Source organism: Macaca fascicularis, chromosome 1 (assembly GCF_037993035.2).
Source record: "Macaca fascicularis isolate 582-1 chromosome 1, T2T-MFA8v1.1".
Taxonomy (NCBI): Eukaryota; Metazoa; Chordata; class Mammalia; order Primates; family Cercopithecidae; genus Macaca; species Macaca fascicularis.
Genome location: NC_088375.1, coordinates 208466988 through 208587549, shown reverse-complemented (window position 1 = coordinate 208587549; position 120562 = coordinate 208466988). Strand labels below are relative to the sequence as shown.

At 48.4% G+C, this 120562-nt stretch overlaps 1 protein-coding gene and 1 pseudogene across 8 annotated transcripts; both read left to right on the top strand.

Moving 5' to 3' along the window:
- Positions 1–556: 556 nt before the first annotated feature.
- On the top strand, positions 557–47559 carry RPS6KA1 (ribosomal protein S6 kinase A1). 8 transcript variants are annotated; one of them, XM_005544325.4, is made up of 23 exons: positions 557–789; positions 7705–7749; positions 13618–14015; positions 17800–17916; positions 18123–18204; positions 22392–22472; positions 22639–22718; positions 24887–24993; positions 25710–25747; positions 26091–26233; positions 26649–26719; positions 27027–27115; positions 28143–28207; positions 28482–28584; positions 30557–30687; positions 32489–32614; positions 32809–32898; positions 33254–33412; positions 43571–43732; positions 43970–44046; positions 44286–44403; positions 45326–45463; positions 46612–47559. In XM_005544325.4, exons 3-23 carry the CDS (start codon positions 13956–13958, stop codon positions 46732–46734), a joined length of 2160 nt encoding a protein of 719 aa, XP_005544382.1. In that variant the 5' UTR covers positions 557–789; positions 7705–7749; positions 13618–13955; the 3' UTR covers positions 46735–47559. The 8 variants fall into 8 exon arrangements, with proteins under 8 accessions (XP_005544382.1, XP_005544381.1, XP_073871836.1 ...); XM_005544324.3 differs by lacking the exon at positions 13618–14015; XM_074015735.1 differs by lacking the exon at positions 32489–32614.
- A 26926-nt stretch (positions 47560–74485) lies between these two features.
- LOC123571068 (U7 small nuclear RNA) lies at positions 74486–74524 on the top strand (annotated as a pseudogene).
- The last annotated feature ends 46038 nt before the right edge of the window (positions 74525–120562 follow it).

Below are 120562 nucleotides of genomic sequence, written 5' to 3'. Positions count from 1 at the left end.
CTCTATGGTGGCGCTGTGGGTCCTGATTGTGGTAACAACTGCTGATGCCTATCTGGGCCTGGGGCACTGAGATCGCCCGGAGATCACAGTGTTAGCTTCAGTGCGGGGTAGAAATTAGTAGAGGACAGGGGATCTCTAGGGCCTGGTGAGTTGAGGGCCTAAGGGGAGCAGGTCCCAGGCTCCTTCCAAGCCTCAGCCCAGATCAGGCCCAGGAACCCAGTGTGAATGTGTGTGCGGCGGGTGGGGACAGGGTGCTTCCCTCCCTTTGGAAGGAGAAGGAACATCTGGGCTGGGATTCCAAATGAGCTGAGCGGGGGAGAACGGTGGCCCTGGTGTGGTGTGTCCAGGCGAACACCGCTGGGAGGGAAGAAGCCAGCAGGGCCTCTCGGGCTGAGCCAAGCGCGGGCCGGGGGCTTGCGGCGGGGACCGGGCCGGCCTCGGGGCGCGGCGGGGGCGGGGGTCCGCGCTGGGAATGCCGCGCCGCGGGGGCTGGGGCGGGGCTTCTCCGGCTCCGCCCCCGCGCAGGTAGCCAATGGGCGCGGCGGCGCCGGGTGACGGAGGGAGCCGAAGTGCTAGTGCCGCGGCGGCGGCTGCGGACGGCCCAGCCGGAGCGCTAGGGGCTCGGGGGGGCGCGGCGGTTCGGGTCGCAGAGCCAGGGACCCCTGGACCCGGGAGGCGGCGCAGCCGGGGCCGCCGGAGGAGCGCGGGTGGCCCGGCGGCGGCGCGATGCCGCTCGCCCAGCTCAAGGAGCCCTGGCCGCTCATGGAGCTAGTGCCGCTGGACCCGGAGGTGAGTGAGCTGGGCGGGGGACGGGCGCCCGCGGCCGGCGAGCCCGGATCCTCACAGGGGCGGGGCGGCCCGAAGAGCCGCTGTAGCCCGGCAGGCGCCCGCGAGGGCGCGAGTGCCCTCCGATCTCTTGCCCACTGTCCGGCTCCACCCCCCTATGCCCCGGGTGTTCGTGTGCGAGGGACAGTTCCGCCAAGCGCCGACTACCTCCCCGCCATAGCCAGGAGAGGGGATCCTATGGGGCGCTGAGATCTGGCCGCCTTCACCCCACATCTAGGACCCGTCCCGGCATCTGTCCAGAGCTGTCGGAGCTTCCTCCATTAGTGCAAACGGGGAGATCTTCAGTGCCAGATGTCTGGGATTCTATCAGAGACAGGGGTTATGGGACCCCCCACTTCTCCCAGGGCCTTCCGCCAAGAGCCCTGCATCTGGCTTCATCGCCGCTGAGCCTAGAAGGATTTCCCCTCTTGACCCCTGGCGGTTGTGGAGTGTGGGATGGCACCACCCTTCTGGGACTGGAACTCCTGATTTTCTTTGCCCTGAGGCTAGGGCCAGAGGACACCTGTGTTCCCTACCCTGGGCTGTGGAGAAGAGAGTGGGGAAGAGCCCTTAGACCTTGTGAAGATGATTCCTGGCAGGGCGTGGGGGGACCTTGCTGCCTGCCTCCCTTCTTATGCCCCTTCCGGTAGGAAGGGCTGGGCCCTTGGGGAGTTTGGCTTCTGCCAGCCCAGATTCCCCAGACAACTCAGCTCCTTCTCTCCCAGAAGCAGCTCCTGTCCTCCCTTGAGGACTCTGTAGCTCCAGTCCCTAAGCGTGCAGAAGGCCACCTCTTCCTGTGCCTTTTGACCCCAGGGTCAAGGTCAAGCTCCCGAACGAGCTGGTGGAAAACTTCCTCCTTAACCTCTTGCTGGGAAGGAAGCAGGTGATACTGTCCTTCCCAGGTGATTGTTGCGGGTATGCAGGGAGGGAATGGAGGCCTCATTTGAGCCCAGGATCTGAGATGACTTTCTTCCAGTTTGGGCCTGGAGACCCTGCCTCAGTCCCCTCCTCTGCCCTCTCTTACCTAGGGCAGCCACCAAGTGTCCTGCCTCTCAGGACCACAGCCTAAGATCAGGGTGAGCACCCAGGGTCCCCAGCCCCCAGGGTGTGCTGCCCCTTTAAAGGGATGGCCGACACTGGCTATTGGAGGGTGGGCGCGGCAGGATTAGGTAACCAACCTGAAGGCGCAATTTGGAGTAAATTGCTCTGGGATTCCTGCCATGGGGATTTTACAGGCACTGCTAGGCTGCTCAGAGGTTCTCTCGCTGACTCACCCTCTGAGGTGAGGAACACTGCCCTCTGCAGCCCCTGTACTGCCACCCCCTACTAGGACTGGGGCACAAGGTCCTGGGGGTGGTGCTCAGAGGTGCATTCCTTTGCCCAGGCACGCCCCGGGACCAGGCCTCCAAAGGGGAAGGTAGGGCTGGGAAAGGCTGGGGAGAGACTATGCTGATAGGGAGGGTGGACACCCAGGAGCTCGATCCTCGGTCTGGGGCACCACTTCCTGCTCCTCTTTAGGGAATCCTGAGGCAGGGGCCAGCTTCCCAAGGGGCCAGATTTAACTGGGAAACTATCTCAGTTTTGAGTTCTGTAACACCTGAGGTCTGTGAGAGGCGAAGACCAGCGGACTTCCTGGGATTCGTGGGACAGGGAGACGCGATTTCCTCAGGAGTTTCGCTCCAGAAACGCTGTGTGATCCTCAGTCAGTCCTCAGCCTGTCTGGGCCCCTGCTTCTCCAGTGGCAAGTGCTAGGTTCTAGCCTCCACTTCCTGGGCCTGAGAGGGTGCAGAGTGTTGGGTACTGTTGTCTGGTCCCCCCTCCCCCACTCCTGGAGGTGCCAGGCGACTGGGTGTTATTGTTTGGGTAACAGGAGCCACAGGGCAGCCACGGTGCAGGTTGGGCTGTTCTCACTGGAGAACAGGGCCTCGCTGTTCTTAGCCCAGGTGACTTGTAAGCGATACAGCCGCCTGACCTGCAGGTACAGGCACCACCGCTGCTGGCAGCTCCTAGCCAGGAAGGAGGCAGGTGAGGGGCTGGTGGGGGGCTTTTCATAGGGACCTAGGATCTGGACTGCTCTGCCCTCCCATAGTGCCGCTGAAAATGGGCCGCTGGGAGGCAGGGCCTGGCCCAGGGTGCAGCCCAGGTGGAGTAATCTATGGGAAGTGTGGGTGAGGATTCTGCCTGAGCTTCGCTTAGCCTTGTTGAAAGCAGTAGTAGCCTTGTCCCCGGGCCCAGTTCTGCCACGTACAGAGCTTTACTATGTGCCACTCATTCTGCCTTACGAATGTCACCCCACTTTAATTCTCACAACAGCTTCTCAAGGTAGGGATTATTACCCCCATTTTCAGATGGGACAACTGAACTCAGGCTTATGCGTTAATATCAGAGCCAGGATTGCAACCAAGATCTCTCTCTCTTTCACCAAGTGGGAGAGAGGCTCAGGGATGGGGAAGGGCTGGAGCCACACTAGCCCAGGGGGAAGGTGCTCCAAGAGAGGCTCCGGATGTTGGCAGACTCTCCTTATCCTGCAGGGCCCTTGTCCAGTCTTTGCCGAGGGCTGGCAGTGCCAGCCAGCCCTGGCACCTGGCCCCCAGCCTCCAGCAGTGAGCAGGGCTGCCAATGCTGGGCTCAGAACCCAGCTCCTGGGGCTGCTTCCTGCCTGTGGGGCACGTGCTGTCCTTCTCCATCTGCTGCCCAGCTTCTCCAGACGCTGCCCTGGGCCCCTCTTTCCAAGACAGAGCTGCTTGGGTGGGAAGGAAGGATGCCGGTTGGAACCCACTTCTGACATCTTGGAACTGGGGGCAGTGGTCTGGGGCCCTGGGCATCTGCCCTCATGAGCAGTGCTCTCTGAGGAAGAGGACGGAGGGTGGGTCTCCAACCTCTAAGAGGCCAAAGGACTCCTAAGACAAGGTCCTTCATTCAGTACTCTGCAAGGTCAGCACCATTGTCCCCATTCAGTCATTTATTTAGCACTTAGGTGATAAGTACTATTTCAAACAACAAAGTGCAGATGTCAGCAAGGCACACCTGCCCTCATGATACAGATAAGGAAACTGAGACTTTATTTATTTTATTTTTTTTTGAGGTAGAGTCTTGCTCCGTTGCCAGGCTGGAGTGCAGTGGCGCGATCTCGGTTCACTGCAACCTCCACCTCCCGGGTTCAAGCGATTCTCCTGCCTCAGCCTCCTGAGTACCTGGGACTACAGGCCCGCATCACCACACCCAGCTAATTTTTGTATTTTTAGTAGAGTCAGGGTTTCACCATGTTGACCAGGATGGTCTCCATCTCCTGACCTCGTGATCCGCCTGCCTCAGCCTCCCAAAGTGCTGGAATTGCAGGCATAAGCCAGTGCGCACAGCCGAAACTGAGACTTTAAAAAGTGATATGAGGCCACGCGTGGTAGCTCACACCTGTAATTCTAGCACTTTGGGAGTCTGAGGCAGGTGGATCACCTGAGGTCAGGAGTTTGAGACCAGCTGGGCCAACATGGCAAAACCCTGCCTCTACTAAAAATACAAAAATTAGCCATGCGTGGTGGTGCGGCCTATAATCCCAGCTACTTGGGAGGCTGAGGCAGGAGAATTGCTTGAATCCGAGGGGGTGGAGGTTGCAGTGAGCTGAGATTGCACCACTGCACTCCAGCCTGGGCAAAAGAGCAAAACTGTCTCTAAAAATGAAATAAAAATAAAAAGTGATATGACAGACCCAAGGACGGAATAAGTGGCTGGCAGAGCTAGGATTAGTGGCTGTATCTTTGTGGCTGCATAGCTGTGTTCTTTCAAGGATCCTATGCAGCAGTCAGGCCAGAGGGGCAGATGACCCAGGACCCGGGCTCTGAGTGGGAAGCTGGCACCCCGCAACTCCCCTGACCCCCCTACCAGTCTGTTCCCCAGGGCTGCCTGTTTCCCTACTCTTACAGGTTTGGCGTTTCGTAAGAATGACACCCAAGCCAGAGATATAGGGAGTGGAGGCAGCCAGACTGCCTTGGGGGGGTCCCTAAATCATCCAGGCCACTGCTCAAGAAGCCCATACCTCTGGGTACACCTACCCCTTCGTCCCCTCCCTCAGTAGACTTGCAGACACATGACTTTGGGTTATGGTCACGTGTCTCCCACCTGCCTGCTGAGGGACCTCGGGTGAGTCCCTTAACTCTCTGAGCCTTATCTGAAAAATAGGAGTAATAGGACCTGCTCTGGCCTCCTTGCTCTCTTTGCTGGGTTGAACTTTCATTGGATAAACCACATGCTGGACTCTGGCTGGGTGCCAAGGAGTTGATGATGGACAAGCCAGGGCCCCTTCCTGAGTTAACCTGCAGCGTGCTTGGTGCTATGGGGGTAGAGAGGAGGGAGGAAAGAACATGAGGCTGTGTGGACAGGGGTGACATTTGAATTCAGTCCTGATAAAAGACCAGGAGTTTGCCAAAGTGACAAGGCAGGAAAGACTTTCTTGGTAGAGGCAGCCACCACACAAATGCTGGGGATATAAAATAGATTGTTTTCAGGGTCTCCAGTTGTTGAGTTTAGCTCAAAAATATGGCCCAATGATAAGAATGGCTGTTGTTTGTAGGCCAGTTACATGCCAGGTATATATATTTATAGGCATTATTTCATTTACTTCTTGTAGCCACCAATGAAGTATGTTACTTTGATCCTCATTTCACAGATGGGGAAACTGAAGCCCCCATAAATGAACTAACTTTCTAGGGGTCACGCAGGTGGTAGAAGCCAGAATTTGAACCCATAAGGTCAGGTTGAAAAACCTACATTCCTAGTGATTGTGCTGGGCAGTTGAAGATGATGGCCTCGAATTCTATGCTAAGGAGCTGGGACTTGAATCTATAGTCCGTGGAGGCCATGGAGGGGTTTGGGGCCTGGTACATAGCAGATTCTCAGCAAATCTTGACTGAGTGAGTTGAGTGCAGTAGTTGCACTTAATTTTAGGAATAATGAAGGTTTGGAGTGGGGAAGGCCATGGGGCAGGGAGCTGGTGGGTAGGCTGTTCTGATCATCTGCAGGAATTATGTCAAGAGTTTAGAATGCCGGGTGAAGTGGGGCTCAGTCTACAAAAGCATCCCTACCCCAGCCCAGCCCCTGGGCCCTGGCCAACCCATCCCTTCTCCCCAGGCTGCTGAGAGATGACAGTGTGTGTATGGATGTGTGTGTGGAGGGGCCTCTAGAACATTTGGCCCCTGGGGAGAGATTAGGGGCATTAAAGGGGCTCAGGGGGCAGGATGTCCTGGGAGTGGCAATGGGGAGCTCTTCCAGGGGCAGGGAGATTATGTAATGGGTAGAGCACAGCTGTGCCTGCTACTGCCAAGCAGGGCTACAGCTGCCCCATGGAACCAGCTCCTGGCTCCAAAGTCCAGATCCAGAGCTGTTCTAGAGCGGGCCTTCCTAGCCGTTGGGAACCTCCTGTCTGCCTCACCACACTCTCCCTGTTCCAGGAGGGGTGGGGCGATTTCTTCAAGCTTCCAAATACCTAGATAGGGTAGGTTACTCACCTCACATCACACAGGAAACAGATGGGCTGGGTTTGACACACCCCAGCGTATTTAATAACCACCTGAGAGTGAAGTCTGGGGGCTGGAAAAGGCAAGACTGACCAGAGAGGGGCTCTGGGCTCTGGGCTGTCATTCAGCTGACCTTTTTTGAGCACCTCCTGGATTTGGGACCAGATTTTTAATCCCCACTCACGAGTTGTGTGACCATAGGCATCATCACTAGGTACCTTCAGAGCCTCAGTTTCCTTCTCTGCCAAATGGGGCCAGGGCCTCCTTCCCAGGGCTGTCGTGAGGATTAAATGGTGCCACAGGACCCAGGCGCAGTGGCTCATGCCTGTAATCCCAGCACTTTGGGAGGCTGAGACGGGCGGATCACCTGAGGTCAGGAGTTTGAGACCAGCCTGGACAACATGGTGAAACCCCGTCTTTACTAAAAAAAAAAACAAAAATTGTATTTTTAAAGCCAGGCATGGTGGCACATGCCTGTAATCCCAGCTACTTGGGAGGCTGAGGCAGGAGGATCACTTGAACCTGGAGGCAGAGGTTGCAGTGAGCTGAGATTGCACCACTGCACTCCAACCTGAGCAACAGAGCAAAACTGTGTCTAAAAAAAAAAAAAAAAAAGAAAATGATGCCACAGGTGCGAGGCACTGAGCCCACTGCCTGCCATGTGGCAGAGGCTTGGAAGAGAGCAGCTGTTAGCACCAAGCCCTCATGTCTGCCCTCCCGGGACTCCCCGTCTATTAGGAAGGGCAGGCCTGTGTGTAAATAGTCTCTGCAGTGTGACAAGTGCTACAATGAAGGCTGAAGTGGAGGCAGCAGTCATTCTGCCTGGCACGGTCAGGGGAGGGGTCCTAGAGTGGGGCAGGGCAAGGATAGTAGCCATCATCTCTGGGTTGCACACTTTCCCAGACTTTGTCTCCTTCTACCCTTGCAGCAACTCTGGGAAGTCAGTGTAACTACCCCACCCCATGTTACAGATGGGGAAACTGAGTCCTCTAACAGTTGACTAGTTTGTACAAAGTTTGTATCTGGTAGAGCTGGAAGCCACACATGACCCTTCCTTTCTCCCTGGGAGGAGGTGACATTTGAACTAAGTCTTCAGAGATGAAGTGTTTGCCAGGCAGACAGCATGAGGGTGAGAATGCTGGCCCCTGGGAATGTTCTGCCTGAGTCATGAGGGGCCATTGCCACAATCCTTGGTTTCTGTGCCCTCACCGTGAAAGTGGAGGTGGAGGGACCCACCCAGGACTCCTGCCCCACCACCATGGCCTCCATGGCTATTGGGAGCAGCTAAGGATGGGGGTGCCCCATGAAGTCTTTCTCCCAAGCGTGTAAGTTCTGACAGTGCTCCCCCGATCTCCTTTCTCTTTTCCAGAATGGACAGACTTCAGGGGAAGAAGCTGGACTTCAGCCATCCAAGGTGAGGACCAGGGCCAGCACCCTGGGCGAGGGGCTGTGGAGGGTCCTGTTTGCATGGCCTTGGAGGAGGTTGAGGGCCCCAGCCTCTAGCCCCTTTGCCCAGCTCAGCTGTCCTTCTCAGGGCCCACCGAATCCTTGTGGCAACCTTGGGCATAGAAATCACTTGTTCCAACCTTCCTATTTTGTAGGTGAGGCAACTGTGGCCCAGAAAGGGTCAGGAGCAGAATCCAGGTCAGGGCTCTGGTTACCTGTTACCCAGGCCAGGATGTGCCTGTGGTTTATTTACTCATGGAATTCATGCTGGCTCTAAGGAGTGATGGGAGGGGCTTAGGCCAGCTGTGCTGCTCCTTTTGGTAGAGCTGTGCTTGTCAAAAGCCTAGAAGTGAGCATCTGGGCACATGAGCTGAAAAGGGGGTGCTGGTGGCTTCTCAAGGCTAACCAGGCCCATTGCCTGGCATGTGGCACTCATGGCATTTCTTAGGGCTTCCACTTCCAGTCTGGGGCTCATTCCCTCACCCCTGCTATCTCTGCTTCCCCTGGGCCCCTTCCTGTAGCTCCCTACCCCCTGTTGCAGGTTTTGTGTGTTGCCAAAAGCACCAGGGACTAGGTGACAGTGTGTGACCTTGGGGAGGTTCCTTGTACACTCTGGGCCTTGGCTTTCTCATCTCTATATTGGAAAAGACCACATCCCCTTCACAGGGTGGCCGTGAGGTCATAGGAGATGCTGGCCATGGAGGGTCTTTGGAAGCTGCCTAGGCAGGGACAGAGCATGGACTCTGGTGTTAGAGCAAATCTGGGTTCCAGTCCTGGCTCCATCCCCACCATTTAACCAGAAGCTCTTCTCCCTTCTGAGTCTCAGTTTCCTGAGCTGTAAGTTGGGGAAATAGTGCCTATCTCACAGGAGCAATGTGAAGGACGATGAGGTAGTAACTGCCTGGCACATGGCAGCTTTGGTGCCAGCACCGAAAATGTCCTTGTATATTGCTCAGCTCAGCTTCCTGCCAGTGGCCCCACCTTCCAGACCTAGGTTGTCTTGAGCACCAGACCTGCCATAAGCTTGACCTTTGAGATGGATTCAGAATTAGTCCTGATGTTTACCTTGACTTAGCTTCCTAAGATGAGGTGACTGAGCTGGGTAGGGTAGGGCAGGTGAGGGAAGCAGGCTCCCACCCTCTTCTCTGTGGGTTGCTGTGGCAACCTTGGACCAGCAGAGGCCAGTAAATAGTGTGGACTGGGCCCCTTGGTTTATCTCAGCCCATGTCTGCAGAATCTCCTCCCACAAAGTAGCTACCTCTCGTTGCCTAGTAACAAAATGAAGAAGCTGTAGGTTCCCAGTGAAGAAACAGGGTGTTCAGATCTCAGGGCTGAGGTTCTGGGGGTTGCAGAGGAGCTTGCAGCATTTAGGGACCTGTGCTGAGTACAGCTTCTCACCTCAAGAACTGGAGGGGCTGACTGGGAGACGGTAGGAGCTTGCCCAGGCAGGTAATCTTTTGCTCCCAAGCCTATGACTCTTGCTCTAGAGCAGAAGATCGTGGAGTGGGAAGAGAGACAGGGCTGGAGATGGTTGGGACAGGGAGTCTCGAATGCCACTTAAGGAAGAGAAAGAGTTTAACCTATGCCTAGCATCATACCAGGCGCTTTGCATTTAGTTCTCACTACATCCTTGGAGGTAGACTGTTACTATCCCCATTTTACAGATGAGAAAATTGAGGTTCAACATCACAGCTGGTGGGCAATGAAGACAAGTCTTGTTTGGCTTCAAGGTCATTCCTCATAGTCCAGAGAACCCTGAGTGCTGAAGAGGAGGAGCATTGACTTTCTGTGATCCCAAGTGGGACCAGTCCTGGGCACCTGCTCATCCATCTGTTGCCCCAGCCACCAGTGTCCCTAATGCCCACTTCTGGGCTTAATACACCAGGGGGCGCTCAAACTGTGGTCCGGACCTCATCTCTTTGTGCGGTGAAATGAGCTGGCAATGGGACACTTTATCCTAATGAAACATTCGGTGCACCCTGTTGTACACAGGAGGGCCTAAAATGAAGTCAACATCCCCCACCCTCCGGGAGCTCCCAATCTTTGGGCAGAGGGTGGAGACAGGAAAGCCGTGTGGTTTAGGCGCTATGATGGGGGGAGAGCGCAGCTGTGGGCACATAGAACCTCCGCTCTGTGCCAGGCCCCATGTTGGACAGAGATGTATACCACCACCTTCCAGGCGCCCACATTTCTCTCCATAGCATAATGAGATGAGCATGTCCCCGGGAACCCAGCTGATGGCATCTGAGTTCGGGGCTGAGTGTGAACCAGAGACATGGTCATTGCTGTGCATGGCCGAGGAAGAAGAGTTGGGGTGGGCTGTAGGGCACAGGCCATGTTCCCTGCGGAAATGGCATTTGGTTGGGGCTCGAAAGGCAGGATTTGGGCAGCTAGAGAAAGAATTGGGTCTTCCAGGTGGCAAAGAGGCAGGGAAGGGAGTCAGGGATTCTGAGTTCAGAATCCTGCACCTATTTTTTATTTGCCTTGTAACCTTGGGCAAGTCACTTGCCCTGCTGAGGCTCGGGTTCTCTCCTGAAAAATAAAAGGAGAATAAAGCCTATTTCTCAGGGCCACCTGCAAAAGAGAATGTGGTGCATATAAATTAAAGTATCTAACAGGGCTTGTGGCACAATGTTGCTGTTTAATGCTTGTTTATTTTATTCATTTCAGGCAGAAAGTGGGATTTGGGATTTGGGTTTTCGCAGCAATACTGTGGATAGCCATCAGGGTGAGAACTCTGTGGGTCCCCTCAGCACCTAGATGCATCTGGTACCCTCAGGCACACCAGAGCTCCATTTGTCCTCCCTCCCTTCCTGGGAGTGGACTGGGCATCCCAGGCCCCCTCCCCCAGCTATCTCCGGAGCTGGACCCCTTTGAAGCGCCTGCAGGTCTATTTTGAGAGCTGAGCATCTCCCCTCCCCTCCTCTCTTCCTGTTTATGAAACCCTGATCCCTCCCGGATCCCTCCTGCTCCCCTGGCCAGAGCTTAGGCAGGATGTGACTGTGGACTTCAGGGAGGCTTGGGCAGCCTCAGGTGTTGGGAGGAACTTCCCTGGGCCTGGCCAGAGAAGGCCAGCCACTGTCCTAGTACCTGGGGCCCTGTGTCTGGGCTCTGTCCTTTCAGCCTGCCCAGGGGAGACCCCACAGCAGTAAGACTAAGTAAACCTGGGAGAAGTTTTGTTTCCAGCATCCCCTTGTCTCTGTGGCCCCTTTTGCTTCTAGAAACAATCTGATAGTGGAGCATATTGTTCCAACCTTCATTTTACAGAGGAGGAAACCAAGGTTCATACAGGGAAACAGATTTGCCGGGAGCACTCAGCTAGTGAGTGGCCAGCTCTTCCTGACATCCCACCCTGCCTGCCCCCCTGGCCTTAAGCCCCTTGCTCACACAGGTCTTTCTCTACCTGAAGTGTCTTTTTTTTCCTCCTTTCTGCCTGGCCAACACTTGTTCATCCTCAGGACCCAGCTGGGCTGCCCCTCTGGAAGGTCTTTCTTGACTTCACCCATTGGCAGATAGTCACCACCTTTGGGCACCCACAGCACCTTGGTTATGGCTGTCTCAGGATAGTTGTGGTTTTTTGGTTTTGTTTTTGTTTTGAGGCAGGGCCTCCCTGTGTTGCCCAGGCTGGAGTGCAGTAGTACAACTACAGCTCACTGTAGCCTTGACCTCCTAGGCTCAAGTGATCCTCCTACCTTAGCTACCAGAGTATCTGGGACTACACGCGCACGCCACTATGCCCAGCCAGGAGTTCAACACAAGCCTGGGCAATACAGGGAGACCCATCCTCTACAAAAAAAATTTATTTTTTTTTTTGAGACGGAGTTTTGCTTTTGTTGCCCAGGCTGGAGTGCAATGGCACGATCTGGGCTCACTACAACCTCTGCCTTCCAGGTTCAAGCGATTCTCCTGCCTCAGCCTCCCCAGTAGCTGGGATTACAGGCATGTGCCACCATACCTGGCTAATTTTGTATTTTTAGTAGAGATGGGGTTTCTCCATGTTGGTCAGGCTGGTCTCGAACTCCTGACCTCAGTTGATACGCCTGCCTCAGTCCCCCAAAGTGCTGGGATTACAGGCATAAGCCACTGCGCCTGGCCCTCTACAAAATATTTTTAAAAAATTAACCAGATGTGGTGGTGCGCACTTGTCCTCCCAGCTTACTCCAGAGGCTAAGGTGGGAGCCTGAGAGGCTGCAGTGAACCATGATTACGCCACTGCACTCCAGCCTGGGCAACAGAGTGAGACTCTGTCTCAAAAAAAAAAAAAAAAAAATGCTGGACACAGTGGCTCATGCCTGTAATCCCAACACTTTGGGAGGCCAAGGCAGGCAGATTGCCTGAGCTTAGGAGTTCGAGACCACCCTGGGCAACATGAAACCCTGTCTCTACTAAAATACAAAAAATTAGCCAGGCATTGTGGAGTGTGCCCGTAGTCCCAGCTACTCGGGAGGCTGAGGCATGAGAATCACTTTGAGCCCAGGAGACGGAGGTTGCAGTGAGCTGAGATCTCACCACGGCACTCCAGCCTGGGCAGCAGAGTGAGACTCCCTCTCAAAAAAAAAAAAAAAAAAAAAGAAAGGCTGCATGTGTAACTGCTCCATCAGTAGGAGGCACACTTATCATCATCTCTCCATGCCAGGCCTGACCTAGTGTTGGAGGCCAGCTCCCCTTCAAGGCTGCCAGGGAGCTGTGGACCCCTCCTCACCTGCCTGGTGGCATGCTGGGAGATGTGTCTGAGGACATCTGTCCCACCTGAGGGAGGGGGTAGTGCCTGGGAGGGCCCTGCAAATGCTGCCAGCTGGGGAAGGGGCTGTTGGTGTCCGTTAGGGACAGGATTGGCAGGTGGGCTTGGCTACAGCTGGGTGGGGACCCTGGAGACCAGGAATCAGGCCCGGGGGCTCTGGGCTTCTCTTCCAGCTGCCCTGTAGGAGGAAGTAAATAAAGAGGAAGTCCCTATGCGGGGGGATGGGGCAGGGACCAAGGGATGTGGGCTGGTGGCTGTCCTCCCCCCGCCCGCCACCAGAGGCCTCAGGGCCCACACAACCTTCAGCAAAGGCAGTTCTGAGACTGTTTCCTTCCTGTTGCCCCTTCTGGTACCCTGCTGGCCACAGAGGCTAGTGTGGACTGGGCCCCTTGGTTTATCTCAGTCTGTGTCTGGAGACTGTCCTCCCACAAAGTAGCTACGTCTCTACCTTCTTTCTTTGCATCTGAGGGACCAGGGGTTGGTAGGGAGGGTGAGCTTTGGGGCTCTGAGAGCTGCCCCAGCCTCCAAACTGGTCTGAGGAAGGTGGAGAGCAATGAGAGGCTTGGCTGAGGGAGGCATCTTTCGCAATCTCCCAGCAGCCATCCACCCGCAGACTCTGCAAGGACAGGGAAGGGAAGTCTGTGTGTGCGTGGGGGCGTGTGTTTCTGCATAGGGGTTGTCTGTGGACAGCGTTTCCGATCACTGGCCTGAGTGTGTGTGTGTGTGTGTGTGTGTGTGTGTGTGTGTGTGTTCCTGTGCTGTACTGGTGTGAGTGATGAAGTGAGACCACGTAGAAAGGGGCTGGGCCTGGCCAACCCCTGCCCCATAGCTGCCTGCTCCTCCTCTCAGACCTCTGTGAGGTCCTTGGTTGGGCTTTCTGCCCACCTTACCCATCCTGGGGCTTGGGACTGGCAACCATCTTCGGGGCAGCTGAGCAGGGCAGGACCGGGGCCACTGGTGCCTGCTTTCTGGGCTGCCATTGTGGGTGGGCCTAGCCATGGGAAGGGTGCTATGGGGGGTGGGACACAGTATCTAAGCTCTGGGCTGGACAGTCAGACAGTGGCCTTTGCTGACTTTTGCCCCACATTCTTTCAGGTCCCCCCCTCACGTGGATGTTTGCGGGTGCTGATATGCCCACTGTGTCACCGCCTTATCGCCTTGTGACTTCTGTCTCTGCTCTTGTCTGTCCTCCTTAGAGTCAGAGGACATAGGGAGAAGTGTGCCCCTGGGCCTTCCCTGGGGTCATGGGCTTGGGGTCTGCAGTGTCCCCTCTTCTGCAGAGAAGCCTGACCCATCTTCTGCCCCTCCTCCCTGCAGAGGGGGAAGTGAAAAGGAGGGGGGCCAGAGACCCTGCCTTCTGGGCCAGGAAGGCTAAAAAAAAGCAGAAGTAAGAAGAGTAACGGGGCCTTCTGGCCACCGGCCTGAGCCCCACCATGCAGACCCCGGCAGATTTCCCCAGAGTTGAGAGAGACTTGGTTCCCTGTCCCAGAAAGGTGAGCAGAAGAGTCGCCTGCCTCCAGCAGTGTCTGTCACCGTGACTGGGCAAGGAATGGGTTTGGGGGTGGCTCTGTCCCCTGGGGTTTCTGGGTGATTTCCTGCTTCTGTCCCCAGGGAGTGCTCTCAGTCAGAGGCAGACAGATGAGGTAGAGGCTCAGATCTCAGGGTGGGGTGTACAGGTATTGCTGTGTGTCCTTGGCCCCCCCTCAGTCCCTCTTTGAGCCAGGCTTTCTGCCTGTCCTGCCAGGAGGTTACACTCGGGTCTGATTTGACTGCGGCTCTCTGGTGTTTTTGTGGGGCTGTTCCACCCACTCCTCCATCTGTCAGGGAGGGTTAGGTATCTTCCCCTGAAGACAAGATTGTGTCTCCGAGGGACAGGACCTATAGTGGGAGGTCCCAGGTGGACTCTAGTACTGAAGGAGAAGGGGGTTTGGGTAGACGGGTGGGCAGGACGTGGCTCTGGCTGATTTACCTGTCTACCCTTTCCTGGCATTTGATGCCTGCTGACCCCAGGCCAGGCAGTAAGCAGGGAGGCACCTGGGTCCAAGCTAGCTCTGCCACTGTTTGCTTTGAGCCTCGGTGAGTCACTGTCTTCTGAGCCTCAGTTCCCTGTTCCTGGAATGAGGATACCAGTTTTTAGGATATGATCAGAGTCAAAGACATCAGATTGCACTCAGGAGATAGTCCTCTCAGCCACTATCTGGGCCCTCCTCAGGTCCTGGCATAGGAGGAAAATCCTAGGGAAATGGAAAACCTCAGAGGTGGGTCTGTAAGAAATACCAGAGTCCTCTCCTGAATGGTGACAGTTTGCAGATTGTATCCCCTCATCTCTTTTCCCACCCCAGGTACAGCAGCAAGAACCCACAGTTCCGCCCTTAACCCCTTCCTGGGGATCCCTGCCCTGCTGCCTGCCTGTGTATCTGCCAGGTGTCAGACCCATTGTCTGCCCTAGGTATTGTCAGTCTGCTTGGGGCTCGTTGCCTCTCCTGCTGTCTCTGTTTGCTGCCTTCCTGTGTCTGTGGTTGGGTTCCAATCTCTCTCGCCACTTGATAAGTGCCTGACTTCACCTGTTGGGCACGTGTCACATGTTAGGTGCCTGTTGTTCATGTCCCCTTCTGTCTCTGCCTGTTGGGTTTATGTCTTCATCTGTCTCTGCCTATTGGATACATGTCCCCTTCTGTCTCTGCCTATTGGATACCTGTCCCCTTCTGTCTCTGCCTGTTGGGTTTATGTCCCCTTCTGTCATTGCCTGTTGGGTTCGTGTCACCATCTGTCTCTGCCTGTTGGATACATGTCCCCCTCTGTCATTGCCTGTTGAGGTTTTTTTTTTTTTTTTCCCAAGGCAGTCTCGCTCTGTTGTCCAGGCTGGAGTGCACTGACGCGATCTTGGCTCACTGCAACCTCTGCCTCCCGGGTTCACGCCATTCTCCAGCCTCATCCTCCCAAGTAGCTGAGACTACAGGCGCCTGCCACCACGCCTAGCTAATTTTTGTATTTTTAGTAGAGACAGGGTTTCACCATGTAGGCCAGGATGATCTCGATCTCCTGACCTCGTGATCCACCTGCCTTGGCCTCCCAAAGTGCTGGGATTACAGGCGTGAGCCACCGTGCCCAGCCTGCCTGTTGGGTTTATGTCCCCTTCTGTCATTGCCTGTTGGGTTGGAATTCTCTTCTGTCCCTGCCTATTGGAGATGTGTTCCTTCTGCCTTTGCCTGTTGGGTTCATGTCCTCATCTGTCTTTACCTATTGGGTACATGTCCCCTTCTGTCTCTGCCTGTTGGGCTTGTGCCCCATCTGTCTCTGCCTGTTGGGTTTGTATCCTTATCTGCCTACACACATTGGGGATGAGTCTCTGTCCACCTCTGTCTGTTAGATATGAGTCCCCTCCTGCTTCCCCTTATTGGGTACACATCTCCATCTGTTTTCTATTGGATATGAATTCCTCCTGCCTCTGCCTGTTGGGTGCGTGTCCTTATCCATCCCTGCCTGTTGGGTATGTGTTCTCTCCTGCCTCTGCCTGTTGGGTGTGTGTCCTTATCCATCCCTGCCTGTTGGGTATGTGTTCTCTCCTGCTCCTGCCTGTTGGATGCCATTCTTCTTTTTTTTTTTTGAGACAGAGTCTCGCTCTGTTGCCCAGGCTGGAGTGCAGTGGCATGATCTCGGCTCACTGCAAGCTCCACCTCCCGAGTTCACACCATTCTCCTGCCTCAGCCTCCCGAGTAGCTGGGACTACAGGCGCCCGCCACCACACCCAGCTAATTTTTTGTATTTTTAGTAGAGACGGGGTTTCATTGTGTTAGCCAGGATGGTCTCGATCTCCTGACCTCATGATCTGCCTGCCTCGGCCTCCCAGAGTGCTAGGATTACAGACATGATGGATGCCATTCTCATCTGTTTCCACCTGTTGGGTGCCTGCTTCTGCCTGTTGAGTGTCTCTCTTCATCTGCCTCCACATATGAGGCACCTGTCTTTGCCTGTTGGTTACCTGTTTGCTGTTGGGTACCTCTCTGCTGTTGGGTACCTGTCTGCTCAGCAGCTGCACTGGCAGAGGGCTTTCCCTTTGCAGACCCACAGGGAGGATGGGGGAATGGCCAGAGGGCAGCCCTCAGGCACTGAGGAGTGGGGGAGAGAGAGGAAGGGAACGTGGTGAGGGTGTAGGCCTGGTGCTGGGAAACCACAGGCCCTGAGTGATTGGCTCCCTTGGGCCGGGCCCAGCCCCCGCCCTCACCCTGCACATCCGCCTTGGTCCCGGCCACCACCGCGGCAGCCCCGGACTCTGCCTGCTCCTGCCATGGTGCCGTGGCCCTGCTGGGCGGATGGAGCAGGATCCCAAGCCGCCCCGTCTGCGGCTCTGGGCCCTGCTCCCCTGGCTGCCCAGGAAGCAGCGGCCCAGGATCAGCCAGACCTCTCTGCCTGTCCCTGGCCCTGGCTCTGGCCCCCAGCGGGACTCGGTGAGTGTACCCAGATGTCTGGTCCTGGCCTGGCTGTGTCCCTCGCAGCAGGTGCCTGGGAAGCCAGCTTAGCGTAATCTGGCTTTGGGCTGTCCTGGCCCAGGCCTGGCCCTGCGGGGTGACTGGACCCTGCCCAGACTTGCTTCCTGGGTAAGTGAGGAGGTACTTCAGGGCTTCAAGGCAATGGCAGCAGATTAGAGGGAGGGTAGAGTCCTGGAATGGCTAGGACGTGGCAAGGGGCTTCTAGTAGGTTTGTATGAAGGAAGTTTGGGAAGATGAGCCATGCAGTCTCTGGCCTTAATTCTGACCTGCCCCAGGCTAGCACTTACCAAGTTGATGGGGGAGTTTGGGTGACTCTTGGGTCTTTGTGCACGTCAGCCCTGTCCTACTGACCAGAGGGATCCCCTCATCCCATCCTGACCAGGAACGAAGGCCCAGCTCTACCTCCCCATATGAGAACAAACCTACTTCCTATTGTGGCAACCCTAAAGCAGCAGGGGGAGGGAAGCCCCACAGGCAGACCTGGGGCAGGTCTCTGGGTCTCAACCGGAGCCTGAGGTTGACTCAGCCTGGCCATGCCTGGGCATCCCTTTGGGCCTAATCAGGCCAGAGCATCGGGAGCAATAGGAGTGGTGCCTCTTCTGTTTGACCTCCCCAGCCTTTGAGGCCCTTTTGAAATCAATGACCTTGGAGGCTGGCCCTTCAGGGAAGTCGTCTATTGGGCCTTTAGGTCTCATCTGCTGAGGTCTGGTGGGAATGGCCTTGGGCAGGGGAACTCCTGCTGCCCGGATGGGGCCCACCATGCCCACCAGCTCTGTCCCTCCATCAGGATGAGGGCGTCCTCAAGGAGATCTCCATCACGCACCACGTCAAGGCTGGCTCTGAGAAGGCTGATCCATCCCATTTCGAGCTCCTCAAGGTTCTGGGCCAGGGATCGTTTGGCAAAGTGAGTCATGAGCCCGTGGCTGTGAAGGCAACCCTCGTCATGTTAGAGGTGGGGGTCAATGGTCACCTAGGGGCCCAAAGGATCAGAGGTCACCTTGGTACCCAGGGAGAACAAAAAGACCAGCTTGGGGCTCAGAGAAGATGGAGGTCAGCCTGGGCGCAGACCTCTCCCATCTTCTGCCCTTGCTTCCCTCTCTGCCTTCTCAGGTCTTCCTGGTACGGAAAGTCACCCGGCCTGACAGTGGGCACCTGTATGCTATGAAGGTGCTGAAGAAGGCGACGCTGAAAGGTGAGTAGGGACACCTCCCTGTGCAGAACCCAGGCTGGGCTGAGGGAGGCAGCCCAGACTTCAGGGGCCTTGGGTCTGGCAAGGGAGACGGCTCTGTCTTCAGGAGCACCTAGTTCAAAGGTGGAGAAACAGGCCTATTTCTCAGCCATCTCTCCCCACCCAGTCCCCCTCCCCCTAAGCCAAGTGCCAATGACTGGCTGTGAAGGTCTGGAAGGTGGTAACAGCGTAAATGTAATATGTTTGTCAGAGGGCAGGGCCCTCAGCTACTTAGCTGGTTAAGCAGAGGCGTTCTGACTGTTGATGCTAGCAGAGTCTGAGGGAGACCTCTGTGGCCCCTAACTCAGGGGCCTGAGAGAAGGGTGTGAGTGAAGAGGCAGGGAGCCCAGGGAGGCAGCTGGGCCAGGCGAGAGAGGGTGAGTCCAGGCAGGGCCACAGAGCTGGATGGCAGAGAGGTTCAGAAGGGAACCCTGGGCCAAGATTAGAGTTCTGGGGACTTACAAAGGATATGAGATGGTTGGTAGTGGGTTTTGGGTTGAACACTGACCCCGTGGCCTGGGAGCCCGTGTGACCACTGACCTGGCGGAGTTGCAGCCAGGTGCCCTTCCTTGACCAAGTCTCCCTTTAAATAAAAGTCACGGCCGGGCGCGGGGGCTCACACCTGTAATCCCAGCACTGTGGGAGGCCAAGGCGGGTGGATCATTTGAGGTCAGGAGTTCAAGACCTGGCCAACATGTTGATACCCTGTCTCTACTAAAAGTACAAAGAAATGAGCTGGGTGTGGTGGTGCGCCCCTGTAATCCCAGTCAGAGCCAAGTCCTAGCTGGGGAGGTCGTGGGGGCAGTAGGAGGCGTCAGCCTTAAGGATGTTATGGGTGGCTTTGGTCTCCTAAGGCCAGCCTGGTGGGGGTGGGAGTCATCCCCCAGGAGGTATGGTGGCAGCTTCAGAGGGAGGAGAAAGTTGAAAAGCCTGGGTTCCTGCTGTGAAGGGCTTGCAGGCTGGGCCGGAGAGGCTAAGCATACCCGACAGTGCGGTGCAGCCGGTGCTGAGACTGGTGTGCGTGGATATCCGACGGGCTGGGGAGCTGGGAGTGGTGGTGCAGCCTTGCAGAGGGTGGGACCAGAGGCCAAGGGGACACCTAAGGAGCGGTAAGCCTTGAAGGACGAGTGGATTTCTCCAGACCAAAAATGGTCGAGGAAGAGACCCTGGGAAGGAGAAACTGTTTGCCTGACCTAAAGTACAGAGGTGGTTTGAAAATGTAAGGTAGGCTGGGCGCCATGGCTCATACCTGTAATCCTAGCACTTTGGAAGGCTGAGGCGAGTGGATCACTTGAGGTCAGGAGTTCGAGACCAGTCTGGCCAACATGGGAAAACCCCATCTCTACTAAAATACAAAAATTAGCTGGGTTTGCTGGTTTGCACCTGTAGTCCCAGCTACTCAGGAGGTTGAGGCACAAGAATCGCTTGAACCCAGGAGGTGGAGGTTGCAGCGAGTAAAGATCGCGGCACCATACTCCAGCCTAGGCGATGAGAGCAAAACTCCATCTCAAAAAAAAAAAACAAAGGAAAAAGAAAATGTAAGGTGACCAAAATAGTTAACTCTGGTGTGGTCCCTGTCGTGTCTAGTGAGGAAAATACAAAAATTAAAATAGAGGAAGGGGCCCACTGATGTGAAAAGTGCTCTGAAGGGAACCAGCTCTGTAGCCCTGTGTGCTGACACAGAAGGCGTGTTGGAAGGCAGCTGCAGCTTCTACTTGTAGCAAGGGCCGAGGATTGTGTCCCGAACAAGACTCTGGAAAGACGTGCAGGAGGAGCACATTGGCCAGATCTCCTAAGATAAGCAACTGTGAGCATCAATTCTAGAATGGCAGTGACGATTGAATAGAATTCATACTAGATGGATGGACTAGTGAAGGCTTTGGGACTATGAGGCTGGAGAGGAAACTGCCGATCCAGTACATGGACCAAAAAAGCCTTTAGTTTTGCACTGTGTGTATTGCTCAGACATTTTGTCTGGTCTTAGTAAGCATTCCTTAGCCTTCCACCTCTCCTTTTAATAGAAGTCAAGGCCGGGTGTGGTGGCTCATGTCTGCAATCCCAGCACTTTGGGAGGTCAAGGTGGGTGGATCATTTGAGGTCAGGAGTTCAAGACCAGCCTGGCCAACATGGTGAAACCCTGTCTCTACTAAAAATACAAAAAAAAATGAGCCGGGTGTGGTGCGCCTGTAATCCCAGCTACTCGGGAGGCTGAGATACAAGAATTACTTGAATCTGGGAGGCAGAGGTTGCAGTGAGCCAAGATCACACCACTGCACTCCAGCTTGAGTGACAGAGTGAGACCCTGTCTCATAAAAAACAAACAAAAAAACAAAGGCCACATGAGAGGTCTCAGTCAAGGGATAATCAATATTGTAATAAACTTAAGTTGAAACACAGTGTCCAAAATGAACCTAAGCAGCCAAGTCCAAAAGCCTATTTTTTTTTTTTTCTTTCCCACGACAGAGTCTCGGCACATGCCACCAGGCTGGCTACTTTTTTGTATTTTTTACTAGAGACAGGGTTTCACCACGTTGGCCAGGATGGTCTCGACCTCCTGACCTCATGATCTGCCTGCCTTGGCCTCCCAAAGTGCTGGGATTACAGGCGTGAGCCACCACACCTGGCCCTAAAATTTGTATTTTTTTTTTTTTTTTGAGATGGAATCTCACTCTGTCGCCCAGGCTAGAGTGCAGTGGCGCAATCTCGGCTCACTGCAACCTCCGCCTCCTGGGTTCAAGCCATTCTCCTGCCTCAGCCTCCCTAGTAGCTGGGACTACAGGTGCCGCCACCACGCCCGGCTAATTTTTTTTGTATTTTTAGTAGAGACGGGGTTTCACCGTGTTAGCCAGGATGGTCTCGATCTCCTGACCTTGTGATCCGCCCGCCTCGGCCTCCCAAAGTGCTGGGATTACAGGCGTGAAAAATTTGTATTTTTAATGCAGACAGGGTTTCACCGTGTTGGCCAGACTAGTCTTGAACTCCTGACCTCAAGTGATCCACCTGCCTTGGCCTCCCAAAGTGCTGGGATTACAGGCATGAGCCACCCCCGGCCCAAAAGCCTGTTCTAATCACACTAGAAAAATCAATAGGCCGGGCGTGGTGGCTCAAGCCTGTAATCCTAGCACTTTGGGAGGCCGAGACGGGCGGATCACGAGGTCAAGAGATCGAGACCATCCTGGCTAACGTGGTGAAACCCCGTCTCTACTAAAAAAAAAAAAATACAAAAAACTAGCCGGGCGAGGTGGCGGGCGCCTGTAGTCCCAGCTACTCGGGAGGCTGAGGCAGGAGAATGGCGTAAACCCGGGAGGTGGAGCTTGCAGTGAGCTGAGATCCGGCCACTGCACTCCAGCCTGGGTGACAGAGCGAGAGCAAGACTCTGTCTCAAAAAAAAAAAAAAAAGAAAAATCAATAAAACATGATACTTGGTGGGCTTCAATAAATTTAGAAGGCAACCTGAAAAAGAGAAGAGTGCTCTGAAGGAGAAGCACTGTAGGAATCCAGAAGGCCCTAACTCAGCTTGGCAAATTAGGGAGTGCTTCCTAGAGGAGGTGAGGCCTAAGCTGAGCCAAAGAACCTGCTGAGAGTCAGAACTGCCCGACAACTTTTATTCTTTGAAAAAAAAAAAACATATATGAAGGGTGCCCGCCTAGACCCATGGATCGGGATTTTAGGCCCAGGGAATCTGCCTCTCTAGCTCCCCAGGTAGCCGTTCTTACCAGCCCTGACTGGAATTTGGGAATTTTTATGCCAGATGGAAAGCAGGGCTGGTGAAGGCGTGCCAGGGGGAGGTGCAGAGGCAAAGTCTGAGGATGTGACAAAACAGAGCACCTGGGGAGCAGGTTGCTCAGACTGGCTGGTTAACAGGCCTTGATGGGGCGTGGTGGGAGAAGGGACCAGAGAGAAGGGCAGGGTGCCAAGGCCCCAGCTGTGGGCACTGCTGTGAGGGGTGGGAGCAAGGAGCCAGCCAAGGAGCCAGAAACAGACTGGGAAGGAAGAAACCTGAGGATTGAGTGTCCCCAAAGCCCTGGGTGAGGGGGCCTTGGGAGCTCAGGCCTGGAGGAACAAGTGGAAAAGAGATCCCTTAGCGGGGGCTTGGGAGTGACTGTGTTGAGTGTCTAGACTACTGGTGACTTCCTTTCTCGTCTGGCCAGTACGTGACCGTGTCCGGACCAAGATGGAGAGAGACATCCTGGCTGATGTAAACCACCCATTCGTGGTGAAGCTGCACTATGGTAAAGCTGCAGGCCCTATCTGAGCTCCTCCCCTACCCATCTTTCACCCTTGCCTGTGGTCTGTACACTCTCCCACCGCCTGCCTGGTAGGCCAAGGGAGCCAGGGCTGAAGGGGCAGGTCGTAAGGCCCGGGTGACTCTACCATTGCCTTTCTCCCTCTCCCCAGCCTTCCAGACCGAGGGCAAGCTGTATCTCATTCTGGACTTCCTGCGTGGTGGGGATCTCTTCACACGGCTCTCAAAAGAGGTGAGCTGACATCTACTGCCAGAGGGCCCCGGCATGGAGCTGGGGGACAACAAGGTCTCCCATCCCAGGGCCCTGTACAGAATGTGTTCAGATGGCTTGAATCTGGAACCACCCAGGCCTGCCTAGCAGCCCCTGGCCCGGGAAATACCATTCACCCTCGGATGGAGGCCATACGCTGGCAAGGTCTCTGAGAGTTTCTCCCAAGGAAACTCTGGGGAGCTAAGGGTTCCTCTCACCTCCGCACCTGCATTCTTCCAGGGCTGCTCTGAGCAGAGGTGTGAAGATACGGGAGAAGCCCAAAGTCACCCAGAGAGCCAGACACTTCAGCAGTCATCTCCCATATGTCATCCAACAGGATTTTGAACCAATATAAAAGGATTTGAGGCTGGGCGCAGTGGCTCACACCTGTAATCCCAGCACTTTGGGAGGCCGAGGCGGGCGGATCAGGAGGTTAGGAGATCGAGACCATCCTGGCCAACATGGTGAAACCCCGTCTCTACTAAAAATACAAAAATTAGCTGGGTATGGTGGAGTGTGCCTGTAATCCCAGCTACTCAGGAAGCAGAGGCACAAGAATCGCTTGAACCTGGGAGGCAGAGGTTACAGTGAACCAAGATCGTGCCACTGCACTCCAGCCTAGTGACAGAGCGAGACTCCGTCTCAAAAAATAAAAAAAAAAAAAGATTTGAGCTAGAAAATGGGGTCATTCATACAATTCAGACTTTAAAGAGAATCTAGCCTTTTTTGTTTTTTTTTAATTGTAATTTTTTTTTTTTTTTTTTTTTGAGATGGAGTTTTGCTCTTGTCACCCAAGCTGGAGTGCAATGGCAGGGTCTCAGCTCACTGCAACCTCCGCCTCCCGGATTCAAGCGATTCTCCCGCCTCAGCCTCCCGAGTAGCTGGGATGACAGGTGCATGCCACCATGCCTGGTTAATTTTTGTATTTTTTTTTTTTTTTTTGAGACGGAGTCTGGCTCTGTCACCCAGGCTGGAGTGCAGTGGCTGCGAACTCGGCTCACTGCAAGCTCCGCCTCTCGGGTTTACGCCATTCTCCTGTCTCAGCCTCCCGAGTAGCTGGGACTACAGGCGCCCGCCACCTCGCCCGGCTAGTTTTTTGTATTTTTTAGTAGAGACGGGGTTTCACCGTGTTAGCCAGGATGGTCTCGATCTCCTGACCTCGTGATCCGCCCGTCTCGGCCTCCCAAAGTGCTGGGATTACAGGCTTGAGCCACCGCGCCCGGCCAATTTTTGTATTTTTAGTGGAGATGGGGTTTCGCCATGTTGGCCAGGCTGGCCTTGAACTCCTGACCTCAGGTGATCTGCCTGCCTCAGCCTCCCAAAGTGCTGGCTGGGATTATAGGTGTGAGCCACGGCACCCGGCTTAAATTGTTATTTTCCCGAGTAGCTGGGATGACAGGTTCATGCCACCATGCCTGGTTAATTTTTGTATTTTTAGTAGAGATGGGGTTTCTCCATGTTGGCCAGGCTGGTCTCGAACTCCTGACCTCAGGTGATCCGCCTGCCTCAGCCTCCCAAAGTGCTGGCTGGGATTATAGGCATGAGCCACCGTGCTTGGCTTAAATTGTTATTTTAATGTTTGAATAGGAAATACATTTACATGATTCAAAAGAAAAATATTCACGAAGAAGTCTTACTCCCGCCCCAGCCCCCTCTATCCCCACCCATAAACGTTATTATTGCTTTCTTGTTTAACTTTCCCATGTTTCTTTTGCAAACAAATCTGATATATATTCATTCCTACCCCCACTTCCTTATGTAAAAAGTACTATTCTGTATCCACTGTTCTGTACCTTGCTTTTTTCAAGATAGTACATCTTGGAGCTCACTCCATCTCAGAACATGGAGAAACTCCATGTTCTAGTTTATAGCTGCAAAGCACTCCATTATGCAGGGGATACAACTGATTCCAGCCTTCTACTCTTGGACCCTAGGCCTGTTTCCAACCCCTTCTATTTCCGAACGATGCCACAATGAGTGGTTTGCGTATTAGTCATTTCATACTTTGTATGACAAGAAGGCTATATGGCCTGGCGTCTCCAAGGGTCCTCCCAGGGTGGCCCTTCAGGACCAGGAAGCTGCTGACTGCCCAGTGCCCCAGCTCTTAAGGAAGAGGAGGGCCTGCTGAAGACCCCTCCTGTGTTTTGCAGGTGATGTTCACGGAGGAGGATGTGAAGTTTTACCTGGCCGAGCTAGCTCTGGGCCTGGATCACCTGCACAGCCTGGGTATCATTTACAGAGACCTCAAGCCTGAGAAGTGAGTGAAGCCTCCAGCCCCACCCCTGCCTCCCCAGGGGAGGCCTCTTCTAGGACAGGGCCATCCTGAGGTGGGTGGGCATGGCTTTCTCCAGGAACGTCCTCCTGTCTTGGGCAATCTGAGGAATGGGTGAGTGGGGTGGGTGGTAGTGCCAGCTGCCCAGTCACTAATGCTACCGTTCCTAAGGGCCAGGTACCTTCCATGCAGGTAATGTTGCCCATCTTTTTTTTCTAATCTAGTGTGACATTGGAGAGGCTACCTTTAGAGGTCTTTCCTTGATACAGCCCTGTAGAATTTTCCCTAATATCTAACTACCCTCAAATGATAACTAAGGAGCCAGGGGCAGGTGGTGAGTTGGAATAAGATCTGGGTTTAGCGTTAGGTAGCCTTGTATTCAAATCCTGTCTCCACCTACTAGCTAGACCTACTAGCTTGATGACTGTAGAGCTACTTAACTGCCCTAAGCCTTAGTTTCCCCATTAGCAAAATGGGGCCCTAATAGTACCTGCCTCACACAGTTGCTTCAAGGATTAGCAAAAAAGATAGGCAACATCCCTGCATGGCACTGCTACCACCCTGCAACGCCCACCCTGTCATCAGAGATAACTGGGTGGAGCACCTCCTCTGGGCTGAGCCCAACTCCCACAGCCCTGTGGTGACACCACCACCCCCATGGCCACAGCTGAGGAGCCCTGACCCCTATTCCTCTATTACAGCATCCTTCTGGATGAGGAGGGCCACATCAAACTCACTGGTGAGTGGAGGCCGCCTGTCCCCTTGAGCCCCAGGGGAGGGCAGGGCAAGGTCCTAATAGGTCTCGCTGAGTGCTGGGGCCTCATTCTTCCTGAGAAGCTGTGCCTGTTACTTGGAAGTGTTCAAAAACTCAGGCCTCAGACTTGGAACACCCTCAGTTGGAATCCCAGCCCCTCATTGTGTAACATAGGGCAGGTCACCTGACCTCTCTGGGCCTTAACTTCCTCCTGAGTGTCATGGGGGTGATGGCTTCTGGCCTCTGGGCACGGGGGTTGGGTGTGCAAAGGGTGGCAGCAAGGAAGGCAGGGTTCCTGAGGTGTGTCCTCCTGCCCTCCTTGCTGTAGACTTTGGCCTGAGCAAGGAGGCCATTGACCACGAGAAGAAGGCCTACTCCTTCTGCGGGACAGTGGAGTACATGGCCCCCGAGGTCGTCAACCGCCAGGGCCACTCCCACAGTGCGGATTGGTGGTCCTATGGGGTGTTGATGGTGAGTGCCCAGACAGGGGTAAAGGATCCAGCCCAAGCCTCTGGCCTCAGTCTCCCCATCTGTACAGTGAGGGGGTTGATCATCTCTAGGGCTCTCCCCGTCTCCTCTCACAGCCAAGCTGGCCTCACTCTATCTTCAGCTGTGGTTTTCTTCCTTGGAAGGATCCCAGGCTTGACCCCACCTGGGACACACCTAACCCAGTGCTGGCCTTCTCCCCAGCCTCGCGCCCCCACTGCTGCGCCTGGTGGTCTGGGTTGGCAGAGGCAAGAGGGACGGATGTAATTCTTGCACCAGGAAGACTTGGATGTATCAGCAAGAATCCTGGGACTAGGGCAGAGGGGCCTGGATGGGAGGAGGCGGGAGGTGTGTGGGGGAGACAGGGATCAGAGCCTGAATAGACCCTTGTCCTCTGCAGTTTGAGATGCTGACGGGCTCCCTGCCCTTCCAGGGGAAGGACCGGAAGGAAACCATGACATTGATTCTGAAGTAAGCCCCAGGCCTGCCCTGATAACAATGGACTCCTCCAAGCCCCAGCCCCAGTTTGGGGGTCAGAATATTATTACCCTGTCCCTGCCTCAGATTCCCCTTCTAATGAGACTCTCCTCTGGGTTAAACATTATACCTTCCTTTTTCATCCATAGGGGCCTGTGGGTGGGAACCCTGAAGTCTTTGGGAAGTGAATTAGTGGATGGCTTGTATAGACCGAGCTGGGAACTAAACCTGGACAGGGGCCGGGGGAGATGGGGCCTCTGGGGCAGGGCTTGGCCTTGATGAGTCCCGGGGGCTGTTTCAGGGCGAAGCTAGGCATGCCCCAGTTTCTGAGCACCGAAGCCCAGAGCCTCTTGCGGGCCCTGTTCAAGCGGAATCCTGCCAACCGGCTCGGTAAGCAGCCCCAGCTCAGGGGAGGGGATGTGGCGATGGGGAGCCGGGTACAGCTGCAGCCTAGGCCACAGGGCCACATCTGGGCTGAAAGGGGCCGTTGTGCTTTGTGTGGGCAGACAATGCTGCGGGCCACCCTGCCTTCTGGCTCCATGTGTGGTGTTGTGGAGGGGGGAGCTGACCTGTGTGTAGGGGGAAGGCAGGAACTGAGTCATCCCTACTCCCTCTGGGGACAAGGACAGAGGCCCCTACACAGCTTCTCCGCCAAGGCTGCTGGCACAAGAGAAAGAGCATGAGCTCAGGAGTCAGAAGGCACAGGTCCCAATCCCGGCTCTGTGTCAGGTCCCCACTGCCTGGCACGAAACAGTCCCTGTATAAATATTTGTTAAATGAATGAGGCCACTTATGAACTAAGTAACCCCGGGCAGGTGACTTCACCTCTCTACACCCAGGTTCCTCGTCTCAATGGGAGATGATGATCCCAAGCTTGCTTCAGGGCTCTGTTGATGAAATGAGGTTGCGTGAACATGCCGGCATGTAGTAGGTGTCCAGTGTGTGCTGGCTTCCCTGGCTCCTGGGTTCATCTGGTCCATGACCAGCTGTGTAAGGTCCAGTCCAGGCCCCTGGGGTTGAATGGAGTGACAACCTGTTCTATGGTTGAAAATGTCAATAGGATAAGAGGAACAGAGATGAGGCTTGCGTTGGAATGAGGTGGGGCTCTCTGTAGGTCTCAGAGCAAGCTCAGCTTCTGTTCTGACTGTGTGGCCTTGGAGAAGTTGCCTAAAGTCTCTGGGCCTTCCTCCTCCCACTAGTACATTGGAACTTCTTCATCAGAAGCTCCAGAAAGTGGAAAATGCTGAGTAGGTGACAGGCCTTAGGGTGATGGCTGGGTAGATTTGAGGCAGAGTGAGCCCATTTTCCCCTCTGCTCCAGCAGCTGGTCCCAGAGCCCTGTGAGGCTGCTTGGTGGGCAGGGTGGCGTCTGGGGGTTGCGCCACCCAGGCTCAGACCCTTCATTTGGGCTCTTTCAGGCTCTGGCCCTGATGGGGCAGAGGAAATCAAGCGGCATGTCTTCTACTCCACCATTGACTGGAATGTGAGTGTGTCCACCCACGCCAGGGCTCCGGCCATCTTGGCCACAGGAAGGGTGGTGGGAGGGGAGCCTCTGCTAGCAAGGGCCCCAGACGCAGGAGCAGAGGGTCATAGCCTGCCCTTGAAGACAAGGGCTGGCCTCCTGAGGGCAAGCAATTATGCTGTTGTCTGCTGGGCAACATGGCCTATGTTCCAAGCCCAGCACCTCCTCCAGCATGGGGCTCCTGGTGGGCTGTTGAGGGTGCTGTGGTGACCAGGGTGCCCATCCCACTGTGCAGAAGCTATACCGTCGTGAGATCAAGCCACCCTTCAAGCCAGCAGTGGCTCAGCCTGATGACACCTTCTACTTTGACACTGAGTTCACGTCCCGCACACCCAATGGTGCGTCTCTTATCTGTTTTGTCTGTCTTGGGCTGGTACAGGAGAGAAGCCAGGAGTCGGTGGCAGCTTGCGGGGCAGAGATAGTCAGGGACACTGACAGGCCGAGGTGTGTGGATGGGCAGGCGGGTGAGTTTCTGGCTCCGTGGGACTCTGACTTTCGCCCTGTCTCACTCTGCCTGACTCTCTCACTCTGGGGTTCTGTGGGTCTCTTTGTGTCTGGTGAGAGAGTAGGAGTCGGGGTGTGTGGGTGGTGAAGGCCACAGTAGAAAAGTCAGGACCCCTGCCAGGGGCACCTTCCAGCCCACTGGGAAGACCAAACACATCAGGCTTACCATCACGTCAGGGAGAAGGAATCTGACCCAGCCACACTGTGTGGTGGCTGAGCAGAGGTGACAGTGCCCATAGATCAGGGACAGGCATGGGAATCAGCTTTGGCTGCCCTGACTACCGGGCCTCCGTGTACTTACCTGGAACAAGGGCACAGCCACAAACCCACTCATTTCCTGGGGTTGCTGCAAAGAGCCAGTGAAGGAGCTTCTGGGAAGGAGCTGGGTGAATCCTAACTTTTTGGCCAGATATTGACAGTGGGTGTGGGGTGGAATGTTCTGGGAGGCCTCCTATAAGGGCATGTTTTAGGAGAGGGAGTACTTTTCTTTTTTTTTCTTTTCTTTTCTTTTCTTTTTCCTTTTCTTTTGTTTCTTTTCGAGATGGAGTCTCGCTCCGTTGCCCAGGCTGGAGTGCAGTAGCGCCATATCGGCTCACTGCAACCTCCACCTCCTGGGTTCAAGCGATTCCCCTGCCTCAGCCTCCTCAGTAGCTGGGATTACAGGCATGTGCCAGCACGCCTGGCTAATTTTTGTTTGTTTGTTTGTTTGTTTGTTTGTTTTTGAGACGAAGTCTCACTCTGCCGCCCAGGCTGAAGTGCAGTGGCCGGATCTCGGCTCACTGCAAGCTCCACCTCCTGGGTTTACGCCATTCTCCTGCCCCAGCCTCCCTGGTAGCTGGGACTACAGGCGCCCGCCACCTCGCCCGGCTAGTTTTTTGTATTTTTTTTTTTAGTAGAGACGGGGTTTCACCATGTTAGCCAGGATGGTCTCGATCTCCTGACCTTGTGATCTGCCCGTCTCGGCCTCCCAAAGTGCTGGGATTACAGGCTTGAGCCACCGCGCCCGGCCAATTTTTGTATTTTTAGTAGAGACGGAGTTTCACCATGTTGGCCAAGCTGGTCTGGAACTCCTAACCTCAAATGATCCACGATGGGGTGCTTTTCTCACTGTACTTGCACACCTCTGATGACAGGGACAGCAGTTCTCTAAGCAGTCTGCTGGGCAGTGTGACAGGTGCAGCTTTGTAGGAGTCAGGGGCCAGAGAAGCAGCATGAGGCAAGGCTTCTCAGAGGAGGGAGCGAGTGAGCTGAGTCCTGAAGGATAGGCAAGCAATGGATTATCTAGTTAAAGGGAACAGTGTGTGCAAGGGCTCAGAGACCCCTTTAAGGATCTGGGAAGTCCAACGTGGCTCAGCTGTGGTGTGGAGAGAGAAGAGGAGGATCACAAGGCCCTCCATTGCCAGACTGAGAAGCTGGGCTTACTCCTGAAGGCAGAGGGGCACCTTTGAAAGGTGCGGGCAGGGTGGCAGATTTGTGGTTGGAACCTTCCCTTTGGCTACTGTGCAGGGATGGACCTGAAGGGGCTGATGTAAGACGGAGAAGCTGGGGAGGGAGCATCCAGGAAGGGACGAACTGTCTTGGCCTGGGATGTGAGAGTCTTTAATGTTCCTCATGCATCAGGACTGGACTGGTCTAAACACATATGAGCAGTCGGGCTAAGGCCTGGGATGGACAGGCCCTCTGCAGGCTCCTGCCATGGCCAGCCCCTGAGGCAGGTCTGAGGCCCTGTGCTCCCCCTTTGCTGGGCTGCCTCAGGGTCGAGGGGACCTCCTCAGGTACCCTCACATTCCCCTCCTGCCCCTACAGATTCCCCAGGCATCCCCCCTAGCGCTGGGGCCCATCAGCTGTTCCGGGGCTTCAGCTTCGTGGCCACTGGCCTGATGGAGGACGACGGCAAGCCTCGCGCCCCGCAGGCACCCCTGCACTCGGTGGTACAGGTGAGGGGGGCAGGGGGCTGCTGCTCCGTTGTCCTTTTCTAAAGAATGGCTGTGAATACAGGCTCTGAGTTGGACAGAACCGGGTTCATACCCTCGTGCCACTGTGGGACCCGTAGGGTCTCCAACATAAAACAGGGACAGTAAGGCCCGCCTCACACTGTGGCCCTGATAATTGGATGATGATATGGCTATACATTTCCCAGCACAGAGCAGGGTCTGGGTACATGCCAGGGGGTGCCCAGGGTGGTGGTGCAGAGTGACTGTCGTGTCTCTGGCATAAGGGTAGCAAATAACTTGTATCTCTTCACACTTGTTCCCCATTTGTACACTTCCACTGCCTCATGAAAGTTTCAGGTTGAGAGGCAAGAATGTAGACTGTGCAGCTCATTGCATGGGTTCCAGATTCACAAGATAATGGACGTTGGGGTTTTTTTTGTTTGTTTTTGAGACGTAGTCTTGCTCTGTTGCCCAGGCTGGAGTGCAGTGGCAATCTCAGCTCACTGCAGCCTCCACCTCCCAGGTTCAAGCAGTTCTCCTGCCTCAGCCTCCCGAATAGCTGGGACTACAGATGTACACCACCACACCCAGCTAATTTTGTTGTTGTTGTATTTTTAGTAGAGACGGGATTTTACCATGTTGGCTAGGTGTCAAACTCCTGACCTCAAGTGATCCACCCACCTCAGCCTCCCAAAGTGCTGAGATTACAGACATGAGCACCCGACCAGATAATGGACTTTAGATGAGATACTTCCCTTCCTGGTGCCTCAGTTTCCTTATCTGTAAATGGGGAAATGATAGAATCTTCCTCCATAGAGCTATTATGAGGATTATTAGAGTTAATACATGTAAAGTTAAAGTGGGCTGGGCACGGTGGCTCATGCCTGTAATCCCAGCACTTTGGGAGGTCGAGGAGGGTGGATTGCTTGAGGCAGGAATTTAAACAGACCCGTCTGGCCGACATGGTGAAACCCCATCTCTAAAACTACAAAAATCTGATGGGCGTGTTGGCATGTGCCTATAGTCCCAGCTACTTGGGAGGCTGAGACACGAGAATTGCTTGAACCCGGGAGGCAGAGGTTGCAGTGAGCCGAGAATGCACCACTGCACTCCAGCCTAGCAACAGCGCAAGACTCTATCTCAAAAAATAAATACATAAAAAATAAAGTTAAGGTGACTATGTAATTTATTTTCCAAACTGGGACATCTTTATCCAGGACAAATATTAAATCAGACTGGATGCAAGGACCGCAGGCGCAAGCCAGGGCTGGCCGCGGGGCATGTAGTCACCTGATGAAAGTGCTTAGAATACTGCCTGGCACGCAGCACACACTAAGCACCATTCAGCATTGCTATGGCTAATGTCCCAGAACCTTGAGACACCCCCTGAGTTGAGCTGTGACACCCCAGAAAGGGGAGGCAAGTCACTCAAAGCCATACTTAGTGGCACAGCTGGAACTCAGCTCAGGGCTCCTGCGTCCCTCCCAGGCCTGCCCAGGCTTTTCAGAACTAAAGTCCTCTCCATGTGTGTTGTGACCCTCTTGCCCACTCCCTGCGCTGCCCTCTGACCACAGGCTGCAGTCCAGGCAGGCTGGGAGCCAGCGAGTATGCCCAACATATAGAGTAGAAAACTGAGGCCCAGAGAGGGGCAGGCTCTCACCTGCAGTCACATGGCCAACACTCTACGCCAAGTCTCCTGGCCCTTCCCCGGTGCTGTCTCTACTGAGCCAAGACCTTGAATGCTGGGAGATGACCCTTAGCACTCTGGAGCCAGGGGTCAGCCACAATTTTTGGTCTCCTACAGCAACTCCATGGGAAGAACCTGGTTTTTAGCGACGGCTACGTGGTAAAGGAGACGATTGGTGTGGGCTCCTACTCTGTGTGCAAGCGCTGTGTCCACAAGGCCACCAACATGGAGTATGCTGTCAAGGTGGGCCTCCTGACCACGTCTCAGCCAAGGCTGCCGGGCCGGGGGCAGGTCCCCGTCTGGTGGGGAGGGGTGGTGCCTGAGCTCTGCAGATGTATGAAAGATTGTGTGGCCGAGACCTCCAGGCCTGCTCCATGGCAAGGAAGGACCCTGGAGCCTGTCACCCTGACACTGCCACATGCACCCACTTTCTTCAGGTCATTGATAAGAGCAAGCGGGATCCTTCAGAAGAGATTGAGATTCTTCTGCGGTATGGCCAGCACCCCAACATCATTACTCTGAAAGATGTGAGTGGGGTGGGGACCAGGAACTCGACTCTCTAGGATTTGTCTCAGGGTTGCCATTCCTTTGACTTCTCATCCTCTTTCCGGTGGTCATGTGGAGGGGAAAGAGGTCCCTTGGTCCCTCCAGTCTGCCCATCCCCCAAGGGCCCTCCTTCAGACTCAGGCATTTTCTGAGGACGTTCTTGCCTATCAGGGGACCAGTGTCAGCATCCTCCTTTTGGGGAAGGCGGGGCCACTGAAGAGCAAGCAGAATACCTGCCTAAGGCTCATGTCATTCTTCTCTGCTCTGGGGCGCTGCTGACCAGGGGGCCCAGGCCTGACACTGGGGAGAAGAGCCTGATGGTGAGGTCTTCGGCAGGTGTACGATGATGGCAAACACGTGTACCTGGTGACAGAGCTGATGCGGGGTGGCGAGCTGCTGGACAAGATCCTGCGGCAGAAGTTCTTCTCGGAGCGGGAGGCCAGCTTCGTCCTGCACACCATCGGCAAAACTGTGGAGTATCTGCACTCACAGGGGGTGAGTCTGGATTCAGGGAGGCGGTAGGGGGATGCCAAGGGTCATACCATCAGCAGAGCACATGAACCACATGCTGGCCCAGGAATGGCAACCTCCAGCTAGCCAAATTGAGGGAAGACTAGGCTGGGTCGGGGGATGCGTGTAAAGGAGGGAGGGAGAGATGTGGTCAATCGTGAAAGGGAAGGTATGGAAAGTTATTCAGTATCTACTGTGTGCCAGTCACCATGGTAAGGTTTAGCATAAGATGAAGTTTCCAGGCCAGGCGCAGTGGCTCATGCTTGTAATCCCAGCACCTTGGGAGGCCAACGCAGGTGGATCACTTGAGGTCAGGAGTTTGACACCAGCCTGGCCAACATGGTGAAACCCGGTCTCTACTAAAATACAAAAAAATTAGCCGGGTTTGGTGGCGGGCGCCTGTAATCTCAGCTACTTGGGAGGCTGAGGCAGGAGAATGACTTGAACCTGGGAGGTGGAGGTTGCAGTGAGCCAAGATCACACCATCGCACTCCAGCCTGGGCAATAGAGCGAAACTCCATCTAATAAATAAATAAATACATAAATAAGATAAAGTTTCCTTACATTATCTCAATTGGTTTTCACAACACTCTGAGATAGATGCTGTTACTGGTCCCACTTCACAGGTAAGAAGACCAGAGCTCAGAGATGAAAGTTCATTTGCTCAAGATTACATAGCCAGGGAAGAATGGAAGAATTTCAGACTGAAGAATTTAGGTGGGGAGTGGGTTTTGAGTTAGGAAGCAGCAGGGTCACCATGGGGGAGGTGCAAGGCTTCAGGGAGGTAAATTCGACTATGGGTTCAGTTGCTAAGGCAGAGGAAATGGATGCAGGAGGAAATTCTGCTGGAAACGTAGCAGGGAACTACAGAAGAGGTGTAGGTCCAAATGGCAGAGTTCGGCCTTTATTACCGCACAAGGCAGGTGAGCACTAGATAATGGTGAGGTAGGAAAGTTCATTACAGTGGATTAAAGCCCAAAACAGTAGCATTACTTTCTCTCTGCATGAGGTGATGTTTTAGGGTACATCTGATCAGACAACATGGGGGTTAAGAATGTAGGCTCTGGGCCAGGCGCGGTGGCTCACGCCTGTAATCTCAGCACTTTGGGAGGCCGAGGCGGGCGGATCACGAGGTCAGGAGATCAAGACCATCCTGGCTAACACGGTGAAACCCCGTCTCTACTAAAAATACAAAAAATTAGCCGGGCGTGGTGGCGGGCGCCTGTGGTCCCAGCTACTCGGGAGACTGAGGCAGGAGAATGGCGTGAACCCGGGAGGCGGAGCTTGCAGTGAGCCAAGATCGCGCCACTGCACTCCAGCCTGGGCGATAGAGCGATCTCTCGAGAAAAAAAAAAAAAAAAGAATGCAGGCTCTGAATCCACCTGACTGAGTCCAGGTCTTGGTGTATGAGGTTATTAACTTGTTTTCACATAGTACCCAGTCCATAGACACATTTCCCCTATTGTCCTGTTTTTTTTGTTTTTGTTTTTGTTTTTGTTTTTGTTTTTGTTTTTGAGACGGAGTCTCGCTGTGTCTCCCAGGCTGGAGTGCAGTGGCGTGATCTCGGCTCACTGCAAGCTCCGCCTCCCGGGTTCACGCCATTCTCCCACCTCAGCCTCCCAAGTAGCTGAGACTACAGGCGCCCGCCACCACGCCCGGCTAGTTTTTTGTATTTTTAGTAGAGACGGGGTTTCACCGTGTTAGCCAGGATAGTCTCGATCTCCTGACCTCGTGATCCACCCGCCTCGGCCTCCCAAAGTGCTGGGATTACAGGCTTGAGCCACCGCGCCCGGCCTTTGTTTTTGTTTTTAATTGTTGGAGATGAAGTCTCGCTCTTGTCACCCAGGCTGAAATGCAATGGCATGATCTTGGTTCACTGCAATATCTGCCTCCCAGGTTCAAGTGACTCTCCTGCCTCAGCCTCCCGAGTAGTTAGGATTACAGATGCCTGTCAGAATGCCTGGCTAATTTTTTGTATTTTTAGTAGAAACGGGGTTTCACCATGTTGGCCAGGCTGGTCTCAAACTCCTGACCTCAGGTGGTCCGCCCACCTCGGCCTCCCAAAGTGCTGGGATTACAGGTGTGAGCCACCGCGCCTGGCTCCCTATTGTCCTTTCAAAAATGTCTTTTTTGACTGGTTTATTGAAATTAGAATACCTGTAAGTTCCACACATTTCATTCAGTTGGTAAATCTCTCCCCTTTTTTTTTTGAGACAGGGTCTCACTCTGTTGCCTAGGCTGGAATGCAGTGACACAATCACAGTTCACTGCAGCCTTGACCTCCTTGGGCTCAAGCGATCCTCCCACTTCAGCCTCCCAAATAGCGGGGACCACAGGCACGCACCACCACACCTGGCTAACTTTGTATTTTTTGTAGAGATGGGGTTTTGCTTTGTTGCCCAGGCTGGTCTTGAACTCCTGAGCTCAAGTGATTTGCCCACCTTGGCCTCTCAAAGTGCTGAGATTACAGGCGTAAGCCACCTTACCCAGCCTCTTTTCTTTTTTTCAAACTGGAGGAAAATTTGCATACAGTAGATTTCAAGGGTACATTTTGATGAATTTTGTTAAATGTGTACACCCATGTCACCTCCACAGTGAGACCTCCCTTTTTTATGCCACCGACATGTTGAATATGAGTTCTGTGGAATGGCTCATGTTCTGAATTTGTCTGTCGGCTGCCTTCTGGATCATTTACATTATTTCTCCATTGTTTATATTTCCTGTAAACTGCAAGTTGCTCTAACATCATTATTAGCTTCGGCTTTTTTGGGGGGATGGGAATGAGGTCCAGATGGTAAGGTTGGGCCGAGCATGGTGGCTCCTGCCTGTGATCCCAGTGCTTTGGGAGGCCAAGGTGGGCAGATCACTTGAGGCCAGGAGTTTAAGACCACTCTGGCCAATATGGTGAAACCCCATCCCTATCAAAAATATGGAAATTAGCTGGGCATGGTGGCACATGCCTGTAATCCCAGTTACTCTGGTGACTGAGGCACGAGAATCGCTTGAACCTGGGAGGCAGAGGTTGCAGTGAGCTGAAATCACACCACTGCACTCCAGTCTGGATGACAGAGCAAAACCTTGTCTCAAATAAAAAATAAAAATAAAAATAAAAGAAGGCCGAGGTCATCCAATCTATGGAGGTACACTTCAGTGCATCACATCCACGAGCACAGTGTCACGCTGCCCGCCTTTAACCATGGCAGGTGGTAACCGTCCCATCTCCTTATTGTAAAGATCCTCATTGAATGGTTTCATCCTTTCAGAATCTTGCCTGAGTCTAGTATTTCATTAGGGTTGCGAAAGTGGCGATGCCTGATTATGTCTAATGTTTTAGGGGAAATTCCGTAAAAAAGAATTTCACCTCTTAACCAAAGCTCCAATTTGGTTACCCCCTGTGCTTTTAATGGTCATGTTTGAAGTGGCTTTGGTTTTTGAAATGCCAGTGCAATAGACTAATATTTAAACATGTCAAGTCAGAGAGCGTGTTTCCTTTTTCTGTTTTGTTCTTAAGTGAGTACTCATTAAACTTAAGAAGGTTTAGAAGACAGGCAAGCCAGTGTACCCATGGGTCACCTGAAGCTCAAAGTAAGGAAGAACTTTCTGAAGAGGGGAGCTGCCTCCAGAGACAGTGAGCCCCTTCTGCCAGGGATGTGCAAAGCTCCAAGTATAGATAACCACTTGGTGAGGATGTTGTTGGAGGAAGTTGTCTCCTTCCCGAAGCTGGGAGTGTGTGTGTCTCCAAAGTTTCTGGCTCTTTGCTAATACCGGGGCAGGTGATGAGGAATGGGAAGCTCTTCTTGTTGACATATTTGGAGGGGATGCTCTGGGTTGCTTTGTTGACAGCAGTAGCTGCGGTCTGTAAGCTGGGAATCCCACAGGAGCTGAGGGATGGGAAGGGGATGACCAGGGAGCAGGGTCCACCGGGACCCCTGTTTGTTTGAATATTGTCTTTGTATTGAAGCATTGCGTAAACACTGAGAAGTGCACAAATCATGACGGACAAGTCAATAAATTTTCAAAAAGTGAATACACCTGTGTAACCAGTACCCAGATCAATAAACAAAGCATTTCCGTTCCCTTAGAGGCCCCCACCTGAGGATAACCATCCTAAGCTAAATGCTAATAGGTTCATTTTGCCCGTTTTTTAATTTATTTTATTTTTTATTTTTATTTATTTATTTATTTTTGCTCTTCTTGCCCAGGCTGGAGTGCAATGGCATGGTCTTGGCTCACTGCAACCTCTGCCTCCCAGGTTCAAGCAATTCTCCTGTCTCAGCCTCCCAAGTAGCTGGGATTATAGGTGCCTGCCACCACAACCAGCTAATTTTGTTTGTTTGTTTGTTTGTTTGTTTTGAGACAGAGTCTCGCTCGCCCAGGCTGGAGTACAGTGGCGTGATCTCAGCTCACTAAAAGCTCCGCCTCCCAGCTTCACGGCACGCCATTCTCCTGCCTCAGCCTCCGAATAGGTGGAGCTACAGGCGCCCGCCACCATGCCCGGCTAATTTTTTGTATTTTTAGTAGAGATGGGGTTTCACCGTGTTAGCCAGGATGGTCTCGATCTCCTGACCTCGTGATCCACCCGCCTGGGACTCCCAAGGTGCTGGGATTGTAGACGGTGAACCACCGTACCCAGCTCATTGTAGTTTTAATTTGCATTTTTCTGATGATTAATGAAGTTGAGGACCTCTTCAAATGTTTATTGCCATTCGGACAACCTCTTTTATGAAATGCCTCTTCAAGTCTTTTGTCCATTTTTAAAAATTGGTTGTTTTTCCTTTGCATCTTACGTGGCAGGAGTTCATAATTTAATACATGGAGTCTTTGTAAGTCGCCAGTCTCCCTCTATGTTGTTTCTATAAGGTTGTGGACTCTATAATAGAGAGGGTTTCTCCCTTTAACCAGATGATTCACTTAGAACAACTTCGCCTCCTGTTTGGCCGGTCACAGGTGCCTAAATGCATATCTTCTCACGCTGCTCCTGAAGATGTTGCTGCCACTGCTGCTGGTGGTAGCTAATGCCACGTGCCACTTTCCACGGGTCAGGCAGGGTTCTGTGCACTTTACATATTGACTCTTGTTTTTTTTTGTTTTGTTTTGTTTTGTTTTGTTTTTTGAGACAGGGTCTCACTCTGTCACCCCAGCTGGAGTACAGTGGCGTGATCATGGCTTACTACAGCCTTGACCTCCCAGGCTCAAGTGATCCTCCCTCCTCAGCAACCTGCAGCCCGCATATTTGGGACTACAGGTGTGCCACCACACCTGGCTAATTTTTAAATTTTTTTTTGTAGAGATGGGGTCTCACCATGTTGCCCAGGCTGGCCTCAAACTCCTGGGCTCAAGCGATTCTCCCACCTCAGCCTCCCGAACTGCTGAGATTACAGGTGTGAGCCACTGCACCCAGCCCAGAGCCTATGCTGCTTTGGACAGCATCTGGTCTCTAGGTTTTGTTTGTTTGTTTTTGAGATGAGTCTCGCTCTGTTGCCCAGGTTGGAATGCAATGGCACGGTCTCGGCTCACTGCAACCTCCACCTCCCAGGTTCAGGTGATTGTCCTGCCTCGGCCTCCTGACTAGCTGGGGACTATGGGGCGTGCCACCACACCCGGCTAGCTTTTGTATTTTTTGGTAGAGATGGGGTTTCTCCATGTTGTCAGGCTGGTCTTAAACTCCCAACCTCGTGATCTGCTGCCTCGGCCTCCCAAAGTGCTGGGATTACAGGCGTGAGCCACGGTACCCGGCCCGGTCTCTAGTGCTTCTTCACAAGCAGTCACTCTGTCTTAACATCCAGCATGGTAGAGGGGTTCAGTCCAAGGCAGTTCTGGAGTTACTGTGATGTCTGTCATTTCCCAAGCCCCTTGCTAAATATTCCTGTCCTTCCCTATAAGCCTGGGGTTGAATACTATTATCAGCCCCATTTTACAAGTGAGGAAACTGAGGGCTAAAGATGTTAAATGTCGTGCCCAAAACCACACAGCCATGAGTGGATGGTAAAGCCAGGATTCACACCCTGGCCTGCCCGACTCCTTCCTGTGACTGGAATACCAACTCTCCTGGAGGTCATGGCCTATTGCTCCAGTGCCTGCATTCAGCCTACACATATATTTTGTTTGGCCTGCAAGATAAGGAGTGTTTTTTGATTTGAGGTGTGGTTTAGTAAGGCTTTGGTAATTTGGCTGCTTCTAAAAACACTGGGTCCGAGTTGCTGTGTAGCGACTGTCAGCTGGAGCCAGGTAGCCACTGCCCTCTGTGAACTGCTTGGAGGTTCCCGCTCTGCCTGGCTTCACTCATTACTTGCCCAACCCGTTGATTTTCTGTGCAGTGAGATGTGAGACTATACTTTTCCTCCTGCCACATACACTCCCGAGGGTCAGGTATCAGAATCACCTGTGGGGCTTTTTTAAGCTGTACTTCCCCTCCCCTACTCACCATCCCTACTATTCTACCACAGGCAGTGGGGAGACAGTTTCCTATAGGAATTTGTAGTTTCTCTATGTTGTATTAGGGTAGGAAAAAAGATCAACAACTTGAGCCGGGCGTGGTGGCTCAAACCTGTAATCCCAGCACTTTGGGAGGCTGAGGTAGGTGGATTGCCTGAGGTCAGGAGTTCGAGACCAGCCTGGCCAACAAGATGAAACCCCGTCTCTACTAAAAATACAAAGAATTAGCTGGGCATGGTAGCAGATGCCTGTAATCCCAGCTCCTCGGGAGGCTGAGGCAGGAGAATTGCTTGAGCCTGGGAGGCAGAGGTTACATTGAGCTGAGATCACGCCATTGCACTCCAGCCTGGGCAACAAAAGCGAAACTCCATCTCAAAAAAATTAATTAAAAGAAAGGTCAACTTCCATATCCCTGTGTCCCAGTAGTGTCATGTGTGCCACACTAAACTGGAAAGACTATGGAATTAAGGTCAGAACTGGGTTCTGGTCTTGCCTCTGCCTCTAACTTACATGCAAGTCAGTTGTCCTCTCAGGCCGGATGTAGTAGCTCACACCTGTAATCCCAGCACTTTAGGAGGCCACGGTGGGAAGATCACTTGAGGCCAGAGTTTAAAACCAGCCTAACCAACGGGGTGAAACCCTGTCTCTATAATACAAAAATTAGCCAGGCATGGTGGTGCACACCTGTAATTCCAGCTACCTGGGAAGCTGAGACATGAGAATTGCTTGAACCCAGGAGATGGAGGTTGCAGTGAGTCAAGATTATGCCGCTGGCGAGACTCCATCTCAAAAAGAAAAAGAAAATTGTCCTCTCAGAGCCTTGGTTTTCTCTATAAAATGGAGCTAGTAATTCCTGTCCACCCACCGAGGTGCAGTGGGTGGCTCCAGTGAGATCATGACTGGTAACGTTCTTTGTAAACTGGGAGTTTACTTGCGTAGTTGGTGTCCTCAGCCAAGCTGAGCATCCCTGACCTCTAGGAAGAGTCCACATTCCTGGGGGCCTGGCCTTGTGCTGTGGGCCATATGATCGTGTTTGAAGGAGAGAGCCCATAAGACTTTCTCCGAGGCTTGGATACAGTGCGTTGCTGGGGCCACCCTATCAGTGTGGCCCTTTCCCCCTCATCTACCTGGCACTCTTCTCCCTATGGAGGTGGACTGTACTGGGCCATATCTACCTTCTCCATGGGCTCCACAGGCACTGCTGGAGGGCTTGGGGATCAACTGAGACTATGAAAGGACTATCTGAATAAAACCAACTAGCCTGCAAAACTCTACTAATCTAACCTTCAAGGTGTCTGTCTCTGTGTTTCAGAGGTGTGATTTGTTCATTCATTGCACAAAATTCACTTAGCATTTGCTCTGTGCTAGGCCGTGCACTGGGTGCTGAAGGTGAACGGGCATTCCACAGACGTAGGGGTTATGATCGTTACCGAAGGAGCCCCTGGTGGCCTGAACTCAGGGGACCTGAGGGATGCAGTGGACAGTGAGGCTGGTACAGATGATGGCTGTGCCTCCCATGTTAGGGTAGGGACTTTGGACTTTATGTTGCAGGTAGGGAGCCTTCAACGGTTTTTTGACAATGCCCAGGGAGGTTTCTGGGCATTAGCTTAGGGGAGGAGGAGCAGGAAGATGAGAACATGAGGAGTTTAGTGTGGGATGTGTTTGAGTTTGAGGCTCTGTGGAACATCCAGTGGTTGCCATGTGATAGGCAGCTGGATTTATGAGCCAAGACTCAGGAAAGTTCTGGACTAGGGTTAGAGATCTGAGAAGTATTGGTAATTGATAGAGGATTGACTATGAATGGAACTGTACAGGCCAGGCACAGTTACTCATACCCGTAATCCCAGCACTTTGAGAGGCCCAGGCAGGAGGATCACTTGAGCCCAGGTGTTCAAGAACAGCCTGGGCAACATAGCGAGACCCTGTCTCTGCAAAAAGTGTTTTAAAAATTAGCTGAGTGTGGTGGCACACGCCTCTAGTCCCAGCTACTCGGGAGGTTGAGGTGGGAGGATCACTTGAGCTCAGAGGTTGAGGCTGCAGTGAGCCATGAATCATGCTGCTGTACTCCAGCCTGGGCAACACAGACCCTGTCTCACAACAAAACATAACAAAACAAAACAAAACAAAGCCTTACCGAGTGGGAGGAGGAGAAGAATGAACTGTGGGGTGGTTCAGCCCCGTCAAGTTACAGATGAGCAAATGGCCCCAGAAGATAGCCGTTTGCTTATGGCCTCAGCAGTGTCATTCATCCATTCATTCAACAGATATTTATTGAATACTTAACATGTACTAGGAGCTAGTTTGAGTGCTGGGATACAGCAGTGAGCAAAACACTCATGGAGCTTACATTCCAGTGGGCAGACTCAGAAAGCAAATTAAATATTATGTTAAGTAGGGAAATGCTACAGATAAAAGTAAAGCAGTGTATTCTTAGATTCTAAAGATAAGGAAAATAGGGCCGGGCATGGTGGCTCACACCTGTAATCCTAGCACTTTGGGAGGCTGAGGCGGGCAGATCACTTGAGGTCAGGAGTTTGAGACCAGCCTGGCCAACATGGTGAAACCCCATCTCTACTAAAAATACAAAAATCAGCCAGGTATGGCAGTGGGTGCCTGTAATCCCAGCTACTTGAGAGGCTGAGGCAGGAGAATTGCTTGAGCTTGGGAGGCAGAGGCTGCGGTGAGCTGGGATCGTGCCACTGCACTCCAGCCTGCGCGATAGAGGGAGACTATCTCAAAAAAAAAAAAAAAAAAAAAAGACTTTTAAGATTTTGACCTAAGTAGTAGGAAGGATGGAGTTGCCACAAGGTAAGATAATGTGATGAGTAGGTTTTAGGGGAGAACTGGGAGTTCAGTTTTGGACAGGTTAACTTAGAGCTACCTGTGGACACCTACACAGAGTCAGTAGCAGCAGTAATAAGACCCTCATTTCAGGCCGGGCACGGTGGCTCAAGCCTGTAATCCCAGCACTTTGGGAGGCCGAGACGGGCGGATCACGAGGTCAGGAGTTCGAGACCATCCTGGCTAACACGGTGAAACCCCGTCTCTACTAAAAAATACAAAAAACGGCCGGGCGCGGTGGCTCACGCCTGTAATCCCAGCACTTTGGGAGGCCGAGACGGGCGGATCACGAGGTCAGGAGATCGAGACCATCCTGGCTAGCACGGTGAAACCCCGTCTCTACTAAAAAATATAAAAAACTAGCCGGGCGAGGTGGCGGGCGCCTGTACTCCCAGCTACTCGGGAGGCTGAGGCAGGAGAATGGCATAAACCTGGGAGGCGGAGCTTGCAGTGAGCTGAGATCCGGCCACTGCACTCCAGCCTGGGCGACAGAGCGAGACTCCGTCTCAAAAAAAAAAAAAAAAAAAAAAAAAAAATACAAAAAACTAGCCGGGCGAGGTGGTGGGCGCCTGTAGTCCCGGCTACTCGGGAGGCTGAGGCAGGAGAATGGCGTAAAAACCCGGGAGGCGGAGCTTGCAGTGAGCTGAGATCCGGCCACTGCACTCCACCCTGGGCGACATAGCGAGACTCCGTCTCAAAAAAAAAAAAAAAAAAAAAAAAAAGACCCTCATTTCAGCCCCTTCCCCTTCTCTTGGATGCCAGGTCTGTGCACTCGTCCTGTCTGGGTAACTTTCTCATCCCTGGCAGCTGACCTGGGCCATTGGCCACCTCCCCACACTGAGAACTGACCCCAGCCCCTGCCCCTAGGTTGTGCATAGGGACCTGAAGCCCAGCAACATCCTGTATGTGGACGAGTCCGGGAATCCCGAGTGCCTGCGCATCTGTGACTTTGGTTTTGCCAAACAGCTGCGGGCTGAGAATGGGCTCCTCATGACACCTTGCTACACAGCCAACTTCGTGGCGCCGGAGGTGAGTGGCGCGGCCTCCTCAGCTGTAAGAGTGAGGGGGAACTGGAGGCCTTGTGCCCCCTCCTAGAGGCCCCACATTGGCCAGTACTCGAGTCTCTGTGACCTTGGCCCAGCTGGCAAGGGGAGATCTAGCCTGTGCCTGGGACCCTTGTCCTGCCCTTGAGGGGAGTAGCAGGAAACATCTGTGGTGACTTTCTACTGCCCCCCAGACTGACCACCTCCCCTGCCCTGTTGCCAGGTGCTGAAGCGCCAGGGTTATGATGAAGGCTGTGACATCTGGAGCCTGGGCATTCTGCTGTACACCATGCTGGCGGGGTGAGTGCCCCTGGCCTGGACCCTTCCCCACTCCTGTAGCCCTAGCGTTTGGGCTGGGCGGTGCTTGTCTGATAGGAATGGCTCAGCCAGCTCTGACTCAGGATGGTCTGGAAATAGAGACGTGCTCCTGCCTCTGGGAGCTCTACCTTGGGAGTACCCCATCTGAGGGGGAGACAGTCTCCCCCAGCTCCAGGATGGAGGCCAGAGTCTGTACCCAGTCCGTGGGGGCTTTTCTGCAGGTACACTCCATTTGCCAACGGTCCCAGTGACACACCAGAGGAAATCCTAACCCGGATCGGCAGTGGGAAGTTTACCCTCAGTGGGGGAAACTGGAACACAGTTTCAGAGACAGCCAAAGTGAGTCTGTACCACCTGTGTGGGCTTATTTGGAGGAGGGAGGCAGGGTCCCATCCCAGGGCTTTTCAGCAGTTCATGAACAGCCTCATTTCTCCAAGTGGATGTTCCACAAATCCCTGTTGCTGTATTTCTCCAAGTGGAAGATTCCCAGGCAGACCACCACCATCCCCGCACCTTGTTGGGGTAACTTGGTGATCATTCATTGGCCCTTCTCATTCTGGGCCCAGGGCTGCATCATCGGTCCGGGCCTTGTGGAAGCCTAGTGTAGTGAGGGATACTACCTAGTTTGCACACAAGGAGCAGAGATGCCTGGAGGCACAGAGCACAGATAGGCGGACCCTCTTGGCCAAGGGTGTGGACCGTGGAGACACAGAGCAGAGCAATTGGCCATGCCACACAGAGCCTCCTTGGAGGAAGTAGCGTGTGAGCTTTCAGTATTAGCAACAGTGTTTGGTTATTGAGAACCTGTATGCCAGACAGCGTTGAACCCTCTCTGTACGGCCACCTCACATCAACCTGCGAGGCAGGGAGCGGTTATTCCTATTTCTCAGCAGGGAAACTGAGGCTCAGAGAGTTTAAGAAACTTGCCCAAGGCACTCACTTGATGAGTGCAAAAGGCAGGTTTTGAACCTGATCTATCTGAGCCCAAACCTGAGGCTTTTCCCACCTTCCCACATGGCTTTTTGAAGGCAAAGGAGAAATGGAAGGGTGTTCCAGGACAAAGGGCCTAGAGCAGCGAAGGCCCGGAGACAGGAACCTTGGCTATGTGCGGGGAGCCCTGGAGCAGAGCGGAGAATGGATCCCAGGGGCTGCTGCAAGGGTTCAGGCGGGAGCTAGCAGAAGATGGTTGCCCTCCTGTGTCCCATTAGGGGCCTGCTTCCCTGCAGCCCTCCCACCACCCCCTTGCCCACTGTGTCCCCAGGACCTGGTGTCCAAGATGCTACACGTGGATCCCCACCAGCGCCTCACAGCTAAGCAGGTTCTGCAGCATCCATGGGTCACCCAGAAAGACAAGCTTCCCCAAAGCCAGCTGTCCCACCAGGACCTACAGCTTGTGAAGGTATGGCCACCCTTGGGCTGCTGGGCATCTAGGGGGTCAGCCCAAGGTGGCACGGTCAGGGACTTGTGGCAGAGCCAGGCAATTCCATGTCTGTACGGAGCACCATGAGGTGGAACATAGGAGAAGAAGACACAGCCCTGCTGTCAGGGAGCTTAACACACTACAGTGTCACGGTGCATTCACGGCCCCCAGTCCTCTGGAAGACACAGCTGCTGACCTCTGAACCCTCCAGTCTTAAGGGGGTTGGACCCATGACCATAAAGGACCACTGAGGCTGGATTAACAGTGGGCTAGGCTGGGCGCGGTGGCTCACGCCTGTAATCCCAGCACTTTGGGAGGCCGAGGAGGGTGGATCACGAGGTCAGGAGTTCAAGACCAGCCTGACCAAGATGGTGAAATGCCATCTCTACTAAAAATACAAAAATTAGCCAGGCGTGGTGGCAGGCTCCTGTAATCCCAGCCATTCAGGAGGCTGAGGCAGGAGAATCACTTGAACCCAGGGGGCGGAGGTTGTAGTGAGCCAAGATTGTGCCACTGTGCTCCAGTCTGGGTGACAAAGTGACTCCATCTCAAAAAACAAACAAACAAAAAACAAAACAGTGGGCTATGGGGCTGGGTGCGGTGGCTCACGCCTATAATCCCAGCATTTTGGGAGGCCAAGGAGGGTGGATCACTTGAAGTCAGGAGTTGAAGACCAGCCTGGCCAAGATGGTGAAACCCCATCTCTACTAAAAATACAAAAATTAGCCTGGTGCAGTGGCAGGTGCCTGTAACATCCCAGCACTTTGGGAGGCTGAGGCAGGTGGATCACCTGAAGTCAGGAGTTCAAGACCAGCCTGGCCAACATGGTGAAACGCTGTCTCTACTAAAAATACAAAAATTAGCTGGGCGTGGTAGCGGGTACCTGTAATCCCAGCTACTTGGGAGGCTGAGGCAGGAGAATCGCTTGAACCCAGGAGGCGGAAGTTGCGATGAGCCAAGATCGTGCCACTGCACTCCAACCTTGCCTGTCTAAAAACAAAAATAAAACAAAACAAAAAACAGTGGGCTGTGGAACACTGAGCGGGGCTGGCCTACCCTTGGGGCATGCATCCGCTCCCCACTACATCTCCCACCATTATGAACTGACCTCCCTGCTTCTCTTTCAGGGAGCCATGGCTGCCACATACTCGGCACTCAACAGCTCCAAGCCCACCCCCAAGCTGAAGCCCATCGAGTCATCCATCCTGGCCCAGCGGCGAGTGAGGAAGTTGCCATCCACCACCCTGTGAGGCACCAGGGCATTCAGGCCGCAGGGCAGTGCTAGCTTGATGGAGGCAGCATGCTTCCCAGAGGGAGCAGGCCGGAGCCACAGGGCCAGAGGGAGCTGGAACCTGAGGGGCCGGGGAAGCCGCCAGCCCAGAACACCCCTAGTGAGGGTGTGAGAAGTGCCTTCTCCTTCCCCAGGATGGACTCTTCTCGGCTCAGGCTCTGCTGGTGGAAAGCGATTCACTGTACAAACTCTTTTTTTATGGAAAAAATGGCATCAACCACCATGGATTTTTACAAGATCCATTTGCCTTTCTGGGAGCAGAAACAGCCATTGCGGCCCAAGGAGGGGAACTGAGTCACACTGAGGCTCTCTGAGACTCTTTAGAGCAGCTTTGGGATCCCACCCTGGGGACCCCCACGATTGGCCATCTGTAGCCATCTGCACACACCTCCGAGACAGTCCAGTGTCACCTCTCTCAGAGCCTCTGGCTGGTTATTAGAATTCATTCTATCCCCAGTCAGCTCCTTTTCCGTTCTGTTCTGCTGGGAGTTCTAGAACCACTTCCTGCTACAGGAGTGGACTCATGCCCTGCTGGCTTCCAGCTTCAGGCACCAGCATCCACCTCGGCCCCACCAGTGGATCCCCTGTGGTCAGGCTGGGCAGCCCCAGAGAGAGGATGTGGAAAGCACTTTTTGGCTGACTTCTTTTGGGGTTGGCAACAGGACAGAGTTCACGGGAGGCCAGTGGGTGGGCCATGAGGGACAGGGGCTTTTTTCACTTCTTCCTCTGCTGGTTACTCAGGGTTCATCTGTCCATGGCCTTTCTAATAAACTGTTGAGTTGAAGCATGCTCTCCTCCACTGTTCATCCCTGAATTTACCCTCTCTCTGCTATTGGATGTTGAAGACATTGGCAGTGACAGAAAATGGGCCAGGGCCAATTAGCCCAGCTGCTTGGAACCAGGTCATCTGGGGAGTGTGTGGGAATCCTGCTGGTCTGGCCCACGCGTCCCTGCCAGGGGATTCCATTATGGTATTGATAACAGTATTACTAGCCACTGGTGACCAAGTGCCAGGCACTATGCCTGGGCCTCACATGAATATCTCATTTAATCTTGACCCTGTGAGGTAGATGCTCTGTATTATCCCGGTTTTTTTTTTTTTTTTGAGATGGAGTCTCGCTATCGCCCAGGCTGGAGTGCAGTGGCCGGATCTCAGCTCACTGCAAGCTCCGCCTCCTGAGTTTACACCATTCTCCTGCCTCAGCCTCCCGAGTAGCTGGGACTACAGGCGCCCGCCACCTCGCCCGGCTAGTTTTTTGTTTCTTTTAGTAGAGACGGGGTTTCACCATGTTAGCCAGGATGGTCTCGATCTCCTGACCTCGTGATCCGCCCATCTCAGCCTCCCAAAGCGTATCCCTGTTTTATAGATGGGGAAACAGGCTCAAGTTGGGGAATGACATTTTCTCATGCAGTATTTTCTGAGCACCCGTTCTGGCCCTGTACTGGATGCTGATGAACCAGGTATAGAACAAGGCCATTGTGTCCAGGGGTCTTACCTCCCAGTAGGGGAGATGGACACTTAACAAGCCAAGGTCAGCTACTGAGAAGACATGTGTGGAATTAAACTTGGGTGAGAAATTGGGTGGTCAGGGAAGGCCATTCTGGGGAGGTAACCCAGGAGCTGAGATCTGAATGGTGAGAAGGGGTCAGCCAAGACTGGGAGGCAGAGGGCAGGCAGGACAAAGTCCATGAGGGGGAAACAGGCTTGGTGTGCTCAGGGATGAGAGGAGGCTGATGTAGCTGTGACCCCCAGAGCCAGGCGTTCGCCCAAGACGAGGCGGGAGAGGAGGCAGAAACTAGTTGTGCTAGGCATTGTAGGCCAGGATTAAGTGTGTGTTTAATTCTGAGTGAGGTGCAAGCTCCTAAAATAATTTAGGCAGGAAAGTGACATGATTTGATCATGATTTGATTCACATTTTTAAAAGATCCCTCTGGGCCAGATGCGGTGGTTCACACCTGTTATCCCACCACTTTGGGAGGCCGAGGCAGGCAGATCACTTGAGGTCAGGAGCTCAAGACCAGCCTGGCTAGCATGGCGAAACTCTCCCTACTAAAAATACAAAAATTAGCTGGGGGTGGTGGTGCACGCCTGTAGTCCCAGCAACTCGCAAGGCTGTGGCATGAGAATTGCTTGAACCTGGGAGGCAGAGGTTGCAGTGAACCGCGATCACACCACAGGCAACAGAGCGAGACTGTCTCAAAAAAATAAAAGATCATTCCAGCTGCTCTGTAGATAATTTGCAGTGAGGTGGGGAGGCAGGAGGGAAGCAGGGTGACCAGGTTGGTGGCTACTGCAGTAGCCCAGGCAAGAGATGAGGTGGCTTGGACTAGGGTGGTGGAGTGGAGATAGGGATGGAGTGGATGGGGTCAAGATATGCTCTGGAGGTAAAGTAGATAGCACTTGCTGGCAGTTTGCATGCAAAGGATAAGAGAAACAGGAGATTCAAGGATATTTTCTAGATTTTAGGGGAAAGAGTTTTGGGGGAAGCATTGGAGAGGAGTAGATTTGAGGAAAATTTTTAGAGCTCTGTGGAAAGTAACTTTTAAATATCCAAATGGCAGGGCATGGTGGCTCATGCCTGTAATCCCAGCACTTTGGGAGGCTGAGGCAGGTGGATAACCTGAGGTCGAGAGTTCGAGACCAGCCTGACCAACGTGGAGAAACCCCGTCTCTACTAAATAAAAAAAAATACAAAATTAGCCAAGCGTGGTGGCACATGCCTACTTGGGAGGCTGAGGCAGGAGAATCACTTGAACCCAGGAGGCCGAGGTTGCGGTGAGCTGAGATTGCACCATTGCACTCCAGCCTGGGCAACAAGAGTAAAACTCTGTCTCAAAAAAAAAAATCCAAATGGAAAATTAGAAGTTGAAGTTCTAGGGAGAGATCTGGACTGGAAAGATAAATTTGGGAGTCATTAGCTTGGAGAAAGTTTGCAAAGCCAAGAGACGGGGCTTCTCAGAGTGTGGTCCATGGACCAGCAGCATCAGCATCATCTGGGAGCTGAGTAGAAGCTCTGAATCTCAGGCCCGTCCCCAGACCTGGTTAATAGAAATCTATGTTATAACAAAGTCTACATGTGATTTCTATGCATATTAAAGCTTGAGAAGTGCTGTTCTAGGGACTGAGCAAAGACGAGGGGGTCAGGGGATGCCTGTGCTGAGCCCTGGAGCACCAGCAAGGGAGACTCAGGGATGACAACCAGAGGACCCCCCCACCCCCAGACTGGCAAGATTCCAAGCCTTATGAACCAGGCCTTGGTTTCCATTACTTCTAGCCTCCCCAGTTTACAGATTTTAGAAAGCCAGGGCCTTAGAGGTGAATAAGTCCTGTTATGATGGAAGGAGATTCTGATAACAGCAGCTAAGTTTTGGAGCTGGCTTAAGTGTACAGATTCGAAGCCTGGCAGCCTCCCCACAGGAGCAAAGAGGGTGCTGTTGGGGCCCCATGGGCTCAGAAGTCCTCCTGTGCAACCAGTGACACTTACGTGGTACTTAGCCCCAACCCACGTCCTGTGTGTTTCACTTATTGGAGACTTGGTTTCCTTATCTTGGAACCAACATTTCCTGTCCCACCCATCACCCAGGGTTGTCTCCCCTGGACCCCATCACCCAGCTGGAATCCTGAGCATCACCCTGCCTCCTTCCCCCCAACTTCTGCATCCTGGCACCATCAATTCTGTTTCCTAAATATTTGGAGGATCCATCCCCTCCTCTCCATCCTCCCTGCCCTTCTCATATTTTTGTTCTTTCAGTAGCCTACTAAATCCAGACTTTTGTGTCCCCAACATCCTCCATTTACAATCACAAATCTGACCCAGCATCTGCCCTGAAGTGACTCCTCACTGTTTACAAGATAGAGCTGAGGCATCCTCGCTTGAATTCAGTGTCCTGTGTGATCTGGCCCCACCAAGACCCCAGTGTCAGCTCTGTAACTTGTCCCCAAACTGCTCATAAGACCCAAACCTGCCATGCTTCTGCCTCCGCTGGATTCTGCTGCCACATGTGCCCCACTAATTTCTCATCCTTTAGGAAAATTCAAATGACACCTCCAGGGAGCCAACTAGGACACCCCAAACTGTGGTGACCTTCCTTTGGGGTCCCCAGACCCCACTCCGTGCCCCATTTCTGTGTATACTACACTTTTGGAAACAGCTGATGATGTGTTTTCTCCCCACTAGTCTGTGAACCTGAGGGTGTGGGCTGTGCTTTATTCATTCCATATCCTGTGCACCTGGCGCACAGTTTTTTGGTCCTCAGCTAGTGTTTGTTGAATGAGTGAGTGAACGAGAGTGGACTTGATGGTGCTGGGGGAAGCACAGAGCTGGAACCTGGAAAGGCATCTGGGGTGGAAGGGAAGCTGGTGCTCTGAGGCATTGAGCAGTTAGTGTCTTGCCCCAGGCACCTGAGGGAAGATTCAAGAACCAGGAAATGGTGGTGGATGGGTGGGTGGCGTGGGAGTCCCTAGGTTTCTCAGCAGCCAAACCCCAAAACCCTAATACTTCACCTCTGTGGGCTTCAGTTTCTGCACTTGCTAAATGGGGATAATTCCTGCCCACCTCACAGCCTTACCCGAAGATCAAATGAGTGTGTGAATATGAATGTGTTTAGGAAGGTAAAAAGCTTTGCAATTAGGCTTATGATAGTTTTCACAGGTCGGGACAGTCCCCCAAGAACTCACTGGACTCCAGAAACGCAGTTCCCAGCCACCAGCACCTCCAGTAGGAACTTTCCTCTCTGAGTGCTGACTGCCTGGACAAAACCCACTAATAGGCTGGGCATGGTGGATCACGCTTATAGTTGCAGCACTTTGGGAGGCCAAAGCAGGAGTATCATTTGAGGCCAGGAGTTCGTGACCATTCTGGGCAATGTAGTGAGACCCAAGACCCTGTTTTCTATTTAAAGAAAAAAAAAGTAAAAATGTTTTTAAACCAACTAATGGGAGTGTATATTTAGGGCAACTTGAATCTATGCTCCCTAGGAATAAATATTTTAAATAAGAAAAAAAAAAAAACACTAATAGCAATAACCCAGCTTGGGAAAACAAATGATCAATCCTCATGTCCCCAAGTTCCACGGTCACTCTTCCTTTTTTTTGAGAGTCTTGTTCTGTCACCCAAGCTTGCTGCAACCTCTGCTTCACGGGTTCCAGTGATCCTCCCACCTCAGCCTAACAAGCTGGGACTACAGGTGTGTGCCACCATAGCCAGCTAATTTATTTTCTTTTTTAGAAACAGGGTCTCGCTATGTTGCCCAGGCTGGCCACCCTTCCCTTTAATGCCCAGATAACAACCCCTGAGCACTCACCCTTCAGAATGTCCCCTCCCATAAAATAGTGGCTCCCATCTATCAATCAAATGCTCATGATGGAGTGCTGGGCACCAAGTGCTTTCCTTGCTTTATTTCATTTGATCCTCATTATGAGATGTGATAATTTCACACACAAGAAAACTGAGGATCGGAAATTAAATGACTTGCTCGAGTACCCAGCTAAGAGGCAGAGCAGGACTCAAATAGAAATCTGTGTTTCTGAAACTCACACTTCACTGGTGTGCTGTCCAGCCTCTCTGCTTCTGAAAATGCCCAAGACCTAGTTCCACGTTCCACAGATCTGTCTGGTGATGACCCTTCCCCTCAGCCAGCCAGGTGATCATAAAGTTCCCATAACATTGGGTTCTGGTGTCAATTAGAGGACACAGTTGGAAAGTTCTATTTCCCAGCTGGCAAGGTGTAGAAAACAAGATGGGGAATTTGGGGAGTTTCCTACAGACATTCTCAGAAGGTAGAGAGTTCCCACCACCTGTGCTGCACACGCAGAGCACTAATGACGTGTTGAGGTCTTACAGGAGATTCCTCTTCCCTTAGGGGACTGTTTAGATGATCTCACATGTCCCCTTTGGGTAGGGGACTCAGATTCTCAGTTGTTGGTGCAGACATCAAAATCCCTGAGCATTTTTTGCATTTTACCCACTTATGTATCATGTTTTCCATGATTACTTCAGGCCCCCATAAAGAAAAGGCTGGTTTCCTACATATGTTAAATAATTAAACCAGTTAGCACCTTGGTTAACACATGGATTTAATTCACTCACTCACCCTGTAATGAAAGGCCACAAAGAACACGCCCATCAGTGATTGGTCATTTGTTCATTGGCCATGGTAGGCACAAGGTCTTGAGTTCCTTCTTTAACCAGGCAGAGTATACACATCATCCCTAATACGCAAAGCAATCTAATGAGGGAGGCATTACAATTTCCATTATTTATTTATTTAGTTATTTATTTTTTGAGATGGAGTCTCACTTGGTCACTCAGGCTGGAGTACAATGGGACAGTCTCGAGTCACTGCAACCTCTGCCTCCCAGGTTCAAATGATTCTCCTGCCTCAGTCTCCCAAGTAGCTGGGACTATAGGTGCGTACCACCATACCCAGCTAACTTTTGTATTTTTAGTAGAGACGGGGTTTCACTATGTTGGCCAGGCTGGTCTTGGACTCCTGATCTCGTGATCCACCTGCCTCGGCCTCCCAAAGTGCTGGGATTACAGGCGTGAGCCACTGCACCCAGCCTACAATTTCCATTTTATGACAAGGAAACTGAGGCTAAGGGAGGACACTTGCCCACAATCCCCAAGCAAGGAAGTGGCTCAGCCAGGTTTTGAACTGAGGCGTATCTGGCTCCAAGCTCATATGTGTCCTACTATTCAACCCTGGTGCACAGGCTAAATCTCTTCCCACAGTGACTCATAAAATCTCACAGTCAGAAGGGCTCTAAAGGCCTAGACTCAACCCCCACCCACTATAGGAATCTCCCACAGAGGGTTTCCACTTTCTGTTCGAATACCACCAGCGATGGAGAATCCACCACATCACAAGGCAGTCCCCCACACAGTTGGAAAGTTCCTCCACTTTGAACTGACGACTTCTGAGTAGCTTCCACTTCTTGTGGGGGGTTCCCACTAACTCCTGGGGACCCAAGGGAGAAATGATTCAACAGAAGCAGGAGAGAGATCTACATGAGCACCCCACCCCCAGTGGAGGTAGCTACAGGTGTCAGGCAAAGGAGTGGTACTAAGGCTAAGCCAAGGAGAGGGAAAGACCCAGAGAAGTGAGCAGGAGGCCCTCGTGGGCCATCATCCTCCAGGGCCTTTGCAGCGGCCCCCACCTTTTCCCTCCCACCTCAGCTCCTGCCCCACTCACCTGTGAAGGCAGCAGTGGGTAATGGGAACAGGCAGAGCTAGACAGACCTGAGGTCATACCCCAGCCCTAATGCTGACCTGCTCTGTGACCTTGGGCAAGTTGCTTCACTATTCTTACTTTTCAATTGTCCAACAGGGCGATAGTGAGCATTAAAGAAGGGGGTGTTGGCTGGGCACGGTGGCTCATGCCTGTAATCCCAGCACTTTGGGAGGCTGAAGCCGGAGGATCATTGGAGGCCAGGAGTTCGAGACCAGCCTGGCTAACATGGTGAAACCCCATCTATACTAAACACACACACACAGACAAATTAGCCAGGTGAGGTGGCAAGTGCCTGTAATCCGAGCTATTCGTGAGGCTGAGACAAGAATCGCTTGAACCTGAGAGGCGGAGACAGCAGTGAGCCAAGATCGCGCCACTGCACTCCAGCCTGGGTGACAGAGTGAGACTCTGAAGTCTCAAAATTTAAAAATAAAATAATAAAATAAAGGGGAGAGCGTGTGAAGTGTGTACAGAGCTGCTCAGTTATAAGCAAACAACACGAGGACGTGGGAAGCAGGCTAGAGTAGTGTGGTTAAGTACAGACCTGGGGTTAGGCTGTCCTGGTTTTGTTATTTAACTTTTTTCTTGAGGGACAAACAGTCCTGGCTTACAATTCAACTTTGACCACTTGCTTGTGGACCTTGGGCAAGCCATTTAATCTCTCTACCTTGATTTACTCATATTATTCCTTTATTTATTTTTTAGAGGCAGAGTCTTATTCTGCCTTGTCACCCAGGCTGGAGTGCAGTGGTATGATCATGGCTCACTGTAACCTCAACCTCCCAGGTTCAAGCAATCCTCCCACTTCAGCCTCCTCAGTAGCTTAGACCACAGGCACGGACCAACATGACTGGCTAATTTTTGTTTTATTTTATTATTTTATTTTTTTGTAGAGATGGGTTCTCGCCATGTTGCCTGGACTGGTCTTGAACTCCTGGGCTCAAGTAATCCTCCTGCCTCGGCCTCCCAAAGTGCTGCGATTACAGGTCTGAGCCAATGCGCCCTGCCTTCCCACCGTTTTAAGTAGAAGGAATCATATCCAGAACCCGGACAGGTCAGCTCATTTAAGCATCCTTGCCCCATGAAAAGAGGGAGCCCTTTCATGATGACCTTTTCTCTCTTTCCAGAATCTCTCTCTGAGTTATAACTCATGTTTATGACTCAGTCTGAGACTTCTTTTTATAATTTCCTCTGTTTCTCTTCCCTTCGTCTGCTCCCCACCACCCCCGCCCGCTGTGGGCTGAGTTGAGAAACCGAGGGGTGATGACACATGTCAGAGCTGGTCATGAGGCCTACACTTAGGATGGGCCTGGGGTCACCCATCTGTTGCAGAATCTTCTTACCAGACCTGGACTTGGGCAAAGTCATTCCTGTAGTCATTAGGAAGCATTTCAGCTACTGGGTCCTTTGTGGACTTCTGTGAGTGGGGGTTGGGATCAGAAGACACAAATGAGGTCAAATCTCAACAGCAGACATCACTAACTATGTGATCTTGGGCAAGTCACTTGGCCTAAGTCTTATTTCCCTCATCTGCAGACCATCATCAGAGAGTTATGGAGGAGATACAAAGAAATAATGAGAATAAAGGCTCTGGCAGGGATCAGATCCAGAAAAAATGATGGCTGAGTTGCCAGAATGCTTGATAGAACCTTCAGGCCTAATGAGATGCTCCAGAACCAAGGGATCTTAATTCAGGGTCCATGGCATCCCAGGCATGGGGATATATGTAAAACGACCTGTATATCTTCCTGGGAGGAGAGGGTACAGGGTTTGTCATCAGATTCTCAAAGGAATTCAAGATCTCCTAAATGTTAAGAAACATTTTACCCAGGGGAGCAGATAACTAACACTTTTACTTTTCAAGCATGTAGAACAGCAGTCCTGCCGCAGCACTGTGCAATAGTTCTTTCAGTAGGCTTAACATTCCAGGCTGGGCAGTAGCTCAGACCTATAACCCCAACACTTTGGGAGGCCGAGGCAGGTGTATGGCTTGAGCCCAGGAGTTTGAGACCAGCCTCGGCAACATGGTGAAACCCCCTTTATACCAAAAATACAAAAAAATTAGTCAGGCATGGTGGGGTGTGACTGTGGTCCCAGCTATTTGGAAAGCTGAGAAAAGCTGAGGTGGGAGGATCCCTGGAGCCAGGGAAGTTGAGGCTGCAGTGAGCCATGATTGCATCACTGCATTCCAGCCTGGGTGATAGAGAGAAACTAGGCATACACACACACACACACACACACACACACACACACACACATATATATATATTAAAAATTTAAAAAACACAAAAATTAAAAACTTATGTTCCAGACATAGAAGATACTAAAATGAGAGCAATTGGCTTCTTGACTTTCTGGAGCATTGAACTTCAGAGAGGTTAAATGATTTAGCCAAGGTCACACAGTGCTAAAGGAAGCCTAATGCTGGAATTGGACCCCCAAGTCTCTGACTGCAAAGTTGGCCACTTTGTGTCTTGATAGAGGGGCCTTCCCAGGGGTCAAGATCCTTCTGGTTGGCTGAGACCAACAAGATCAGCATTCTATAAGGCCTGGGAATGGTCACTGGTTGGGGTCACAATGAGGGCCTCTGCCAGGGAGATGAGTCTGAACTACTAGCTCACCTCCTGGGGGTACTGATGAGCTGCCTGTAGATTAACTGGGGTTGTTAATCACCCATGATTCAGGGAGAAGGGGTTATCTTGCTAACTGCAGACTGACAGACCATGAGGGAACTCCACATGTGTATTTATAGCAACAACACTGAGGTTTAATTTATATACAATAAAATGCATAGATTGGCTGGGCGCGGTGGCTCACGCCTGTAATCCCAGCACTTTGGGAGGCCGAGGTGGGCAGATCACCGGAGGGTCAGCCTGACCAACATGGAGAAACCCCGTCTCTACTGAAAATACAAAATTAACCGGGCGTGGTGGTGCATGCCTGTAATCTCAGTTACTTAGGAGGCTGAGGCAGGAGAATCGCTTGAACCCGGAGGTGGAGGTTGTGGTGAGCCAAGATTGTGCCATTGCACTCCAGCCTGGGCAACAAGAGCAAAACTCTGTCTCAAAAAATAATAATAGGCTGGGCGCGGTGGCTCAAGCCTGTAATCCCAGCACTTTGGGAGGCCGAGACGGGCGGATCACGAGGTCAGGAGATCGAGACCATCCTGGTGAACACGGTGAAACCCCGTCTCTACTAAAAAAATACAAAAAAAAAAAAAAAACTAGCCGGGCGAGGTGGCGGGCGCCTGTAGTCCCAGCTACACAGGAGGCTGAGGCAGGAGAATGGTGTAAACCCGGGAGGCGGAGCTTGCAGTGAGCTGAGATCCGGCCACTGCGCTCCAGCCCCGGCGACAGAGCGAGACTCCGTCTCAAAAAAAAAAAAAAAAAAAAAAAAAAAAAAAAAATAATAATAATAATAATAAATAAGTAAATTTAAAAATAAAAAATAATAAAAATAATAAAATGCATAGATTTTAAAAGTACAATTGAATGAGTTTGGACAAACTCATACACGTATGAAACCCACACCACTCTCAAGGTATAGAAAGTTTTCATTATGCAGAGAATTCCTTGTGTCCCCTCTCAATTCCTTCGGTGCCAGAGGCAATCACTGTTCTGATTTTTGTCACCATAAGTTAGTTTTGCCTGTTCTAGAACTCAATAAAAATTGAATCGCCCACTGTATACTTTTTGTGTCTGACTTTTTCCATTCAACATAACATCTGTGAAGATTCATCAATCTTGTTGTATGTCAATAGCTCATTCTCTGTTGTTGCTGAAGTGGTATTCTATTGAATGAAAATGCCACAGTTTAATTCATTCATCTGTTGATGGACATTCTTTTTATCCCCCAGTTTTGGGCTAATATAAACATTTATGTACGAGTCTTTGTGTGGACACATGTTTATATTTCTCTCGGGTAAATAGAAGCAGTATTGCCGTGTCACAGGATAGGTGAATGTTTAATTATATAAAAAGTTACTAGGCTGGGTATGGTGGCTCACGCCTATAATCCCAGCACTTTGGGAGGCCAAGGTGGATGGATTGCTTGAGTTCAGGAGTTGAGACCAGCCTTGGCAACATGGTAAAACCCCATCTCTACACAAAAAAAAAAAAAAAAAATTAGCTGGGCATGGTGACGAACCTGTAGTCCCTACTACTCAGGGGGCTGAGGTGGGAGGATTGCTTGACCCCAGGAGGTGGAGACTGCAGTGAGCCATGACACGCCACTGCACTCCAGCCTGGCTGACAGAGTGAGACCCTGTCTCGAAAAGAAAAAAAAAAATTACTAAATTGTTTTCCAAAGCAGTTGTGCCATTTTACACTCCCACCAGGAATGTATGACAGTTCCTGTTGCTTCAAACCCCTTGCCAGCCTTTGGTATTGTTAATCTTTTTTTTTTTTTTGAGACAGAGCTTTTGATCTTATTGCTCAGGCTGGAGTGCACTGGTGCGATCTTGGCTCACTGCAACCTCCGCCTCTCAGGGTCAAGCAATTATCCTGCCCCAGCCTCCTGAGTAGCTGGGATTACAGGTGTGCACCACCACACCCTGCTAATTGTTTTGTATTTTCAGTAAAGATGGGGTTTCACCATGTTGGCCAGGCTGGTCTTGAACTGCTGACCTCAGGTGATCCACCTGCCTCAGCCTCCCAGAGTGCTGGGATTACAAGTGTGAGCCAACATGCTGGTGAGTTTTTTTTGTTTTGTTTTGTTTTTTGAGACAGAGTCTTGCTCTGTCACCCAGGCTGGAGTGCAGTGGCACAATCTTGGCTCACTGCAACCGCCACCTCCCAGGTTCAAGCGATTCTTCTGCCTCAGTCTCCCAAATAGCTGGGATTACAGGCATGCACCACCATGCCCAGCTAATTTTTGTGTTTTGAGTAGAGACGGGGTTTCACCATATTAGCCAGGCTGGTCTCAAACTCCTGACCTCGTGATCCGCCCGCCCGGCCACACCCTGTGATATTATTAATTTTTTTAACTTTAGTCATTCAAGTGGGTATGAAGTGATTTATCTTTGAGGATTTAATTTGCATATCTCTAATGACTAATGACATTAAGCATCTTTTGGTGTGCTTATTGAATATTCCTGTATACTTCTTCATCTATTCAAAATTTTTGAGCCATTTAAAAAATTGTGCTGGGGCCAGGCCCAGTGGCTCATGCCTGTAATCCCAGCACTTTGGGAGGCCAAGGCGGGCAGATCACCTGCAGTCAGGAGTTCGAGACCAGCCTGGCCAACATGGTGAAACCCAGTCTCTATTAAAAAAAAAAAATACAAAATTAGCTGGGTGTGGTGTTGCACACCTGTAATCCCAGCTACTTGAGAGGCTGAGGCAGGAGAATCACTTGAACCTGGGAGGTGGCAGTTGTAGTGAGCCAAGCTCGCACCATTGCACTCCAGCCAGGGCAAAAAGAGCAAAATTCCATCTCAAAAAACAAAACAAAACAAAAAAATTGTGTTGGCTGTGCATGGTGGTGGCTCATGCCTGTAATCCCAGCACTTTGGGAGGCCGAGGTGGGTGGACTACCTGAGGTCAGGAGTTTGAGACCAGCCTGGCCAACATGGTGAAATCCCATCTCTACTGAAAATACAAAAATTAGCCAGGCGCAGTGGCAGTTGCCTGCAATCCCAGCTACTTGAAAGGCTGAGGCAGAAGAATCGCTTGAACCTGGGAGGTGAAGGTTGCAGTGAGCCTAGATCACACCACTGCACTCCAGCCTGGGTGACAGAGCAAGACTCCGTCTCAAATAATAATAATAATAATACAATAAATAAATAAAAATAAAAAGTTGTGTTGTTGGCCACACATGGTGGCTCATGCCTGTAATCCCAGCAATTTGGGAGGCCAAGGCAGGAGGATCACTTGAGCCCAGTAGTTTGAGAACAGCCTGGGCAACATAGTGAGACTTTGTCACTACAAAAAAATTTTTTTTACTTAGCTGGGCATAGTATCACATGCCTGTGGTCCTAGTTACTTGGGAAGCTGAGCCGAGAGGACTGCTTAGGCCTGGGAGGTCGAAGCTGCAGTGAACTGAGATCATGCCACTGCACTCCAGCCTAGACGACTGAGTCTCAAAAAAAAAAAAAAAAAGGTTAGAAACCTACAAGAGGAGAGGTTAAATAACTTACTCAAGGACACAGGTAGTAAGAGACAGAGATGGGATTAAATCTAGGTCAGCCTCACCTGGAACTTCCTGCTCCTAATTCTTACTACTTTACTGTCTCTGTAATTTAAGACCCAGGTGATGGTTAGCCTGGAATTTTTTTTTTTTTTTTAATTTTTTTGAGATGGAGTCTCACTCTGTCGCCCAGGCTGGAGTGCAGTGGTGTGATCTAGGCTCACTGCAAGCTCCACCTCCCGGATTCATTTATACCATTCTCCTGCCTCAGTCTCCGGAGTAGCTGGGACTACAGGCGCCCACCACCATGCCCAGCTAAGTTTTTGTATTTTTAGTAGAGATGGGGTTTCACCATGTTAGCCAGGATAGTCTCGATCTCCTGACCTTGTGATCTGCCTGCCTCGGCCTCCCAAAGTGCTGTGATTACAGGTGTGAGCCACCACGCCCGGCCTAGCCTGGAAATTTTAAAGATCTGCAAAGTTTTCTAATAGGATTGCATGAGATCTATTGCTTAACTTGAGGAGAATCTACATCTTAACAATACTGACTCTTCCAATTCATGAAATATCTATTTAGATTTAATTTTTCTCAGCAATGTTTTATAGACTTTAGTGTACAGGATTTATATATCTTTTATTAAATTTGTCCTGAAGTATTTGATATTTTAAATATAATATTGTCAATGGCATTTTAAAAAAAATTTTAGTTTCCAATTTTGTGTTGCTAGTGTATAGTATTATAATTGATTTTTTTTTTTTTTTTGAGATGGAGTCTCCCAGGTTAGAGTGCAGTGGCACCATCTAAGCTCACCGCAACCTCTGCCTCCTGGGTTCAAGTGATTCTCCTGCCTCAGCCCCCTGAGTAGCTGGGATTACAGGCGTGTGCCACCACACCTGGCTAATTTTTTTAATTTTCAGTAGAGACAGGATTTTCACCATGTTGGCCAGGCTGGTCTTGAACTCCTGACCTCCAGTGATCCACCTGCCTTGGCCTCCCAAAGTGCTGGGATTACAGGCATGAGCCACCATGTCTGGCCAACTTCTTCTTTTTTTTTTTTTTTTTTGAGACAGAGTCTTGCTCTGTCACCCAGTCTGGAGTGCAGTGCTTGAGAATCTCGGCTCACTGCAACCTCTGCCTCCCAGGTTCAAGCGATTCTCCTGTCTCAGCCTCCTGAGTAGCTGAGATTACAGGCATGCACCACCACACCTGGCTAATTTTTGTATTTTTAGTAGAGACGGGGTTTCACCATGTTGGCCAGGCTGATCTCGATCTCCTGACCTCATGATCTGCCCCCCTCGGCCTCCCAAAGTGCTGGGATTACAGGTGTGAGCCACTGCACCCAGCTTACTTAGTTTTAATAGCTATTTTTAGGTTCCTTAGCATTTTCTACAGAGATAATCTTTTTTTTTTTTTTCTCTTTTGAGATGGGGTCTCACTGTCGCCCAGGCTGGAGTGCAGTGGCGCAATCTCAGCTCACTGCAACCACTGCCTCCTGGGTTCAAGTGATTCTCCTGCCTCAGCTTCCAGAGTAGCTGGGACTACAGGCACATGCCACCATGCCCACTAATTTTGTAATTTTAGTACAGATGGGGTTTCACTATATTGGTTGGGCTGGTCTTGAACTCCTGACCTCAGATGATCCACCCGCCTCAGCCTCCCAAAGTGCAGGGATTACAGGCATGAGCCACTGTGCCCGGCCAAGATAATCTTGTTCTTTGCAAATAAATATAGTTTTACCCATTTCTTTCACATCTTTTTTTTTTAATTGCATTTTTTAAAATTCATTACTTATTTATTTATTTTATTTTATTTATTTATTTATTTTTTGAGATGGAGTCTCGCTCTGTCGCCCAGGCTGGAGTGCAGTGGCCGGATCTCAGCTCACTGCAAGCTCCGCCTCCCAGGTTCACGCCATTCTCCTGCCTCAGCCTCCCAAGTAGCTGGGACTACAGGCACTCACCACCTTGCCCGGCTAGTTTTTTGTATTTTTTAGTAGAGACGGGGTTTCACTGTGTTAGCCAGGATGGTCTCGATCTCCTGACCTCGTGATCCGCCCGCCTCGGCCTCCCAAAGTGCTGGGATTACAGGCGTGAGCCACCATGCCTGGCTCCTTTCAAATCTATATGCCTTTTATTTCTTTTTTCTTGCCTTATTGCACTGGCTAGAATTGTTATTACAATAGTAAACAAAACATCCTTACCTTCTTGATATTAGGAGGAACGCATTCAATCTTTCATCATTAAGTATGATGTTATCTGTATTATTCTAAATACTCTTTATCAGGCTAAAGAAGTTTCCTTCTCTTTCTACTTTGCTGAGAATTTTTACATGAATTTTCTCAAATGCTTTTTTCTTTACGTATTGAGGTGATCGTAAGTTTTGCTTTGTTTTTTAGTTGGTTAATGAGGTGAATTACATAAATTTAAAATGTTAAACCATCATTTCATTCCTGAGATAGATAGCTACTCAGGTTATTTCTTCTTTTCTTCTTTTTTAAAAATTTTTATTATTATTATTTTTTTGAAACAGGGTCTCACTCTGTCACCAAGGTTGGAGTGCAGTGGCACAATAATGGTTTACCTCTGCCTCAATCTCCTGGAGCCAATCAGTCCTCCTACCTCAGCCTCACAAAGCACCGGGATTACAGGCGTGAGCCACCACACCTGATGTGCAACATGTTTTATTTATTTATTTAATTTTTTTGGAGACAGAGTCTTGCCTTATCCCCTAGGCTGCAGTGCAGTGGCATGATCTCAACTCACTGCAACCTCCGCCTCCTGAGTTCAAGCGATTCTCCTGCCTCAGCCTCCTGAGTAGCTGGGATTACAGGCATGCGCCACCACACCTGGCTAATTTTGTATTTTTGGTAGAGATAGGGTTTCTTCACGTTGGTCAGGCTGGTCTCAAACTCCTGACCTCATGTGATCTGCCCGCCTCAGCCTCCCAAAGTGCTGGGATTACAGGCATGAGCCACTGCGCGTAGCCCGCAACATGTTTTAGAAAGCTAAAATTAGCTGGGCATGGTGGCTTACACCTGTAATCCCAGCACTTTGCTAAGGTGGGTGGAGTGCTTTAGCCCAGGAGTTTGAGACCAGCCTGGGCAACATGGCAAAACCCCATCTCTATAAACACTTAAAAAGTTAACTGGGCATGGTGGCATCTGCCTGTAGTCCCAGTTAATTGGAAAGCTGAGGTGGGAGGATTGCTTGAGCCTGGGAGGTTGAGGCTGCAGTGAGCCAAAATCCTACCACCACACTCCAGCATGGGCAGCAGAGAGAGATCCTGTTTCAAAAAAAAAAAGAAGGAAAGAACAATGAAATTTACTTAGTAGGGCCAGACACAGCGGCTCACGCCTGTAATCCCAATACTTTGGAAGGCTAAGGTGGGCAGATCACACCTAGCCAAGGGCTTAAGACCAGCCTGGCCAACATGGCGAAACTCCGTCTCTACTAAAAATACAAAAAATAGCTGGGCATGGTGGTGTGTGCCTGTAATCCCAGCTACTCTAGTGGCTGAGGCAGGAGAATTGCTTGAACCTGGGAGGCACAGGTTGCAGTGAGCCAAGATCACGCCACTGCACTCCAGCTTGGACTACAGAGTGAGACTCTGTCTCAAAAAAAGAAAAATAAAATCAGTTTATTTATTATACCACATATTGCAATGATGGCATCTGCTCATTTGTCATTCAACAAATGTTTCTTGAGCACTCACCTGGCATGTAATTTTTTGGAGGAAAATTTATGACTTTGGTTTGCTATTTGTCAAAAGGCACTCTCTGTTCCTTCCTCCCGTTTACCTTATGCTAAGCAGTTTACTAGAAGCTTTAAATGCTTTGGCTCATTTAATCATCAAAACAACCTAGCTAAGTAGATATTATTATTTCCTTTTATACATGAATAAAATGGAATATCAGATAAATCAAATGGAATCAACTTAAATTAAAAAAGCTTTAATCCCTTAATCAATAGTTTACATTTATTGAGTGCTTATCAGGTGCCAAGCACTGTAATAAACGCTTTATAAGTATTATTGCCTCTATTTACTTACGGAGTGAAGGCTTTGAATATACTCATTTTACTAATGAGTATGAGGTTAAATTACCTACTATCCAAGGTCATCCAACCAGCACTGTACTTCACATTAGAAAACCTGTGTTCATACATTGTTTTTACAGTGTGATCTTGTCATCTTACAGTCACTGAACAGCTCTGAGCTTTAGTTTCGTTTGTTTTTTAGCTTTAAGTTTTTAATGATTATATCATCTCAAAAGATTGTTTTAAAGGCCTGAAAGGAATTCCTATACCTGTAAGCACTGCACATGTATTATTCAAGCAAACATTGGTCACCAATTATGTGAAAAGCATATACTAGGTATTAGAGGATGCATTAAAAATAATTTATTGTTCTTATGTGGTTTATAGAGATGAGATTAGATATAAATATAAATAAAGACTACAGATAAAAAGGAATCCCCTTCTCACAATTAAATTGGGCTATCCTAAATTGGGCTGTGAAATCAGACAGATCCAGATCCAGACAAACCCAGGTTTGAAACCTCAGCTTCACCACCCACTGGCTGTGTGACTTTGAGCAAATTACCCAAACTTTCTTCTTTCTCTTCTTCTTCTCCTTCTTTTCTTCTTCTTATTCCTCTTCCTCCCTCTTCCTCTTCCTCTCTTCTTCTTCTTCTCCTCCTCTGCCTCCTCCTCGTCCTCCTCTTCCTTCTTCTTTTTTGAAACAGGGTCTTGCTTTGTTGCCCAGGCTGGAGTACAGTGGCTCCATCTTGGCTCACTGCAATCTCCACCCGGGTTCAAGCGATTTTTCTGCCTCAGCCTCCCGAGTAGCTGGGATTACAGGCACGCACCACCACGCGTGGCTCATTTTTGTGTTTTTAGTAGAGACGGGGTTTCATCATGTTGGCCAGGCTGGTCTCGAACTCCTGACCTTGTGATCCACCCGCCTTGGCCTCCCAAAGTGCTGGGATTACAGGCTTGAGCCACCACGCCTGGCCCAAGTTTTTGTTTTAAGGTTAATTCAATTTTCTTTTTTGTTCTAAGAAAGCTTTTTCTACCAAAAGGTCTCAAAGATTTTTCTCTTATTTTCTTGCAAAAGTTTTAGCTTTTATGATTAGGTCTATGATTCATTTCAATTTAATTTTTATGGTATATACTGTATGAGTATGATAAAAGCATTGAAATTGTTTTTTCTTTATGGGTATCTAATTGTTTCTGCATCATTTTTAGAAAAGACTATCCTTTCTTAACACATTTGTTGAAAACCAACTTACATGTGTGAGTCTGTTCCTGAACTCTCTATTCTGTTATATTGATCTATAGATCTTTCTAATAGCACAGTTTTGATTACCATGCTTTACAGTGCTTATAACTAAGTCTTGAAACTGGGTAGCTTAAGCCTTCCTCTCTTGCATCTTTTTTTTGGGGGGATAGAGATGGGTCTCCCCCTATAGTGCTCAGGCTGGTCTTGAACTCCTAGGCTCAAGCGATTCTCTCACCTTGGCCTCCCAAAGTGCTGGGATTACAGGCATGAGCCATCATGCCCGTGCCCCCTGCTTTTCTTTTTTTTAAAGAGACAGGGTCTCACTGTGTTATCCAGGCTGGCGTGCAGTGGCTATTCACAGGCACAATTCCACTACTGATCAGCACAGGAGTTTCGACCTGCTCAGTTTCCAACTTGGGCTAGTTCACCACTCCTTGGGCAACCTGGTGGTCCCCCAGCTCCCAGGAGGTCACCATATTGCAGAACTTAGTGCAAACAGACACCTGATGGACATAGCACACTATGGCCCAGAATTCTTGGACTCAAGCCCTCCTCCTGCCTCAGCCTCCCATGTAGCTGGGACAACAGGGTGCGCCACTGCACCTGGCTCTTTTATTTTTTTAAAAAATTTTCTCTCTCCCCCTTGATTTTGTGCAGTTTCATTATGATGAGATTCTTCTTCTTTTTATTTTATTTTATTTTATTTTTTTTTTTTGAGATGAAATTTCACTCATTGCCCAGGCTGGAGTGCAATGGCACGATCTCAGTTCACTGCAATCTCTGACCCCCGAGGTTCAAGCGATTCTCCTGCCTCAACCACCACAGTAGCTGGGATTCCAAGCATGCGCCACTATGCCTGGCTAATTTTTTGTATTTTTAGTAGAGAGGGGGTTTCCCCGTGTTGGCCAGGCTTGTCTCAAACTTCCGACCTCAAGTTATCCACCCGCCTTGGCTTCCCCAAGTGCTGGGATTACAGGCATGAACCACCACGCCCAGCTCTTCTTTTTTTTTTTTTTTTTTAATAAGGCTAGCTAAGTGGAGCAGTGGGAGTAAAGAAGGAACAAATAAATCTGCAACTGATTGTGATCAATTAGTTGCAAACACCACTGCAGTTGGACCAGCTATGTTTTTAAAATATCAACCTAGGAGCAGAATAATTGGCACAGAAACTACTGTCATAATTAATTTGACTATATGCTGGCTGATTGCTCTCCAGAATGGCTGCACTAATCTATACTTCCATCAGGGTCCCTATATACCTCATTTTGGCTGACACTTAGCATTACTCAGATTTCCAGTTTTTGCCAATCTAACGGCAAATTATGTGATATATCCATGTTGTTTCTTTAAGCAGCTTTACTGAATTGACATACAATAAACTGCAAAGGGTACAATTTGATGAGTTTTGACATTTGCATACACCTGTGAAAACTATCTTTTTTTTTTTTTTTTTTTTTGAGACGGAGTCTCGCTCTGCCGCCCAGGCTGGAGTGCAGTGGCCGGATCTCAGCTCACTGCAAGCTCCACCTCCCGGGTTCCCGCCATTCTCCTGCCTCAGCCTCCCCAGTAGCTGGGACTACAGGCGCCCGCCACCTCGCCCGGCTAGTTTTTTGTATTTTTTTAGTAGAGACGGGGTTTCACCATGTTAGCCAGGATGGTCTCGATCTCCCGACCTCCCGGGTTCCCGCCATTCTCCTGCCTCAGCCTCCCCAGTAGCTGGGACTACAGGCGCCCGCCACCTCGCCCGGCTAGTTTTTTGTATTTTTTTAGTAGAGACGGGGTTTCACCATGTTAGCCAGGATGGTCTCGATCTCCCGACCTCGTGATCCGCCCGTCTCGGCCTCCCAAAGTGCTGGGATTACAGGCTTGAGCCACGCGCCCGGCCGAAAACTATCTTTACAATAAAGTTGTATGAGTATGAGTGTATTCGTCATCCCCAAAGGCTTCCTCATGCTCCCTTTTTTTTTTTTTTTTTTTTTTTTTGCGGGGGGGGGAGTTTGTGTTTTTTTGTTTTTGGTTTTGTTTTGAGATGGAGTTTTGCTCTTGTTGCCCAGGCTGGAGTACAATGGCACGATCTCGGCTCACTGCAACCTCCACCTCCCTGGTTCAAATGATTCTCCTGTCTTAGCCTCCTGAGTAGCTGGCATTACAGGCATGCGCCACCACACCCGGCTAATTTTTGTATTTTTAGTAGAGACAGGATTTCTCCATGTTGGTCAGGCTGGTCTTGAACTCCCAACCTCAGGTGATCCGCCCGCTTCAGTCTCCCAAAGTGTTGGGAATTACAGGCGTGAGCCACTGCGCCTGGCCTGTCTTGGGTTATGTTTTGTTTTTTTGTTGAGACTGAGTCTTGCTCTGTCGTCATATTGGACTACAGTAGCGCTATCTCGGCTTACTACAACCTCTGCCTCCCAGGCTCAAGTGATTCTACTGCCTCTACCTTCTGAGTAGCTGGGATTACAGGCAGCTGCCACTACGTCCAGCTAATTTTTATATTTTTAGTAGACATGGGATTTCACCACGTTGGGCAGGCTGGTCTTGAACTCCTGACCTCAAAGTGATCTGCTTGTCTTGGCCTCCCAAAGTGCTGGGATTACAGGCATGAGCCATCACCCCCGGACCCTCATGCCCCTTTGAGTCTGAGCTTTTTCATCTCCAAAGTGCAGCTTAGTTGTGAGGATGTATGGTGTTAGCTTAGCGTGGAGCCTGGCACACAGAAAGCACTGGGGAAATGGAGCTTATATTACCGCAAACATACAGCTGGGTAGTTAAGTATACACGCCCTAAAGCCAGACTGCCTGTGTTCAAACCTTATTCATTTCCTTGGGCAAATTTTTCAAAGTCTCTGGGAATCAACTTCTCCATCTGTAAAATGGGAATGATTATATGGTACCTACCTCACAGGGCTGTTAGGATTAAAAGAGTTAATATGTGTGAAAATACTTTTCTTCTTTTTCATAAGTAATTGAATGATTTTTGCTCTATTTTTTGAAATTTTGAAAATATTCATTAGCACCTTCTCTGACATGTAGGGATTTGGAACTCCAATTTGGGAGCCTCTGAATTGAGTGTAGTTTCTCAGTGGTCTCCTTGCAAATTTGGTACTATTAGGTCTCTGATGAAAGCGGTGATGGTAATTCTCAGAGTCACCACAAGAGGGAATAGAAATTTACTCTTGTGGCTTGTGAAGACAATTCAATTATATTTCTGATCTACCCACTTGGAAATAACAATTTGATATCTGAGCATCCAGCCCCTTCTTGGTATGTTACATACGGGACTTATGCAAGTAACTTAGTGTTTTGATTATCCTGAGTCTCTGGTTGAGCACTACAACGCACATATGAACAAAAGGACTCACAGCCTTTGGAGCATAACCTGTTTACAAGTAGCAGTAGAAGTACTAAAATAATAACAATGGCTAACATTTATTAAGTTAACACATGTTTGGCGCTATTCTGTTTTCCATTAACCTATCCTATTATGATAGGCATTCTCATTATCTTATTTCCTCACTTTAAAGGTAAGAATATTGGGGTCTAGAGGTGAGGAAACTTGCCAAAGATCACATGGTCATTAGAATGATGTATAGTTAATGAAAGATAATTTCATAGTAGGAGAAAAAAAGACACTATTTTAATGAAATGTTTTTTTTTTTTTTTACACAGTCTTATCCTCAAAAGACAATTAAATATATGTACTTTACTCTTAGAGAGTTTGTGTAAATAAACTAGCTTTTGTAAAAAGCACCTGACAAGTTCTGACATATAGTAGGAACTAAGGACACGCTTAGTTGGAGGCCTGGGGAACCTTGGAAGCAGACCCTGAGACAGAATTTCTCAGTAAGAGATGTTTGTTTGTTTGATTGTTTAGAGACAAAGTCTCACTCTGTCACCCAGGCTGGAGTGCAGTAGCACAATCATGACTCTGTAGCCAGCCTTGACTCCCAGGTCAATTGATCCTCCTGCCTCAGCTTCCCGAGTAGCTGGGACTGTAGGCATGTGCCACCACGCCCAGCTAATTTTCTTAATTTCTGTAGAGATGAAATCTCACTGTGTTGCCCAGGCTGGTCTTGAACTTCTGGGCTCAAGCGATCCTCACCTTGGCCTCTCGAAGTGCTGGGATTACAGGCATGAGCCATCATGCCCAACCTTTTCTTTCTTTCTTTCTTTCTTTCTTTCTTTCTGGCGGGGGTGGGGTAGAGACAGAGTCTTAAGGAAATACTCCAAGGAGAAGTCAGTAGGGCACAGGAGAAGTTGAGCTGGGAAGGGAAAAAGCAAAAAGCCAAGCAAAGGTGAGATTTCAAGCAAAGTCCTCGAGAGAGTAGTTTAATCCCTATTAATCCCCGAGACAGCTCAAGAGTATAAATTCTACCCAGCGGCAAGAATGCCAGTCTTTCAGACTCCCGCATCTAATCAGTCATTTGCTAGAGACCAGGGAATAGGGAAGGAACAAAAACCATTCTAGTAACTTGAGGATCTTCCTCTTTTGAAGTGTCTCAGGAGCTGGTTACTGGAAGCAAAAACAAACAGAAGCCAAAGGAGGGTCAGGAGGAACTGGTGGGAGATCTGAGAGGATCTGGGCAGATGACAGTATACAGGGTCGTGGTTTTCGCTTCTGAGAAAAACTGGGCTCAAATTCTTGCTTTGCCACTTACCAGCTGTCTGCTGTTTCCCTTTCTTCATCCATAAAGCGGTCACAGTAATTAATACCTGCCCTTACTTCCTCATATGATCAAAAAAGATCAAATGGAACAGTACAGAGAAAGCCCTTTGAAAGTTAAAATGCTAGGCTGGACATGGTGGCTCATGCCTGTAATCCCAGTACTTTGGGAGGCCGAGGAGGGCGAATTGCTTGATCTCAAGCATTCCAGAACAGCCTGGGCAATATGGCAAAACCCCATCTCTACCAAAAATATAAAAATTAGCCGCGTGTGGTGGTGGGTGCCTGTAGTTCTAGCTACTCAGGAGGCTGAGGTGGGAGAATTATCTGAGTCCGTGAGGTCAAGGCTGTAGTGAGCTATGATTGTGCCCCTGCACTCCAGCTTGGGTGACAGAGTGAGACTTTGTCTCAAAAATAAGTATATTAATTAAATTTAAATAAACAAACAAAGAAACAACAAAAAAGTTAAAATGCTAAATAAATTCTACATGATTTATTCCACAGACGTTTACTAAGCATTTACTATAAACCAGGCACAGTTCTAGGTGCTGAGATTCACAATCTAGTAGGAAATTCATAAGCTATTAAGGAGCTTTTTATTCTAGTGAGGGAGACAGATAAGGAAATAGAAAATTATATGACCTTGGGATAAGTGATGTCTTTAAAGTATGTTGGGGAAGGGGAGCCAGTGGCACAAAAGAGGATATGACCAGTTCTACCAAGGGGCAGAGAATCAGCAGAGATTCCCAGAGGAGCTGACATCCAGCTACCCAAAAGATGGGCATGGTTTGTCAGGTATATGTGGCCAGAAAGGGCGTTTCTGGTAAGGAAAACAGCACAAGCAAAATCAAAGAGGTATAAAGTAGACTGATAAATCAGGAAATTTTTTTTTTTTTTGAGACGGAGTCTCGCTCTGTCGCCCAGGCTGGAGTGCAGTGGCCGGATCTCAGCTCACTGCAAGCTCCGCCTCCTGGGTTCACGCCATTCTTCTGCCTCAGCCTCCCGAGTAGCTGGGACTACAGGCGCCCGCCACCTCGCCCGGCTAGTTTTTTGTATTTTTTTTAGTAGAGACGGGGTTTCACCGTGTTAGCCAGGATGGTCTCGATCTCCTGACCTCGTGATCCGCCCGTCTCGGCCTCCCAAAGTGCTGGGATTACAAACTTGAGCCACCGCGCCCGGCCTAAATCAGGAAATTTAAATTCAACCCAGAGGCCTTGAATGTCAGGACTAGGATCTTGAACTTAATCCTATAAGAAAGTGAGACCTGGCCAGGTGCAGTGGCTCATGGCTGTAATCCCAGCACTTTAATTCGAGACCAGCCTGGCCAACATGGTGAAACCCCATCTCTACTAAAAATACAAGAATTAGCTGGGCATGGTGGCAGGTGCCTGTAATCTCAGCTACTCAGGAGGCTGAGGCAGGAGAATTGCTTGAACTGGGGAGGCGGAGGATTGCGCCATTGCACTCCAGCCTGGGCGACAAGAGCGAGACTAAAAAAAAAAAGAAAAGAAAGTGAGAGCCATTGAAGGATTCTGAGCTGGGGAATGGCTTGACCAATTTTGTATTGGAAAATGATTACTCTGACTGGCAGTGATGTGAACAATGCCCTGGAGAAAGGAAGACCAGATCAGAGACAATTAGAGCGGTAGACAATGAAGAGCCCAGGGGAAGCACTCATATGACATAGATTACTGAGTGGAGAATGTGCCTTTTAATAGGATTATAAATATTATTATTATTATTTTGCCAAGAGTGAGGGAAAATTAAAGTTTCATATTTTCTCTATTAATCTCAAGGAAGAAACCAGGGATATGGGTGAGACTGGGGAGAACCAGCCGGGCCCAGTGGCTAACGCTTGTAATCCCAGCACTTTGGGAGACCGAAGTGGGTGGATTACCTGAGGTGAGGAGTTCGAGGCCAGCCTGGCCAACATGTCAAAACCCCATCTCTACTAAAAATACAAAAAATCAGTCAGACGTGGTGGCGCGTGCTTGTTGAGGCAGGATAATCACTTGAACCTGGGGGGCGGAGGTTGCAGTGAGCCAAGATTGCACCACTGCACTGCTCCCTGGATGACAGAGTGAGACTCTATCACAAACAAAACAAAACAAACAAACAAAAAAAAAGATTGGGGAAAACCTGTAGACAAAATAAAATATTAATAATAAATCAGGGCTGGGAGCGGTGCCTCATGCCTATAGTCCTCGCACTTTGGGAGGCTGAGGCAGGCAGATCACCTGAGGTCAGGAATTCAAGACCAGCCTGGTTAACATGGTGAAAACTCGTCTCTACTAAAAATACCAAAAATTAACCAGGCATGGTGGCACGTGTCTGTAATCCCAGCTACTTGGGAGGCTGAGGTAGGAGAATTGCTTAAATCCGGGAGGCAGAGGTTGCAGTGAGCCAAGATTGTGCCATTGCACTCCAGGCTGGGCAACAGAGCGAGTCTCAAAAAATAATAATAATAATTTTAAAATAAAAAAATAAATCAGCCCAGGCACAGTGGTTCATACCTGTAATCCCAGCAGTTTGGAAGGCCGAGGCAGAAGTATCACTTGAGCTCAGGAGATCGAGACCAGCCTCTCCTGTAGAGACAGGGAGATACTATCTCTACAAAAAATACAAAATTAGCTGAGCATAGTGGTGTAGCCCTAGCTACTTGGGAGGCTGAAGTGGGAGGATCACTTGAGTCTGGGAGGTCGAGGCTGCAGTGAACCATGAACGCACCACTGCGCTCCAGCTTGGACAACAGGGTGAACTCTGTCTCAACAAAATTTTTTTTAATAAAAATAAAAATTAGCTGGGTGGGGTGGTGCACATCTGTGGTACCAGCTACTTGGGAGGCTGAGGTGGGAGGAACACTTGAGCCCAGGAGTTAGAGGCTGCAGTGAGCCATAATCATGCCACTGTACTCCAACTTGGGCGACAGAGCAAACCCTGTCTCAAAAAAAATAAATAAATAGAAAGTGAGGCTGGGCTCGGTGGTTTATGCCTGTAATCCCAGCACTATTACATGCCTGTAATCTCCAGCACTCAGAGGCCGAGGCAGGTGGATCACCTGAGGTCACGAGTTTGAGACCAGCCTGGCCAACATCGTGAAATCCCTTCTCTACTAAAATAATAGCTATTATTAATAAATAGTAATAATACAAAAATTAGCCTGGCGTGGTGGCACGCACCTGTAATCCCAGATACTCGGGAGGCTGAGGCGGGAGAATCACTTGAACCCAGTAGGTGGGGGTTGTAGTGAGCCAAGATCACGCCACCTCACTCCAGCCTGGGCAACAGAGTGACACTCCATCTCAAAAAAAAGAAAGAAAAGAAAAGATAAAAAGAAAAGAACAAAATAAAAGAAAAAAGAGGCCGGGCACGGTGGCTCAAGCCTGTAATCCCAGCACTTTGGGAGGCCGAGACGGGCGGATCACGAGGTCAGGAGATCTAGACCATCCTGGCTAACACGGTGAAACCCCGTCTCTACTAAAAAATAAAAAAAAAAAAAACTAGCCAGGCGAGGTGGCGGGCGCCTGTAGTCCCAGCTACTCGGGAGGCTGAGGCAGGAGAATGGCTTGAACCCGGGAGGCGGAGCTTGCAGTGAGCAGAGATTCGGCCACTGCACTCCAGCCCGGTCAACAGAGCAAGACTCCGTCTCAAAAAAAAAAAAAAAGAAAAAAGAAAAGAGAGATACTTAAAAAAAATTTTTTTTAGGCCGGGTGCGGTGGCTCAAGCCTGTAATCCCAGCACTTTGGGAGGCCGAGATGGGCGGATCACGAGGTCAGGAGATCGAGACCATCCTGGCTAACACGGTGAAACCCCGTCTCTACTAAAAAATAAAAAAAAAAAGGCCGGGCGCGGTGGCTCAAGCCTGTAATCCCAGCACTTTGGGAGGCCGAGACGGGCGGATCACGAGGTCAGGAGATCGAGACCATCTTGGCTAACACGGTGAAACCCTGTCTCTGCTAAAAAATACAAAAAACTAGCCGGGCGCGGTGGCGGGCGCCTGTAGTCCCAACTACTCGGGAGGCTGAGGCAGGAGAATGGTGTGAACCCGGGAGGCGGAGCTTGCAGTGAGCTGAGATCCGGCCACTGCACTCCAGCCTGGGCGGCAGAGCCAGACTCTGTCTCAAAAAAAAAAAACAAAATAAAATAAACAAACAAACAAACAAACAAATAAATAAATAAATAAAACTAGCCGGGCGAGGTGGCGGGCGCCTGTAGTCCCAGCTACTCGGGAGGCTGAGGCAGGAGAATGGCGTAACCCGGGAGGCGGAGCTTACAGTGAGCCGAGATCCGCCCACTGCACTCCAGCCTGGGCGACAGAGTGAGACTCCGTCTCAAAAAAAAAAAAAAATTTAAAAAAAAGGAAGATTTTTGTTCTTCCCATCGGAAGGTTTTCCAGAGAAGAGAACCATCTTCAGTGTTACAGCTCTTTTAGAATTTGTCTAAGAGACAAATTTCAGTGAACACTGGAAAACGTGATAGGCAAATTTATTTATTTATTTATTTTTGAGACGGAGTCGCCCTCTGCCGCCCAGGCTAGAGGTGCAGTGGCCGGATGTCCGCTCACTGCAAGCTCCGCCTCCCGGGTTAACGCCATTCTCCTGCCTCAGCCTCCCGAGTAGCTGGGACTACAGGAGCCCGCCACCACGCCCGGCTAATTTTTGGTATTTTTTTAAGTAGAGACAGGGTTTCACCTTGTTAGCCAGGATGGTCTGGATCTCCTGACCTCGTGATCCGCCCGTCTCGGCCTCCCAAAGTGCTGGGATTACAGGCGTGAGCCACCGCGCCCGACCCTGAGAGGCAAATTCTAAAAGAGGTGTAACGCTGAAAATTTTAACTATACCAATACCCATAATCAACTGATGGACGTCTGGGAGCTGAGCTTTCCAACATTTTGCTTCCTCTGTCCAGTTCTCTGCTGTTGTTTCTCTTTTGAACAGCAGATGGCAGGATAATCCCACAACAGGTGGTTATGATTTAATTTAATTGCAATGAGAAGAAAATTGCTTCTTTTCCCACATGTATTTCTTTCCTGAGATAAACAGCACATAGGGTATCTGCCTCTTTATTGGAAGTAAGATATGTAAGAAGGTAGCTTTTCAGCCAGGAACATCAAGGTAACTAACATAAATTCTGAGCCTTAGATTATTACACTGTGCAAAACCAAGTTTCTGAGAAAGGAGCAAACGGAGGTTGAAAGCCAACTGTTAGAATTCCACATATTCTAGGTTTCCTCAGTTAATAATCATAAAAAGTTTACAGCAGAAAGTCACAGAGGCCCTTCTGTTGCAATTGTTAGGGTTTAGAGTCAGTGGGAACACCCTTCTCACCCAGGGGATTTTAAAAGCCAATCCCACCCCCTCCCCACAATCCTCTCCTCTAACACTCATTTCCCATCCCCTCACAAAATTGCCAGGGTAATTGACTCTTAGATGAGATGAGTTTGACTTTCTACCCTGATTTTGTAACAGAAGTTCTTTTGGTGAGGTTCTTTGTTTGAAAATGCACAATAAAAATGGCTTTAGAATGACTTCAGAGAACTCTTTCTTTTTCTGGTGCCAATAACAGATTCCAAAGCAGCTATTATTCTATTATTTGAGGTGGGCGATAGGATCCCTTGAGACTGTTTAAGTATCGGTTTTCAAAGTGCCTAGGAACCTGAAATGTCCTGTATGGTATATTTGCAGGTGCACAATTGGCCAAGTGCTCCAGGGGTTATAAAGGTTGCCTTCCTGTAGTTGGAATAGACATATTTAGCCTCTTACTGAAATTGAAGGCTGCAATGTCGATAACAAATCTGATTCTAACTCTCCTGTGTCACTTCAGCCCAAAGGTGCCTTTGTCTCCCAGAAGAAAGAGGTTAGAGGTAAGTGAATGGCCCTTAACCAGAGCCATATAGAAAACATTGCTAAGGAAGACTTCTGTCCTGAGAGTGGAGGTTTAGGGCTGTTGTGTGTGAAGCAAATTTGCTTTGTTCACGCCAATCTGACTGAATGCAAGTATTGCTGAGGTGACCGGAGCTGAGGAGCAGCAAACTGCTTTAAAAGCAGCTTTCAGTGGGAAACTTTAAGCATACAATGACTTTCTTTTTGTTAAACATAATTCTCCAACCTTGCTTTTTATTGCACTAACCAAAATAAATCTGGATAAACTTAAAAGGCTGCCTAGATGTCAATAAGAAAATGGATATTGTCTCTCCCAAAAGTGTTTGAATGGTAGTACATAATCCTAGCTACATCCAGATAAGAATACACCTCCGCCTGTAGAAAGCTTTCCTGGAATGGAATATCACCGAGTATTCACTTTGGGGCTTGATGGTTCCAGCCCATCTTACTAAAACTTCTAAAGAAATAGTTTGCCTGGTCTTTCACTCCTCCATTTGTAGTTAATACTTATGTCTACTTAGTGGTGTTCTGAACTCCTTTTATTTCTCAAGGTCTCTGGCATTTGATGATACCTGTGTAGCAGGAGCTTTCATCATACCAAACACAGGGTGGTGTTTAGTGGAGAAGGGGCCAGGAGAGAGGAAAAAAGCCTAGGCTTTTCCCTAAGTTACTTAACTTGGAAAACCAGTGGGCTCCTTTTAAGATTAAATGTGTCTTTAAAATACCAGGATCTTCAGTTATGAAGATATGGACGAAACTGCCTCCCCTAGACAAACCTGAGGTGGGGGATGTAGGTGTCACATTCAAATCAAAAAGGTGCCTCTCAACAGGAAAGATTTAATCAGCTCTCCTTCCCAGGATCGGCTGCCAGGTTTGAACGTTTACTTGTCTGTGTTCCAGGCAGGAGAACTGCTAATTATGGGAGCAATTCCCATGGCTACAGAGAAGAACTGTCTGAGCTGGGGAGTCAAAGCTCTGATCAAGAGGGGACTGAGAGGAAAAAAGCCCCCAACATTCTCAGAGAAAATTCTGGAGTTGACAAGATACATGCCTTCTCTGCAGGAATGCCCCCGATATCTGGCATTTGAAGATCTAGAAACATCCTTCCCTTCACCTTCCTAACTTATGTGTTAAGAATCCCTTTGTTTGACAAACAGAATTTTCAAAGCAGTTTCTTTCATTCAAACACTACCTGATAAGTTTGTTTTGGAAAAAACACAGAATGAGGACTTTACTAAGAGTGATTCTCACAAATGACGGTACCTGAAAAGAGGCAAACTTTTTTCAGGGCAGCCAAAATGGCACAAGATTTGGAACCTGCTGCCTCATCCTTGGCAAAGAGACCACTGGATCCTTTCCGCTCTGTGTAAAATAAGCTGTGTCAAAGTTTACTTCTCTTGTGGCACAAAATCTAGAGTCACAGTGAGCTTCTTCATCATTAGCTTCAATTTATATTCTGCCTCTCTTCTTTGTCCATTATTCAGGGCACCTGCTCTGTCCCTCCCCCACTACTCCAGCTGTCTGTCTGTCTCATTTGTGTCAATTAGGAATTCAATACTGCTTGATTTAATTGAATGACTTCCCCTGTACAGAATCCCAACTACAGACAGGGCATCAACCATCACTCCCATTCCCCAGAATAAAAAACTCTAAAAAGCCAAAGGCATGCAAGGATGCCTAAGAAAAGAGCAAGAGGTCCTTGCTAGCTTTGCCAATGAGCCTGAGAAAGATGGCAAGACTGCATTTCCTGACACCCAGTTATGTATTTGGTGGCCTACCAAGAGTCAGCACTGCATCCAAGATCATTCGAGTCTACCCTATTTAGTAAAGGTTTTCAAAGAGGATCTTAAGGCTTAGAAACCAAGAACCAACTGGAATAAATAAACTTTGTATACCACTTCCTAGTATACAACATGCTTTCCCATCCTCAGAAGAATGACTTTGTCTTTCTGTTAATTCAGTAATTGAAAACATCGGTCCTATTCTTTAGTCAACTGCCTCTATTCACCTACTATGTGCCAGGCAGTGTTATTGGAGCTGCAAACATTGTCCTAAGAACAGAAAATAAAATAAAGTTCTTATTCTCATGCAACTTACATTCTAATGGGAAGGATCAAAATAATAGATAAGTAAACCTATAGTGTATTAAATGATAAGGAGGGTATTGAGAATCATAAAGCAGCGTTAAGGGAGATAGAAATTATGGTTTGGGCAGACCCAAACCACAATTTTTTAGTTTACAAAAGGTAGAGAGAAAAAACTCACTGATGAGGTGATTTGAGCTGAGACATAAAAGAAGAGGGAGAACAAGCCATACAAACATGAGGGGGAGGAGCTGCCAAGCAGAAGGCAGAGCAAATGCACAGGTCCTGACACAGGAGTTTCCTTGTTGAAGGAGACCAGTGTAGCTAAATAGAAGAAGCCAAGAGAAAGATGTAAGAGAGGTCAGGAAAGTGGGAGTGGAGGGGGCAGACTTGTAAGGCCTTGTAAATCATTGTAGGGTCGTTGTTTATTTTGTTTTGTTTTGTTTTAGACAGACTCTCGCTCTTTTGCCCAGGCTGGCTAGAGTGCAGTGGCACAGTCTCGGCTCATTACAACTTCCGCCTCCCAGGTTCAAGCAATTCTCCTGCCTCAGCCTCCCGAGTAGCTGGGATTACAGGTGTGCACCACCACACCCAGCTAACTTTCATATTTTTAGTATAGACAGGGTTTCACCATGTTGGCCAGGCTGGCCTTGAACTCCTGGGCTCAAGTGATCTGCCCGCCTTGGCCTCCCAAAGTGCTGGGATTACAGGTGTGAGCCATTGTGCTCGACCTCTGTTTTTTATTCTGAGTGAGATGAGAAGTCACTGGAGGGTTTTTAGTAGGGGAGATACTTATGTTTTATGATATGACATAAAATTATTTAATTTTTTACAACGGGGTCACCCAGGCTGGAGTGTAATGACGCAGTCATAGCTCACTGCAGCCTTGAACTCCTAGGCTCAAGTGATCCTCCTGCCTCAGCCTCCTAAGTAGCTAGGACTACAGGTGTGAACCACTATGCCCAGCTAATTTTTAATTTTTTTTGAAGATATTGGGTTTCACTATGTTGCCCAGGCTGGTCTCAAACTCCTGGCCTCAAGTGATCCTCCTGCCTTGGCCTCCCAAAACACTGGGGTTACAGGTACAGGCCACCACACTCAGCCTCTAAAAAAATTTATGGGTACATAAGTTGTAAATAAGATTTATGTTTTTAAAGGATTATTATGGCTGCTGTGTAGAAAATAGAAGGTGGGGGCGCAAGAGCTGAAGCAGGGAGACCAGTTAGGAGGCAATTGCAGGAATCAAAGCAAGAAATAATGGTGGCTTGGGTCAGGGTGGTGGTAGCAGTGCAGGTGGTGACAAGTGGTCATATTTTGGAGGTAGAGGTGGCAGGATTTGCTGATGGATATGATGAGGAATATAAGAGAAATAGAGAAGAGTCAAGAATATTGTGAAGCTTTTGTCCCAAGCAACTATTAGATAATAGTGGAAAGAACAGAGTCCTTGAATCAGAAGCTGTGACAGACTAAATCTCAATTCTACGGTTTCTGGGTTGTGTAATCTTGGGCAAGTCACTGAACCTCTCTGAGCATCAGTTTCTTCATCAGTAAGAAACCTTTTGAAATATTGTGGCTCTAGGATCTTCTCAATTCTCTCCTTATTAACTTATTCTCTAATGGCTTCCCACTGTATTTAGAATAAAATACAAACTCCTCTGAGGTCCAAGAAAGCCCTGTATGGAGTGGCCTCACCTACCTCTCCAACCTGTCAGTCACATTGAGCTTCTTTTTGTGTTTGGCTGGTAACAAATAGAACCTGGTAACCCAACCCAACCCCTCCCCTCCCCTCTCCTCCCCTTTTTTTTTTTTTTTTTGACAGGGTCTTGCTCCATCACTAAGGCTGAAGTGCAGAAGTGAGATCAGAGATCATGTCACAGCTCACTGTAGCCTTGACTTACCAGGTTCAAGCAATCCTCCCACCTCAGCCTCCTGAATTGCTGGGACTATAGGCACATGCCACCACACTCAACTAATTTTAAAAAAAATTGTAGGCTGGGCACAGTGGTTCACGCCTATAACCCCAGCACTTTGGGAGGACGAGGAAAGCCAGGAGTTTGAGACCAACCTGGCCAACATGGTGAAACCCCACCTCTACTTAAAATACAAAAAATTAGCTGGGCATGGCGGCTGGCGCCAATAGTTTCAGCTACTCTGGGGGATAAGGCGGGAGAATCGCTTGAACCCAAGAGATGGACACTGTACTGAGCCGAGATCATGCCACAGAAGTCCAGCCTGAGAGACAGAGCGAGACACTTCTCAAAAAAAAAAAAATATATATATATACACACACACACACACACATACACACACACATATATATATACACACACACATATATATATTGTAGAGACTGGGGGGGTCTCCTTATGTTGCCCAGTTGAATTCCTGGGCTCAAGCAATCCTCCCACCTTGGCCCTGCAAAGTGCTGGGATTACAGGCATGAGCCACTGCACCCAGCCGGAATTTGGTAACTTCCCATCATTTTTTTTTTTTTTTTTTTTTCTAGAGGGAATTTCACTCTTGTTGCCCAGGCTGGAGTATAATGGTGGGATCTTGGCTCACTGCAACCTCCGCCTCCCAGGTTCAGGCGATTCTCCTGCCTCAGCCTCCCCAATAGGTGGGATTACCGGTGTGTTCCACCACGCCCAGCTAATTTTTGCATTTTTAGTAGAGACAGGGTTTCACCATGTTGGTCAGCCTGGTCTCGTACTCCTAACCTCAGGTGATCCACCCTCCACAGCCTCTCAAAGTGCTGGCATTACAGGCGTGAGGCACCATGCCCAGCCATAACTTTCCATCTTAAGAACTATCACTGGCTAGGCACTGTGGCTCACGCCTGAAATCCCAGCATTTTGGGAGGCCGAGGCAGGCGGATCAACAGAGGTCAGGAGTTTGAGACCAGCCTGGCCAACATGGTGAAACTCCATCTCTACTAAAAATACAAAAATTAGCCGGGCGTGGTGTTGCACGCCTGTAATCCCATCTACTTGGGAGACTGAGGCAGGAGAATCACTTGAACCCAGGAGGCAGAGGTTGCAGTGAGCCGAGATCCTGCCATTGCACTCCAGCTTGGGTGATAAGAGCGAATCTCCGTCTAAAAAAAAAAAGCACCAAATTTAAGAAAGAAAAAAGCACCAGTTCTTTATCTATATCTCCTTTTGCCTCTGGTTCAGGCATTGACAAATGGAACATTGTACTGCTTCTCAACATCTACTCTGCCCAAGGTGGAAAGCATTCCTTGTACCAGAGCCCAGTGGTAAAAAGGGTTAATATTTCTGGTGTGAGTTAGACTTCCAGCCTTTAAGACATATGCCTTAGAAACTGGTGCCACCTGTCTGTCATTTTGGTTTTAACTTTACAACTAGCTTTTCCAATACACTGTTGATATTTCTTTTTTATATAAGGCAGATGTGGTTTCACAGGGCATCTAGAGGTGGCTTAAAATTCTGTAAGTAAATACTGTGGTGTAGTTGTTTTCCTAATTTGGCAACTGAAAAGGCAACTATGATAGAAGAGACATGGGATTTGAAGTAAAAAAAACCTGAGTTTTAACACTTGGCTCAACCACCTTTTTCAGCTGTGTGATCTGAGGCAAGAAAATCTCTCTGAGATATAGTATCCTCGTGTATAAACTGAGCATAATACCGGTCGTGCATATTTCTTTTTTTCTTTTTTTTTTTTTTTTGAGACACAGTCTTGCTCTGTTGCCCAGGCTGGAGTGCAGTGGCGTGATCTGGGCTTACTGCAAGCTCTGCCTCCCGGGTTCACGCCATCCTCCTGCCTCAGCCTCCTGAGTAGCTGGGACTACAGGCACCCGCCACCACGTCCGGCTAATTTTTTAATGTATTTTTAGTAGAGATGGGGTTTCGCCATGTTAGCCAGGATGGTCTCGATCTCCTGACCTCGTGATCTACCTGCTTCGGCCTCCCAAAGTGCTGGGATTACAGGTGTGAGCTACCGCGCCCAGCCTAGTCGTGCATATTTCACGTTGTCATTCTAACAACCGCATTAGAGAAACTTTTTCATTTTTAAAAAACAAATAGCTGGACATGGTGGCCCAAGCCTGTAATCCCAGCACTTTGAGAAGCCAAGGTGGGAGGATCGCTTAAGCTGGTGAGGCTGCAACAAGCTGTGATCACGCCACTGCACTCCAGCCTGGGCAACAGAGTGAGATCCTACTTCAAAAAAAAAATTCAATGTCTAATTTTTCTTGTGACTGTTTTTTTAGTTGAAGTAATTAACAGAAATGAGAATCTTTCATCTGAAAGTCACAATGAATTTTATTTGTTAGGAAATAACAAATAAAGTTAGGAATTCCAAATAAAGTTAGGAATTTTGTTTTCCCAGATATGTGCATAGCTTGTTTGCTTCCTCACCTTCTTCAAGTCTTTACTGTAGTGTCACCTTCTCAGTGAGATCTTCCCTGCCCATTCAGTTTAAAATTTAAACCTTCCCCCAACACTCATTTCCCATTCTCTGCTTATTTTTTCTCCACAGCACTTATCATTTAACATATATCATTATTTTGTTTCTATATCTCTCTCATCACCCCTTCGCCACCTCTCCCATAATGTAACCTCCATGAATTTTGTTCATTGTTTTATCCCTAGCATATAGGACAATACTTGAGACATAATAGGCATTCAATATTTGCTGAAGGAATATAAAGAACACTCATGAGTTTTCTCTTTGAATCTAATAGTGTGAGAATATGGAAAATCCACAATATGGCATTTCAGCAAAACAGTGATGGGACTTTGCAACCCAAATGTTTCTTCTAACAATACCCATAGCAGACCAGCATGTCCACATCTAAATTGCTCAGCTCTAAGAATAATGGAAACTTTTAAAGTCACTGTTTATTTTACTTAGAATTGTAAACTACAGGAAGAAGCAGAGTGGTGTCCAGGGGGTCATCTTGTAAGAGAATGCGCTCCCAAATCTCGGGCTCTGGGCAGTCTGCCTGTCAAGTAAGATTGGGGGTCATTAAGATAATCCTCTCTTCTCACTTTCAGAGGATTCCCTCTATAACACAAGTACCCCAGGAGGGGAATCACAGCTTAATCCTTCTTCATTTAACACTTGAGCTGGATTTAGGATATGAGGTGAGGAGTGGGCAAGAAGATTCATTTTACTAATTTTGTAATGCCTGGGGCAGAATTTGACCAGCTTTTTCCCCATACCAAAGTCTCCTTCACCCTAAATATCACTCCACAAACAAATGCTATAGACTGCAATTGATTGAGAATAGGAAACTGTTTTTAATCAGCTACAATTCTATCGACCTCTTCTACTCTGCAATTGTAATTACCAAGAGATCACAGACGTAGAGGAGATTCTGTTTTCGTTTCCAACAGACCAAACCGGTGCCACAGAGAGTGAACCAGATTATCTGCTTTCCAATGTGTGCCCTAAAGTGTGGACTTACTTATAGAGTGCCCACCTATGAGGTCACCATGTAGTATAAATAAATATATACTGTATATGTAGTTTACACCCAAATGTTTGTACTCAAGTTGAGTGTCTTCTATGGCAAGTGCTATGAGCAGTGATTCCCCAACTCCTATCAGGGGATTAGTTAGGTACCTGAGTGCATGCAAAAAATACAGATTCCTTAGCCCATCTTAGTTCTAACAAAACAAAATCTCCGGGAGGATACAACCTGATCATTTATTTTTTAAATAAGCATCCAGTGATTATCATGAATGGCCAGTGAGGAATCACTGCGAGGGATACCCAAAAAATACCTGACTCTAGGGACTTTATATAGTTTATTTGGAAAGTTAGACCTGAGATATGAAATAACTGAACATGATTTTCACTAGAGTGGTCAACAATTTGGTACATTACATAATGCTACTGATGTGTAGACAGGAAGGGAGAAATTAGTGGTGGGGAAGACTGAGTTGAGGAAATAAGACTCTGGTGGGCCTCAATGTTCAGATAGGATTTGAATAAAGGAGAGAGAAGCATGTGGAGGGAAATCAGTAGGGAAATGAACAAAGGTTCGGAGGCAGGAACATAGGGGCATGTTCTCAGGACACTGAGTTTTGCCAAATTAGAATATATACTTTGATGAAGAGTTAGAAATAGTGATTGATAAGTAGGGTTAGGACAGAATATACAAGGTCTTGGAAGTCAGGCAAAAAAGCTTAACGTGACTGAGATGGGAACAAAGGAAAATCAAATCACCAACCTAGTAAAATACATTCTGAGTGGTAGAAAGGGCATGGGTTTTGGTACACACTTAAGAGTTAAGTGGGCCGGCCAGGCGCAGTGGCTCACACCTATAATCCCAGCACTTTGGGAGGCCGAGTTGGGTGGATCACTCGAGGTCAGGAGTTCAAGACCAGCCTGGTCAACATGGCGAAACCCCATCTCTACTAAAAGTATAAAAATTAGCCAGGTGTGGTGGTGCATGCCTGTAATCCCAGCTACTCAAGAGGCTGAGGCAGGAGAATCGCTTGAACCCGGGAGGTGCAGGTTGCAGTGAACCGAGATCGTGCCACTGCACACCAGCCTGGGTGACAGAATGAGACTCCATCGCAACAAAAAGAAAGAAAGAAAAAGAAAGAAAGGAAAGAAAGGAAGGAAAGAAAAGAAAGGGAAAGAAAGAAAGAGTTAAGCAGGCCAAGCACGGTGGCTCACACCTGTAATCCCAGCACTTTGGGAGGCTGAGGAGGGTGGATCACCTGAGGTCAGGAGTTCGAGACCAGTCTGGCCAACATATAGTGAAACCCCATCTCTACTAAAAATACAAAAATTAGCTGGACGTAGTAGCACATACCTGTAGTCCCAGCTACTTGGGAAGCTGAGGCAGGAGAATCACTTGAACCCGGGAGGCGAAGGTTGCAGTGGGCTGAGATTGTGACACTGCACTCCAGCGTGGGTGACAGAGTGACAGAGTAAGACCCCATCTCTAAAAAAAAAAAAAAAAAGGTCTACCCCCCTTTTCCTCTTAATTGAGGTACTCTCCAGTAAGGCAGTAAGGGAAAACTTATCAGAGGGACCTGTCATAGGATAACTGTTGTCTGTCTTCTGGACCAAGTCTCAAATACAAACCTCTTCAATCTCTGATACAAATCTCCTTTGCCCCTTCCGACTGAAATCAGTGGAAAAGTTTCCAGGGAAGTGAAAAAGCTGCTTCACAACTTAGAGCAATACTTCAAATGTTAGAAACTCATCTGGGTCTGCCCGAAACCCTAAAGTAGTTTTCTAAATCTTAAACATATATTGGTCTGGAAATTCCCCATAGCTCACAAAGCACTTACCTACACTGAATATGAAGGCATTGCTTCCAATTCTCCTGGTAAAATAACTCGTGGGGCTGGGCACAGTACCTCACCCCTGTAATCCCAGCACTTTGGGAGACCAAGGCAGGAGGATCACTTGAGGCCAAGTCTTTGAGACCAGCTTGGGCAATAGAGCAAGACCCTGTACCTCACGCCCCCCGATCACCCCTGATCCCCCCAAAAAAGGCTGGGCACAGTGGCTTACACCTGTAATCTCAGCACTTTGGGAGGCCAAGGCAAGAGACTCACTTGAGTCTACGAGTTCAAGACCAGTCTAGGCAACAGGGAGACCCCATCTCTACAAATAATTTAATTTTTTATTTATTACTATTTTTGAGACAGAGTTTCCCCCTTGTTGCCCAGGCTGGAGTGCAATGACGCAATCTCAGCTCACCACAACTTCCGCCTCCCGGGTTCAAGCAATTCTCCTGCCTTAGCCTCCCAAGTAGCTGGGATTATAGGCATGCGCCACCATGCCTGGCTAATTTTGTATTTTTAGTAGACACGAGGTTTCTCCATGTTAGTCAGGCTGATCTTGAACTCCCCATCTCAGGTGATCTGCCCGCCTCGGCCTCCCAAAGTGCTGGGATTACAGGCATGAGTCACCGCATGCAGCCTACAAATAATTTTTAAATTAGCCCGGCATTGTGGTGCGCACCTGTGGTCCCAGCTACTCAAGGGGCTGAAGTGGGAGGATTGTCTGAGCCTGGGAGATTGAGGCTGCAGTGAGTTGTGACTGAGCCACCGCCCTCCAGCCTAGGAAACATAGACCCTGTCTCTAACCAAAAAAAAAAAAAAAAGAAAGAAAAAGAAGAAGAAAAAGAAATCGTGAACTATGATCCTACAGAAAAACATTTTGAAGATACACGGGCACGGGGGTAATGATATGTACCTAAGTAGTTAGGCTTTTTCCTTTTCTCTTCTATTTCTTTGCTCACTAAACAAGAAGTTTCAGAAGTCAGTGCTCAAGCCAGAAAGCCAAGCTTCTGGGTGATTGAGGATTTTCTGGTTTCAGATTAAACAGAAAACTAAATTAGCAAATTAATTGTTGGATGTTTTTTCCTGGGCCCTTCATCAGCTGCTGCAGGACCAGTAACCAATGAAAGATGACTTCTGGCTGCCCTGGAGAGGGGGCAGGTTCAGAATCAGGTTCTGCTAGCTACCAAGTGTCAGACATGTTAATTTCAAATTACTTTTGTACAGCTTGGTGTCAAAATGATTAAAGCATGAAGAGAAAAACAGAACCAAAGGAGAAAGAAGGGAAATCATTTACCTTGCATTTGAAGCAAGGACACTTGCCATTCCATTTCAGCTGGCTTTCTCCCACAAGTTATGGAAATTCTAAGCTTTAGTTAGGCCCTTTAGTGATCACCTAAGATAGGAGGACGGCATTTCCTTTGTATAATGTCACTATCTCCATATGGCAGAGTCTATATCACAAACACTAACATGGTCACATTTTCTTCCCCTTTCCTCCCAATAAAACTTTATTCTGATAACCTTGGGCTCTACACGTCAGGAACTGTACTAAGTATGCTTTACATTTAAAGTATCAAGTCGGGCGCAGTGGCTCACACCTGTAATCCCAGCACTTTGGGAGGCCAAGGCGGGCAGACTACAAGGTCAGGAGTTCGAGACCAGCTATGGCCAATATGACAAAACCCCGTCTCTACTAAAAAAAAAAAAAAAAAAATTAGCCGGGAGTGGTGGCAGACGCCTGTAGTCCTAGCTACTTGGGAGGCTGAGGCAGGAGAATCACTTGAACCCAGGAGGCGGAGGTTGTAGTGAGCCGAGATCAGGCTACTACACTCCAGCCTGGGAGACAGAGCGAGACTCTGTCTCAAAAAAATAAAAATAAAGTATCAAATAATCCTTGCAATGTGCTTTGTGTTATTATTCCATTTACAGATGACAAAACTGAGGCTTGGAGTGGTAAAAACCAATTGCTCTAGTCACTTAGCAGAGGCAGAGGTGGGACTCTAGTCTCAGGTTTGTCTGACTACAGAGCCATAGTGCCTCCTCCCAATTTTCCCTTTTGGATTGGAGGAACCAAGAATTTGGTTCTGATTGTTAAGACAACTTCATTGTTTCTTTTAACAGTCATGGGTGTCTTCTTTTTGTCTAAAGATGCTGCTGAGGTCAGCCTTATTTTCCATAAAAATAACAGTTTTTACAGAACCAGTTTCCCAGGGTGAACAGGTAACCACTCACTGGTTGGCTTGTCTTTGTCTCCCAGTACCCAGCTTTTCCAGTTGGTTTCATGGGCTTCATGACACTTTTTGCTCAAAATGAGTCATCTCATCTGATTTTTGTATGTGAAGTATGAGGCTGACCTCAGTTGCTACTGCTTTTCAACCATCCACGCAAAGCTGCACTGCTTGAGTTCTCTCAGTCTGCCAGATTTGATTATTTTCCTCACCCTTCCTATAGCCACTCACTTCACATTATCTGATTATTTAATGTTATATTTTTTCTTTTTGAGAGAGACAGAGAGTCTCACTCTGTTGTCCAGGCTGGAGTATGGTGGCACAACCTTGGCTTACTGCAACCTCTGCCTCCTCAGTTCAAGCGATTCTTGGTCACTTCACATTATCTTTTTTCATTATCTTTTTTTTTTTTTTTTTTTTTGAGACAAAGTCTTACTCCGTCGCCCAAGCTGGAGTGCTGTGATGCAATCTTGGCTCACTGCAACCTTCGCCTCCTGGGTTCAAGCAATTCTCCTGCCTCAGCCTACCGAGTGGCTGGGACTACAGGCACACGTCACCATGCCCGGCTAATTTTTGTATTTTTAGTAGAGGCAGGGTTTAACCATGTTGGCCAGGCTGGTCTCGAACTCCTGACCTCGTGATCTACCCACCTTGGCCTCCCAAAGTGCTGGGATTACAGGCATGACCCACTGTGCCCCGCCCATATTATTTTAACATGTTGTTGGCCTCTGGAATTGAAGTGTGGTGTTATTATTCAATTTTTTTTTTTTGAGACAGAGTCTTTCTTGATCTCCGCTCACTGCAATATCCACTTCCCAGGTTCAAGTGATTCCTGTGCCTCAGCCTCCCGAGTAGCTGGGACTACAGGTGCCCACCACCACACCCAGCTAATTTTTTTATATTTTTAGTAGAGATGGGGTTTTGTCATGTTGGCCAGGCTTGTCTCAAACTCCCGGGCTCAAGTGATCTGCCCACCTCGGCCTCCCAAAGTGCTGAGATTACAGGCATGAGCTGCTGCACCTGGCCACAATTTTTTTTTTTTTTTTTGAGACGGAGTCTTGCTCTGTCACCCAGGCTGGAGTGCAGTGGCGTGATCTCGGCTCACCGCAACCTCCGCCTCCCGGCCTCACGCCATTCTCCTGCCTCAGCCTCCCAAGCATCTGGGACTACAGGCGCCCGCCACCACGCCCGGCTCGTGTTTTTGTATTTTTAGTACAGATAGGGTTTCACCGTGTTAGCCAGGATGGTCTCGATCTCCTGACCTCGTGATCCGCCCGCCTCAGCCTCCCAAAGTGTTGGGATTATTTACAGGCTTGAGCCACCGCGCCCGGCCCACAATTCAATTTTTAAGATTCTGGTGGTGTAGAAGTCACAATATTGCTCCCTGGACACTACTAAGTAAGTTTTAGGTACACAAGAATATCCCAAGGATGCTGAAGTGATACCAAAGCCACCATTCAGAATAATATTGATAATATCTGATAATATTGATAAAATTGATGATAAATTGATAATATTGAAACAGTATTTTCAATTGCCCACTGATAAATTTAGGATAATTGCCCACTGATAAATTTAGAAATATTGAACCTTAGAACTTCAAGAATGTTATCAGCTGACTTTTGGAGAGTGCTAGGTGCTTTTCAACAACCTAATGAGGTAGGTTATATTATTTTCCCCCTTTTTACAGTGTACAAGTGAAGCACAGAATAAGGATGAAAGGGCACCTTAAACATTATATGACAGTGACAATTCACATTTTGAATGCCTCCATTGAGTGATGTGCAGCTTATTACATTCTAAGGCAGCCTATTTAATATTTACATGACTTCTTCCATATTCTGAGCTAAAATATATGGTTCTGAAGTTCCTATCTCTTAGTTCTGGAGCCTTGGGGCCTTCCAAGACAAGTCTAATTTCTTTGTACGTAATAGTCTATTAGGTGTTTCAAGATGGTCTTTGATCAGTCATGAATTTTCAAGTCTTCTTCATAAGCCGGGGTTTGTGAAGAAGTTCCCTCACCATCTCGGTTGGTTGTTCTATTACATCCTTTTAAAAGAGAACATATTGCTTAGGTGTGGTCCAATACAGAATAAATTGAGCCTCTTTCCATGTTCCAGATGCTATATTTCTATTAATCCAGGCTAAAATTTGAATTAATTTTTTTTCTTTTGGTCTCATCTTCTAATACCATCACTTATTTGAAGAAAACCACCAACCTGACTCGCCACCACCTCCCCTTGCCATGTACTTGATTTTCATGTTTATTCTCCTCTTTCTAGTTCTGTCATAACACACCCACACAGTTCTCTTCTGCATGACCTTGATCCTCATTCTTTGCAGTGTGGTACTGATCTCTCCATGTGCAAATATGTTACACTTATTTTCTCTCAGCTTCCTTCCATCGCCTTCTCTCATCCCACTTCACCTCCTGGTTTCTACCTTTCCAACATCAGATAATCCAAGTCAGAAAAACTGTCTTGCTTTTTTATGATGTAAGGGAGGCGTGTTCTGAAACATTTTGTCTTTTTTGAGACAGTCTCACTCAGTCACCCAGGCTGGAGTGCAGTGGCACCATCTCAGCTCAATGAAACCTCTACCTCCCAGACTCAAGCAATTCTCATGCCTCAGCCTCCCGAGTAGCTGGGACTACAGGTACATGACACCACGCCTGGCTAATTTTTTTATTTTTAGTAGAGACGGGGTTTCACCATGTTGGCCAGGCTGGTGTCAAACTCCTGGCTTCAAGCGACCCGAGAACCTCAGCCTTCCAAAGCGCCGGGATTATAGGCGTAAGCCACTGTGCCCAGCTTGAAACATTATTAACCAGTGAGGCTGGCTGTGTTTGTTCTGGTTAACACTTACAATGCATATCCTGACAGTCTGAGGCTCGCTTCCGAGAGAGTAATCTGATTTGGGAATGCTTTTCCTAAGTAGATCTCCACATATTTCACTTCACCAGAGATCCAAAGGAAAAAAATATGGCCCAGGACTTAGTCACATAGAAAATATTCTAAATGCAAAAGCTGGTAAATTAATGATACTCGTCACTCTATGAATATTTAAACTTATAAACAGCTTGGGTGATGTGGAAAACATAATGGAAACAGTCTGGGTTCAAATCCTAGCTCTGTTGCTTCCAGGCTAGGTGTTCTTGGGCCAGCTTACTTCCCTGTGTCTCTATGTACTATCTGTAATATAGTGGCAACAATTCAGTTGTACTCACTTCTTAGCCCTGTTTGGGCTAATTGAAATAATTTTTTTTTTTTTTTTTTTTTGAGACGGAGTCTCGCTCTGTCACCCAGGCTGGAGTGCAGTGGCCGGATCTCAGCTCACTGCAAGCTCCGCCTCCCAGGTTTACGCCATTCTCCTGCCTCAGCCTCCCGAGTACCTGGGACTACAGGCGCCCGCCACCTTGCCTGGCTAGTTTTTTGTATTTTTTTTAGTAGAGACGGGGTTTCACCCTGTTAGCCAGGATGGTCTCGATCTCCTGACCTCGTGATCCACCCGTCTCGGCCTCCCAAAGTGCTGGGATTACAGGCTTGAGCCACCGCGCCCGGCCAATTGATACAATTTTTAATTTAATTTTTTTTTTTTTTTTTTTTTTTTTTTGAGTCAGAGTCTCACTGTCGCCCAGGCTGGAGTGCAGTGGCATGATCTCGGCTCACTGCAACCTCCACCTCCCAGGTTCAGGCGATTCTCCTGCCTCAGCCTCCCGAGTAGCTGGGACTACAGGCACGCGCCACCATGCCCAGCTAACTTTTGGATTTTTAGTAGAGATGGAGTTTCACCATGTTGACTAGGCTGGTCTCGAACTCCTGACATCTGGTGATCCACCCGCCTCAGCCTCCCAAAGTGCTGGGATTACAGGCGTGAGCCACCACACTCTGCCTAATTTTATTTTTTTGAGATACGGTCTCCCTTTGTCACCCAGGCTGGAATGCAGTGGTCCCAACTTGGCTCACTGCAGCTTCGACCTCTCCAGCTCAAGCAATTCTACTGCCTCAACCTCCTGAGTAAGCTGGGACCACAGGCACGCACCACCACACCTGGGTAACTTTTTTATTTATTTTATTATTATTTTTTGAGACGGCATCTCGCTGTTGCCTAGGCTGGAGTGCAGTGGTGCGATCTCCGCTCACCGCAAGCTCCGCATCTCGGGTTCATGCCATTCTCCTGCCTCAGCCTCCCGAGTAACTGGGACTACAGGCGCCCACCACCACGCCCAGCTAATTTTTGTATTTTTGGTGGAGATGGGGTTTCACCATGTTAGCCAGGATGGTCTCGATCTCCTGACCTCGTGATCCACCCGCCTCGGCCTCCCAAAGTGCTGGGATTACATGCCTGAGCCACCGCACCCGGCAACTTTTTATTTTTAGTCGAGACAAGGTCTCACTGTGTTGCCCGGACTAGTCTCGAACTCCCGGGCTCAAGCGATTTGAGGAGTTAATTCTTATAAAGGGCTTAGAACAATGTCTGGCTCACAGCTATCATTATTGTTCCTTCATGTAAGGTAATTTAAAGGTAGAACAGAAAAATTATTTCTTTCAGGCACTTGGGTTTTCTGCCTGCATCTTTACAATCCTGGATTCTTGAAGCGTTGGTATTGAGGTTTTGGCTTTGTAAGGAAGTAGACATTTAGAAAAAGGCTTCAAAAGTCATTTGTGAATGAATGTCTCTCAATCTGGGGCTGGTTAAGAGCAGGGTAGAACTGTTACTTAAGAGGGAGAGTAAATGCGAGAAGAATCATAATCTATCAGGAGATGAGATCCAGCATGATCTCTTCCTTTTCTTCCTATTGAAAAAAAAAAATTCAGACAAAAATGTGTAGCTGTGGCTCCTACCTGATCTAACAGAAGAGTTAAGTGGTCTACGTGGCCAATATTTTGTGCTTTTTAAATCTTCGGATTAAAATAAAAAACATGAAAACACGACCTCCTTCCACTCCCTGCCACCCCCTCAATAAAACCCACTTTTTAAGTCTTGGTCATATCGTACAGAAGTCTACAAAATGTCACGGGTTCCACAGAAACATGTTTGGTTATGTTGTATGGTCTACAATATAGACGCTACACTAACACTGAAGAAATTAGTTGAGGTTGTGTCAAATCGTGTTAAAACACATTAAATAAATGCAAAGAGCCCATAACAAAGAAAGTGATTAAGCTGGTTTAACCGCATTCAGCCCACTATGCTAAATCCCCTTAGGGGGCTCAAGTTAAACAACAAATTTGGTTTCTTGGCCTAAATCTTTTTCTTCAAAGTAGCAATTTTCCTGTGATTCTGATAAGTTTGTTTTCATTTTCATTTTTCAGTCCCAAGGGACGGTGGGGTGAAATATCCTATCTGATTTGAGTTGCATTTGAGGAAGAGATGGACTACAGAATAGAGGACGACGGGTTATTGGGTTCCTTGGACGATCTGAGCCACGGGAGGTGTGTGATTGTTCAGCCTCAGAAAAAGGCCAGCTAGTGACACCCGGGATGAAAATTTTATCCGGCAGTGGATCAAATAAGGCTGCAAGGGAGATAATAAGGTGTAATTATAGCAGTGCTGTTAGTGCCTGTTTATGGGGTCTGGCAGCAATTTGGTTGATCACCCCTCATTTTGAGAAATTTGTAATTTGGCAGTAAGAATTCTTGCCTTAAAACTTGGCACAAACCCTCACAGTTTAATATTGCAAAATCTGGGAAATGTTGAAATGTGGCTGCTATTCTAATTGAACTTTTTCAGGCTCTTTCGAATTCGTGTTTTTCCTGTTGGATTCAGAAACAAACGCCTCTCTTTTGAAAAGTTCATGAGGTTTTTAAAAATCACAAACTCAAGTACGCTTACAAGCGAATGTACTGCTGTAAAAAACTCTCCCGACTTAAATCTTGGTGTACAGACGAGGGAAAAGCTGTCACTCGAAAAATCCGAGTTCCTTCTGTTGGTAGCCCTTTAAAAATTCTCCACAATCAGTACTTTAATTTCATTTGGCTCAGAGCACAGCAGCATGGTGTTGCTCTTCGTTTTACCAACCGATCGCTTCCCCCAAGATGACTCCCCGTTGTTTTAAAGTAGAAGGGAGGTCACTAAGCGAGTGAAATGTGGCCCACGCAGGCTAAGACAAGTTGGCCCAACGGGCTTCTCTAAAGTAACTGGAAGTTTTCTGACAGGAAACCGGTCAGTTCTTGTGTCTCTCAGTTCTGGTTCCCACGGCCCCGGCGGCTGCTGCGCCCCCGACGCCCCTCTCGGAGCCCGGCAGGGGCGCAGAGCACTGTGGGCGGCAGGGGGCAGCAGCGGGAACCCGTTGTTCTACAGGCGGGGGATGGGGCGGGAAGCCGCCCCCCCCCTCCGTTTCCGCGCCCCACTCCCTCCCCTCCCCCGCTCGCGCCCGCTCGCCCTCCCCTTCCCCGCTCGCGCCCTCCCTTCCATCCGCGCAGAGAAGGGCGGGGGCGCGGAGCCCTCCCCCGGGACAGGGGGCGTGTGCGTCCCCTCCGTACCCCTCCCCCCGGCCCGGCTCTCCTGGCTCCCCGAGGCGGGAGTTTCCAGGAAGAGCTCAGAGCGCGGCCGCACCACCGAGCGCACGGAGACATCAAGTAGTCCCTCAGAGCGACCTTGTTAGAAGGGAATTCTAGTTGCGAGGGGCTGTCGGAGTTGGAACCCCGAGAAGATAAGGGGTGGCGGCCCAGCCAGAAGGATCTCAGGTAGTGAGGTCTGAGCGCCCACTTCCCTTCCTGGAGAAGGATGTGTGGGGGAGGCGGAACGAGTTCCGGCGGAGGGCTCAGGCGCGCCCGGTGGAGTGAAGCGCCGCGCGGTCGAAGGGCTCACGGAGTTGAAGTGGGCGGGAAAACCCGGAGCGGACTCACTCCGACACGCCCAGGACCTCCTGCCCTAGTCTTCGTGGGGGAGGGGAACGAAAAGAGCAAAAGAGAACAACGTGTTCCCGTCCCCGGCTTCCTAAATCCCTGCCGAGGAGACAGGAGCCCGCCCGCCACCTCGAGAGACGCGCTGCAGGCCTCTCGGATCCCGGCGGGGCGAGGAGGGCCGCGCTGCTGCCGTTCTAGCGTCCGCACCGTCGGCGCTGAGCGCGCGGTCAGAAGCACGGGTCTGCGGGCTAGAGGTGCTGGGCGCGCGCATGCGTGCGGTGGGCGCGCGCTTCCCGCCCCTTTCCTGAGCGCCTTCGCCTCCCCCTTCCCCCCCCACGTTCCTCAGCTGCCACCTCAGAGCCTTCCCCGCATCCAGCTCTCTCTTTTCGGGAGAGGCGGCCCGTCTTGCCCATCCACTGACTAACCCCTTCACCCCAGTTTTTTCGCCCCGCCTTTCCTGAGCTTCGGTACAAACTCCGCAGCTAGAGCTCAGCTTTCACATTCCCGCCTCCGCCCTCAGTCTCCCCTCCCAACCCTGAAGCACTTCCTGCAAACTGCCTTGTTCTCGCTTCTCTCCGCCCCGCCGCCTCCTTGCCCTTACTGGATGGCTGCTCTCACGTTGGCGGGGCTTTGGGTTATGATCCTGTATTCCTGCCTTCCTCAGCAGCCGGCTGCCCCATTTTACAGATGGGGAAATGAAGGTCCACGGCTCTAACGGGCTGACCCCTAAAGGCTCCTCGAGTTCCCGAAATCCAGCGCCGTAACTGCCGCTGGAAGGATAAACCCTCGACTTTCTCTAATTTAAGAAACCAGTGCCTAAACCTTTCCTCTTGGGACCCTCAAGCTTTCTGACCAAACACCACCAGCTCCGTTAGCAAAACCCATAGAAATAATTTACATCCCCTATCAACTGTGTACCGATGACTTACGTTAGAAGAAGGGCCAGTGAGAGGTTTTAGCTGGCGTATGGGGTTTTAGACGTGAGACAGGTTATTTGTTAAACGTAAAGTCATTTTTAAACACGATGTGTAATGCTTATTCTTAGATTTTGTAATTACCCTATTCTCTGTCCCACCTCAACACTGTTCCTTCGGGTTTGAAAACATTTTCATGAAATGTCCTCCTCAAGAAAACCAAACTACCATTTTGATTTTAAAAGATACCTCTTCCTGGCCGCGTGCGGCGGCTCACGCCTGTAATCCCAGCACTTTGGGAGGCCGAGGCGGGCGGATCACGAGGTTAGAAGATCGAGACCATCCTGGCTAACACGGTGAAACCCCGTCTCTACTGAAAATACAGGAAAAAAATTAGCCAGGCGTGGTGGCGAGCGCCTGTAGTCCCAGCTACTCGGGAGGCTGAGGCAGGAGAATGGCGTGAACCCAGGAGGCGAAGCTTGCAGTGAGCAAAGATCGTGCCGCTGCACTCCAGCCTGGGTGACAGAGCAAGACTCCATCTCAAAAATAAATAAATAAATAAAAGATGCCTTTTCTTTTTTGTTAATATGGTTGGTTTTATTTATAAAAAAAATTTTAGAAACTAATCAGTCTAGTAGAGATAAAACTCTCCACCACAGGCTCATATCGGTAAAAATTCTTTGGTTTTTTTCTAGAGTATTTCATTATTATTATTTTATTTTTTTGAGATAGAGTCTCCTTCTGTCACCCAGGCTGGAGTGCAGTGGCGTGATCTCAGCTCACTGCAACCTCCACCTCCCGTGTTCAAGCGATTCTCCTGCCTCAGCCCCCCAAGTAGCTGGGATTACAGGTGTACACCACCACCCCCGGCTAATTTTTGTATTTTTAGTAGAAATGGGGTTTCGTCATTTTGGTCAGGCTAGTCTCAAACTCCTCAGGTGATCAGCCCACCTTGCCCTCCCAAAGTGCTGGGATTACAGGCGTAAGCTACCGTGCCCAGCCTTAGTATTTCATTATTTTATCATTTAAGTTATATATTAATTGGAGTTTTCCAAAATGCTTTTTTCTCTCCTTAAGTGCTGCTCTCAGGTTCTGAATATGAGATGAAGAGGTGGGAACAGTAAATAGCTAAGAATCGTCCAAATAGAAACAGGAGTAGGCAGTGATGCAATAGGAATATGAAGAATGATGACACAGTCTGATGTTAAAAAATAAGATGGTAGGAATGAATAGGAAAGAGAAATGTAAGTGTAAGGGCGGCCAGCTCTCCAAACTTTTTTAATTTTTTAGGGACAGGATCTCTCTTTGTTGTCCAGGCAGGAGAACAATGGCTCAATCATAACCCATGCCCAGCTAATTTTTAAATTTTTTTTGTAGAGACTGGAGGGAGGTTTGCCATGTTGCCCAGGCTGATCTCCAACCCCTGGCCTCAAGCAATCCTCCTGCCTCAGCCTTTCAAAGTGCTGGGATCATAGGCATGAGCCACCATGCCTGGCTAAGATTTAAAATACTAAAGAAAGATGGTAAAGCCTTAGGAATTATGTACTGTTTAGCTTTACATATGTGTTCAAATACATAGCTTTTAATTCAGGAAGGATGAAATTGTCTTGCATTTAAGCACTTGCCTACATATATAGATTTGATGAGGAGTTTTAAGGAAGACCAGTAGTAAAATCTAGTTTACACTGGATTTCAAACCTCCTAAAGTAGGAAGGGGGCAGAACCCTTTGATTTAGGTTTGACAGGCCCAAACCTTTTTTTTTTTTGAGACAGAGTTTTGGTCTTGTTGCCCAGGCTGGAGTGTAATTGCGCCATCTTGGCTCACTGTAACCTCTTCCTGGGTTCAAGCGATTCTCCTGCCTCAGCTGGGATTACAGGCACCTCCCACCATGCCCAGCTAATTTTTGGGTTTGTTTTTTTTTTTTTTTTTTTTTTTTAGACGGAATTTCGCTCTTGTTGCCTAGGCTGGAATGCAATGGCGCGATCTCGGCTCACTGCAACCTCTGCCTCCCATGTTCAAGCGATTCTCCTGCCTCAGCCTCCCGAGTAGCTGGGACTACAGGCATGCGCCACTATTATTGGCTAATTTAGTATTTTTAGTAGAGACGGGGATTCTCCATGTTGGTCAGGCTGGTCTCAAACTCCAGACCTCAGGTGGTCTGCCCGCCTTGGCCTCCTGAAGTGCTAGGATTACAGGCGTGAGCCACCGCACCCAGCCAATTTTTTGTATTTATTATTATTTTTTTTGGGTTTTTTTTTTGTTTTTTTTTTTGAGGCAGAGTCTTGCTCTATCACCCAGGCTGGAGCGCAGTGGCGTGATCTCGGCTCACTGCAAACTCTGCCTCCTGGGTTCATGCCATTCTCCTGCCTTGGCCTCCCAAGTAGCTGGGAGTACAGGCACTTGCCGCCACGCCCAGCTAATTTTTTTGTATTTTTAGTACAGATGGTTTTCACAATGTTAGTCAGACTGGTCTCGAACTCCTGACCTCATGTGATCCACCCGCCTTGGCCTCTCAAAGTGCTGGGATGATAGGCGCAAGCCACAGTGCCTGGCAGACCTCAAGCTCTTATCCATTCACCCCTCAAAGAAAACCACTTTACAGACCAGGCACAGTGGTTCATGCCTGTAATCTCACTTGGGGAGGCCAAGGTTGGGGGGTGGTCACTTGAGCCCAGGAGTTTGAGATTAGCCTGGGCAACATAGCAAGACCCTGTCTCTACAAAAAATAAAAATAAATAAAATCAGCTGGGTGTGGTGGTGCTCGCTTATAGTCCTAGCTACTTTGGAGGCTGAGGCATGGGAATTGCTTGCACCTAGGAGTTGGAGGCTGCAGTGAGCTATGATCACACCACTGCACTCCACTCTGGGCAACAGCATGAGACCCTGTCTCTATAAAAATTAAATAAAGAGGCCAGGCATGGTGGCTCACGCCTGTAATCCGAGCACTTTTGGAGGTTGAGGCAGGTGGATCACCTGAGGTCAAGAGTTCAAGACCAGCCTGACCAACATGGAGAAATCCCGTTTCTACTAAAAATACAAAGTTAGCCCTATTAAAAATACAAAATTAGCTGGGTGTCGTGGCACATACCTGTAATCCCAGTTACTCGGGAGGCTGAGACAGGAGAATCGCTTGAACTTGGGAGACAGAGGTTGCAGTGAGCCGAGATCGCGCCATTGCACTCCAGCCTGGGCAACAAGAGCAAAACTCAGTCTCAAAAACAAAAAACAAACAAACAAAAAATTAAATAAAGGGCCGGGTGGCTCATTCCTGTAATCCCAGTACTTTGGGAGGCCGAGGCGGGAGGATCACGAGGTCAGGAGTTCGAGACCAGCCTGGCCAGCATGGTGAAACCCCATCTCTACTAAAAATACAAAAAATTGACTGTGCATGGTGGGGCGTGCCTGTAATCCTAGCTACTTGGAGGCTTAAGCAGGAGAATTGCTTGAACCTGGGAGATGGAGGTTGCAGGGAGCCGAGATCACGCCATTCACTGCACTCCAGCCTGGGCAGCAGGGCGAGACTCCATTTAAAAAAAAAAAAAATTAAATAAAGAAAACCACTTTACAGTCAAGTGATTGAACATGTAACTGAAACCTAAGTACCTTTTGACTAATTTAGAAAGCGTTGCATTTAAACTACATTTTTCAAATTTACCTTTTTAATGTGACCTTATAAGCTTTAGTTTCTTTCGGCTCCTTTAAAATATTTCTGCCAAGCTCCTGCCTCTGTGTCCAGAGTTCCATGCAACTTCAACCTCATTGTTACATCCTGGTCTGCAAGCCGATGCCTCTTATGGGGTTGGTGCTATAAGATAATGTAACTAGGTTTTCAATCCTATTTTATTTCTAATATTTAAATTCAGAACTTAAATTGGAAGAACCCCAAGAACATTGTCTTTCTTAAGTAAAATGAAAAAATTACATGTGAAAATGTGTTACCTCTTATTAAATCTAAGGTTAATATTCAGAACTCTTGTATATTACTGTATTGAGATTAATAACCTACAACAGTGGCCCATGGACTTTAGAGTCAAAATACTATGGTTTATGTATTACTGAACTGGAGAACAGTGGCACTATTTAATTTCTTGAGGGAAAATCACATTGTAGACCAACACCTATGGAAAAATTGATAGCAATTGTCAGCTTTATCATAATGGAATTCAGACATTTCCTTTATCATCAACCTCTAGGTGAATAATAATGTAAATGTAGGGAAAGGGCAAGGTTTTCCTTACAATAGGATGACAACTAGTAAATATAAATAGAATGATGGGGTGAGAAGCTTATGCGTGGATGCTAAAACTAGTGGGTGACAGTTTGATAAGGAGAAGGTTATTTACATAGGAAAGTATCTGTTCATAAGTTACTTAATAGTTACAAAGGGAAAATAGTGGAGGAACCTCATTACCACTGCTTTAACTAAGTCATGAAACCTAACATCACTGATATTAGGAACAACTGACTTCCATGTCCCTCCTAATAAGAAGCACTGAGGGCCGGGCGCGGTGGCTCAAGCCTGTAATCCCAGCACTTTGGGAGGCCGAGACGGGTGGATCACGAGGTCAGGAGATCGAGACCATCCTGGCTAACACCGTGAAACCCCCGTCTCTACTAAAAATACAAAAAAACTAGCCGGGCGAGGTGGCGGGCGCCTGTAGTCCCAGCTACTCCGGAGGCTGAGGCAGGAGAATGGCATAAACCCGGGAGGCGGAGCTTGCAGTGAGCTGAGATCCGGCCACTGTACTCCAGCCCAGGCTACAGAGCAAGACTCCGTCTCAAAAAAAAAAAAAAAAAAAAAGAAGCACTGAGGACACAACATTGCTTCAATGGTAACCCTGCCTAAAATGCACAAGCTGAATCTAATCACGGAAAATTTCAGACCCACCCAAATTGAGGGCCTTTTATAGAATAACTGGCCTGTACTGTTCACAAATGTCGAGGTCAGAAAACAGAAAGAAAAGACTCAGGACCTAGTACACATTAAGGTAGACAAAAGAGACATGACAGCTAAAGGCAGTATGTGATCTTGGATTTGATTCCAGACCAGGAAAAAAAATAGTCTTAGATTATATTTTTAGGGCTCATGCCTATAACCCCAGCACTTTGGGAGGCCAAGGCAGGAGGCTCTCTTGAGGCCAGGAATTGGAGACCAGCCTAGGCAATATAGTGAGACCTAGTCTCTACAAAAAATTTGATAAATTAGCCTGATGTGGTGGCACATGCCTGTAGTCCTAGCTACTTGGGAGGCAAGAGGATTGCTTGAGCCCAGGAGTTTGAAGTTGCAGTGAACTATGATTGAGCCATTGCATTCCAGCTGGGCAACAAAACAAGACTCTGTCTCTATCAAAATAATAATATTTTTAGGACAATTAACAAAATTTAGTATGGACTATGAATTAGATAATAGTATTGCATCAATGTTAAATGTCCTGATTTTTGTATCTATACTGTGGTAACATAAGACAATGACCTTGTTCTTAAGAAATACACTCCGCCAGGCGATGTGGCTCACACCTGTAATCCCAGCACTTTGGGAGGCCGAGGCGGGTGGATCACGAGGTCAGGAGATTGAGACCATCCTGGCTAACATGGTGAAACCCTGTCTCTACTAAAAATACAAAAAATTAGCCGGACGCGGTGGCGGGCACCTGTAGTCCCAGCTACTCGAGAGGCTGAGGCAGGAGAATGGCGTGAACCCGGGAGGCGGAGTTTGCAGTGAGCCAAGATTGCGCCACTGCACTGCAGCCTGGGGCAACAGAGCGAGACTCTGTCCCAAAAAAAAAAAAAAGAAATACACTCAGGGGTAATGAGTCTTGAATATATCTCAAATGTTTCAGGAAAAAATGTGCGTATATTTATAACTATGTATGTAAAGAGAGAATAATAAAGCAAATGGAGCAAAATGTAATTTATTTATGAATTTGGATAAAGGACTTCTGCGAGTTTCTTGTACTGTTTTTGAAATTTTTCTGTAAGTTGGAAATTATATTGTTTTAGATCATGTGTTCCACATCTTCATTTTGAAGAGGTGAAAATTCAGTTTTTGAAAGACGAAGATTTGCTGAAGGTCACACAACAATTTAGTGGCAGAGTTAGGGCCAAAACCCAGATCTCCAGAAGTCAGTCCTCCTTTTACAACACCAACTGAATCCTTTGGTGTTTGTTTGGATGGCAAAAGTTGAGCCACCCCTTTTTACTTCTCTTTTTTAGCTTTTTAGTTCCTTAGAGCTAGTTCCTTTTACTAGGGAACCAGAGTAACGTAACTAAATGCTTCTTTCAGTTCCTTCATGATTAGGCAAAGATCAGGTTGAAGTTTTTGAGCTGTGGAGTTTGGAATATCTTTTTCCTTTTGTAGACTCAATGTCTTTCTTATTGCCAGCCTTTTCCTGCATATGGTTTGTTTCTTTTATATGGAATTATTTGTACTCCCTCTCCCATAGAATGATGTATTATTGTTTAAACTTCTTTCTGTAAGCCACTGCATTTCAAGGTCTCATAAATATTATCTACTCTAAATATAATTGGCCGGATGCAGTGGCTCACATCTGTAATCCCAGCACTTTGGAAGGCCAAGGCAGGTGGATCACTTGAGGTCAGGCGTTCGAGACCAGCCTGGCCAACATGATGAAACTCCATCTCTACTAAAATTACAAAATTTAGCTGGGCATGGTGGCGTGTGCCTGTAGTCCCAGCTACCCAGGAGGCTGAGGCAGGAGAATTGCTTGAACCCGGGAGGCGGAGGTTTCAGTGAGCCGAGATCGTGCCACTGCATTCCAGCCTGGGTGACACAGAGAGACTCCATTTCAAAAAATAAATAAAATAAAATAAAATAGGCCAGTCGCGGTGGCTCAAGCCTGTAATCCCAGCACTTTGGGAGGCCGAGGCGGGTGGATCACGAGGTCAGGAGATCAAGACCATCCTGGCTAACACGGTGAAACCCCATCTCTACTAAAAATACAAAAAACTAGTCAGGCGAGGTGGTGGGCGCCTGTAGTCCCAGCTACTCGGGAGGCTGAGGCAGGAGAATGACATAAACCCGGGAGGCGGAGTTTGCAGTGAGCTGAGATCTGGCCACTGCACTCCAGCCTGGGTGACAGAGCGAGACTCCGTCTCAAAAAAAAAAAAAAATAAATAAATAAATAAATAAATAAAAATAAAATAAAATAATAAAAAGTTAATTGCATGGTTTTCATTTCTGTGATTCTATGGCTCAGTTTCCTTAATTGGTAGAAAACTAAGGCATAATATGCTGAAAAAAAGGAAGAATATAGCATATCAGAATTATATTCTTTTTTTTAAAACTTTTATTTTAGATTTGGGGATACATGTAAGTATCAGTTACATAGGTAAACTTATATCATGGGGGTTTGTTGTACAGATTATTTCATCACCCAGGATGAAACCGGTACCCAACAGTTATCTTTTCTGCTTAAACCCAGTACCCAATGGTTATCTTTTCTGCTCTTCTCCCTCCTCCCACCTTTCACCCTCCATCCTCAAATAGACCCCAGTATCTCTTGTGTTCTTCTTTGTGTTCATAAGTTCTCATCATTTAGCTCCCACTAATAAGTGAGAATATGCAGTGTCTGGTTTTCTGTTCCTGCATTAGTTTGCTAAGGATAATAGCCTCCACCTCCATCCATGTTACCGCAAAAGATAGGATCGTGTTCTTTTTTATGGCTGCATCAAAATTATATTCTTAAAGGGTTTAATCTAATCATAATAATAGAACTTAATAGTTTTAGTGGTTAACTGAGTAATATCAGCTTTGTCAAAAAATTAAGATATCAAATCTATCATTTTCCACATAAATCAGCTAATTGCTAATTGTTGTCAGTGTGAGCACTCCTTGTCTCCAAATGAGATAATGTAAAATATTAAGTTGGACCATATGAAATTGTCATTTTCATAGCAATCGAATATCAACAATTTCTTTTTTTTTTTTTTTTTTTTTTTGAGACGGAGTCTCGCTGTGTCGCCCAGGCTGGAGTGCAGTGGCCGGATCTCAGCTCACTGCAAGCTCTGCCTCCCGGGTTTTTACGCCATTCTCCTGCCTCAGCCTCCCGAGTAGCCGGGACTACAGGCGCCCGCCACCTCGCCCGGCTAGTTTTTTGTATTTTTTAGTAGAGATGGGGTTTCACCGTGTTAGCCAGGATGGTCTCGAACTCCTGACCTCGTGATCCGCCCGTCTCGGCCTCCCAAAGTGCTGGGATTACAGGCTTGAGCCACCGCACCCGGCCTGAATATCAACAATTTCATATGGTTCAACCTAATGGCAGTAATCATATTATGAGGTAGTGGCATATTTTATCTTCTCTTACTTCATTAGTAGAAGCACTTAAAGACGGCTCAAGAGCCACCTGCTCTTGATTCTCCAACTTCTCAGTTTTCTTTTCCTACCTTGGCTGTTCTTCTATCCTGACAATCACTGTGAGATTATTGCTAGGCTTCAAATTCTTCCAAATTTCCATCTTGGCTTACATTAGTGTTCACCACCTGGGAGCCTTTTTTTTTTTTTTTTTTTTTTTTTTTGAGATGGAGTCTTGCTCTGTCACCCAGGCCCAGGCTGGAGTGCAATGGCGCAATCTTGGCTTACTGCAACCTCCACCTCCCAGGTTCAAGCAATTCTCCTGCCTCAGCCTCCCGAGTAGCTGGGATTACAGGTGCCCGCCACCACACCTGGCTTATTTTTGTATTTTTAGTAGAGACAAGGTTTCACCATCTTGGCCAGGCTGGTCTTGAACTCCTGACCTCGTGATCCACCCATCTTGGCCTCCCAAAGTGCTAGGATTACAGGTGTGAACCACTTCGCCCAGCCTCTCAGCACCCACATTCTACCTGGACCTTAGATTTTCTATTTATTTATTTATGATGCAATCTCACCCTATTGCCCAGGCTAGAGTGTAGCAGTGTGATGATGGCTCACTGTAGCCTTGACCTCCTGGGCTCAGGTGATCCTCCCACCTCAGTCTCCCAACTTAGGAAGGTTAGAGTCCTTCCTAAGATTTATGGTGTTAGGCTAGGTGTGGTGGCTCACACCTGTAATCGCAGAACTTTGGGAGGCTGAGGCAGGAGAATCACTTGAGCTCAGGAGTTTGAGACCAGCCTGGGCAACATAATGAGACCTCGTCTCAATTTATAAAAAAACAAAACAACAACAACAAAGGTTTATGGGGTTAGAGGCCTCCCTCAGTAAAGTCCCTCTTGGTTAAAAGTGTATTTGGCACTATGGGATGTTAATCACCATTCTTTTTGGATTAATCTGCCTTGCAATCTTTGCTGATGGCTGTGGGTGACAGGATTAGGCAAGTATAGAATCACGGGATATGGGAAGCCTTTTTCCTCCCCAAAGGGAGAAACTTGAGAGCTGATGGGACTGCTAGGAAAAAAAAAAAAAAAAATCCCTTCCTCACTCACAAGCAGCCACCTGAGCTTTTGATTCAGTGTGGTTGCAATGGGTGGGTCTTTCTCTGGCCTCCCTAGCTCCTAGCCTTTCCCACCCCACTGCAGGCAATGCTTCTCTATCTCTCTGTCTCCTTTCCCTTTCCTATCTTTTCTGTACTCAGGGCAACTGTCCGTTCTTCCTTCTTGCCCAGAGACCACATGTTGAAATTCCTGGTTGGAGATCATTCCACCCCATACTGAGTGGATCAAAGATGACAGGGCCCAACTGGAGGCAAGTTTGAGCCTTGCCAGTTACATATTGGCCACTAAGGGGAATGGCTAATGTCTATGTTTTGTGACAAGTATTTTGCTTTGGCTGGAATGGGAAATGTTAATTTGGTTCCGCCATGCAGCTAGTTGAGTGGCATCTTGCAAAATTGAGAGGCTTTTGCCTATGGTTCCATGAAATGGAAAACGATGATTTTCTTTCTTTCTTTCTTTTTTTTTTTTTTTTTTTTTTGAGACAGGCTCACTCTGTTGCCCAGGCTGCAGTGCAGTGGCGCGATATGAGCTCACCACAACTTCCGCCTCCCGCATTCAAGCAATTCTCCTGCCTCAGCCTCCCGAGCAGCTGGGACTACAGGCATGTGCCACCATGCCCGGCTAATTTTTGTATTTTTAGTACAGACGGGGTTTCGCTAGGTTGGCCAGGCTGGTCTGGAACTCCTGACCTCGTGATCCGCCCGCCTTGGCCTCCCAAAGTGCTGGCATTATAGGTGTGAGCCACTGTGCCCAGCGATGATTTTCCTTTGTATTGTGGCTAGGCCCCCAGGGCTATGGTGCAGCAAGCAGGGTTGCTAGGGCCACTCAGGAAAAGGGAACCTGGCCGGGAGTGGTGGTTCAAGTTGAGGTCAGGAGTTCAAGACCAGCCTGGTCAACATGATGAAACCCTGTCTCTACAAAAGTACAAAAATTAGCTGGGCATGGTGGTATGCACCTGTAATCCCAGCTATTTGGAAGGCTGAGGCAGGAGAATTGCTTGAACCCAGGAGGTGGAGGTTGCAGTGAGCCAATACTGTGCCACTGCACTCCAGCTTGGGCGACAGAGCGAGACTCCATCTCACAAAAGAAAAATAAAAAAAGGAAAAGGGAACCCCAGAAATTTGGCGTGCTGGCAAAAGGGTAAGAGTTTCTTACCAGTCAGACTTCTGGCCTCTCTTTCTCTGTGCAAACTGGTTGTGGGAACAGTAAAAATCATTGTCTCCTCTGCAAGTTTTTGATTAATGAAAAAAAGGATTCATGAGGCTAGTCTTAAGCTATAGCAAATCTGGTGTGCTTTGTGCTATGAATTTGTCTTTCTGTATTGTTCTGTCATAAAAAGGAGTACCTTAGAGTAGAATATGGACTTAGGACCTCATAAGCCCGCTATTCAAGCCAGCCTGGCAAACTGGTCAGTTACAAACTTTGTTGGAGTCCCCTGAAACAAAAACTGGATAAAATTTCCCTCTTGTCTTGTTTTATGTCCTTGGGAGCTCGACCTTGTAACCATGTGGTGGTACTTTCTCTTGGTTTGCACCATCCAGAGGACAGGAATTTTGTCATAGGTTAGCTCTAAAAATTATTTTGAGTAGTTAAAAGCCTTTGCAAGCTCAAAATTGACAGCTCTAGGCTGTCTGGGAAGAGCAATGGAAACTGCCTAATGCTGTAGCTTAGTAGCTAAGGTTTTGGCTTTTCACAATGGCACCCTGGGTTCAATTTTCAGCCTAGAGAATGAATACTTTCTGGTTGATATTTGTGTGACCTTTGCCACTTGTTGATTTCCTTCACTTCTATATACAACTTCTGATTTCCCATCTTGAAGTTTTTCTTCTCTCAGCACCTGGGAGGTTACCTTTAGTAAAGTTCAAAAGCCAGAAATATAGGCTGTTTGGCCTAGCTACAGTCTGGTAATAAGAGATTTGGTTAAAAGTCACCTTAAGTAAAAGTAGATATCCCAACTATGCATATATTAAAAGGTTTGTATGTTTTTTTCTCTTCTTGGATCTTATTTTTCTGAAGAAAAACAGTTCTTTTATTCTCAGTCAACTGAATTGTTTTTAAAGTATACTCCTACAAATAAAATTTGGAGCATCTTCCTTTCTACCTGGTTTCTCCAAACTTTGGAAACTGTTTGTGAGTATTCTTACTTATGGCAATATAGTTATTTGCATAAGTGCAATAAGAATCTGTCTGTTGGCTGGGCATGGTGACTCATGCCTGTAATCCCAGCACTTTGGGAGGCTGAGGCAGGTGGATCACCTGAGGTCAGGAGTTAGAGACAAGCCTCGCGAACATGGTGAAACCCCATCTCTACTAAAAATACAAAAATTAGCTGGGTGTGGTGGCAGGTGCCTGTAATCCCAGCTACTCTGGAGGCTGAGGCAGGAGAATCACTTGAACCTGGGAGGCGGAGGTTGCAGTGAGCTGAGATTGTGCCACTGCACTCCAGCCTGGGTGACAGCAAAACTCTGTCTCAAAAAAAAAAAAGAAAAAAAGAGTCTGTCTATTGTAACAGAACACAATTGGAGATACTGGTCATTTTATCAAGGCTTTGACTGGAATGGCATGCTTTCAGGTACAAACAGACTCTTTTAAGGAACTGAAGTTGACTTATAGAGCCAATAAAAACCCTTTGGGACCTGGGCATGGTGGCTCACGCCTGTAATCCCAACACTTTGGGAGGCTGAGGTGAGCAGATCACCTGAAGTCAGGAGTTCAAGACCAGGCTGGCCAACATTGTGAAACTCCGCCTCTACTAAAAATACAAAAATTAGCCGAGTGTGGTGGCGCATGCCTGTAATCCCAGCTACTAAGGAGGCTAAGGGAGGAGATTTGCTTGAACCAGGGCCACGAAGGTTGCAGTGAGCCAGGATCGTGCCACTGCACTCCAGCCTGGGCAACAGAGAAAGACTCTGTCTCAAAAAAAAAAAAAAAAAAAAAAAAACAACCCATGGGAAAACAGTGTTCTCATACCTTGTCTACACAGGCCCTGTACAGCGTTACAGGGTTCCTGACCTATGGTAAGTAAGGAATGTCACTTTCTGACAGGCCTAGGAATCCCAAGTTATCTTGGGACCTCAAGAGGAGAGGAATTTACCTTACTCATATAGGTATTTGATGGCACAAACCCATGGCTGAGCTTAAGGCTTTAAAAAGTCTTATCTTGCCAGGCATGGTGGCTCATGCCTGTAATCCCAGCACTTCGGGAGGCTGAGGCAGGTGGATCACCTGAGGTCGGGAGATCGAGACCATCCTGGCTAACATGGTGAAACCCTGTTTCTACTAAAAATACGAAAAAATTAGCCGGGCATGGTGGCACATGCCTGTAATCCTAGCTACTTGAAAGGCTGAGGCAGGAGAATCACTTGAACCCAGGAGGTGGAGGTTTCGGTGAGCCGAGATTGCACCATTGCACTCCAGCCTGGGCAACAAGAGTGAAACTCTGTCTCAAAAAAAAAAAAAAAAAAAAAAAAGTCTTACCTGAGATTTCTCATGGAACAAAGTTCCATCAAAGCCAATTTACAAATGAGCCTATATGGGAAATTATTATTCTTGCTGTGCTTTATGCAAATAATCAGGCCAAGTATAATAAGACTAGAGCTTATTTTGCAAACAAATTAGTCCTATCATGATTTGTTTTTAATAAAAATGAAGACTGAAGAGAGAAAAATTACATTTTACGAACTATGGTACACCTGTTATTAAAGTCTAGTCTCACCAGTTGTTTTTGAGGGTTTTTTTTCCGCAACTTATACCAACCCTGGTTATTCCTGCCAATCAACCAGTGATCTCTGACTGCAGCTCAGAGGAAACAAGAGGGATGGATAGTGTAAAAATCTGGATCAGTATTCTAATTCTGGACACGTACTGGAATCAGCTAGTGATTCCATATTAGCTTGGTTCCAACAATTGCCCAGTTAATGGAAAGCCTTCTTATTTAGTTTACTTGGGATAATTTTACTTATTTTACTTTACTGTCGTGGAATATATTGCTGTTGCACCCTTTGTGTAGGAATGCAGGATAAGCTTACTCAAGGTTTTCTTTTTCCTTTTTTTTCCTCCGACCTCTCCTCCCCCTCAATGTTTTCTTAAATTGAATCCTTATTAATCTTCCAGATATCATCTTTTGTCGAAATTCATAGTTAGGAATGGTCCTTACTATACTGATGCTTCCTGACTGAGCTCCTCTCTACCCTAAATACGAGAGACCCTAGTAGTTAGGCAGGAATATCATTGTCCCTGTTTAGCCTGAAGAAGTTACGGAAGATGGATTTTTGTCCCTCTGAAACCCTTAGGATTAAGAGTCCCCTTGTAAAAGGGAGGGGAGAAATATGTCAGAGGTGTTTGAACCAGAGTGACTTTATCTTGAATAGGGGCTGAGTAAAATAAGGCTGAGACCTACTGGGCTGCATTCCCAGGAGGCTAGGCATTCTTAGTCATAGGATGAGATAGGAGGTCAGCACAAGATACAGGTCACAAGGAGCTTGCTGATAAAATAGGACATGGTAAAGAAGCCAGCCAAACCCCACAAAAACCAAGATGGTGGCCAGGCGTAGTGGCTCATGCCTGTAATCCTAGCACTTTGGGAGGCTGAAGCAGGTGGACTGCTTGAGCCCAAGAGTTTGAGACCAGCCTGGGCAACATGGCGAAACCCCATCTCTACAGGAAGTTAAAATATGTATATATATATTAACCAAGTGTAGTGGCAGCCGCCTACAATTCCAGCTACTCAAAAGGCTGAGGTGAGAGAATCACCTGAGGTTGAGGCTGCAGTGAACTGTGGTTGTACTGTGGTTGTGCTACTGCACTCCAGCCTGGGCAACAGAGTGAGACCTTATCTCAAACAAAATCCCCCCAAAACCCCAGAAACCAAGATGGCAATGAAGGTGACTTCTGGTTGTTCTCACTGCTCATTATACGCCAATCATAATTCACTAGCATGCTAAAAGACACTCCCACCAGTGCGATGACAGTTTATAAATGCCATGGCAACACTCGGAGGTTACCCTATATGATCTAAAAGGGGAGGGACCCTCAGTTCCTGGGAAATCTCTACTGCTTTCCTGAAAAACTCATGAATGAATAATCCATCCCTTGTTTAGTACATAATCAAGAAATAACTGTAAGTATACTCAGTCAAGCAGTCCATGCTACTTATCTGCTGATGGAGTAGCCATTCTTTTATTCCTTTACTTTCTTAATAATACTTTCACGTCACTCTATGGACTCACCTCAAATTATTTCTTTCGAGAGTTCCAAAAACCCTCTCTTGGGGTCTGAATTGGGACCCATTTCTGGTAACAGTTTGGATAAGTACTGATTGATAGATGTAAGAAGTCAAGGGAGGCTTTACTTCTTTCATTTTTTAATATTATTATTATTATTTTTTTGAGACGAAGTCTCACTCTGTCGCCCAGGCTGGAGTGCAATGGTGTGATCTTGGCTCGCTGCAACCTTCACCTCCAGGGTTCAAGCAATTGTCCTGCCTCAGCCTCCCGAGTAGCTGGGATTACAGGCATGCACCATCACACCCAGCTAATTTTTGTATTTATAGTAGAGATGGGGTCTCACCATGTTGGCCAGGCTGGTCTTGAACTCCCTACCTCAGGTGATTTGCCCACCTCAGCCTCCCAAAGTGCTGGGATTACAGGTATGAGCCACCTCATACGGCCTATCATTGTTACTCTTATTATTATTTTGGGGTTGGGGGAGGCTTTACTTCTAAAGAGAAAGGTCAGTGTTTTTGATTTTCCTCCTTCTGCCATGTGGCTTTTCTAGAAATAGTCTTTGAGTTTCTTTTATTAGTTAATCTTTATCTTTTTCTTCCTCCTATAACCTTTTTTTTTTTTTTTTTTTGAGACAGAGTCTTGCTCTGTCGCCCAGGTTGGAGGGCAGTGGTGCAATCTCAGCTCACCACAACCTCCACCTCCCAGGTTCAAGTGATTCTCCTGCCTCAGCCTTTCCAGTACCTGGGATTACGGGCATGTGCCACCATGCCCAGCTAATTTTTTGTATTTTTAGTAGAGACGGGGTTTCACTGTGTTAGCCAGGATGGTCTCTATCTCCTGACCTCAGGTGATCCTCCTGCCTCAGCCTCCAAAAGTGCTGGAATTACAGGCATGAGCCACCGCCCGGCCCTTTCACCTTTTTATATGTAAACTAAGCCTTTGTCGAAAGCTATTTATGGCAAAGTTGTACAATTTTATTTGGAGAGCAAAAGATGATAGGTATGTATGTGAGTATCTCTGGTCTATTTTCTTTTCAAGCTTTAATCACCCTGTTATTCATAGACCTGGTTTGGAAGAAGTAGACAAGAAAGACCTCTTTTTCTTTCTTGTCGACCAGGCTGGAGTGCAATTGCGCAATCTCAGCTCACTGCAACCTCTGCCTCCCGGGTTCCAGCAATTCTCCTGCCATAGCCTCCCAAGTAGCTGGGATTACAGGCACCTGCCACCACGCCTGGCTATTTTTTGTATTTTTAGTAAAGACGGGGTTTCACCAAGTTAGCCAGGCTGGTCTTGAACTCCTGATCTCAGGTGATCCACCTGTCTCAGCCTCCCAAAGTGCTGAGATTACAGGTGTGAACCACCGTGCCCAGCCTAAGAGAGACCTCTTTATCTGGAGTAAATGGAGCTATCATCAGTAATCGTAAGTGGGTTTTAGAGACTCAGTGATTTTGTGTTGAGGAAGTAACAACTCTTTTTTCTCTAATTTTATCACCTACAAACTTGCAGAGTTCTCTCCAACTATCAGTTGTTCCTGTTAGATATCTAGAGCTGAAAAGATGCAGTAATTCAGGGTGCATTCATAGTACACGGTGATGCTGAGATGTGACAAATGCATTACAAAGTCCCTTATCAAATATAAAGGAATCTCATTACTTTTGCTCATTACTCATGACTCTATTTTTGCAGATGTTCCCTATAAATATAGTGGGCAATGCATTTTTTAAATGTTCACTTTAGCTTACTTTATGAATAGTTATCTTCTATTTGTTGAATTTGTTCTAGGATGCCAGAAAAAGAGCCTAACTGATAAACTTTAAAGAGTGATTCACTGTTGATGACTACCCTTTTCGATTTCTTCTTGACTGAAGAGCTTAGCTGATGAACTTGACTCAGTCAAGAAGCTGCCTAGAATCCACAACTGGATATGGACAATAATTGCATATATGTATTTTTGAGACAGAGTCTTGCTATGTTGCCCAAGCTGATCTAGAATTCCTGGGCTTAGGAAATTCTCCCACCTCAGCCTCCCAAGTAGCTGGGATTATAGGCTACAGGCTACAGGCTACATATGTGTGTGTGTATGTGAGTGTGTGTGTATATATATATATATATATATTTTTTTTTTTTTTTTTTTTTCTGAGACAGGGTCTCACTCTGTCATCCAGGTTGGAGTGCAGTGGTGCTATCTCAGCTTTCTGCAACTTCCGCTTGCTGGGCTCAAGTAATTCTCCACCTGAGTAGCTGGCACTACAGGTGCAAGCCACCAACGCCTAGCTAATTTTTGTATTTTTTGCAGAGACTAGGTTTTACCATATTGCCAAGGCTGGTCTCCAGTTCATGAGCTCAAGTGATCCACTCACCTCAGCCTTACAAAGTGCTGGGATTACAGACATGAGCCACTGTGCCTGGCTTAATAAATATTTTTAACAATCACAACAAAACACCTAGATCCATTCTACTTGTTCAGGATTTACCAATCTGTTAAAAATTGTTTCGAATGCCTGAATGTTCATAAAAACTTCTTTTTTTTTTTTTTGAGACGGAGTCTAGCTCTGTTGCCCAGGCTGGAGTGCAGTGGCACCATCTTGGCTCACTGCAACCTCTACCTCCGAGGTTCAAGCGATTCTCCTGCCTCAGCTTCCTGAATAGCTGGGATTACAGGCACCTGCCTCCATGCCCAACTAGTTTTTGTATTTTTAGTAGAGATGGGGTTTCACTGTGTTGGCCAGGTTGGTCTTGAATTCCTGACCTCGTGATCTGCCCACTTTGGCCTCCCAAAGTACTGGGATTACAAGCGTGAGCCACCGCATCCCCGCCATAAAAACTTCTTAATAAATTGGCCAGGATGATCTTGTTCTTCCCTTCTAGCCATCTGTTAGCATTCTACATACCAGTGTTTCATTAGCCAACCATATTCCTTGAGATAATGCTAGGTGTTCAGGGTGAAGTAAATTTAGTAAACACTATATTACATCCCTCTCTTGGAAATAGTCATAATTCATATTAGTAAATAAAGGCCCTCAGAAGTTCTTCAGTGAAGGAAATCTGTTTAATTTTGTTTAGCTTATTGTACTTAGTAAATACTTTTTTTTTTTTTTTTTCCGAGATGGAGTCTTGCTGTGTCGCTCACGCTGGAGTGCAGTGGTGCGATCTTTGCTCACTGCAACCTCTGCCTCCTGGGTTCAAGTGATTTTCCTGCCTCAGCCTCCTGAGTAGCTGGGATGACAGGTGCACACCACTATGCTCAGCTAATTTTTGTATTTTTAGTAGAGGTGGGGTTTTACCGTGTTGGTCAGGCTGGTCCTGACCTCATGATTTGCCCATCTCAGCCTCCCAAAGTGCTGGGATTACAGGCATGAGCCACCGTGCCTGGCCTATACTTAGTAGATACTTTCTAAGTGGCAAGTTGCAATTCAAATGTCACTTTTCACATGAATTTTATTTATTTATTTATTTATTTATTTTGAGATGGAGTCTTGCTCTGTTGCTCAGTCTGGAGTACAGTGGTGCCATCTCAGTTCACTGCAACCTCGGCCTTCCAGGTTCACGCGATTCTCCTGCTTCAGCCTCCTGAGTAGCTGGGATTACAGGCGCCCACAACCACGCTCAGCTAGTTTTTTTGTATTTTTAGAAGAGACTGAGTTTCACCATGTTGGCCAGGCTGACCTCAGGTGACCCGCCTACCTCAGCCTCCCAAAGTGCTAGGATTACAGGCGTGAGCCACCATGCCCGGAATGAATCCTTTCATGACTCCCAGAGGCAGAATCCAATGTGTCTACTAGTGAATTCACATAGCTCAGAATTACATTATAAAGTGCTATAAAAATAATGGTTTCTGATCAGGCATGGTGGCTCACATCTGAAATCCCAGCACTTTGGGAGGCCAAGGTGGGAGAGTCTCTTGAGCCCAGGATTTTGAGACCAGCTTGGGCAACCTTGTCTCTACAAAAGAAAAAAATTTAATTAAAAAATAAGCTGAGCATAGTGGAATGCACCTGTGGTCCCACCTACTAGGGAGGCTGAGGTGGGAGGATTGCTTGAGCCCGGGAGGTTGAGGCTGCAGTGAGTCATAATCATGCCACTGTACTCTAGCCTGTGTGACAGAGTGAGACTCTGTCTCAAAGAAAAAAAAATTAGTTTCTGTTAATATTGTAGTGTAATATTTTTATTGCAAGCAACAGAAAAATCATCTCGAACTATCTTAAACAATTAAGGGAGGCCAGGCGTGGTGGCTCACTCCTATAATCCCAGCACTTTGGGAGGCCAAGTCGGGTGGATCATGAGGTTAGGAGATCGAGACCATCCTGGCTAACACAGTGAAACCCTGTCTTTACTAAAAATACAAAAAATTAGCCAGGCGCAGTGGCAGGTGCCTGTAGTCCCAGCTACTTGGGAGGCTGAGGCAGGAGAATGGCATGAACCTGGGAGGCGGAGCTTGCAGTAAGCTAAGATCGCGCCACTGCACTCCAGCCTGGGCGACAGAGTGAGACTCTGTCTCAAAAAACAAAAACAAAACAAAAAACAATTAATGTAGTCATCAGCTGAAAATTCAGGCAAAGCTTTGTCCTCAGTGTTAAGGTTCAATGATGCTACCAAAGACCTAGTTTCTTTCCATTTCTCCTTCTGAAATATTTGATATCCCTAAGTGTGTGTGTGTGTGTGTGTGTGTGTGTGTGTGTGTAGACAGAGTCTCGCTCTGTCACTAAGGCTGGAGTGCAATGGCGTAATCTCAGCTCTGTGCAACCTCCGCCTTCAGCGCTCAAGCAATTCTCCTGCCTCAGCCTCCTGAGTAGCTGGGATTACAGGCGCCCACCACCGCACCCAGATAATTTTTGTATTTTTAGTAGAGACAAGGTTTCACCATGTTGGCCAGACTGGTTTCGAACTCTTGACCTCAGGTGGTCCACCTGCCTCGGCCGCCCAAAGTGCTGGGATTACAGGAGTGAGCCCGGTGCCTAAATTTGTTCTTTTGTTATGTCAGGATGGTTACAGCAGCTTCTAGGAGGGCTATCTGTGTTTTCTTCACCTCTAATAGGAAGATAATATCTCTCAAGGAAACTCCTTCAGAATAACAAGAAAGTATCCTTCCCAGAAGCTCCAGCAAAGGTCTTTTTATATCTCATTGACCTGAATTAAGGTCACCTGTTCATCACTGATCTAGTCAATGTCTACGGGGATAACCATGTGCTGGGCTTAAGCCAAGTTATCCCTGGATGTAGGAGTGGAGTCAGCTTCCTTATGTGGTTACACATAAGAGAATATGGATCCTGTTAATCGGAGGAAAGAGAAAGACTGCTGGGCGATCGAAACCAACAAAAATCCACTACATGATGCTGACCACATTCAACTACTTCTGTATTAATGCCTTGATTAGTACACTAATGAAAATTTCTGTATAAATTAACGTTCACACAAAAACTTGTACATGAATGTTCATGGCATCAATATTTTTTGCGTGTCCATTTTTTAACTCAAAGACTTTGTTTTATTACAGTACATAGACTGGGATTGATGGGAAGATGTAGACATCATGGGCAACCATGATTAGCATCGTTAGCCCATCCCCATTGTCATGAATGTGTCATGAATGTATCATGAATGCCTCTACTCTGCATCATGGTTTTCCCAATGCCACCCATCATGTCCTGATCCTGCATCCCAATCCTGAGACAAAAGGTGCTGAGGAGCACCCTGGCCACCATGGCCACTGTGCAACCCATTATCAAAGCCCATCTCCATGCAGTTAAAGCAGCCTGACTGGTACTGTCCCTAGGGACCCGCAATCACTGACATCTCGCTCTCAGCCTTGGTCGCTCAGTTCTCCATAGCATCGAATTCATAATAGCCAAAAAGTGGAAACAATTCTAGTGTCCATCAACTGAAGGATAAACAAAATGTGACATAGCCACAAAATGGAATATTATTCAGCAATAAAAAGGAGTGAAATACTGATACCTGCTATAACATACATAGAACTGAAAACATTATGCTAAGTGAAAGAACCCAGTCACAACAGGCCACAAATGCGTGATTTATTTTATATAAAATATGCACAAAGTAGATTAGTGATCACCAGAGGCTAAAGGAATAGGGTTTAGGGCATGACTGCTAATGAGTAGAGGGTTTCCTTTGGGGGTGAAAGAATGTTCTGGAATTAGATAGTGGTGTGAATATACTCAAAACCACGGGATTGTACACTTTAATTTTTATTTATTTTTGAGGCAGAGTCCCAGTGAGTTGCCCAGGCTGGAGTACAGTGGCATGATATTGGCTCACTGCAACCTTTGCCTCCTGGGTTCAAGTGATTCTCATGCCTCAGCCTCCCAAGTAGTTGGGATTACAGGCATGTGCCACCACACCCGGCTAATTTTTGCATTTTTAGTAGAGACAGGATTTTACCACGTTGGCCAAGCTGGTCTCAAACTCGTGGCCTCAAGTTATCTGCCTGCCTCAACCTCCCAAAGTGGTGAGATTACAGGTGTGAGCCACCGCTCCTGGACTTCTTTTTTTTTTTTTTTTTGAGATGGAGTTTCGCTCTTGTTGCCCATGCTGGGGTGCAATGGCACAATCTCGGCTCACCACAACCTCCGTCTCCCAGGTTCAAGCAATTCTTCTGCCTTAGCCTCCCGAGCAGCTGGGATTACAGGCATGTGCCACCATGCCTGTCTAATTTTTTTGTGTGTTTTTAGTAGAGACAGGGTTTCTGCATGTTGGTCAGGCTGGTCTCGAACTCCTGACCTCAGGTGATCTGCCAGCCTCGGCCTCCCAAAGCGCTGGGATTGCAGGTATGAGCCACCGTGCCTGGTCCAGGCCCTCTTTCTTAAATTAGCAATGCACATGAATGCAGACCAGCATCTTTGCAGCTAAAAACCAAAAATATGTTTGAAGATTGTTTTTTAGTTGGTTTATTTTGTGATTTGCCACTTGCACAGATGCCATGTGGTCACATATCATTACAGAATTGAACTGATTAGTCCATGTTTTCCTCATTTCCACAGTATTTATTTTACCTATTTACTTGCAAAAAATTGCTTTCACTTCATTTTCAACTTTGAAAGCAAAGAGTTCAACTATGGCTTTGAATTAGTTTTGTCTGATTACTGCTTATTATATTTAAATTATTTTAAAAACACTATTACTTTGTTTTTTGTTTTTGTTTTTTTTTGAGACAGAGTCTCATTCTGTTTCCCAGGCTGGAGTACAATGGCACTGGCTGAGCTCACTGCAACCTCCGCCTCCGGGGTTCAAGCGATTCTCCTGCCTCAGCCTCCCAAGTAGCTGGGATTACAGGCGCCTGCCACCATGTCTGGCTAATTTTTGTATTTTTAGTGGAGACAGGATTTCATCATGTTGGCCAGGCTGGTCTCGAACTCCTGACCTTGTGATCTGCCTGCTTCGGCCTCCCAAAGTGCTGGGATTACAGGCATGAGCCACCGTGCCTGGACTTACTTTGTTTTTTTGTTTCCTGTTAGGGACAGGGTCTCACTATGTTGCCCAGGCCAATCTCAAACTCCTGGCCTCAAGCAATCCTCTTGCCTTGGCCTCCCAAAGTGCTGAGATTATAGGTATGAGCCCCCACATCTGGTCCTTAAAAACAACTATTACATTGAATTTGTGTTTCCTCCCCAGAGAATTTCAGCTTGGGTTTTTTTTGTTGTTGTTGTTTTGTTTTTTCTTTTTTGAGATGGGGGTTTCATAGCTATGTTGCCCAAGCTGATCTTGAACTCCTGGGCTCAAGGGATCCTCCAGTCTCAGCCTCCTGGAGTAGCTGGGATGGTAAGTCCCACCACACTATTTGGCTGCCCAGAAGATTTTAATCATATTAGCATCATTGAAGTTAATGGTCTTTGTATTTAGCTCCATGAAAGCAAGATGTAGAGGAACCTATATGTGCAGGTGGAATTATTGGTGATATAAATAATCATGAATCTGAAGAAAGGGAAGACCAGAAATAAATTTATCTTCTGTGTTCTTTCTGGCTTTATTTAAACTTGCCACTCTTCCTTCTCCTTGCTACCCCAGTTTGTAAGTACCCCAGTTTGTAAGTAAGTACCCTGTTTAGTTCTACCATTCAGAAGCATTGATACTTATTTTTTTCATCACTTACTATTTCTAGGAGATACTTTTCATACCCTTTCCATCTTGTGGGTTGGGTCAGGGATGGATTAAGGCTGCAGATCCCGCTGGTTTTGTCTTGTTCTTGAGATTTTCAGGAAGCTTTGTGAAATAACTGTCCCTCTATGAAATAACATGGATGCTGCCTTTAAGAGCTGACAGCCCCAGTATGGCCAGTCATATATGCTTTTTCTTTTACTTTTCTTTTCTTTTTCTTTTTTTTTTTTTTTTTTTTTTTTTTTGAGACAGAGTCTCGCTCTGTCACCCAGGCTGGAGTGCAGTGGCGCAGTCTCGGCTCACTGCAACCTCTATCTCCCAGGTTCAAGCAATTCCCTGCCTCAGCCTCCCAAGTAGCTGGGATTACAGGCAACTGCCACCACGCCCGGCTGATTTTTTTGTATTTTTAGTAGAGATGGGGTTTCACCATCTTGGCCAGGCTGCTCTTGTACTCCTGACCTCGTGATCCACCCGCCTTGGTCTCCCAAAGTGCTGGGATTTATAGGCATGAGCCACTACGCCTGGCCCATGTATGATTTTTTTTTTTTTTTTTTTTGAGACGGAGTCTCGCTCTGTAGCCCAGGCTGGAGTGCAGTGGCCGGATCTCAGCTCACTGCAAGCTCCGCCTCCCGGGTTCACGCCATTCTCTGGCCTCAGCCTCCCGAGTAGCTGGGACTACAGGCGCCCGCCACCTCGCCCGGCTATTTTTTTTGTATTTCTTAGTAGAGACGGGGTTTCACCGTGTTAGCCAGGATGGTCTCGATCTCCTGACCTCGTGATCCGCCCATCTCGGCCTCCCAAAGTGCTGGGATTACAGGCTTGAGCCACCGCGCCCGGCCCCATGTATGATTTTTAAGCTAGAAAATTCCCCCCCCCCTTTTTTTTTTTTGATACAAGGTCTTTCTCTGTCACCCAGAATGGAGTGCAGTGGTATGATCTCAGCTCACTGAAGCCTCGAACTCCAGGGCTCAAGTGATCCTCCTGCCTCAGTCCCACAAGTAGCTGGGACTACAGGCATGTGCCATTACGCTCGGCTAATTTTTTGTGTTTTTGTGGCATCAGGGTTTCGCCATGTTGCCCAGACTCATCTCGAACTCCTGGACTCAAGTGATCCTCCTGCTTCTGCCTTCCAAAGTGCTGGGATTACAGACATGAGTCACCACGTCTGGTCTCCTCTTTCATCCTTTTTCCAAACTTGTTATTTATGTTTGTATTTATTTTACCAATCTCAATTCTATATAAAAATGGAAAGAATAGTATGACCATGCCATATATGCTTTACCTAAATTTAGCAATTGTTAACACTTACCTAAGTAAAATATTAATGTTAACAATGTGTGTGTACATATATAGCAAATAGGGTAAAATATGTGTATATTTAAAACACACACATACTGGCTGGGCATGGTGGCTCAGTGGCCCAAGCCTGTAATCCCAGTACTTTGGGAGGCCGAGGCAGGTGGATTGCCTGAGGTCAGGAGTTCGAGACCAGTCTGGCCAACATGGTATAACCCCGTCTCTACTAAAAATACAAAAAATTAGCCAGGTGTAGTGGCAGGTGCCTGTAATCTCAGCTACTCGGGAGGCTGAGGCCGGAGAATCGCTTAACCCAGGAGGCAGAGGTTGGAGTGAGCCGAGATCGCACCATTGCACTCCAGGGCGACAGAGTGAGACTCTGTCTCAAAAAACAACAATAACAACAACAAAAACCACACACATACATATATAGCTTTTCAAATTATTTAATGAGCCTTTCAAAAGTAAGTTGCAAGTTATAGAAATCATGACACTTTCCTTAATATGCTAAATATTTTAGCATGTATTGCTTAAAAGAAAATATATTCTCCTACTGAATTAGCTTCCTACAGCTGCCATATCAACTTATCACAAACTTGGTGACTTAAAACAACAGAAATGTGTTCTCTCACAGTTCTGGAGGCCAGAAGTCCAAAAGCAAGGTATCAGCAGGGTTGCGCTCCCCTTGAAGACTCTAAGGGACAATCTGTTCTTTGACTCTTCCAGGTTTGGTGACCATCAGTATCCCTTGACTTGTGGGCATGTCACTCCAGTTTCTGCCTCCGTGGTCACATTGCCCCTTCCTCTTCTCTCTTTTCTGTGTCTCTTATAAGGGTACTTGTCATTGGAATTAGAGACCACCCAGATAATCCAGGATGATCTCATCTCAAGATCCTTAATTATACATATGAAGATCCATTTTCTAAATAGCATTCATATGTTCTGGGGATTAGAACATTGGCATATCTTTTGAGGGCAGGCACCATTCAGTTGAGTACACCTACATAACTATGATTGTCATCCTTAATAAATTTAATGCAGATACAATTTTATTATCTACTATATAATCCATATTCAGATGTTCCCAATTGTCCTCAAACTTGACTCTGTAGTTTTTTTTTTTTTTTTTTTTTGAGACAGAGTCTCGCTCTGTCGCCCAGGCTGGAGTGCAGTGGCGCAATCTCGGCTCACTGCAA

What these genes read in the sequence shown, in the direction of transcription:
- RPS6KA1 (XM_065527021.1), top strand. Translation starts at nt 16,836, where the DNA reads ATGGAGCAGGATCCCAAGCCGCCCCGTCTGCGGCTCTGGGCCCTGCTC. An exon ending in TCACACGGCTCTCAAAAGAG is followed by an intron (nt 22,719 to 24,886) that starts GTGAGCTGACAT and finishes TGTGTTTTGCAG; the next exon opens with GTGATGTTCACGGAGGAGGA. An exon ending in CTGTACACCATGCTGGCGGG is followed by an intron (nt 44,047 to 44,285) that starts GTGAGTGCCCCT and finishes GCTTTTCTGCAG; the next exon opens with GTACACTCCATTTGCCAACG.